Genomic DNA, 144,179 nt, shown 5'->3' with positions numbered 1-144,179 from the left:
TTTCTAACTGCTTCCTTTTACAGACTCACTGTTAAACACATGCTTTTTGGACAGGCTGTAAAAGGCGTGATTGTTCTACTGAGCGTTCCTGGGAATGATTATATTAATAAAGCTGCCATTAAAGCACCAACGCTTCATCAATGGTTCATTTTATGGAAGTAAAAGTTTTCTGTTGGAGGAAAGGTTGACTAGCCTTTCAATCTAACATTTCTGCTCATTAAGCATAAGCACGAGAGCAATTTCAAATAAACTATTTGCCTTGCAGTCATTTGTTTAGCCACATCAAGAGTTCAGCAAACAGGGATTATAATTATGAACAGAACACCTTGCTTAAGCACTACCGTACTTACTTACTGTACAATCCTTATAAACCAGGAATTCATGTCAAACATGTTTTCTTAAGAGGTCGTACTCTCTGGTTTCATTAGGGTTAAAAGGGTAATGTTCTAAGTGAAAGTACAGTTTATTTTGTCCTCTGTAGTAGATTATTTTTAGCTGCTACAAAAACCCCTCATTTCATTGAAATGAAATCAGCTTCTTGCTCCTCAGAGCTTAAGTGTGTTGTGTTCAGGGCTGCGATGGCTCCACTGCTGTTCGAGTTCCACGCCCCCCCCTTCTCCCATTTCTGCACCCCCCCTCTCCTCCCATTTCCGCCGCCCAGCGCCTCCCTCCCTCTGTCTCTGTGGCCTCCGAGTGCAAGGAGGACGTGTGCGGGTGCCCCAGCCCTTCGTACGTGGCGGCTGCTGTTTAAAAAGTTTTACCTCCTGCTCGGCCGGCAACACTCAAGTCCAGCAAGTACAGACGCTGCTTAAGACAGGCTGTGGTTTGCTATTCCTGTGGTCCCGCCCTTCCGCAAACAGGAAATGAGGGCAGGACCAGAGGAACAGCGAACCACAGACTGTCTTAAGCGGCGTCTGTACTTGCTGGACTTGAGTGTTGCCGGCCGAGCAGGAGGTAAAACATTTTAAACAGCAGCCGCCACGTACGAAGGGCTGGGGCACCCGCACACGTCCTCCTTGCACTCGGAGGCCACAGAGACAAAGGGAGGGAGGCGCTGGGCAGTGTAAATCTGAGGGGGGATCCTGAGATGAGAGGGGGGTCCTGAGATGAGAGAGAGGGGGGAGGGGGACGGGGAGGTCCTGAGATGAGAGGGGGAGGGGTGGGAGGGGGTGGGGGTCCTTTGATGAGAGAGGGTGGGGGGGTCCTGGGGGAGGGGGAGGAGGAGGGGTGGGGAGGGGGGTTGGGAGGGGGAGGGGAAGGGGGTCAGGAGGGGGAGGAGGAGGGGGAGGAGGAGGGGGAGGGAGAGGAGCAGGGAGAGGGGGAGGGGGCCCTGGAACCATGGAAGCGCCCGTTTCCTTTCTGTTGGAAACAGGCCTCTTTTACTAGTATTTTATAACAGTGTGAGTAATTTTTAGGAACACCTACTACCCGCTCATGCCCCCCCATGGCTATTCCCTCTTTTGAGATCTGCACATAAGAATTTACATGCACCACTTTACAGAATATGCTTATAAAGTTGCGCACAGAAAATCTAATTAGTACCAATTAGTGCTGATAATTGTTTGTTAGTGGCCACTTATCAATCCTGATTGGTTTGTTAAACAATTAAGTTGTGTATGCAACTTCAGTTACCATATATAGAATCTAGGGTTTAGTGCACAAAGTTGGGTGCCAAGTTTATAGAATAATGTCAGTTGCACACACAACTTAATTATTTAGCTTAAATTACTGTTAATTGGTGTTCATTGGCACCAATCTGCAGTTCCAATGCAATTCACCTTAGTCATTATTCTAGAAGCTGCATGCAAAATTTCTGTTGTGTGCCACTTCTAGAGGACGTGCCCATGGGAGGGGCATGGGCAAATCATGGGCATGCCTTTGAGTTATGTGCACAAATAGCCATTTTCGAAAAAAGGGGGCCCTTTTACTAAGCCGCTTAGGCGCCTACATGCACCCAACACACATCAATTTTGAGTTACCGCCCAGCTACCACATGGCCCTTGCGGTAATTTCATTTTGACATGAGGGTGGTAATCGGCATTTTACGCACGTAGACCATTACCATCTGGTTACATCATGAGACCTTACCACTAGGTCAATGGCTGACGGTAAGATCTCAGACCCAAAGTGGATGCGCAGCAATTTTCATTTTGCCGCACACCCATTTTCAGCAAAAATTTAAAAAAGGAATTTTTTACAGGTGCGCTGAAAAATGACTCTGCGTGCACCCAAAACATGCGTCTACACTACCGCAGGCCATTTTCAGTACGCCTTAGTAAAAGGGCCCCTAGGAGTTACACACCTAACTGCAACAGTTTGGAAAGAGCACTTACACCAGGTTTGGCATGGCATAAGAGTCCATGCCTAAGGTTAGGTGCAAAACTGCAAACTTATGCTCATATTCTATAATGGCAGTTCTACACGGAACTGGTGTTATAGAATTTGCTCTCAGTGCACATATCACAGCACTTAAATTTCAGCACTATTTATTGAATTTACTCTATGTGCACATGTGTGGTGGTTCACACATGTCATAGTTTGCACATGCACAATAGGTACCCTCTTTGCAAATAGTGTACACCCTCTCAAAAGAGCACACACTTATCAGCAAATGATTAAACTTTAATTTCCTTGTTTCTTTGCTCATTTTCATTTGATATTGATATGGGATATATCATTGACTTTTCCCATTCTCTAGTAGTTTAGATTCCATGACTGTAATCCCTGATTCTATGTATCTCTATTAATTCTATAATTTTAGCCTCTGATTTTTTGTATGTGCTCTAATATTGTAAATCGCTTTCATTTACTGCGTGAAAAATGGTCTAGCAAGCATATGAAATGAACCCAAACTAAACTAATCCTCCTTTGGTAGCTCATCTTCCATGAAGATCTCAATCAGGGCAGAAGTGATCGTGCAGAATTTTTCCCCTTGTGCTGGTTTGTTCCTGCTTTTCTGATGTATCCTTCCTTTCCAGATTTTCTGGTAGGGGGAAACAGATATCTTCCCACATTGATAAATCTGAACTTTCTTTAAAGAAACTTAGCTATACATGACATTTGCCAAAATAAATTCTAGAATATTGCTAGTCACTAATCCTTTGTCTTGAAAATAGGAAATAAAGGTATTTTTCTAAAAACAAATCAAGAATTCTGCTGAGATCTTTTCTGTCATCCAGGAGTTAAAAATAATTATAATTTTCTATCTATCTATCTATCTATCTATCTATCTATCTATCTATCTATCTATCTATCTATCTATCTATCTATCTATCTATCTATCTATCTATCTATCTATCTATCTATACAGTGGGGGAAATAAGTATTTGATCCCTTGCTGATTTTGTAAGTTTGCCCACTGACAAAGACATGAGCAGCCCATAATTGAAGGGTAGGTTATTGGTAACAGTGAGAGATAGCACATCACAAATTAAATCCGGAAAATCACATTGTGGAAAGTATATGAATTTATTTGCATTCTGCAGAGGGAAATAAGTATTTGATCCCCCACCAACCAGTAAGAGATCTGGCCCCTACAGACCAGGTAGATGCTCCAAATCAACTCGTTACCTGCATGACAGACAGCTGTCGGCAATGGTCACCTGTATGAAAGACACCTGTCCACAGACTCAGTGAATCAGTCAGACTCTAACCTCTACAAAATGGCCAAGAGCAAGGAGCTGTCTAAGGATGTCAGGGACAAGATCATACACCTGCACAAGGCTGGAATGGGCTACAAAACCATCAGTAAGACGCTGGGCGAGAAGGAGACAACTGTTGGTGCCATAGTAAGAAAATGGAAGAAGTACAAAATGACTGTCAATCGACAAAGATCTGGGGCTCCACGCAAAATCTCACCTCGTGGGGTATCCTTGATCATGAGGAAGGTTAGAAATCAGCCTACAACTACAAGGGGGGAACTTGTCAATGATCTCAAGGCAGCTGGGACCACTGTCACCACGAAAACCATTGGTAACACATTACGACATAACGGATTGCAATCCTGCAGTGCCCGCAAGGTCCCCCTGTTCCGGAAGGCACATGTGACGGCCCGTCTGAAGTTTGCCAGTGAACACCTGGATGATGCCGAGAGTGATTGGGAGAAGGTGCTGTGGTCAGATGAGACAAAAATTGAGCTCTTTGGCATGAACTCAACTCGCCGTGTTTGGAGGAAGAGAAATGCTGCCTATGACCCAAAGAACACCGTCCCCACTGTCAAGCATGGAGGTGGAAATGTTATGTTTTGGGGGTGTTTCTCTGCTAAGGGCACAGGACTACTTCACCGCATCAATGGGAGAATGGATGGGGCCATGTACCGTACAATTCTGAGTGACAACCTCCTTCCCTCCGCCAGGGCCTTAAAAATGGGTCGTGGCTGGGTCTTCCAGCACGACAATGACCCAAAACATACAGCCAAGGCAACAAAGGAGTGGCTCAGGAAGAAGCACATTAGGGTCATGGAGTGGCCTAGCCAGTCACCAGACCTTAATCCCATTGAAAACTTATGGAGGGAGCTGAAGCTGCGAGTTGCCAAGCGACAGCCCAGAACTCTTAATGATTTAGAGATGATCTGCAAAGAGGAGTGGACCAAAATTCCTCCTGACATGTGTGCAAACCTCATCATCAACTACAGAAGACGTCTGACCGCTGTGCTTGCCAACAAGGGTTTTGCCACCAAGTATTAGGTCTTGTTTGCCAGAGGGATTAAATACTTATTTCCCTCTGCAGAATGCAAATAAATTCATATACTTTCCACAATGTGATTTTCCGGATTTAATTTGTGATGTGCTATCTCTCACTGTTACCAATAACCTACCCTTCAATTATGGGCTGCTCATGTCTTTGTCAGTGGGCAAACTTACAAAATCAGCAAGGGATCAAATACTTATTTCCCCCACTGTATATATATATATATATATATATATATATATATATATATATATACAGTGGGGGAAATAACAAAATCAGCAGTGGGCAAAATAACAGTGGGCAAACTTACAAAATCAGCAAGGGATCAAATACTTATTTCCCCCACTGTATATATATATATATATATATATATATATATATATATATATATATATATATACAGTGGGGGAAATAAGTATTTGATCCCTTGCTGATTTTGTAAGTTTGCCCACTGACAAAGACATGAGCAGCCCATAATTGAAGGGTAGGTTATTGGTAACAGTGAGAGATAGCACATCACAAATTAAATCCGGAAAATCACATTGTGGAAAGTATATGAATTTATTTGCATTCTGCAGAGGGAAATAAGTATTTAATCCCTCTGGCAAACAAGACCTAATACTTGGTGGCAAAACCCTTGTTGGCAAGCACAGCGGTCAGACGTCTTCTGTAGTTGATGATGAGGTTTGCACACATGACAGGAGGAATTTTGGTCCACTCCTCTTTGCAGATCATCTCTAAATCATTAAGAGTTCTGGGCTGTCGCTTGGCAACTCGCAGCTTCAGCTCCCTCCATAAGTTTTCAATGGGATTAAGGTCTGGTGACTGGCTAGGCCACTCCATGACCCTAATGTGCTTCTTCCTGAGCCACTCCTTTGTTGCCTTGGCTGTATGTTTTGGGTCATTGTCGTGCTGGAAGACCCAGCCACGACCCATTTTTAAGGCCCTGGCGGAGGGAAGGAGGTTGTCACTCAGAATTGTACGGTACATGGCCCCATCCATTCTCCCATTGATGCGGTGAAGTAGTCCTGTGCCCTTAGCAGAGAAACACCCCCAAAACATAACATTTCCACCTCCATGCTTGACAGTGGGGACGGTGTTCTTTGGGTCATAGGCAGCATTTCTCTTCCTCCAAACACGGCGAGTTGAGTTCATGCCAAAGAGCTCAATTTTTGTCTCATCTGACCACAGCACCTTCTCCCAATCACTCTCGGCATCATCCAGGTGTTCACTGGCAAACTTCAGACGGGCCGTCACATGTGCCTTCCGGAGCAGGGGGACCTTGCGGGCACTGCAGGATTGCAATCCGTTATGTCGTAATGTGCTACCAATGGTTTTCGTGGTGACAGTGGTCCCAGCTGCCTTGAGATCATTGACAAGTTCCCCCCTTGTAGTTGTAGGCTGATTTCTAACCTTCCTCATGATCAAGGATACCCCACGAGGTGAGATTTTGCGTGGAGCCCCAGATCTTTGTCGATTGACAGTCATTTTGTACTTCTTCCATTTTCTTACTATGGCACCAACAGTTGTCTCCTTCTCGCCCAGCGTCTTACTGATGGTTTTGTAGCCCATTCCAGCCTTGTGCAGGTGTATGATCTTGTCCCTGACATCCTTAGACAGCTCCTTGCTCTTGGCCATTTTGTAGAGGTTAGAGTCTGACTGATTCACTGAGTCTGTGGACAGGTGTCTTTCATACAGGTGACCATTGCCGACAGCTGTCTGTCATGCAGGTAACGAGTTGATTTGGAGCATCTACCTGGTCTGTAGGGGCCAGATCTCTTACTGGTTGGTGGGGGATCAAATACTTATTTCCCTCTGCAGAATGCAAATAAATTCATATACTTTCCACAATGTGATTTTCCGGATTTAATTTGTGATGTGCTATCTCTCACTGTTACCAATAACCTACCCTTCAATTATGGGCTGCTCATGTCTTTGTCAGTGGGCAAACTTACAAAATCAGCAAGGGATCAAATACTTATTTCCCCCACTGTATATATATATATAGGGCAGAAGTTCAAAATGCGACATTCACTTCCTCGAATGTCAGCTATTTTATCAATATTGCTTGAATTCTGCCAGAAGACAACCCCCCCCCCCCCCCCCTTTTACAAAGACTAGTGAACACTGAACACAGACAGGTAGGTCACAATGAGGTTTAGCCCCCATTTCCTTCTGGGGAAGTAATCTCCTCTATACACACACACACACACTTTTACAAAGCTACGCTAGCGTTCTGCTGCATGGCAATTCTGACACAGCCCATTCAAAGTGAATGGGCTGTGTTGGTATTACTGCACTGGCAGCTGCTAGCATGGCTTTGCAAAAGTGTATGTGTGTGTGTGGGGGGGGGGGGGGAATTACTTCCCCAGAAGGAAACGGGGGCTAAACCTCATTGTGACTTACCTGTCTGTGCTTAGTGTTCACTAATCAAATATGAAAGTTTTATGACACAGAAGAAACTAGTGTTTATAAGGGCCTAAGGTGGCGGTGGTGGTGGAGGAGGGGGGAGGGGGTCTACTGAGTTAGTTATATCAATAGCAAGGTTGCAATTAAGTTGTTCGACAGTTTTTGATCTGAGAGAGTTTATTTTCTGACTTTACTTGGTCTCTTAATTGGACCTCTGAGACTAGCAAAACACATCTCACTTTTATTTTTCTGGAGGGATCTTTTCTACAATAACACTTTCTACACTGAAGCCTAGTTAAACTGTATCAAGATTGTCAGGTCTCATTTCCTGACCTACTTATTATTGAGAAGCTTATTGTTATGACAGTCAAAATAGAAGCAGAAGGGGAACAAGAGCTTTCAGAAATTAAGACTCAAATAAGGCTTGCATTCTGTTTACTAAGCAAAAGAATGTGAAAGTCAAAAGTTTTTCATTCGAGAGTTTTGTTCACTTGTAGCCTTGAATTTTACAGTGACTTTATATTTAAAATATTTTGCTTTTTTCTGACTGAGGTCAATTTACCTGAACAAATCTTCTTTGGCTAAATCAAATTGAGAATTCATAAGAAAAGCCATACTGGGTTAGACCAATGGTCCATTTAGCACAGTATCCTGCTTCCAACAGGGGCCAATCCAGGTCACAAGCACCTGGCAGAAATCCAAATAGTAGCAACGTTCCATGCTACCAGTCCCAGGGAAAGCAGTGGCTTCCCCAATGTCCATCTCAATAACAGACTATGAACTTACATCCTCTGGCAACAATTTCCAGAGCTTAACTATTCTTTGAGTGAAAAAATATTTCCTCTTATTTGTTTTAAAAGTATTTCCATGTAATTTCATTGAATGTCCCTAGTCTTTGTACTTTTTGAAAAAGTGAATCACTCTTCCATCCCTACAGAATTAGTGTTATCAGACAGTTTAGCTTTGAAGGTGGAAAAAGTTTCTAAGATACTTGGAGTCCTTTTGGTTAATGCCATGGTTAAGACAGTGTTTTTCAAATTTCATCAACTCAGAAATATTTGTGCATTGTTGATTGAAAAACATTTTTCCATTTTGGTTCAGTTAATAATTTTATCTTATTTAGATTATTGTAATGGTTTATTCCAGTGGTTCCCAAACTTGGTCCTTGAAGTACCCCAGCCAGTCAGGTTTCCAGGATACCCAAAATGAATATTCATGAGAGAAATTTGCATGCAAATCGATTTCAAGACTACAGGTTCTATTAAAAAAAAACTGCAGCAAAGATGATGTTTGGCAAGGTTTGATTGTGCCACCCCATGCTTGATCAAGTCACACTGGCTCCCTATGGATGCTTGAATTTCTTTTAAAATTAGCCTGTTAGATTTACAAAATATCTGAGAGCTTGTGCCCAGATTACTTGATAAAGTTATTTTCTTTTATCTCCTACTCTTTCTAGAGCCGGAGACCATCATCTTCATCACTTTCCATCATCTCTTGGGGGTGAAATATAAAAGGTTTTTGCAATTATCTTTTCCTTATCAGGTTGTCCAATTTTGGTGTTCATTGGGGCTCATTTTCAAAAGAGAAAAACATCCAAAAAGAGGCATAAATCTGCATTTGGAAGTTTTTCTCAAAAAACATCCAAGTTGGTATTTTCAAAACTAATTGTTAGATGTTTTCTATGAAGTCCATCAGAAGTATGTTAAAATTACAAGGGGGCACGTCAGGGGTGTGTTAAGGGTGGGATCTGGGCATTCCTAACATTGGACATTTTTCCGCAATAATGGAACAAAACAAAACCGTCCAGGACTAAAACTAAGACATTTTCAGCTAGACCTGCTTTTATAAGGCACAAAAAGGTGCCCTAAATGAGCAAATGACCACTGGAGAGAATCAGGGATGACTCCCACTGCACATAGGTGGACCTAGGCCCATACCTCCCCCCTACCTGTTACGCTTGTGGTGGAAACTGTGAGCCCTTCAGAACTCACCCAAATTCTACCATACCCACATATAGGTGCCCCCTTCACCCTTAAAGGCTATTGTAGTGGTGTATAGTTGGGGGTAGTGGGTTTTGGTTTGGTTTTGCAGGGCTCAGCAGATAAAATAAGGGAGCAATAGTGAGATGTGTACTTGGGAGCATTTATTTGAAGTCCAGTGCAGTGCAGTGCCCATTGCTGTCCTGGGATGTCTATGTGGCCAGTCTACTAGGAAGGCTGGCCCTTCCTACATCCCAATGGATTGATTCTGTGTATTTTTCAATTGGACGTGTTTTTTTTTTTTTTTTTTTAAATGGACTGAAAAGATAAATGCACAGAGTACAAAAACTTCTAGCAAATAGCTATTTTGATTTTCTGTTTTGAAAATGCCTATATTCCCCACTTGAATTTTGGACGAAAACATCCAAAATTGGATTTAGACATCATATAGAAAATGCCCCTCCATGTCTATCACCCTTAGGAAAATGTCTACATATGCATCTTTTTGAAAAATCTGAAGACAGCGCCTCCCTCCCTCTGTCTCTGTGGCCTCCGAGTGCAAGGAGGACGTGTGCGGGTGCCCCAGCCCTTCGTACGTGGCGGCTGCTGTTTAAAAAGTTTTACCTCCTGCTCGGCCGGCAACACTCAAGTCCAGCAAGTACAGACGCTGCTTAAGACAGGCTGTGGTTTGCTATTCCTGTGGTCCCGCCCTTCCGCAAACAGGAAATGAGGGCAGGACCAGAGGAACAGCGAACCACAGACTGTCTATTCCAGAAATTATATGCATAATTTCTTTCTTTGTAATTGTAATTCACTTTGAATCTAAATAATGGGAGTTGGCGGAATATAAGTACTATGTCATATCATATCATATCTTACAAAGTGCAGTTGATGATTAAACCTTAAGGGAAGGGACAGATTGGTACACTTATTTGCAGTTGCACCATTATTTTCTTGGTTTATTTCCTATCAATCCAATAGATTTTACTGAATCGGAATGTGATGATAGTTTGCCATGCTCGGTAGTTCATAGAAGCCTTACTAGCTGCTACTGTGCTACAGTTAAGAAAGTAATAGGGGCTACACCATTACCAAGAGTCATTTCCCTTTGGGAACGAGATTTTGGAGAATATAATATAGAACATTTACTGTCGAGTTTGAGGGAGGGACCCCAACTGGTGGACAATGTCCATTTGCAGTAATTACATTATGTTTTTATTGCGTATGTATATACACCCAACCAGGGCACAGAAAATAGGAATGCCTAATACTGGAGCATGTTTGAAGTGTGGGAATCTTGAAGCAACTTACTGCCACATGGTGTAGGATTGCATGCCAGTTCAGGCTTTTTGGACCAGATTGTAGGCCTCTTTGGGAGAATAAGCTGTTTCCACCTGGCAATTCCAGCTAGGCAAAACTCAGGAACCCATCCATATAATTACTGGTCTGTAAACCATCTTAGGACTGTAGAGAGAAAACACTTACACTATTGCAGTCCCCTGGAGAAAGTGGGTCCAGAGGAGTTTGCACAGCTATCCTGAGGAGGAGATCATCAAAGCTGTAAACCCCTAATTCTATAAAGTTATGTACTCAAACTTGCAACTAGCGCACAATGCTGCCATTATAGTATTGAGGTCAAGGGTGTGGCACCTAGACTAGGGTGCTAATTGATAGAACTATTGAAACTATAAGTTTCCTTGATTTTCAGCCTGCTGCTCCAACCATTAGTCTACTCCTGCCCATGGTAAAGCATTCAGCTCTTACTTTATCTATGTCTTGCACTGACACTTTAGAGTGAAAAAAAAAAGCCTGGGAAGGGCAATTTCCAGGTATGCTTGTGAGTCAGCATATAGCCACATTTCTGTGGACACCTGTGATCTATCCTAAATTTTCAGATAGCAATGACTAAGACATGCATGGAGGAGATGCCATGGCATTTACTGTTTGATTACTAAAGCTCATTTGCATCTGATGCTACATTATTTGAATGAAGATATACATTAATTTTAGCCCATATCCACCAATAGTTTGGAGACCAGTTTAGCGTGCATGCTGAGGGCTTAATGCTTTGCACACAGTTTAATACACAAACTAAACTTAGTGCTTAGCCCCCATGATTTAGCAAGTGAGAGGAAAGCCTAAAAACGTTCAGCTTAATTATCCTTCATACATAGATGAACCAAAAGATCTGACCAATTTAATTTCAAACCAATGAATATGTTTAGTTTCAGTATGTATTACCTTATTCATGTCAGATTTGAATTATTTTTCACTAATTGTGTTTGACATCCACCAGATAATGTTTTATGCAAGGGTCTCCAGTTTTGTTTTGGTTTTGGTTTTTTTGTCCAAACATTTTTATTAATTTTGAACATAATAGATACAACAAATTCAATCAGATTGAACAATGAAGCGGAAGAACAAATGACTAGAAATGTAAAGAGGGGTGACAAAAATTTCTTCAGGTATATTAGTGAAAGGAGGAAGACTAAAAATGGAATTGTGAGACTGAAAGATGCTGCGAACCACTATGTGGATAATGATGAAGAAAAAGCAAATTTGCTATACGAATACTTTTGATCTGTTTTCACTGAATAAAATCCTGGAGAAGGACCACGATTGACTGGCAACCAGAGGGTTGTGGTTAATGGAATTCACTCGGTTGAGGGAAAGGTGAGTAGTGGAATGCCTCAGGGATTGGTGCTGGGGCCAATTCTGTTCAATATATTTGAATGACATTGCTGAAGGGTTAGAAGGTAAAGTTTGCCTTTTTGCAGATGATACCAAGATTTGTAACAGAGTGGACACCCCGGAGGGAATGGAAAACATGAAAAAGGATCTGCAGAAGCTAGAAAAATGGTCTAATGTTTAGCTATTAAAATTCAATGCGAAGAAATGAAAAATGATGCACTTAGGGAGTAGAAATCCACGGGAAACGTATGTGTTAGGTGGTGAGAGTTTGATATGTACAGGCAGGGAGAGGGATCTTGGGGTGATAGAATCTGAGGATCTGAAGGCGACGAAACAGTGTGAGAAGGCCGTGACTGTAGCCAGAAGGTTGCTAGGCTGTTTAGAGAGAGGTGTGACCAGCAGAAGAAAGGAGGTGTTGATGCCCTGTACAAGTCATTGGTGAGGCCCCACCTTGAGTATTGTGTTCAGTTTTGGAGGCCGTATCTTGCTAAGGATGTAAAAAGAATTGAAGCAGTGCAAAGAAAAGCTACAAAAATTGTATGGGATTTGCGTTACAAGACGTATGAGGAGAGACTCGCTGACCTGAACATGTATTCCCTGGAGGAAAGGAGAAACAGGGGGTGACATGATACAGACGTTCAAATATTTGAAAGGTATTAATCCACATACGAACCTTTTCTGGAGACGGGAAGGCGGTAGAACTAGAGGACATGAAATGAGGTTGAAGGGGGGCAGACTCAAGAAAAATGTCAGGAAGTATTTTTTCACGGAGAGAGTGGTGGACTTGGAGTGCCCTCCCGAGGGAGGTGGTGGAGATAAAAACAGTAACGGAATTCAAAAAAGCGTGGGCTAAACAGAAGAAATGGATCTGAAGAAGCTTAGCAGAGATTGGGTGGCAGCACCGGTGGTTAGGAGGTGGGGCTAGTGCTAGGCAGACTTCTACAGTCTGTGCCCTGAAATTGGCAGATAAAAAATCAAGGTCAAGTATACATATAAATTAGCACATATGAGTTTATCTTGTTGGGCAGACTGGATGGACCCTACAGGTCTTTTTCTGCCATCACTTACCATGTTACTATCCAGCTTATTTTCGAAATAGAAAAACGCCTATAGTGCGACCTAAATTAGTAGATAGACGTTTGTCTCGCAAAGGCTCCCAAATCGGTATAATCGAAAAACGATTTTGGGCGTTTCCAACTGCACTCCGTCGCGGAAACGAATAAAGTTGACGGAGGCGTGGTGGAGGCGGAACTGGGGAGTGGTTATCAGCCCAGGAGAGATGGGCGTCTTTAGCTGATAATCGAAAAAAAAAGGCGTTTTTACTGTGATTTTGGGTCACTTTTTTTGGACCCTTTTTTTTCACGAACAAGTCCCAAAAAAGTGCTCCAACTGCCCAGATGACCACTGGAGGGAATCGGGGATGACCTCCCCGGACTCCCCCAGTGGTCACTAACCCCCTCCCACCAAAAAAAACCCCTACTTTACAAACTTTTTTTCCAGCCTGTATGCCAGCCTCAAATGCCGTACCCTCCTCCATGACAACAGAATGTGTTTGATCCTATCACAGCCTTTCCCTGGGTCAGATGTGGCTCTCGGGTGCAGTACAGGGTCACATCAGCATTGCATTGTGGTGGGTGTAGGGTATTGGGCTCCGTGATTTCATTAGCTTCTGTTACAGTCTCATGATGTTGGTAGTTGGTAGGCTCTTCTCCCATGGTGCTTTTCCCCCTGCCCTGTTGTGTTTCCTATTGTAGTCCATGCGGTAGTGGCCATTTTTGTAAGCCAGTTTTAGTTCCCTTTCCTGTGTTAGCCACGTTACAGAACTTAGTTCTTCCCTTGAATGTGGCTGAAAGAGGGCATTGTACAGCATTCTGCCAGCTCTGACCTACTGCTCATCTCAGTACCAGGGAGACTCGTTGCCAGTGGGGCACAACCTCTGATCTGCAGTTATCTGTGAGTAAAGGCGGTTATTCCAATAAAGGACGTTTTCGGAGAGATTAGTCTTCAGGTGTCAACTGGTGTGCCAATGTTATACAGCAGCAACAAGTCCTAGAGGCCTGCGTGTATGCAGGTCCCTGGAGCACATTTAGTGGGTACCGCAGTGCACTTCAGCCAGTTGGCCCCAGGCCCATCCCCCCCCCACCTGTAACACTTGTGCTGTTAAATGGGAGACCTCCAAAACCCACTGTACCCACATGTAGGTGCCCCCTTCACCCCTAAGAGCTATGGTAGTGTTGTACGTTTGTGGGTAGTGGGTTTTGGGGGAGGGGGGTTGGGAGCTCAGCACCCGTGGTAAGGGAGCTATGCATGTGGGAGCTTTTTCTGAAGTCCACTGCACTGACCTAGGATGCCCAGTTGGTGTCCTGGCATATCAGGGGGGCGAGTGTACTACGAATCGTGGCCCCTCCCACGACCAAATGGCTCGGAGTAGGACATTTTTGAGCTGGGCGTTTTTAGTTTCCATTATCTCTAAAAAAAACAAACGCCCAGTTCAAAAACGTCCATTTTTTCGAAAATTCGGTTCGGCCCGCCCCTTCACGGACCTGTTCTCGGAGATAAAAGCCCATGGAGATAGGCGTTTCCGTTCGATTATGCCCCTCTATGTATAACTAAGGGGCCCTTTTACTAAACTGCGTAGGCACCTACACACATCCAACATGCACCAAATTGGAGTTACTGCCCGGTTACCACATGGCCTTCATGGTAATTTCAATTTTGGCGTGCATCCGCTACATACATCCAAAAAATATCATTTAATTTCTGGCATGCGTCAGCTACGCATGTATGTTATTACCACCCGGTTACCATGTGAGACCTTACTGCTAAGTCAATGGCTGACGGTAAGGTCTGAAACCCAAAATGGATACACATCCATTTTCGGCAAAAATTTTTAAAAAGGCACTTTCTGTAGGTGTGCTGAAAAATAATTCTGCGCGTGTCCAAAATATGCGTCTACACTATCGTAGGCCATTTTTCAGTGCACCTTAGTAAAAGGACCCTAAGTAAAATAAGAACAAGTGAGGCATTACAAATAAATACTATAGACTAAGGACTATCAGGTGATAGTATTGATTTCTAGTGGTGCTCCAGAGATATATTTCTAGTTCTGATCCTAGTTTTTGTTTATGTAATGTGTAGCAAAGCTTATCAGCAATAGATATTTCAAATTCATAACACTGTAAGACTGATTTCCACCAAAAATTAACATTAAGGGTTCCTTTTACAAAGTGGTGCTACTGATTAGCGTGTGCTGAATGTGAAGGATATTGAACGAGCTTCTTCGCATTCAGCACACCACTAATCTGTAGTGCCACTTTGTAAAAGGAACCCTAAGTGATTATTATTACAATTAAAAAGTATTATTTTTAAAACAATTATAATATGAATATCAAAGAGTTTTGTCTGAGAGTCAGGAAGCTCCTTCTTTAAGAGAATTTGATTTAAGTATCATAGATGTATAGGATAATTCTGAAGAGAGAGAGAAAAAAAAAGTTGTTTTTGATAATAGACCAAACTTCTGACCAAAAGGTTAAAGTATTTGCACATGCATAGAGTGTTTAAGGGTACCTTGTGTTGATAAGCATGACTAACAAAGGTCTGTAGATGCTAACTTTGTCAACCAAAACTGAACCAATAACAGGCTCATTTTCAAAAGAGAAGGACGCCCATCTTTCGACACAAATCGGAAGATGGGCGTCCTTCTCCCAGGGTCGTCCAAATCGGTATAATTGAAAGTTGATTTTGAACGTCCCCAACTGCTTTCTGTCGCAGGGACAGCCAAAGTTCAAGGGGGCGTATCGGAGGCATAGCAAAGGTGGGACTTGGGCGTGCCTAACACATGGACGTCCTTGACCCTTAATGAAAAAAAAATGGCGTCCCTGACAAGCACTTGGACAACTTTACCTGGTCCTGTTTTTCTTCCGTCCAAAGCACAAAAAGGTGGCTGAAATGACCAGATGACCACCGGAGAGAATTGGGGGTGACCTCCCCTTACTCCCCCAGTGGTCACTAACCCCCTCCCACCCTCAAAAAACATCTTTAAAAATATTTTTTGCCAGCCTCAGATGTCATACATAGGTCCATCACAGCAGTATGCAGGTCCCTGGAGCAGTTTTAGTGGATGCAGTGTACTTCAGGCAGGTGGACCCAGGCCCATCCCCCTCCCTACCTGTTACATTTATGGAGGAAACAGCGAGTCCTCCAAAACCCACCACAAACCCACTGTACCCACATCTAGGTGCCCCCCTTCACCTGTAAGGGCTATGGTAGTGGTGTACAGTTATGGGTAGTGGATTTTGAGGGGTTTTGGGGGGCTCAGCACACAAGGTAAGGGAGCTATGTACCTGGGAGCAATTTATGAAGTCCACTGCAGTGCCCCCTAGGGTGTCCGGTTGGTGTCCTGGCATGTCAGGGGGACCAGTGCAGTACAAATGCTGGCTCCTCCCACGACCAAAGGACTTGCATTTGATCATTTCTGAGATGGTTGTCCTTGGTTTCCATTATCGCCGAAAATCAGAAACAACCAAGTCTAGGGACGACCATCTCTAAGGATGACCTAAATGTCAAGATTTGGACGTCCCTGACCGTATTATCGAAACGAAAGATGGATGTCCATCTTGTTTCGATAATACAGGTTTACCCGCCCCTCCATCGGGATGTTTTGCGAGGACATCCTCAACAAAACTTGGGCGTCTCTTTCAATTATGCCTCTCTAAGTCACCATGTGAATGGATAAATATATAGAAAAGAAATGGGGGAAAAGATCTCATAAATCTCCAAGTCAGTGCTCCACTGATTCAAAACTTAAGGAGCTGCATTTATGACTTTCGGTGATAGATGTAATCATAGACCAAGCCCCCCCCTCCTCTTCCATCCAAAAACATATAGCGTGAAAAAGTGTTACTGAAACAATAGTGAACGCTATGCTGAGTGACTAGCAGTGTCCAATGGACATCTGTTTCACCATCGCTTTATCAAGGGACTGGAGCTTGAAACAGGGAGCCCACACGCCTGCTGCTTTTACCGTCTGCTAAATTTATGACATGCATTCTTTGTGGAATCCATAAAATTCTGTGTTGTAAAAAGCAAATTGATTGGATGTAACTTAGGGGCCCTTTTACTAAAGGTTTGCTGAGTGGCAGTAGTTCTGACCCCACTGCATCCCATTTCCAGCACTACAAAAAATTGTTCTGTATTTTTTACTGCAGCAGTTACCTGTCGGTAATTGTGCAGAGCCACGTAGTACCCGGTTACTGCTGGGGTAGGGCTGGAGACCTTACCGCCACATCAATGGGTGGCAGTAAGTGCTCCCCCTGAAATGGTCATGTGGCAAGTGTGAACTTACCGCACGACCATTTCTTTTTTCCACCTTTTTACCCGCTGTAGCCTACGTGTGGCAAAAACGCACGCTGCCGCTAGCTCAGGACAGGGCCCCTTTTGCTGCAGCTTAGTAAAAGGGCCCCTTAATGAAGAAAGTGCTTTCATTGATTTGGTCTATAATTCTGACCCGTGTTCAGGGATAATCACAGTTCAATTTAAGCTGACATGTTTTTGTAGTCCTACATTGTGAGAAAAAATTAGATTTTAAGAGGATTTTGTATATAAAGGAAGCTACATGACCCTTAACTAGAAGTGTCATAAGTAAACTTGGGAAAGAAGGAGCTTCTTTTTTAATATCAGTTGGTATATGAAATGAGTTAAAACAATGCTGCATCTGTAGCCATTTAAAAAATGAAATGTTGCTGCGTCCATTAAAAAGAATGTCTTCAGTTCTCCAGATTCCAAAACATGCCCAATCTTTCAAAAAAATTACAGAATTATTAATAGTAATTTTGGGATTAAGCTAGATAGAAATATGCAAGGACTTATGCCAAGAAGTGACTAGTGCTTTGTCAAATTCAGAGAGACATTGATGAGTGTTTTGTATAATAAAGTTAATTATCGTCAATGTGGGTAACACAGTAGACAGCGTCAAATGAGTGGGAAAAGGAAACCATAATATTAGTTCAATTTTGACCCAGTTAGGAGTATAATGTTCATTTAAATCAAACCAGTGGATAACTTGATGTATTATAAACGATTTATGCTAAAGAAGGACATCAGGAAAGGAGACCCCAGAATTTTACTTTAGAGCAATCTTTGGTGGTTTCGATGCCCAAAGAAATTGGGTTAACATTCTTTCAATCTGGCAATAAAAATATTTAGTGCCTCTTTTACCAAGCCGTGTTAATGGCTCCTGGTGCGGTAATGCCGAAAAGCCCATTCACTTTGAATGAGCTCTGTTGGAATTGACGTGTGGGAACTGTTGGATTATTTGTAGTAAATAATTAGCAGATTTTATACACACAGCTTCAGCTTTAGAAATGTTAATTTCTTTTCTTCATCTCTCTCTCATACACCCCAGAATAATTCACTGCTGAGTCACTTTAAAGTTGAAGTAACAAAACATCTGTTTACTCACAGTTTGTAGTTAGATTATATTCAGACAGGCTTATATATATACATAATACTATACATTTGGATTATCAGCTCATTCCATGTGCTTAGATGGTAATGGATGCTCACACCACCATAGATCCTCTCAGTTTAGGAGAGATCATGAGCTCCATGTGCTGTGCCTGACCCCCACAGGAAGTTGCATGGGTGTGACCTCTCTAGGTAATTGACATCAGAGGTCACAGAGTAATCACAGAAAAAAAAAAAACATTGCTGACAGACAATGCATGCAAAACACAATACATTATTCCAACAAACCCCTTCTCATGCATAACTGTCATGCAATTATTAATTCATACAAAGTCCAAGCTTTATTCGCAGATTCTCAAAATGTTCTCTGGGTAACGGTTTGGTCATGATGTCAGCTGTCATCTCACTGGTGTGACAATAGTGTAGACTGATGACCCCTTCTTTCGCCAGCTCTCGCACGTTGTGATATTTTGTTGCGATGTGCTTGGTGCGTGACTGAACCTTGTCATTCTGTGACAGTCTGATGCAGCTCTGATTATCTTCCATTATCTGGATTGGTCTCTGTTCATCTATTCCAAAATCCAGCAAAAGTTTTTCAATCCACATCAGTTCTCTGCATGCTTCTGATACAGCCACATATTCAGCTTCTGTAGAAGACAGACTCACAATACTTTGTTTATGACTGGCCCAAGAAATTTGTACATTTCCATACATAAACACATATCCACTTGTGGATTTATAATCAGAATGATCCCCTGCCCAATCTGAATCACAGTAACATATTAGTTTTGGATTACTATTGGCTGAAATCTTTAATTTACAATCAATGGTACCTTTTAAATACCTTACCATCCTTTTAACTGCAGTCCAATCTGATTTGGTAGGTGAGCTGACCCTTCTGCTCAAAATTCCTACTGCATTTGCTATATCAGCCCTGTATGTGGTAGTCAGATATAAAAGCTTACCTATGGCTGATCTATATTGGATGTTATCTGGTAAAGGTTCTCTTACTGTTTCATCCTTCAGAAAATCAGTGATCATGGGAGTGCTTACAACTTGGGCATCTTGCATACCTAAACTTTCAATAAGCTCATTTATTTTCTGCTTCTGGCTTAGAAGATAAGAACCATCATTTTGTTTCTCAATTTCTATACCAAGATAGTATGACACATTACCAAGTTCTTTTATCTCAACATTCAGGTTTAAATATTTTACAATGTCCTTGTACTCTTGCTCACTTTCGCTTGCAATGAGCAGATCATCAACAAAAGCTAAAATGTATGCATATTGTCCATTTCTGCACCTAGTGTACAAGCATTTATCTGCTTCACCTTGCTTAAATCCTAAATTTGTCAATATTTCATGCAATTTGTCATTCCAACATTTTGCACTTTGCTTTAATCCATAAAGACCTTTGTTTAATTTACACACTAGCTGTCTTTGTTTTGTATTTATGAAACCTGTTGGCTGTTCCATGTACAAGTCTTCAGTTATATCTCCATGAAGAAATGCTGTTTTCACATCAATGTGGTTGACTTGCATGCCTTTTGAGACTGCAATGCTCAGAAGTGTTCTAATTGTCGTGTGTTTCACTACAGGTGCAAACACTTCATCAAATCTTCTCCATATTTTTGAAGATATCCCTTTGCGACTAATCTGGCTTTATACCTTTCCACTTTTCCTTGTGCATTCCTTTTTAACTTGAATACCCATTTGCATCCTATAGCTTTCTTGCCAGGAGGTAATTTTGTAAGAATCCAAGTTTTATTTTTATGCAATGAATCAATTTCTTCTTGTGCAGCTTTACGCCATTCAGCAGCTTCTTCTGCTGGCATTTTCTCAATCTCATCCCATGTTAAGGGCTCTTGAGCTTCTGCTGACTTTGTTAGGTAAGACAGTCTTGGGGGTGGAACACCTTTGTTTTCCCTGGATGAGCGTCTGACAACAGGTTGGTCCGACCTTTCCGCATCCTCTAAATCTGAGAGTCCTTCTCCAATTGATTCCCCTTCTTCAACTGTACTGTCTTCTTCAATGATCCTTTCTGTGTCTGCTTCCTCTGCCTGTTCCTCGTTAGATACAGATGAGTTGCTTTCAGACATCTGCCTTGGTATGGCATTTATATACACTGGCATGTCTATTATGGTTCTAGTTTCATATTCTGGATGATAAGGCTCATCTGGGATAATCCAGCCTTTATCAACCCTTTTGTTTTCATCAAAATATGTAACATGTCTTATGCCAACAATGCCAGTTTTCAGATTCAAAATTCTATATCCTTTGTGTCCTGGAGCATAGCCAACTAAAATGCCCCTTTCTGTTGTGGAATCCAGCTTATGCCTTCTTTGCTTTGGTACATGAGCATATGCTGTACTTCCAAATGTTCTTATGTGTGACAGGTTTGGCTTCCTACCATGCCATGTCTCATGTGGTGTGCGCTCAGCGCCTTTAGTTGGCATTCTGTTTTGTAGGTACACTGCTGTGAGAATGGCTTCCCCCCATAGTCTTTTAGGGAGATTGCTATCTGACAGCATACATCTGGTCATTTCCACAAGTGACCTAAATTTTCTCTCTGCAACAGAATTTTGCTCTGGTGTATAAGCTACTGTTGTGATATGCTGAATGCCTTCTTGTTGTAGAAATGTGCGCATGCTTTGTGAAGTGAACTCACCACCATTGTCGGTCTGAAGAACCTTTGGTTTTCTTTCAAATTTATTGCTCACCATGGCTACGTATTTCTTCAGCATGTCTGTGACTTGACTTTTTTCTTTCAGCAAATAGGCCACACAGTATCTAGAGAAATCATCCAAGAATATTAGCACAAATCTGTTATTTCCCAATGATGGGATATTAAACGGTCCACATAAGTCACTGTGTATTAAGTCCAGTACTTTATTACTTCTACTTCCTGTGTATGCAGGAAATGAGGGTCTCACACCTTTTTGAGTAACACAGTCTATGCATTTCTCCATTTTACCAGTATCTGCACTTATTTCAATGCCTGTAGCAAGTTGCTTACTGTAAAGATCCTGGATCACCTTAAAATCACGATGTCCCAGGCGGCGGTGCCAGATTTCCAGACTACATTTACCATCATTCTTCCTTACTTGCGCCATATGTGAGGCTTCACCTGAAATGCTCAGTTTATAAATATCATTATGCATAAAAGCTTCAGCATACACTTCATCATTTTTAGAGATTGTGCACTTACTGTTTTCAAAATGAATCACAAATCCCTTCTTATCTACTGTAGATACACTAAGCATATTGCAAACTGCTTGGGGAATATACAAGAAATCACTTACAGGAATTTCTTTAACTTCATTAGACACTTTGCATTTTAAGAATCCAATGCCTTTTGCTTGGATCTGAGTAGTCCCTGCGTTTGCAGTATGAAGGATACCTCCTTCTGGACACATTTCCTGAAAGAAATCCTTACAATTGGTTAAATGGCATGTGCTCCCCAAATCCAAAATCCAAGTACTTTCATTTGAATTATTATTTACCATAGTCAAAGATTTTTCTGCCATTAGAAAGCTCTTATGTTTATCATTGTCTTTTGTACATGTCCTGCTTGGAAAATTCTTTTGTTCCATTGGCTTAGGTGAGCTAGAGGGGGTGTTTTGTGTTTCCTTACACCATTTAGATACATGTCCCTCCTTTCCACATGAGTAGCAAATCAGCTTGCCCTTGGGTGGAGTTTTCCCATAGCTCCGCCTTCCTCTATTCTTTGCCAAGAAATTTGTTTCATTTCTCTCTGACTGTCTTTGAGAACACATCTCCTCAGAATCATTAATTATGCATTCCTGCCTCAGTTTTGATGCTGCCTGTTCAAAAGATTGCCCTTCAATGGCTTCATTTACAGACCTAAAAACATCAAACTTCTTTGATAGTGAGGTAAAAAGAAATGCTCTTTTCAAGGCATCACACATGAGAATTCCAGAAAGTTCTAGCTTTTGAAATGAAGACATAAGATGCATAATGTGATCATTACACTTACTTTTATCCCTTAATTTGGTTTCATTCAACTCTGCCAACCAAATTGGTTGCTGTTTTGCATATGTAGTTGCATACATAGTTCTCAGTTTATCTAAAATTTCCTTTGCTGTATCTTTTGCCTCCACCAATATGGCTTGTTTCTCTGAGAGAGCTTCAAAAAACATGCACTTCACATAATAGTTTGCATTGTCCCATTCAGCCATATTTTCAGCTGTTCTGTTTTGGTCTAAACATATGCTTAATTTCTTTGCTTGAAGGAGACATCCGAATCTTAGCTCCCATTGTAGATAATTATGTTCAGTTAATTTAGGCACCTTGAGAGAGTGGAAAAATGGTGAATTTCCTCCCTCAGCCATTGCTTAGCTTTCTGTCTGCTGTTTAGTGTGTGGGGGGAGAGAGAGACAGACTGAATCTTTCTTTTAAAACTTAAGAGAAAAATTTGGCTTTTTCACTGCCTGGTAATATTTCTCTTTTTCCTTTTTCAATTCCTGGGCTGGGCCCATAACCCTTTTGTTGGATTATTTGTAGTAAATAATTAGCAGATTTTATACACACAGCTTCAGCTTTAGAAATGTTAATTTCTTTTCTTCATCTCTCTCTCATACACCCCAGAATAATTCACTGCTGAGTCACTTTAAAGTTGAAGTAACAAAACATCTGTTTACTCACAGTTTGTAGTTAGATTATATTCAGACAGGCTTATATATACATAATACTATACATTTGGATTATCAGCTCATTCCATGTGCTTAGATGGTAATGGATGCTCACACCACCATAGATCCTCTCAGCTTAGGAGAGATCATGAGCTCCATGTGCTGTGCCTGACCCCCACAGGAAGTTGCATGGGTGTGACCTCTCTAGGTAATTGACATCAGAGGTCACAGAGTAATCACAGAAAAAAAAAAAACATTGCTGACAGACAATGCATGCAAAACACAATACATTATTCCAACAGGAACCGCTAGCGCGGCTTGGTAAAAGAGGCCCTTAGTAAATAGTGAGGGGATCATGCTTGATATAAAATTCATTTTTGTAGCTATCATCATTTTAAGAGTTTCAAGCCTAGGGTTACCATATGTCTGGATTTCCCCGGACATGTCCTCTTTTTGAGGACATATCCGGGGCATCCGGGCGGGTTTTGCCCGCCCGCCTCTTTGTCCAGATTTCTGGACAAGTAGGCGGGCGAGCGGCGCCGTGGGTTTCCCCTCCCCTCCCCTTACTTACTATCTGCCCTGGTGGTCTAGTGACCTCTTTGAGGCAGGAAAGAGCCCTCTCTTTCCTGCCCGGAGCGCTGCCTGCCCTTGCCCTGCATCCTTCTCAGTCTCAGCTCGGGATTCAAAATGGCCGTCGAGAGTTGAAGTGGCCTCGCGAGACTTCAACTCTCGGTGGCCATTTTGAATCCCAAGCCGAGACCGAGAAGGATGCAGGGCAAGGCAGCACTCCGGGCAGGAAAGAGGGGGCTCTTTCCTGCCCCGAAGAGGTCACTAGACCACCAGGGCAGTAGATAGTAAGTAAGGGGAGGGGAGGGGAATATGTGACAAGGGGGAGGGGAGGTGATGGGAGGGGAGGTGATGGGGGCAGGGGAGGGGAATATGTGACAAGGGGGAGGGGAGGTGACGGAGGGGCAAGGGATGGGAATATGTGACCCGGTGGAGGGGAATATGTGACCTGGGGGGGAGGGGAATATGTGACAGGGGGCAGGTCGATGATGCAAAAGGGGCGGGAGTGGGCGGGACAGGGGCGGGACATGTGTCCTCTTTTTAAGAGGACAAAATATGGTAACCCTATTCAAGCTAGACCCACCATGTTAGATAAAGAGGGTCCTAAGAGGTCTTTTCTCTAAGCTGCTGGAAAAAAGGCCATGCGCTAGCGGCGGGGGCTGTTTTTCCCACACGCCAGGGCCCTTTTTATCACAGTGGGTAAAAAAGCTCCCAGCACACATGGCCATGGCGTAAGAGAATTCTTAATGCATGGCCATGAAGCAGGGAGCCCTTACTGCCACCCATTGAGGTAGCAATAAAGGCTCCCGTGCTAACCCGGCAGTAACCGGACAGCGCACGACGATGCCCAAGTACCGCTGGGTTATCACCATGCAAGCCATTTCCAGGGTTTTTCTTTTTCTCCCGGAAATGGCGCATGGCCCATGGCCGCGTTGGGTCAGCGGTAGTCCCTGAAGAGCGAGCAGTAAACCCGCATTGTAAAAGGGTCCCTCAGTAAGAAGTAGAGTTTTAACTATTAATGTAATAGCTTGGCTATTTTTAGCAATTGTATCTGAATGTTCTTTATAAAGATCAATGCCTAGGTATCTGAGTTTGTTAGACCACGCTAGATTGAATGATGACACTAAATTGGAATTTGCATGTATATTTAAGGGTAGGATTTATGTCTTATGTTTATTTATTTTATAATCAGGGAACTTACAGAAGTTATCTATTAGATTAAAGAAAGATGGGAGTTAGATGTAGGGTTGGGAAAGAAACAGCATACCATCATCTGCAAACGCTAAAGCTTTGATTTCTAGATGATTTATTTTGATACCTTCAATATTAGGGTCATTGTGTATAGTGATTATTAGAGGTTCAAATGCTAAATTAAGGAGATAAGGGGGAAAAAAAGACAACCCTGTGTCATTCCTCTTTTTAACGAAAGAGAATCTGAGAGTGTTGTTAAAGTACATGCAGTTGGGTTGGTATATAATGCTCTTTTATGAATGACGAAAGATTGACTAACCCCAAACCACTCAGAGGGGGTCTTTTACTAAAGGTTAACTTGAGTTATCTGCAGCAAGGCCCATAGGAATAAAAGTAAAAGACCCCCTCAATGACTTGGAATACGTAATTCCTTTCTATTCTATCAAAGACCTTTTCAGCATCAATTAATAGAGCAATAATGGGCACTGGATAAGATTTAGATAGTTCAGCTAGTTAAAAAAAAAGTTGTGAGTTACCTATAATGAGTCTGCCAGGCATAAAGGGGCTCATTTAGAAAACAAAAAAAGTCATAAGGTGGTAGATGGGTGTTTTCTTTCAAAAATGTCCAAGTTGTGATATTTGACACATCATTTTTAGACATTTTTCTCCACTGTTCATCTAAATTTCAAGTGGGTGTGTTTTGGACAGGACCTGGGTGGCACCAAAAGATAGACATATTTCTGCAATAATTAAATAAAATGAAAATGTATAGGGCCAAAATTAAGACTTTTTGGCTAGACCTGTTTCAATCACAAATAAGTGACCAAAAAGTGCCCTAAATGATCAAATAACCACTGGAGGGATTAAGGCATAACCTCCCTTACTCCCCCAGTGGTCACAGGCCCCTCCTATCTCCCTAAGATATGGCAGTGACAGTACATACCAGTTTCTATGACAGCTTCAGATTTGCTGGTCATATTTATAAGAGCAGAAGGCAGGTCCCAGAAGTAGCCTAGTGGTTGGTGCAGTGGACTGTAAAGAAGGGGACCCAGGCCCATATTCTGCTCTAACTGCTACACTTGTTGTGGAATGTGTGAGCCCTCCAAAAAGCATTAAATACTTAATGTATCTACATATAGGTGACACCTGCAAGCTTGATAGCTATTGTAGTGGTGTACAGTGAGGTACAGTAGGTTTTTCTCTGTTCCTGGAGGGCACACCATACAATAAACTCCCTGAGCCCATATGCCAGGTCCCCTCCCTGGCCATCTTCAAATCCTTGCTCAAAGCCCACCTCTTCAATGTCGCCTTTGGCACCTAACCACTACACCTCTAATCAGGAAATCTTGACTGCCCCAACTTGACATTTTGTCCTTTAGATTGTAAGCTCCTTTGAGCAGGGACTGTCCTTTTTGTTTAAACTGTACAGCGCTGCGTAACTCTAGTAGCGCTCTAGAAATGTTAAGTAGTAGTAGTAGTAATATGTGGGTTATGGTGTGATGTGTACCTGACACCTTTTAAGTGAAGTCCACTGCAATGCCTTTAGACTGCCCCACTGCTCTGCTGGGATGTCTGTGTGGCCAGTCTATTAAAAATGATGGCTCCCCAGACATCCCAATGACTGTTTTTTGGACTTTTTTCTTTTGGATATTTTTTTTTCCAAAATGGTCCCAAAAGAAAAAGGCACTGAGCACAAAACATCAAGAAACAGATGATTTGCAAACCAAAAAGATAGATCTTTCAGCTTCAAAAATGGCTATGTTCACCACTCGATTTTTGGACGTTTCTAGGAAAATGTCCAAAATCGGACTTAGACATAAGAAGATAAGCATTGCCATACTGGGACAGACCGAAGGTCCATCAAGCCCAGTATCCTGTTAACAACAGTGGCCAATCCAGGTCACAAGTACCTGGGCAAGATCCCAAAACAGTACAATACATTTTATGCTGCTTATCTCAGAAATAAGCTATAGATTTTCCCAAGTCCATCTTAGTAATGGCTTATGGACTTTTCTTTTAGGAAGACATTCAAACCTTTTTAAAACCCAACTAAGATAATTACTTTACCACATTCTCTGACAATTAATTCCAGAGTTTAATTACACATTGAGTGAAGAAATATTTTCTCTGATTTGTTTTAAAATTACTGCTTTGTAGCTTCATTGCGTGCCTACTAGTCCTAGTACTTTTGGAAAGAGTGAACAAGTGATTCACTTCTACCTGTTCCACTCGACTCTGCCCAGCACTGTTCCTGTACCAAACGTTCTGAAGCTAACATTGAAGCCCCTTAAAATTTACACTCCAGTCCATCCATATCTATTCAGCCACAATCAGGGCGCAGACTGTAGATGTCCGCCCAGCACTGGTTTTATTCTCCAATTACCAGCGTTGCCACGCAATCTCTGCTAAGATTCCATAGATCCATTCCTTCCAAACAGGATTCCTTTGTGTTTATCCCACGCATTTTTGAATTCCACTACCGTTACCGTTTAGAAAATAAAATAGAGGGGGTTTTGCCATTGAAGAGAGGCTGTTCAGCGAGTCTGTAAACACAATAATATTCAGACCGCCGACATACAGAGGCATTTTCCCCTCTTTGAAATCACATTTCCTCAAGTGTATAGGTAAAATTTTAAAATTTTTAAAAAACTAAAAATTTTTAAATTTTTAAAAAACTAAAAATTTAAAAATAAATTTGATTAAAAAACTCTGTTTTTGAAGAATAATTTATAATAAAGCCATACAGTAAAAAAAAAACACTGGTTCTGACCAATGACTTATGTTTCTCAAGATAACATTACTGATGAAAACTGTGTCAAGATCAATAGAGCATCTATGGCAGTGCTTCCTCCTGTAGGTTTATACGTTTTATTGTATTTATTTATTTATTTATTTATTTATTTATTTATTTTTATTGACTACTGCTAGACCAGGGGTTCTCAACTCTATCCTGAGGATTCACCAAACGAGTCAAGTTTTTAGAATATCCATAATGAATATATATATATGAAGTATATTTGAATATGCTGCTACCATTAGATACCATTATCTTGTGCATTTTGGCTAGTTTATTCTGTCACAGAGTCCCTAGCAGAAATTTCTGAGGCTTGAATACTAGAACACGATAGGAACTAGGATTGCCCAAGGAACATTTTAATGTTACTGTACCTCCAAGAGTGCATCCAATACAAATGGGCAAACTAGGATTACCAAAAGCAAGAAACTGGAATCCTAGTGCATGAAGAAGCAAGGCACAAAAAGGAACAAAATGCATGGCCGGACAAGAAAACAACACTGATGCAACAGGTAACAAGCCCAGAGGTGGTGAAGAAATGTTCAAGCCTGCCCTGAGCTGGTCTATGCTGGAAATAAGATTACCATAAATATAAGACACAGCTAAGAATGGGCTGGCTACAGCCAAACTCCCAAAAGGCAAAGTAGCTCCTCCAGGAAGGCAGTTGCTTTTTCATAGGTTCAAGGTTGGCTTGTGCCTTCTAGGCACTGTATTATAGAATTGCCCTCAAAGGGCCTTGCCCAAGAAATGTCGGTGGCAGAAGCAGGATTTGAACCCTGACATCCTTGGGTCTCTGCTGTAACCACCAGGCTACTTCCTCTCCCATTGAAAATTTTATTACGACATCATTATTTAAAAAACAATCACTCAAACTTGTAAATTAAAAAATCTGGAAGAAATCTCAACACTTTCCCTTCATAGAGGCAAGGGAACTTCCATACTATATAATTCCATTGTTTGAGAGTCAGAGAGAAAATTTGCAACACAACTTAATAGCCTTTTTATTTCACCAGTTTGAGAACAGATGATAGGAGAAGCTAGTTACAGTTTCTTTGACTCTGCTTTATAAACCATTTTTTCCCAAAGAGTACAGTTAATATGCTTTTCTTGAAAGGTTGGAGGTTTCTCAGTCTTTCTATTCTTCTCACTTAATGGCTGTCATCACGTATCTCTTGTGTCTTTGCCAGCTGCTTAATTACTCACCTCTGTAGAGCGAGACTGGTGCAAATATGCTCAATTGTTATTAGGTGATTGGCCTGTCATCATTCCGTATGTATTTCAGTCCCATTACTTGCAATAATACACAGTTGTAGTTTCATACAAAACACATTTATTACCTATGGTATCAGGTGACTCTGTGACCCAGACAGGTTCTGCTATGGCAGCAACTCAAAATGACAGATGCACCACAGTAATTCCATGAAATACAATGGGAGAGAGTTATAGAGTTTAAATAGGAGCTAGTTAAGCTAATGACTTATCATACAACCTCTCAGCCTAGTGGCGCTACTGCTAGAGACTGATTGTTATATCTCTGATATAGTCTACCATAAGACAGGCATCAATCTTTCAGTCTTATTCTTCAGGATCCTTTTATACTGAATTGCAAATTCAAGCCATTTGAAAGTTGTTTCTAAATCTGCAAATCGTGTTCATTGTTATCTCTGAGGAGATTAACCTTTTCTATTTCTCCTATCTACATAGTTGCTGAGCTTTTCTTACAAGAGATTTTTTCCTATCTCAGGGCCATCAGTCATCAACTACTGCGTGTATACTCTCACTGCTTGCTTTGCCCTGTATCTATGACAATAAAGTAGTTCACCCTTTGGACAATGTTTTTCAATGGAAAGATTGCAAGCAGAAAAATCTCCTCATGATTCTGCCTGGTATAAGATATTATTCTCACATTTTTGCTCCTCAGGAAGTGCATCACTTCCTGGTCACAGGAATGACTGGCTATACTTATCAGAATTTTCTGACCCATTGAAATAATGCAGCTACCTTGACTCAGTATCAAGTGTCTGCATTCTGTCAGAAATTCATGTAACTTTGTATGTACATAAATTTGGTAGATAAGGCTGATTCACGTCTTAACCTTCACAACTTTATTGGACAAGTAGCAGGAACTGGAAAATGTATGGCATTACCAGTTAATGAAATTAATAGTCTCAGCAATTTGAAGTTGTTAGAAGTCTCCAATAAGGATGCAAACTGGATCCAGCTACACAGAACAGGAGGAGTGGCCTAGTGGTTAGAGTGGTGGACTTTGGTCCTGGGGAACTGGGTTCGATTCCCACTTCAGGCACAGGCAGCTCCTTGTGACTCTGGGCAAATCACTTAACCCTCCATTGTCCCAAGTACAAATAAGTACCTGTATATAATATGTAAGCTGCATTGAGCCTGCTATGAGTGAGAAAGTATGGGATACAAATGTAAGAAAAATAAATAAATCCAGTCCTGGGTTTACCTCAATGCATGCTAGGACTTGTAGTCTTGCTTTTCTAAGGTAATGCAATGGGGAAATTAGAACTACAAGTCCCCTGCATACAACGGGATAAACTCAGGACTGGATCAACTCTATCCTGTGAATCTGTATCTAGTTGGCAGCCTTAGTAGGGTTACCATATAGCTCCAGAAAAAGGACACATTGACCCAGTCTGGGTTTTGCTTCTATTGAAAGCAATGGAAGTAAAACCCTGACTGACTCAATCTATCCTCATTTTTCTGGAGCCATATGGTAATCCTAAGCCTTAGTCTTCAAAGTATAGTGGCTGAGTTCCTGGAGTATTAGAATTATTGAATTTGGGGAGCACGTTTGAATTGCTGAGTAAAAAGCAATGCCTTCTGAAAGCTCTGGAGAAGCACGCAGGTGAGATTGACTTATAAGGCCTTCAGAGTTCTAGCTTGCAAAATGGAGAACATTTCCATAATTATCTGGCTTTTGCTGAAGACCCATGTAGCAGAGGCATAGCTAGATTTTACGGTCAGGGAGAGCAGACTTTTATAAAATAGGTGTCAGCAGTGATCACACAAGTGGACTAGTGGAAGTCAAGTTGGAAACCACAGGAAATGGTACGAGCACATGTATACTCCCTGGTAGTGGAGAAAGGCATTACACGTTAGAAAAATGTATGTTATTGTTTGTTAATAATCACAGCGACAACTTCCATCTAAGTATATAGGCGCAGTCGCAATGATGTTATGAATTACCATAACATTTTTCACAGAATTTTTCCTGAACTATGAAGCAAATTATTTGCAGTCAATTACCATTCACACCTTCAACTTAGAGCCTGTTCACCCTCTGTTGGCTCTTTAGCACATAGTTTCAATTCATACTCTGTCAAGTCATACTGTGCTTCTGCTGCTAGTGTTGTCAGGATCATGACTGAAGAGCAAAGGAGCCAACTTTTCAAAATGACTGGGGGTGCTGAATTTCTCATCCCCCTCCCTCTCCCCCTTGTCCTCATCCCCCTCCCTCTCCGTGCCCCCTCCCTCTCCCCCTCTCCTGTCCCCCCTCCCTCATCCCCCTCCACCTCCCTCCGAGTTCCAGGCCCCCCTCCCTCTCTCCCTCCCAGTTCCAGTCCCTCCCTCCCTTCGAGTTCCAGGCCTCCTTCCCTCCGAGTTCCAGGGTCCCCCTCCCTGTTCCAGGGTCCCCCGCCCTCCTTCCCTTTGAGTTACAGGCCCCCTCCCTCCAAATTTTAAAAGTCATCTATCTTACCTCGTCGGGGTTAGGGCTGCAGCAGCCATAAAAAGCATGCAGGCTCGGCTCGGTGCTTAGTTCAGTTTTCCATTCTGTCTCTCTCAACTCTGGTCCCGCCCTTGCATAAACAGGAAATGAGGGTGGGACCAGAGCTGAGAGAGACAAGAGAAAACTGAACTAAGCACCGAGCCGAGCCTGTAGGCTTTTTACGGCTGCTGCAGCCCTAACCCCGACGAGGTAAGATAGATGACTTTTAAAATTTGGAGGAAGGGGGCCTGGAACTCGTAGGGAGGAGGGAGGGAGGGAACGAACTTCCGGTGGGTGAATGAACTTCTGGTGGGTGCAATATTGGGGGTGCTCGAGCACCCATGGAGTCGGCGCCTAGCTGAATAGTGCAGCACTGATACCACTGGAGCTGGCCCTTCTGCTGTGCTTCAGCAGCTCCACCACTCCACTCTTCAACCACGATTCTGGCGACACCAGCAGCAGGACATAAGAATAGCCATTCTAGGTCAGACCAATGGTCCATCTACCCCAGTATCCTGCTTCCAACAGTGGCCAATCCAGGTCACAACTACCTGTCAGAAATCTAATTAGTATCAACATTCCATGAACGCTCCTGTACTCTGCCAAGGCACAGAGAACAAGGTATGTTCTTCCAAGCATATTGTGAAGTTCAGTAGAGTCTCGATTATGCAACGTAAACAGACTGACCCATTGTCAGATAAGTGAAAAGTCAGATTACATGGAATACATTGAAATGCATAGAAATTTGCATTTCAAATGCTGAAGTGAAAGCAGGGTCTCAGAAGCAAAGCCAAACAGAAGTAGGTGCTGCCCTTCCAGTGAAAGAGACACCGGAAAAGTGGGGAATAAAGCCACAATGACATCATCGGGGTTCTATTGGATAAGCCAAAAGGTTAGATTATCAAGACTCCACTGTACCTGTAATACAAAGCATGCAAAAGTCACTCAGAACCTATATAATCTACTTTACCATAGCTCCATTAATTTACAGAAGTAACACAACAAAGACCTTATCTAGAAAATGCAACACAGGAGATACTGCAGTGGGAACTAGAACATCAATATGCCTGTTGGGAAGCTGAACAAGCTGAATTTATTACACAGCTTAAATAGAAACTCCAAGCAGTACCTGGCCTCAGTCGTAAACACTGAATACAAATAGACCCTTGCCAAGTACAAAATAAGTGACCACAACCTTAAAATATGAATGCTTAGACAAAAATTAAACATAAATCTCATGAAGCCACACTCTGTATGCAGAGCAACACTAGAGAAAGAGAAAGAGCACCGTCTACTAAGTGTAAACTTACTGTAAATCTAACATTTTCCATTCAGGGAATTAAGAATAAAATTCTTCTTTCCACCTTTGTTGTCTGGTTGTTTTGATTTTTTTTCCAATCATGTTTGTCCCAATCTTCAGTTTCTGCTTTCCTCTGGCTTTTCTAAACATTCCTTACAAAATTTCCAGTCCATCTGCCACTTCTCTCCCTCTGTCTTCTTCACTTCCTCTCATATATCCATCTCTGACTTTGATCTTTTCCTTTCAGCTTTCCTTCATTTATTTTTCTGTCTCTCTTTCTAGTCAGACTTCATTCATTCTTATTATTTAGTCTTCAATCTTCCTTTTTTTTTAAAACCACATCTAACTACAGCTTTTCATCTTCCTCACCCAGCCTCCCATTCTTCATCCTATTATTCACAAGTTTTCTTCCAGCACCTTCTCTTTCTTTCCTCCCTTCTGTACAGCATCCTCTCTCTATTTTCACTCATCTGACCAGTATCATCTCTCTTTCGCCTTCCTATTCAGGGTGTCCTCTTTCCTTCACCTCCAGCCAGCATATCTCCCTGTCACCCTACTCCTTCCCATATCCAACATCCCTCCATGTCCCTCTCCCCTTCCCATGCCAGCATCTCCCCTATATCCCTGCTCCTCCCTTGTCCAGCATACCCCCTTCTCTATCCTATGTCCAGTACCCCTCTTTGTTTTCTTACTCCCCCTTGTCGACCATCTCCCCTGTCTTCCTACTCATGTCCAACATCCTACAATTTTCTTTTTTCCTTCCTACTTATCTAGCATCATCTCCTCCCCTCTTCCAAGCCTGCATCTGCCCTCACTTAACCCCTTTAGAGACTTATTCCCTTCCATCCAGCATCTGCCCCCTCACCCCATTCCATCCAGTGTGTGCCTCCCTCTCCATCTTCAATCCAGCATGTGCCCTCATTCTCTGCCCCCTTCCATCCAATATCTGCCCCCTCTTTTTTCACCTTTCCATCCAGCATTTACCCCTTCTCTCTAATCTTATGTTCCAGCATCTGTCCTTTCTACCTTCCTTTCAGCATCTGTCACCTCTCACTAACCCTTCTCTCTGACTCTTCCTTCCAGCGCTTGTCCTTTCTCTCTGATCCTTCCATCCAGTGCCAGTCCCTTCTCTCCCTCCTTCTATCAAGTGCCTGTCCCTTCTCTCTGACCCTTCCTTCCAGCATCTCTCCCCTCACTCTCTCCCCTTCCTTCTATCCAGTACCTGGCCCTTCTCTCTGACCTTTCTTCCAGTGTCAGTCCCCTCTCTCCCTCCTTCTCTCCAGCTCCTGTCCCTTCTCTCTGACCCTTCCTTCCAGCATCTCTCCCCTTGCTCTCTCCTTCCATCCAGTGGCTGTCCCTTCTCTCTGACCCTTCCTTCCAGTTTCTGCCCCTCTCTCCCTCCTTCTATCCAGCACCTGTCCCTTCTCTCTTACCCTTCTGTCCAATGTCAGTCTCCTTTCTTCCTACTTCTATCCAGTACCTGTCCTTTCTCTTTGACCTTTCCTTCCAGCATCTCTCCTTCCATACAGTGGCTGTCCCTTCTCTGACCCCTCCTTCTAGTGTCTGCCCCCTCTTTCCCTCCTGCTATCCAGTGCCTGTCCTCTCTGACCCTTCCTTCTGGGATCTCTCCCCTAACTCTCTCCCCCTCCTTCTATCCAGCACCCAGGGCCGGTCTTAGCAAGTCATAGGGGCCCTATGCAGACCAATTTGGTGGGGCCCCATCCTAGCCCCGCCTACCCTAGCCCCTCCCCCACCCTAGCTCCACCCCATTGATAAGATTATTCCATTTTTAGAACATTTTTTTATTTATGAAATTTCAAATAAAGACAAATGAAGCTAAACTTGTACAAAAAAACTGATTGAAATAATAAGCACAATGCTATCATGAAACCTCCCCTCCCCAGAAATTATTCAGTTCAAGTTCACTACAATTAGTAGTTCCAATTCTCATAACAAAGGAGAATAAAGGAAAAATATTAAGAAAAGATCCAGAACTTTCAAATTCCCCTATTACTCTGTAACCCATCAAACCAGAGAGGCAAGTAGCCACATCAGCTACTAAATAGTTTGAACTGATTGTACCTACTTTATATCAGATTTTGCTCCTTCATGATTTCCATTCTCAGATTTTAGCTTAATAATCTTTTCTTCCTGTGATTGCAGTCTAGCTTCCAAATGATTAATTCGAGGTGTCATATCATTAATTACTGGAAGCAGTGTTTTAACTAAATCTGCTATTGCCATCCAAATTTTTATCAGGAGAAATATCTGCAGATCTATGTGAAAATAACCCAGATATGTTAGAAACAGCCTCTTCCAAGCCAGAAGATCTTACTTGCTCAGCTTCTCCAGCAACCAATGTTGTTGGGCCAAATTTCTCTCAGGGAGGCAGACATTTCCAACCCTTGCACCGTCCGCAAGCGTCCTTAGATGAGAGAGACACTTCTCCTGATCTCCTGCCTGCATGGAATCCGATTTTGATTTGGCATAAGTGCATAACTGTTGGCGTCAGCAATGATGGCTCACCTCACGTCCTCACCAACTCTGACCAGGCTCCAGCTTTTCCCACTCAGTGACTCCCGCCCTCGCGTCCTGGAGCCTGGAGGTGAGCTGTCGCGCTGCAACTGTCTGCCGTCGCCGTCGGGGTCGTCGCTGCCTGGGCTGGCTCACTGGCATCGCTCAGTTAGTTGCCGGGGTCTGGGGACTCGGGAGCTGATGGCGGGCTCACTAGGCCCAAGCTGGGAGTGGGCACCGCGCTGGTAGTGACGGGAGCGGAGCGGCCGAGCTGCGGGAATGGAGATCATCTCAGGCGACTAAGGCGAGCAGCAGTGGAGGTCGGAGCGGAGGCACGAGTGAGGCAGAGTTGAGCGTGGGGCCCCCTTAGGGGCACCATGCGGGGCCCCCTTAGGCGCGGGGCCCTATGCGGTCGCCTTGGTCGCCTCTGCCTAAGACCGGCCCTGCCAGCACCTGTCCTTTCCAGCATCTCTCCTCTTGCTCTCTCCTTCCATCCAGTGGCTGTCCCTTTTCTCTGACCCTTCTTTCCAGTGTCTGCCCTCTCTTCCCCTCCTTCTATCCAGCATCTGTCCCTTCTCTCTGACCCTTCCTTACTGAATCTGTCCTTTTGCTCCCTCCTTCCATCAAGTGCCTGTCCCTCTGTGACCCTTTTCCCAGCATCTGTCCCCTCGCTCCCTCCTTCTATGCAGTACCTGTCCCTTCTCTCTGACCCTTCCTTCCAGGTCTTTACCCTTGCTCCCTCCTTCCATTCAGCACACACACACACAGCTTTTTTTTGTTTTAATTTAAAAAGTTTGTAGCATGGCCTCTCACTTCCTTTCCCTTCCTTCCCACCCCAGTCCAACTTCTGCCCTCAGCCCTTCCTCAGACCACTTGCTCTTCTCCACTTAGCTTCCTTTCTCCCACCCGCATGTGCAGCACTTCTCCGTCATCCTCCTCCCACCCGTTACAGCCAGCAGCAGCACCCAGCATACGCTACCTGAGCCAACCCGGAGCTTTTTCTCTGCTGCACCCCACACCTCTGATGCAACATCCTGTTTACACAAGGGCAGGGTGTGGCAGAGGAAAAGCTTTGGGTCAGCTCAGGCAGCGTGTGTTGGCTGCCACTGCCGACTATTAAATAAGACTTGACGGACCAGGGAAGAGAGAATGAGGAGAAGTGCTGCACATGCAGATAGGGTTTGGCAGCCGTGAGTCTATACAGTGCGGCCCAGTGATAGAAGCTGTCATTTGTTTAGCTGCTGTTGACACTGGGCTGGAGCAGCAGAGAGGCGGGATGGAAGTGAGGTAGGTTCGTGGCCACTACATGCAGCTTAGAGGGAACAGGACTGCACATAGGCGCTGCTTCCCCCAAAATCCATTTGGGGAAAACCGCTCCCCCTGTACCCCACCTAGCTATGCCTCTGCCATGTACCAATCAAGAACACATGCCCCAATTCCAAGGAATCAAAGTAGATATGGAAGCAGTTTCATAAAAAGATCAGCAGGTGGCAGCATAACACATAAACATAGTCAACAGAAAAAGCATGCAGAATTTACGAGAACAGGTTACTAATATTCATTGTAAATTACAATCTACATATTCAATAGACCACTAACTGCTATCTTCTCCATTCCCCCACCTGAACTCCCTTCACAATACTGTACATCTTCATCCTTTAACAGGTAGGTCTTTAGCAAAGCTGTTGTAATTCTTATATCTGGTGTACTTCTACAGAGCAGTGATTTTATAGCTGTGGTACTACACAAGAAAAAGGAGAAGCTCAGTTATTAAAATGTTTTACTTCTCACAGTGAAGGAACTATAAAGCTGCCACCCCCATGTGAATGGAAACAGAAAATTATATAGTATAGGGACAACTATCTACTCAAGTATCCTGGGTCCATTTGTGCTGAAACCCAAATGCAATGAATAATATATATATATATATATATATATATATATTTTTTTTTTTTAAACCTTTCATTTATTAACCAACTCAGGGCTTCTTTACAAAGCCTCACTAGCAATTCCCATGCAGCAAATGAGAAGGCACCCATAGGAATTGAATGGGCTTCCTCTCATATGCCGCACCAAGAATCGGTAGCGCGGCTTTGTAAAAGAGGCTCTCAATGATTACAACATAGGGAAGATATGGTCCCTAAATTCTGCATTAACTGGTAACCTTGCTACAGAGTTTTCCCATTAGCTGCAACTGACCTATATTTTCTATTGGCATACTCAAATATTCGACATTGCAATAATCTAATCATCAAAAATAGAAAAGGTTGGTCAAAAGAGTAGAAACACCATCAAGTTTTTCAAAATCCTCAATAGAAATTGCTGAGTTTGAAATAGCAAGCGATGCACAAAGGAAATTGCATGCGAATGAGCTGCACGTAATTTCAGCAGGCAGCTCGGTAGAGAAAGTACCTAGCACATGTGCAGAACAGTTGCTCGCTAAGTGTTGATGCCAAATGCATGCCCTGAACTGCGAGTGCTAAAAATGGCTGCAGTGCATGGTAAACCCATATCCACTGGCCACTTTTTACCACGGCTTAGTAAAAGGACCCCTAAATGAAGGCATGGACTCAATAAAGAAAGTGAATAACCATTGCTTTAGATTTTTACTGTGTGGCCAATGGCTGGTTGATGTCGACTTACATCATTTGATGATACAATTTAACATGTTCTGGCATTCTTTGTCGGTGTAAGCCCTGAGCACTATCCCTCCAGTGTGTTGCCAAACTATATTGTTGCGTTTTTCCTTTCTAAGTTTTCATTAATTAATAAAAAGATTTTAATTTTCTAGCTGTGAAATGAGTCTACTAGAATTATGGAATGTATTTTTCTAATAATATAATTTTGTCTTCTTTTCAGGATTGATTTCTATGCCCTTCCTGAAGAAGCCTTTTTGGCGAAACACAGTCTAGTGTTGAGGGAGCTATTGAAGAGTTTTTTACATTTACAGGGACACCTCGGCTGAACGGCACCTCTGTATCCAGTGAAGATCATTTATTGATTCTTGCAAGATAAGTACTTTTGTGCCCTCATTTAGGGCCTCTTTTACCAAATCGCACTAGTGATTCCCGTGCAGCAATGCTAACGAAGCCCATTCAAAGTGAATAGGCTTTGTTGGCATTGCTGTGCCGGGATCACTAGTGTTCTAGGCTACTACTCTCGGACTTGGAAGAGCTGGGTGACTTTCTGCCAGGAACAGCTCAGCATCAAGCCTTTACTGCCAGGACCTGCACAAATGAAGGGAACACAGCATCCCCTGAATTCTATATATGGCACTAAAAATTGCATGCAGAAGTGTGGGCACACACTCAATTAGCGCGCACAATTTAATTGAAGTACAAGCCAATTAGTGCCAATAATTGGGTGCTAATAATCAATTATCAGTGCTAATTGGCATTCATTAAAATTTATGTGCACATTTTTAGGTAGCGGGATCTGCACATAAATTTTATGCATGGCTCCAAAAAGGGGGCACGACCATGGGCGGGTCATGTGTGGGTCAGGGGCATTCCCACAATTTATGCACACTATTATAGAATAAGGGGGACCTAAGCCTAATTTAGGTGCATGGATTTACACCAGTGTTCAGTTGATGTAAGCCCTCATGCCTAAACTTAGGCGCAGATCCTGGCACTAAGCATTATTCTATAAACAGTATGTAACTTTGAGCAACATCTATAAAAAAGTGCTTAGCGCTTTTTTCGGTGCTGATTTTTTTGGCACCATGTATAGAATTTGGTCTCATATGTAAAAAGTGCTATTGTTGCGTCTGGTTGTTGCTTTTCTTTAGTGAGAAAGAAACATATTTGTGCTGTCAAAAATTGCAAGTGCTCAGTGTTGCTGGCCTTCATTAAATTAAGAGCAAAAAATATATGATAAACAATATTTGACTTAGCAACATTTATTAATAAACCATAACTAAGAGTCCTTTTACCAAGGTGCGCTAACAGATTTAGCACATGCTAAATGATAAGATGCCCAGATGCAGAGTAGCAGATGAATATTTTGAAATGCAATTGGCTCCTTCGTTGTAATTGGAAACTATAACTTCAAAAACCGGAACCTTATGATCAGCCATTCTGATTGAATGAGTTTTTTTCTTTCTTTGATGGCAATGAAGTCAGAAGAAGGCTCATATGCTAGCTATTCTTTCTCCTGTTTTTTTTTTTCCTTATTTGTTTTAAATATGTTTTTAATTGTATTAGATCCCTATATTTGAGGGCAACTGTTTATAGCCAATAATTATAAAGTAACTACAAGTAATATATTACTTTTCACAGTAACTTAACTTATTACTTTTGTCAAGCAAGTAACTAGTATGTGTAGTATATTACTTTTTCCTTGCAGTAACTAGTAACTTTAATATATTATTTTTACAAAGTACCTTGCCCAACACTAATGGACTGATCATCTTCACTGGAGGATGGCAGAATTCTCATTTGTTCAATCATTTCTTCATTCCTTCCTGTTGCTGTGTTTGCCTTCCTGTGTTTGTCTTGTTACCTTAGTCTGACTCTTTGGCTTGAACCATGGTATGACCGCCGTCTTCTTTAAAGGGCTAGATTTATTTATTTACAGTTACTAACTGACCGCCACCAGCTGAATATTAGGGGGTGTATCTATACTGCTGTTGCTCATTGGTGCACAACACAGTGGTTTTTAATGTTAAATTGAAAAAAAGGGAAAGATAGGAAATAAGAAGAAAAGAACGAGGCAGATATCTGAAAAGAATCCTAGTTGAAAAGGTAAATTTCATAGGGGTATCTAATGGGGTAGGAAATTGGTGAGAAAGATGAGTAGACTGCTTCAGACAGGATAAAAGGATTAGCTAATTGGGTACTAGGGACACACGAAGGTAATCAACAGCGGTGGGGGACAGGCAGAAGGGTAGGATGCTTCAGAACTGGATAGGGCAGGAAGGTATTGATACTATACATCAAAGAACCATGCTCTGAGTGCCTTCTTACATTTCTTGAAAGAGGATTACAAACCAAGCTAACAAGGAAGTGAATTCCACAGGTGGTACAGTCTCAAATACGAAAAAGCTGTGTTCCTTTTATCTGCTTTTAAAGTAAAAATAAGGCTTGGTTTTGCATAGTACATTTCTTACATTTAGGCTCATAGCAAATATCAGATGGATGCTGGATTCACAATGAATCAGTTCGCCCATCTCTAGTACCAAAACCACATAAAACTCATTATGAAATGGCTTTCATCAATGAACAAACAAGGCTAAGTCATGTTAAGGGTATAAACTATTATCCACAAGAGCCTGATTGTGGTACTAAGGGAAGAAAATAATCACTGGGTGTGGAAATCTGCAGGAAATGAGAAGACCCCCAACAAGCAAGATCTTGTCAGACATGCTTCCCTACAGCTGCCGTACGTATCCCAAGAAACAGCACAAAACAATATGCTAATTACTATTTAGTTTCTCTATCTAGAAAACATAATCATTATTTAAAATGCGAACCAGTAGATAAAACATGAATTTTAGGATTAATTAAATCATAGTCTGAAGATCTTTTTCAGCTAATTGCTGGGGTAGCTGACAGTTTGAACTGAGTTAACAGCATGGATAGCAAGCATACCTAGGCTAATTTGTAAAGCAAAATGTTACTACACATCATAGAATTCTGGAGTTTCTACCTTATTTCTCATTAAATAAGAGGTATGTGATGTGGAAGGCATGTTTTCTGATTGGCCAGCATAGATCCAAATTGGTTATGCCAATTGCCAGAAAGCTGCTTAAGAATGTCTCAAGAGTCTGATTGCTACAGGTGGCTGCAGATTATTATTCCTGATTGTGGATGCACAGTGATATGCTCTGTCCACTGCCTAATCCATTAGTTCTTTTGTACAAGGAAGTAATTCTCTACAGGGCACCTAAAGTTAGGTGTCTTGATATGGTGTGCTAATTCTATATTGGCAATTGCACACATAATTACTACTACTAATCATTACTATAACGCTACTAGATGTATGCCACTGCACTAACCATTAGGCCAATCCTCCACTCCATAATTGCCATTATAACATACTAGAGTAAGTCCGCAGTTGCACGCCTAACTTTAGCATGAGTACCAATGCCAGCTGAAAGGCTGGTATAAATGCTTGCACCTAACCGTTGTTAGTTAGGCACATTGCTGGTATTCTGTAACCCATGTAGTTGCTAGGCACACACCTGACCCACCCATGCCCCCTTGCAGTTGCATATTTTTGCACAATTTGTAGAATATCAGCTTAGGGCAGTTATGTGTGTAACTGCAAATTAATGCCAATTAAAACCATTTATAGCCAGTTGTTGGTTATTAATGACAATAGACAGCTAATTAAGCAATTAAGGGGCCCTTTAACTAAGCCACGTAGGTGCCTATGTGCACCTAACACATGCCAATTTGGAACTAGCACCCGGCTACCTCATGGCCCGGGTGGTAATTTCATTTTTTATGTGTGTCCACTATACATGCCGGAAAGGTTCTGGCGCGTGGCACTAACTGGGCAGTAATCAGCAGTGTATGCACGCTGACAATTATCACCCAGTTAATGCATGAGACTTTACCACTAAGTCAGTGGGTAGTGGTAAGGTCTTAGACCCCAAACTGACGTGCGCCAATTTTTATTTTGTCGCACATTAATTTTCAGCCAAAAAAGGCCTTTTTTGCAGGTGCGCTGAAGAATGGACCCGCTTGTCCAGTACACAAGTCTACACCAGCGCAGGCCATTTTTTAGCACACCTTAGTAAAAGGACCCCTAAGTTACATGCTAACCAGCACTATTCTATAACTTTTGAATATGTATGAAGCATAAAATTACGTGCACAAGATTATAGAAGTAGGGGCAAATACTAATTTACATGTTTAAATGGCTTATTATAAAATTAGGTCATACTTAAAAGTATGTGTGATGTAAGTAGGTGTGCAATTATACAGTAGACATGCTCAGGAGAGGAGTTTGTGCAAAGTGGGCATTGCTTGCATTATATACAGCTGTTTTTAGGTAACTATGCTAGTGTTTGCCTTTTCTGACTGAGAAGCTGGCTTTTGTGTCCATGGGATAAATTGTACTGCCTTGCAATCTTGCAGTTCTTAGGTTGACCATTAATAGTCTTCCTCCTGTGGTGTTGTGTTTATCGATTCAGCTCGAGGGTAGTTCTGCCTCAGTCAGCTTCACAGTTCAGTTGACCCTATCCCCTTATTCTATCCTCTCTATACTTGTTCAGACTCTTCTGAGTTTCATCTCTAATCCTTCCTGGGATTTATCTTTGCAATAACAGCAGAATCCTTCATATTGACTAAGCTCAGTTTATCCAGCTGACCTTAACCTAAAAGCTTTCAATTGTGGATCCTCTTTTCCTGACTGTGGTCATTCTTACACTTGCAATTATTTCTTCTTTGACCCAGAGCTATCTGTTTGGGGGATAGTTAAGATTCATACATTTTAATTTGCATCTTATTACTAAATCACATGATAAGGGATTTCTTATTCACCGTTTTTGCCTTTTTCTAAGTGCTAAGGGGGGTTATTTATTTTGAATCTTCTCCTGTCTTCAGTTTTTGTTTTGCTGTGACTTTACCCTTAGGTTTCCAGAGTTTGAGACATATCAAAATATATGTAAACCATTTTGTATGGCTATAAAAAGCAATATATCAAATCCATGCACCCTTTCTATTCATAGTGTTACTGGTATCTCTCCTCTCTGGTTCTCTGTTACTGCTGAATTCACCTCACTTTGCAGATTTGCAATGCAGCTGGCCTCTTCACCTATTTTATAGGTCACTACTGCAGCCTTGAGTTGAGCTGTGTCCTGGTTTTTGCACTCCAGTGCAGTTCTTCATCTAGTTTTACAGGTGCCCTATACAGACTTAAAATTTTTGAACCTGATTCAGTGCCTTCAGTTGCAACCATCCTCTGTAGTATGAACTTCACCTGATGAGAGGTTTGATGGACAGGTGACTCCCTCTGATTTTTATTCTCCAGATATCCAATGCAGTGCGTCTCATGACCAACTTCTGCAACTGTGTAATTCAGCTGTCCTCTCTGGCTGTGTTTTCAATCACCTGGCATCTTTCTTATATTATAGATAGATAGATAGATAGATAGATAGATAGATAGATAGATAGATAGATAGATAGATAGATAGATAGATAGATAGATAGATAGATAGATAGATATAGATACTATAATAAAACTCACCCTCAACGTTCTGAAGACAACGTTCTGAAGTCACTCAGTCACTCCCTGAAGGGTTCATGGATTCATGGTGGTGAAGCCACAACACTGACCATGTCTCTCTGCCCCGCCCTCGCATGACGGACCAATCAGAAAAAACACCCTCAACATTCTGAAACACAAAGGACCATCACAACACCGTTCCCAGGCAACACTAGGCAACGTAAGACGGACCAATCAGAGGAAACTACGTGACAATAAGGGAGGAGCATTCCCCAGCAGAATGGCTCATTATCTGTGCAGCACGGAGAGCACAGAACCACCGCTGGAACGAGAGACAAATATGCCTGCTGTGGGTATGTGCAAAAATAGACTGGGGGGGGGGGGGGAGAAATTTTTAAATGCCTAATGCCAGTACTGAAGAGTGCCAGAGGGCCCATAGCAAAGACTATATTTGGGATCGCTTGACATGGAGTCAGAGGAGCCAGAAAACAACATGTCCATCACCATCTGGGACGTGGGCGAACAGGACAAGCTGCGGCCCAGCTGGAAGGATTACCCGCGACCCAGACAGCAGCAAACAGCGACCAAGGAAGGGGGAGGAGTAGGGAAACTACTCCTTCCCTGCCTAGGAATCGCTGGAGACTGGCTGCCAAACTAACGAAACAACCACACACCGACGCACCACCTCCATCATTCAAAAGGCATCCACTCTTTCTTCAACAGAAATGCAAACTAATAATACAAAACAAAGAATACCCGTTTTCTCACGCAGCTACAGGTAACTCCCCACCCCCTTCCTCTTCCCCTTTTGCCAAAGCGGCCGTGCCCAACCATCCCCAGCCTCAGGCAAGCCGTCTCCCACCTCGGGGATTCCCCGAGCACCCGGAAAAAGACGGCACAGCTTCCCGCAGCGCATGTTCCAGCATTCCCCTGCAGCCGGCCTGAAATGGACCGAACATACCGGATCACCACCCGATGGCCAGAGACCGTGCTCCTCTCCCTTCCGCCAACTTAAAACAACCATCCCCATCCTCAGGCAAGCCGTCTCCCACCTCCAGGATGCCCACAACCCCAGCCCAACGGAAAAAGATGGCGCTGCTTCTCACAGCACATTTCTCTTCCAGTGTTCCCCTACAGCAGCCCTGAAACGGCCAAAAAATACCGACAGACCAAGAACGTGCTCCTCTACCTTCCGCCCATCTAAAAAAACACTGCTGCCTCAGCACAACACAAAAAAAAAACAGAAAAAACAATCCACCACTCAGCAAACCACATTTACATTTCACCAACAGAAAGACCCCCCTCCACAAACCTCCTTGACAGACAAAACCACACACACACAATAAAACAGACACACACCCTCAAAGCCACACACCAATCCATCCCACTTTGCCAGCATAGCACAGCACATCCCCCAAACCCCCAAGCAAAAAAACAAAACAAAAAAAAAGACACACATCAACAACCTGCACACACACCCCACCCTCACATACTCACACACACACAAAATAACTCTGTGACACATACACACACAAAAAAACCCACATGCTAGCGCCTGTTTCATTGGTTTCGGAAACGGGCCTTTTTTACTAGTATATATATATTTTAAATTTATTTATTTATTTTTACCTCAGCCGTTTTGTTCTGCAGCCACTCTAAGGTGTTTCTTTTTTTAACATTCCCTTCTTCTCTCAAGTACTGACTGTGCATTTAAGCTCTACAGCTTGGTTCTCCCCTTAAACCGCCTGCAGATCTTAATAGTCTCCCATCTTTTTTCCTTTTAGAAGAGTATTCCCACCAAATGCCTGTCTGTCTGCTGCTTGCCTATGTAGCTCTCTTGAAGAAAAGGAAGACAACTATTAGGGCCCAGCTTGTTGAGAGAGTAGAATCTCTCCAGGTTGAGGTAGTAATCCTACTGTTTGTTTCCCAAGCCTTAGCACTTCATGGTGATTTTTCACCCCTTAAGTATTTACCTATTAGCAGCAGCATAGAGCTGTCCCTGCCAAGCCCCCTCTCAGTCTAATTCAGAAGGTCTGGCTACAGAACGATCTCAAACTGTAATGATTGAACTCTTATTCCATCATATCTCACTGTAAGTGTGTTTTTCCTTATCTTGTGATCAACCATATTAAAGAGAATATTTGGAGTAAGAGTTTGGAGTCTTCTCTGGTAGTGGAATATTTATAAAAGAGGAAATAACAATCAAATACTAGTCCACACCAGAAGGACAAAGAATAAGGTAAATCACTATAGGTCAATATAGCAAACCAGTTAAGGATTAACTATGGGAAGTGCCGAAACATTTAGTGGCCCTTTTACAAAGCTGCAGTATCTATACTGCCGCATTGCCATGCACCAAATCAGGCCTACCACTGGGCTCACTCAGGAGCCCGGCAGTAGTTCTGGCTTCTATTGTTCGGCAACTAGGGTGCCAGGGCATACCCAGCAGTAATCAGATATAATCAATCAATTAATTAAAGAGAATCTTCAATGAAAGGAACTACAAATTTCGGATAGGCACCTGCATTACAGAATAGCATGCTGTGCGGCAGTCTCTAGCGCGACTTTGTAAAAGGGGTGAGGTAAGTATTCAACTTATGAAGATTGCCTATACTGGGCTCTACGAGGCCAGTGTAAGCCCCTTACAGTTTCTGAACATATAAATATATGAACAATGCTAGCTATAAAGACTATTTCCAGTTTAAAACTTTTCTAACTATATAATCAATATTGAGTGCAAAAACAGTTGACATGGATCTAGGAAACCTTCACTTTAGGTCTTGTTGTTTAATACTGATATCCAATAAAACTGATTTCCACAATAGAAAAATTTTCTTGACATTCAATATGTTCATTACATGAGTTAAGCCATTTCACAAAAATTTTTAATTCTAACTCCATACCAGTCCATAAAAGAAAATCATTATCAATAAAATGATGCCAACAGTGAATGTGATCATTGAAAGGAGAGTAGTATATCCACTCATATTCTAAACTAGTCATGTATAAATTAGTAACTGATGGAGGCAGCAAACGTTGCCCCCATTGCCATTCCTGATGTCTTCAAGAACAATTCATTGGCGAAAAGAAAAACATTTTTTCATCACTATACTTGCTGGTTGTAACAAAAATTGGGTTGGGGTCTCATGAGGTCTTTGTCTTCTATTTAACCCATCTTCAATGACTGTCAAAGCTTTATCCTGTGGAATCAAGGTGTACAATGATGTGACATCCAAAAAGGGGCATAATCGAAAAGGGCTGCCCATCTGTAAGGGCGCCCATCTCCGGGAACGGCCACAAGAAGGGGCAGTCCCAACTGTATAATCAAAAAAAATGGGCGGCAAACCTTTTCTTTCGATAATACGGTTTGGACTGGCCAAATGCCTAGGATTTGGGAGGATTTGAGGTGGGCGACCTCGGTTTTCCGCGATAATGGAAACCGAAGGTGGTCATCTCAAAATCGAACAAATCCAAGGCATTGGGCCATGGGAGGGGCCAGGATTTGTAGTGCACTGGTCCCCCTGACATGCCAGGACACCAACTGGGCACCCTAGGGGGCACTTTTACAATTTAAAAAAAGCATTAAAATACCTCCCAGGTGCATAGCTCCCTTCCCTTGGATGCTGAGCCCCCCCAAATCCTCCCTAAAACCCACTCCCCACCACTCTACACCATTACCATAGCACTTATGAGTGAAGGGGGGCACCTAGATGTGGATAAAGTGGGTTTGGGGGGAGGTTGGAGCCACAAGTGTAACAGGTAGGGGGGTTGGGCCTGGGTCCACCTGCCTGAAGTGCACTGCACCCACTAAAAACTGCTGCAGGGACCTGCATACTGCTGTCATGGAGCTGGGTATGACATTTGAGGCTGGCATACAGGCTGTAAAAAAAACGTTTTTAAAGTTGTTTTTTTTTTTGGTGGGAGGGGGTTAGTGACCAATGGGGGAGTCAGGGGAGGTCATCCCCGATTCCCTCCGGTGGTCACCTGGGCAGTTAGGGCACCTTTTTGGGTCTTGTTCGTCAAAAAAAGGGTCCAAGAAAAGCGGACCAAATTTTTGCTACGCCCGCCCTTCTTTTTTCCATTATTGGCCAAGGGCGCCCATCTCTTAAGCAAGCCCCGGCACACCCCTGTCACGCCTTCGCTACCCTTCCAACCCGCCCCTGGGAACTTTGTTCGTCTCCGCGACGGACTGCAGTTGTGGGCGCCCAAAATCGGCTTTCAATTATACCGATTTGGGTGCCCACGGGAGAAGGGCAGCCGTCTCCCGATTTGGGTCAGAATATGGCCGCCCTTCTCTTTCGAAAATAAGCCTGAAAGTCACCATGAGAAAAGAAAAACTATCCTCATTAATCTCAGACAAGACATTTTAAATGTGTACTGTCCCTTAAATAGGAAGACTTTTCTAAACCTCAGTTCTTATGAAATGATCCACATAGATCAGCAAAGGTTCTAGCAAAGAATTTCTTGAAGTAATAATTGGTCTTACTGGCGCTTATGAATTTTTTCGGAAGCATGTAAAGAACTGGAGTGATGGGATGTTTTGAATTAAGCAACATATAATCCTTCTTAGATAAAAGGCCTTCCTGGAGACCTGATTTAGGGCCTTGTTTACTAAAGTGCGCTAGTGTTTTCATCGCGTGCTAATGCTAGAGACACCATTATATTTCTATAGGTGTCTCTAACGTTTAGTGTGCGCTAAAAATGCTAGTGTGCCTATAGCATGGCTCGGTAAACAGAGCCCTTAGTTATCTTCCCAAATTTAGACTGCAGTGTTTTAGTTGGATCTAGCTGCAGCTTCTGGTAGACATTTGTCTGAGAAAGATGTTTTGAGGCTTCAGACAAGTAGCTGGTTTTATCCTGTACTAGTACTGTCCCTCCTTTGTCTGCCTTAGCAATGATTAGCGAATCATCATCTTTTAATTTTTTTTTTAAAGCACTCCATTCTTCTTTTGACAGATTGTAATGAATCCCTAGCTTTTTTGTTCACCATTCCTTCACATCATTGTATACCATCTGTTTGAAGATATTAATGACAGGATCTAGAGGTCCAGAAGAAGTACATTTAGATGGCACTGTAACTATAGATTTGTCAACAATATGCCGTGAAAGAATACCTTCAATTGTAACATTCTAATAATCTCTCAGGGGGTATTTTATAAAGCCACGGTAGCATTTTTAGCTCATAGTAGAAATAAGCTGGCGGTAAATGCTGAGACGTCCATAGGAATATAACGGGCGTCTTGGCATTTATTGCCATCTATTTCTACCATGAGCTAAAAATGCTACTGTGGCTTAGTAAAAGACCCCCTCAAAATCTACATGAAATTGAATTAGTTGGAACAAATTTCAGACCATGAGATAACAATGAAGTCTCTGCTGGAGTAAGCATTTTGGAAGAGAGATACTTACCACTGATTCATCCCTCTTTGGTACTGTCTGTGGACACTGTCTTTGGTTGCCTCTCAGTTTTCTGTCTTCTCTTCCTCTTTTGGGTTCACAGCCCCACAACTTCTATAAAAAAAATTCTATAAAAAATTGTGTTGGTTACTTCCACTTGAACTGCTACTGGAAGAGAAATCTACTGATGAATAGGGAACTATGGAATTTTGTGAATTTGATTAACCATTGGTTTCATTTCCAGACACCCACAGATAAATTTTATGTCTGGCATAGTCTTTTTCATTTCTTACAAGCTTCTTTTGAAATTTTCGCAAAACTTATTATGTGAATCTTTCAAATTTGAATGTTACTTATCAAATTCTTCTGAAGTCATAGTTTCCCTAATCTTGGAAATCTCAACATCAAGAGCTTCCTTCTCCTCATTAACCACTTTTATACTTTTATCAATAATCAATAATATTAAATCTAAAGAACATTTGTTTAAAATTTAATTCCAACAGTCCAAAAATTCAGAATCATTTTTAAAGATTTGTGGTTCTTTAAACATTAGTAATCCATGAGGTATTCTTTATACTCTGCAATACTCCACTAACATGGCACTGTTTAATTCAATTTTAATTATCATTGTATATTGATTAAGCACACTAGACCAATTGGTTGCATTATCAGACACAATACTGAAATTACATTTAGTAGTTTGTTTTAGCAGATTACCCATTTTCTCAGATGAAGTCAGATTTCCAAGAACTAAAAACCATTTTATTATGATTGAAAAATAATCAAAACTTTAAAAACAATCTGAAATTGCAGTTGCATTATAGATAACATACAGTGGCGTAGCCAAGCCCACTTTGGGCTCAGGCCCGCCCACTAGCAGCACACCTGTGATGTGGCTGGTAGCGATCCCCAAGCCCCATCAGCCAAAAACTCCCAACAGCTGTCCTTCCTGCATACCTTATAAATAGCAGATCTTCACCTGCGGCAAGCAGCGACTGATGCATACTGTTTGCACTGCCCCTACAGCCTTCCCTCTGATATATTCCCGCCTATGTGTAAACAGGAAGTTGCATCAGAGGGAAGGCTGCGGGGCCAACATGAGCAGTGTGTATTAGTTGCTGCTCGCTGCTGGTGAAAATCTGCTACTTAAAAGGTATGCGGGGGAGAGGGGATATTTGAGAGTCCATATGGTATGCAGGCGAGAGAGGGAGAGGCCAAATCACTTGTGGAACAGGGCAGAGTTCTTCTGCCCACCCATGTTGGGTCTAGGCCCACCCAAAATTGGGTGTCTGGCTACGCCCCTGATAACATATAGCTGGATGGGAGAAAAAGACTTTGCAGATTAACACTGAAATATCTCAGCAGATTAGGCTGAACATTTCTTTCATTGGTTATTAGAAAAAAAACCTCCCAGAGCCATTTTTATGCAGTCTTTCATGTGCCCTAAATAAATGTGCTTTTAAACCTTCATTTCATTTCCAAACTTCTAATTCCAGTTCCAAAATTTTCTGAACATATACATAAACAGAACAATGCAGGCTATAAAGACTATTTCCATGAGCATCTGTGTGATGACATCACACAAGGAAGTCCCATGGCTATTCATAATGGCAACAGCATCTCTTTAGCAGTTAGAAGCCATGCTGATTGCATAGAACAAACAAGAGAAGCTAGTTGCTGGGAACAGTAAGTTGCTTTTTAATTATATCTATGACTGATATATAATAGATGTGGAGGGGCATTTCCAATATGATATCCAAATCCAACTTTGGATGTTTTGCAAAAAACAGCCAAAAATCCAGTGCCAAACATAATCATTTTCAAACAAAAAAAAACAACTATCTTTTTGGTTTGAAAATTGCCCTATTTTAGATGTTTTTGTGCTCAGTATATCTTTCTTTTAGGGCCATTTTCAAACAAAAACCATCCAAGAGAAAAAACACAAAACTAGTCAATCGGATGTCTGGGGGCCAGCAGTCCGACTAGACTGGCCACACAGATATCCCAGCAGAGCAGTGGTACAGACTGGAAGGCACTGTAGTGAACTTCATATAAAAGGTCCCAAGTACACATTACATCATAACCCCCATACATTGTATGGTGAGCCCTCTAGGAATAGCAAAACATATATATAGTATCCAATTGTATACAACTACAATAGCCCTTGTACCTGTATGGGGGTTATGATATAATGTGTACTTGGAACCTTTTATATGAAGTTCACTACAGTGCCTTCTAGTCTGTACCCAATTGTATACCACTACAATAGCCCTTGTACCTGCAGGTGTCACCTATACATGAGTTCAGTAGGTGTTTTGTGGGTTTTAGGGCACTCACACTTTTCACCGCAAGTGTACTAGTTAGAGTGGGATATGGGCCTGAGTCCCCTTCTCTACAGTCCACACACCAACTCCTAGGCTACTCCAGGGACCTGTTTGCTCCTCTAAGAGAAATGGCCATTATATCTGCAGCTGTCATAGAACCTGGCATGTACTGTCACTTTCACCTCTTAGGGGGATGGGAAGGATTCAGTGACTACTGGGGGATTAAGGGGGGGCATGCCTTTTATCCCTCTAATGGTCATCTGGTCAGTTTGGGCACCTTTTTGGTACTTAGTTGTTATTGAAACAGGTCTAGCCAAAAATGTCCTATTTTTTGCCCTGGACATTTTTACAATATTCCATTATTGCAAAAAAACATCCAAATCATAAGCCTGCCCTAGTACCACTCAAAGTACGCCTCCAACATACCCCCTTGAGATTTAGATGAACTGCATAGAAAAAGTCTTTAAAATGAGTTTTGAAAATAGCAATTTGGATGTTTCCAAAAAAAAAAAAAAAAAAAAAAGTCCATCAGCCACTTTATGCAATTTTTGGGATGTTTTTCTTTTTAAAAAATGATCCCCATAATGAAGATGCTAATTCCAGATTTTTTTTTTTTTTGTATAGAAAATATGCTGGTTTAATGAAACATTTCAAGAAAATGAAGGAGTTGTGCTTATACCCCTGAAGGCACCTGAATGCTGTTGGGTGAAATGGTGGCCTTGCTGGGTCTAAAGTTAAGGTTTCCTAGCTCCATGTCAACTGTTTTTGTACTCAATATTAATTATATAATTAGAAAATGTTAAAACTAGAAATAGTCTTTATACATTTATATGTTCAGAAAAATTTGGAATTGGAATGAAGGTTTAAAAGCACATTTGGCAGTTTTTTTTTTATGACCAATGAAAGAACATTCAGCCTAATCTGCTGAGGTAATTCAATGTTACTCTCTGCAAAGGCTTCTGAGGTCTTTTTTCCCATCCAGCTATGTGTTAACTATAATGCAACTGCAATTTCACATTGTTTTTATTGTTGTTGTTGTTGTTTTATTTTATTTTGAGATTTGACTATTTTTCAATCTGACTGCCTTCTGGTTTCTAATGGCTGAGGGAGCTCCCCCCCCAGCTAGAGCTGGATGTTTCATTCTCCCCAGATGATAGAATCAGAGCAAAATATCCTGGAGAGTAGAGTGTTGTTGTGGTCTTCTGCTGCTACAAATGGCCTGGATGTGACCCAGAAGCAAGCAGTGGGAGGGGGTATGCAGAAGAGATGCTGCTGTGACTGGAAAGCTGCCCTTGATCATCATTTTGTCAGTGAGGAAAATTGTGGTTGCAGCAGAAAGAACAGCATCTATTGAGGCAGCGGAAACATAGAGCATATCCATGCTTGGGATGTCCCAAAGGAAAATCAACAGCAGCTTCTAATACACTATGTGCAATAGACTTCCCATAGTTATGTCTGCTCAGGTCACTCTGGATTCTTTGTGGAATGTTTTGGCACGGTTGGATAATTCAGTTTCTAACTTAGTTAAAGTTTGCTCAGAAACATATGGTGGTCTAAAGTCTCATGTTAAAGAGTTAAAAGATTGTAAGACACAAGTCTGTTTTGGATCACAAAATTAGTACAATTTCATCTGCACAGGCAGGACTGATTCAAGACAAATTGACCAAAAATGGCAAGATAGATACAATGGAAGATCTTAAATTTGAAAGTTAATAACTTTCCTAAGGTCCCTTTTTAAGAGGCATCTTCATGAGATGTTGGAGATGGAAACAAGATGGCCGACAGTTGTTCAAAAGCGCATGGTTCGGGATAAGGTATCTTTCAAAGATATCACCAAAACAGGGAAGATAGGGTATTCTGATAGTGAGGATGCAAAAGAGACTGTAGTAGATCAGCCAGCTTTAATTGAAAAAGAAAAACGCCTATATTGCGACCCAAATCGGGAGATAGACGTTTATCTCACAAAAACGAATAAAGCGGTATAATCGAAAGCCGAATTTGGACGTTTTCAACTGCACTCCGTCGCGGATGCGGACAAAGTTGATGGGGGCGTGTCAAAAGCGTGGTGAAGGCGGAACTGGGGCGTGGTTATCGGGCAATCAGAGATGGGCGCCTTTCGCTGATAATGGAAGAAAAATATGCGTTTTTAGCGAGAATTTAGGGCACTTTTCCTGGACCCTGTTTTTCCACGAATAAGGCCCCAAAAAGTGCCCTAAATGACCAGATGACCACTGGAGGGAATCGGGGATGACCTCCCCTGACTCCCCCAGTGGTCACAAACCCCCTCCCACCACAAAATATGCCGTTTCACAACTTTTTATTTTCACCCTCAAATGTCATACCCACCTCCCTGGCAGCAGTATGCAGGTCACTGGAGCAGTTATTAGGGGGTGCAGTGGACTTCAGGCAGGTGGACCCAGGCCCATCCCCCCCCCCACCTGTTACACTTGTGCAGGTAAATGGGAGCCCTCCAAACCGCCCCCCAAACCCACTGTACCCACATGTAGGTGCCCCCCTTCACCCCTTAGGGCTATAGTAATGGTGTAGACTTGTGGGCGGTGGGTTTTGAGGGGGATTTGGGGGGCTCAACACCCAAGGGAAGGGTGCTATGCACCTGGGAGCTCTTTTACCTTTTTTTTTGTTTTTGTAAAAGTGCCCCCTAGGGTGCCCGGTTAGTGTCCTGGCATGTGAGGGGGACCAGTGCACTACGACTCCTGGCCCCTCCCACGAACAAATGCCTTAGATTTATTCGTTTTTGAGCAGGGCGCTTTTATTTTCCATTATCACTGAAAAGCAAAAACGCCCAGCTCACAAATTGTCGAATAAAACATGGACGTCTATTTTTTTCGAAAATATGGTTCGGTCCGCCCCTTCATGGACCCGTTCTCGGAGATAAACGCCCATGGAGATAGACGTTTTTGTTCAATTATGCCCCTCCAGGTGTCCTTAAATAAAAATAAAAATCAGACAAAAGATTGCAAATTAATACTGTCAAGTACTAAGCATCATGTAAATAGGAACAACAAACATACTTTGAAATATTTATATGCGAATGCCAGGAGCTTAAAAAATAAGATGGGAGAGTTAGAATATATTGCACTAAATGAAAAATTAGATATAATAGGCATCTCCGAGACCTGGTGGAAGGAGGATAACCAGTGGGACACTGTCATACCGGGGTACAAATTATATCGTAGTGATAGGGTGGATCAAATTGGTGGAGGGGTAGCATTGTATATTAACGAGATCCTTGAATCAAATAGATTGAAAATTCTGCAGGAAACAAAACACTTCTTGGAATCACTAAGTTTAGGTGGTCATTCGTTGTTTTCATGGTGTTTGGTAATGATTTCCATAGTTGTGTGCTTATGTAGGAAAAGCTGGATGCATAAGTTGATTTGTATTTGAGTCCTTTGCAGCTTGGGTAGTGGAGATTTAGTTATGTTCGTGTTGATCCTGTTTTGTTTCTGGTTGGTAGATCTATGAGGTCTGTCATGTATCCCGGGGCTTCGCCGTAGATAATTTTATGAACCAGGGTGCAGATTTTGAAAGCAATACGTTCTTTGATTGGGAGCCAGTGCAGTTTTTCCCAGAGGGGTTTGGCGCTTTCGAATCGCGTTTTTCCAAATATAAGCCTGGCTGCCGTGTTTTGAGCAGTTTGAAGTTTCTTTATGATTTGTTCTTTGCATCCTGCGTAAATTCCATTGCAATAGTCTACATGGCTTAGTACCATTGATTGTATCAAGTTGCAAAAAGTTTTCCGCGGGAAGAATGGTTTCACGCGTTTGAGTTTCCACATTGAGTGGAACATTTTCTTTGTTGTAGATTTCACTTGACTCTCTAGTGTGAGGTTGCAGTCGATTGTAACGCTGAGAATTTTCAGGCTGTCTGAGATGAGGAGGGTGTAATCTGGGGTGTTAATGTTTGTGGGTTTGTTCGTGTTGTATTGACATGAGAGGATGAGACAGTATGTTTTTTCTATGTTAGTTTTTGTTGAAATGCATTCGCCCATGAGTCCATGATGTTCAAGCTAACCAGTTAGGTTAGGGGTGGTCTGGAGATGGATTTTGGGCAGAGTCACAACTTAGCTGGTTAGCAGCAATTCTCAGTCTACTAACTGGCTAAGTAATTGCATGCTATGCTATGCCAGGGATTTATATCCTGCCATATTCCATCATTCAGGTTCAAAGTGGATTACATAAATTCATAATACATATATAACATAATACATCTCACCATGTCTACCATACATTATTCTAATGTAAAAAAGTTTTCAAAAAGCCACGCCGTAACTCTCTTCCAAAAACTGCATAAGAAGAAGTTAAGCAAATGTTTAATGGTAATGCAGTAAGATCTTTCATGTGCCTATTTATACTTTATAACCCTAACTGGTAGAAAAGATAAAGTAATGGATCATAATTACCAGGGCCGGCTTAACCTGTGGACCAGGTGAGGCTCTAGCCCAGGGCTCCGGAGATAAAAGGCGCCAAATGCGTGAGCCTGTGATGTAACTGGCTCTATATGTTAAGCTGTCCCGGAGCTTACCTGGTGGCATTGCATTTGTAGGGAAAAAAGAAGAGCCAGCAACCCCCTTCCTCTTTCTGTCTCAGACCACCTTCCCCCGTCTATCTTTAAAGGCAGTTTTCCCCTCCCAAACACAAACAGAATTTCACCTAACACTGCCTGCATCAGCCCTGGCATCTTCCTTCTGCTGTGCTCCGCCCCTCCTTTGACATAAATTCCTGTTTCCACTGTGGCGAATAAGAGGGAAGATGTAGGGGCTGATGCAGTTAGCGTTAGGTGAAACACTGTCAGTATTCAGGAGGGGAAAGCTGGCTTTAAAAGTAGGCTGGGGGGGGGGGGGAGAGGATGGCCTGAGAGGGAGATTGCCAATGGGAGAAAGCCAAACCAAAAGTTGGATCAAGGCACCACGGTCCCTTGAGCTGGCCCTGATAATTTTGATTTCCAATCTGTTTACCTAGTATTCTAATTAAATTAGGAAAATTCTCAGGCATATCTCCATGCAAAGTCTTAAAAGCCAGACAGCACAACTGAAACTTAACAAGTATATCCACAGGGAGCTGATGTAGATTCACAAAATCATGTTTTGAACCAAAGTTTTCAAATAAGTTTTACTACAATTCCAGAATAAAGAGAGTTGCATTAATTCAACAAGGACAAAACAGTAGATTGGACAAACACTCTAAAATATTGCTGAAAGAAATAGGAGTGAACTAAGTGCAATTGTCTCAATTTAAAAAATGGTTTTTGTACTACAGAATTAACCTGTTTTTCAAAATTCAATGAAGAATCCAGAAAAACACTGAGCACTTTAGAGATTGCATCATATTTAAAGCACACACCATCATCCATTCAAATAGAAGCTGGAATAAGCTTTTTCTGTAAACCAAACCATAATAGTTTGGTCTTCTTCATATTGTTTAAGCCGATATGTCAAAAACCATTGTCTAATGTGTTCAACAACTCCAGACAATCTAGTAAGAAACAATCTAATAAGAATGGACCAGTATTTGGCAACTAAGGTTTAATCCCAAAAAATGCAGGGTCATGCACTTGGGTGGCAAAAATCTGAGGGAACGGTACAGTATAGGGGGTGTAGTGCTTCAGTGTGCGAAGGAAGAGCAGGACTTGGGGCTGATTGTGTCTGACGACCTTAAAGCTTTCAAACAGGTAGAAAAAGCAACGGCCAAAGCCAGAAGGATGCTTGGGTGCATAAAGAGAGGCATGACCAGCAGGAAAAAGGAAGTGATAATGCCATTTTATAAGTCTCTGGTGAGGCCTCATGTGGAGTACTGCGTGCAGTTCTGGAGACCGCACCTACGGAAAGATATAAACAGGATGGAGTCGGTCCAGAGGGCGGCTACAAAATTAGTAAGCAGTCTTGAATGCAAAAATTACAGGGACAGGCGTGGAGGGGCATAATCGAACACGTCTATGTCCGAAAACGGGTAAGTGAAGAGGCGGGACAGACCGTATTTTCGAAAAAATGGACGTTTTTCAGTTGGGCGTTTGTTTTTTTTTTAGCGATAATGGAAACTAAAAACGCCCAGCTCAAAAACGTCCTAATCCGAGCCATTTGGTCGTGGGAGGTGCCACGATTCGTAGTACACTCGCCCCCCTGACATGCAAGGACACCAACTGGGCACCCTAGAGGTCAGTGCGGTGGACTTCAGACAACGCTCCCACATGCATAGCCCCCTTACCACGGATGCTGAGCACCCAACCCCCCTCCCCCAAAACCCACTACCCACAAATGTACAACACTACCATAGCTCTTAGGGGTGAAGGGGGCACCTACATGTAGGTACAGTGGGTTTTGGATACCTCCCATTTACCAGCACAAGTGTTACAGGTAGGAGAGGATGGACCTGGGTCCACCTGGCTGAAGTGCACTGCGGTACCCACTAAAAGTGCTCCAGGGACCTGCATACACGCAGGCCTCTAGGACTTGTTGCTGCTATATAACATTGGCACACCAGTTGACACCTGAAGACTAATCTCTCCGAAAATGTCCTTTATTGGAATAAGCACGCTTACTCACAGTTAACTGCAGATCAGAGGTTGTGCCCCACTGGCAACGAGTCTCCCTGGTACTGAGATTAGCAGTAGGTCAGAGCTGGCAGAATGGTGTGCAATGCCCTCTTTCAGCCACATTCAAGGTAAGAACTAAGTTCTGTAATGTGGCTAACACAGGAAAGGGATCTAAAACTGGCTTACAAAATGGCCACTACCTCATGGACTACCGGAAACAAAACAGGGCACGCTCTGACCCAGTAAGCAGGGGGAAAAGCACCATGGGAGTAGAGCCTACCAACTACCAACATCGTGAGCATTTGCCACAAGCTATTGGAATCACAGAGCCCAATACCCTACACCCAGCACAATGCATTGCTGATGTGACTCTGCAGTACGTATAACAGAAAAGTTGTCACACTCACCCGAGAGCCACATCAGAACCAGGGAAAGGCTGTCACAGGATAGAACACATTCTGCTGTCATAGAGGTGGGTACGGCATTTGAGGCTGGCATAGAGGCGGGAAATAAAGTTATTAAAGTGTTTATTTTGGTGGGAGGGGGTTAGTGACCACTGGTGGAGTCCGGGAGGTCATCCTCATTTCCCTCCGGTGGTCATCTGGGCAGTTGGGGCACTTTTTTGGGACTTGTTTGTGAAAAAAAGGGTCCAAAAAAAGTGACCCAAAATCGCGGTAAAAACGCCTTTTTTTTTTCAGTTATCAGCTAAAGATGCCCATCTGTCCTCGGCCGATAACCACGCCCCAGTTCCGCCTTCACCACGCCTCCGACACGCCCCCATCAACTTTACCTGTTTCCGCGACGGATTGCAGCTGGAAACGCCCAAAATCGGCTTTTGATTATACCGATTTGGGCACCCATAGGAGAAAGACGCCCATCTCCCGATATGGGTCGCAATATAGGCGTTTTTCTCTTTCGATTATAAGCAGGTTAGGCACCTCAACATATATATATGCTGGAAGAGAGGAGGGAGACAGGAGACATGATAGAAACATTTAAATATCTCAAGGGCATTTATGTACAGGAAGAGAGCCTTTTTCAAATGAAGGAGAGCTCTGGAATTGAGGGGGCATATGACAAAGTTAAGAGGGAATAGGCTAAGAAGTAACCTAAGGAAGAATTATTTCACAGAAAGGGTGGTGGAGGCGTGGAATGGCCTCCCGGTGGAGGTGGTGGAGTCGAGGACTGTTCCAGAATTTAAAAAGGCATGGGATAAGCATGTGGGATCGCTTAGGAACAGGAAGAATTAGGGGTTTCAGAGGATGGGCAGACTGGATGGGTCATATGGCCTTTATCTGCCATCAGGTTTCTATGTTTCTAAGTCCATAACAGGATTGACAGGCATCAGAAAAATATATCATCAGCATAGGAAAAAATCCATTCATCAGAGTCCAATGAAATCACACTCAACGTACTCATATATATGTTGTACAATAAGGGAGAAATAGGAGAGCCCTGTGGTGCACCGCATGGAGGTATCCAGTGAGAAGCGTAGCCAGGTTGAGGGCAAAGGGAGAACAGAGAGCAGACTGCCACTGGTGCATATTTTAAACACAACGGATTGCATAACAAATAGGCGCTGGCACCATTGGAAGTCCATTTGAAGGAGTGGTCGCTCCCCTGGCGACCTACCTAGCTATGCCACTGATCCAATGCTCAGAAAAAGACCCTTCTTTCAACACTATATCCTAAATTTGTCCACTAAGTTAACTCAGCACCAGTCTGAATATCAGCTGGTGCTCAGTTAAATTCTAGGTTAGTGCACATGCCTGGATGTTCAATGCCATACATGGCCCAGCATTGAATATCCAGGGTTAGTTCAGCCTCCAGCTGTGAGCAGCTTACAAACCAATTACTGCAGTGAATTAAATATTACATTACATCGTTTGCTTATATTCCACATATGCCTGTTAAGTTCAACGTGGAATACATAGTGAAGAGAACAAATAGCCCAGAGAATTACAAGAATATTATAAACTTACAAATTAACAATAATGTAAACATAAAAAAATACAACCCCAAAGTAGTTTATATTCCATCGGGTCCTTGATGAAAATTTTAAGACAATCCAGCAACCTAAGACCTTTAAAGTTAAAATGCTGAAATATGTTGACTCCCACCAGACAGGAGAAAAAAAAGTTTAAAATTCAGATAATAGAAAACATAGTAGGAAAGGTGGTAACAAGTGATATCTTATACAATTAAAGAGAATACGATTTCACAATAGCACAGAAAAACAATGGCAGGTATGGCGTGTAGAAAACAAAAAATTTCAGAATGTAAAAATTCATTTAGGGACAATGTTTCTGGGAGTGAGGTCTGTGAAATCTCAGTTGCCTAGGGAACAGAACATACATATGCAAAACACTAACATGAGACTCAAAAATCAAACACATTAATAATTAAGGAGACAAATATGTTTGGTAACCAAATTTAAAGGGAAAAACAAAGATCTGGGTTTCCTATATAAACTATAAAGTTATAATGCTTTGTAATCCTCTTAACATCCATCCATCTCGCCCTGTTCCCTCCCCCTTCCTAACCTTTTCCTGTGAGGCTGTCACTGGAAAGCTTTTATGTTTCACTTATATATTCTAATATTTGTCATCATTTGCTCATTTCTGATCTGCAGAAAAAGAAAGTATTGTCTTCAAAAGCTAATACAAAATTGTATGAAGTTAGTCCATTAAAAAAGGTATCAACTTTTTTTCTTTTTTGTTTATTACCTTTAAAATTGGGCTATCACAGTTACCACACCATTTTATTCATAGTTCTATTTAGAATGTATTCAATTCATTTTCTGTCCACTTCTTCTGCCTGTGAAGGAGGCCTGTACATCAAACCAGTGTAAATACATTTTCCATTCCCTTTTTCCATATTGACTCGTGGTCTCTCTTCCTTACCCAAAAAGTTCTACAATTCTGTTGCTTTAATATTATCTTTAACATATAATGCCACTACCCCTCCCTTTCTTCCTACCCTGTCTTTCCTAAACAGATTTTTATAGCCTGGTATAACCACATCTCAGGTGACAGAAGAGAGGTTCAAACTACACACATGAAGACAAAAAGAAAAAGCACCAAGGACCATCAAATATGGGACAATTAAGAGTCCTTTATTAATAGGCTGAAACACGCTTGTGTTGAGCCTCGGATGTTATAATAAAGCCAACTGTTTTTTGGACATCGTCTGCTGCTCCTTCTTTTGTCACCCTCGTTCTGATTGACTTACTCGATTTTTTTTTTCGTTCATAACTATATCCCAATCATGGTTCTCTGTGAACCATGTCTCTGTGACCACCATTAACTACAGATCAGCCTCTTCCATCACAGCCTTTAGATCCAAAGCCTTAAGTACATATAAGTACATAAGTACATAAGTATTGCCATACTGGGAAAGACCAAAGGTCCATTGAGCCCAGCATCCTGTTTCCAACAGTGGCCAATCCAGGTCACAAATACCCGGCAAGATCCCAAAAATGTACAAAACATTTTATACTGCTTATCCCAGTAATAGTGGATTTTCCCCAAGTCCATTTAATAATGGTCTTAGCTAACCACCTTTACCACATTCTCTGGCAACGAATTCCAGAGTTTAATTACACATTGAGTGAAGAAAAATTTTCTCCGATTTGTTTTAAATGTACTACATTGTAGCTTCATCGCATGCCCCCTAGTTACATGATGCTAAGGTCCACCTTAGGAGTCAGCACTCAAGAAAAAGATCTAGGTGGTTTCGTAGACAACATGCTGAATCCCCCGCCCAGTGAGGGGTGGAAGCCAAAAAAGCAAGCAGGATGCTAGGAACCACTAGGAAAGGGATGCAAATCAAGACCAAGAAAGCCACAATGCCTCTGCATCGCTCCATGGTGCGCTCAACTCCGGTCGTCCCATCCCCAAAAGAGACACAGTGGAATTAGAAAAGGCTCAAAGAAGAGTGGCCAAAATGACAAAGCTTTATTTCCCATACTACAGGCATTAGTATACACCGCTTTCCAGGGGTTGCCCCTTTTTCCCATTGGTGTAGAGGTATTAATGTTTCACTTACCTGAGGTCTTTGATCATCTAGCCTCAATGATTATAGTTTAAAGTCCTTTTCACTAAGTTAGTTAGTCTGCTGCTGAAAGCACTTCTTCCCTTCTTTGATAGATGGATACCATCTCTGCTCAGCCGCCTTTGGAAAATCATCCCATGTTCCACGAAGCTGAAATGCTCTCGATGACACCATCTGTGCAGCCAAGCATTCATCTCTAGGATGCAAGATTCTCTGCCTTGGCCTCAACAGAGAAAATTAATGAGAACAGCAGTTGCTCACCTATCTCAGGCTTATTTTCGAAAGAAAAGGACACCTATCTTTTGACACAAATCGAAAGATGGGCATCCTTCTCACAGGGTCGTCCAAATCGGTATAATCGAAAGTCAATTTTCGACGTCTCCAACTGCTTTCCATCACAGGGATGACCAAAGTTCACGGGGGCGTGTTGGAGGTGTAGCGAAGGCGGGACTTGGGCGTGCCTAACACATGGGCGTGCTCGACTCATAATCGAAAAAAGGAGGGCTTCCCTGACAAGCACTTGGACGACTTTACTTGGTCCTTTTTTTGTTATGACCAAGCCACAAAAAGGTGCCCGAACTGACCAGATGACCACCAGAGGGAATCTGAGATGACCTCCCCTTACTTCCCCAGTAGTCACTAACCCCCTCCCACCCTCAAAACAAAATTTTCAAAATATTTTTTGCTAGCCTCTATGCCAGCCTCAAATGTCATACTCAGGTCCATTGCAGCAATATGCAGGTCCCTGGAGCAGTTTTAGTGGGTGCAGTGCACTTCAGACAGGCGGACCCAGGCCCATCCCCCCTACCTGTTACACTTGTGGTGGTAAATGTGAACCCTCCAAAATCCACCACAAACCCACTGTACCCACATCTAGGTGCCCCCCTTCACCCATAAGGGCTATGGTAGTGGTGTACAGTTGTGGGTAGTGGCTTTTGAGGGGAGTTTGGGGGGCTCAGCACACACGGTAAGGGAGCTATGCACCTGGGAGCAATTTCTGAAGTACACTGCAGTGCCCCCTAGGGTGCTCGGTTGGTGTCCTGGCATGTGAGGGGGGACCAGTGCACTACGAATGCTCCTCCAATGACCAAGGGGCTTGGATTTGGTCGTTTCTGAGATGGGCGTCCTCAGTTTCCATTATCGTAGAAAATCAGAAACAACGAAGTCTAAGGACAACCATCTCTAAGGTCAGCCTAAATGTCAAGATTTGGACGTCCCCGATCGTATTATCAAAATGAAAGATGGACGTCCATCTTGTTTCGATGAGTTTCCCCGCCCCTTCATGGGGACGTCCTGCGAGGACGTCCTCAGAAAAACTTGGGCGTCCCTTTTGATTATGCCCCTCTCTGTCTCCTAGAGCCATGCTTCATCCAGTTGACTGTTCAGAGTTGATATGCCACTATAATGGTTCTACGCTGGATTCCAACCACTGGCCACCTGATTTTTTAAAAATTGTTTAAATGGCTAATGTAGATCCACAAACCCCATGGCTCTAGTTCCCAGTCTAATTGATCCCACCCCTACTTCATTCCAGGCTTCTTTTTTGTTGTTGTAATTAAAACAAATTTATAACCAAGAAGTTATGAAAAAAAAAATATATAGATATATAGATATAGCCATTTAGTATATTGTTTCTTAAAACAATTCCATAAGTGCAAGGCAACCCCATCATCTTGCATAAGATTTATGTCCTGAGGGAAGATTCAGTGAATGCTAATTGCTTCATATTTTAAGACATCACGTGCCAAATGTATGCAAATGTCTCTCCATGTCAGCATGGAACCCAATCAAATATTCAGCTTTATGGTTTCCTGCATATAAAATGAATTACTGCAAGCTGCTAGGTTTGGAAGTTTTTCCATTCATCAAAATGCCTTATTTCTCATCATAAATCATGATTTAATACACAATTTAAATAGTTACAGACAGGCAGTTTAGAGTTTGCCCACTTGAAGCCTGTTGCATACTTTTGGTGACACACATGCTAGTCCCTTATTTGTTCTTGGCTTTTTGTCTTTTTTTTTTTAATCTTTCATTGTGGTAGTTGGGGACATTCTTTCATTCCATTTGCAACTAAAAGATACAATATGTCCTAAAGTAGGCCACATTTTTTTGTGGCTAATGATTTCTATGAAAAGTCTATTATCCATGTCTACTTCATTAGCAAGCAACATCTTGTGCTGTGCTTTTAGTCAGTGCAATGGTTTTGAACCTAGTGGTATGTTTCAATTAAGAGAGCATTATTCTTCTGAGGGTTTGATGATTGAGACAATTGGATAATGGAAGTCAAAGGCTTGTCCACCCACATTTTTTGTTTTACTGCTTAGGCAGCTGAATATGAGCTCTTCTTCATACTCTGACAATATTGTATACCATGGGGAGTCTTACAACTCCAAGGCAGAAGATCAGCATCGGATTTAAAAGTCCCTCAGACAAAGTGCTTGCAGCTGTGCAAAAATGAACCTTTTTTATGCATTATACATCTCTGGACATACTCAGACTTCTAGGTTTAACTTACTCTTGTAAGCAAATTTGAAAATAGACTCAAAGTGGGAATATGAAAGCGGTCAATCACATTTGTATAGTTCGTATACAGTGCTGTAATAAGGTTACTGGTTAGCTCTGAATTATCAGTGGCAGGCTGACCACAGGCTTAAAGTTCGCATTTCTCAAGGGAAAATATAGATGTGCAGAGATGAAATGGATGAAATCCAAGACGTGCATGACCTGTCTCTAACTAAACAGTATACTTAATGAACTGGTTAAAAGGAATAACAACAAAAATGTTCTTGTTAGATAAAGTTCTGCTCTTAAAATTCATAATGGGGACACTGTTGAGTACCACAAAAGATGGCAACATAATCCTTGAGCTCCTGATGACTCTTTCATGAAATCGATATTCAACCTTCTTTTAAGCAGCCAACTGCCGTTAACTGGTTCTCACCGCATTACTTCAAACATGTCCTTAGGTAAATCTGGAAAACATCATAGAGTGGAACCCTCCTCTTCCAAGCACTAAAAGACATGCTTTCTGAAGCAAGGGAAGACATCAACGATATCAAACAGGACCTCTCCACGATAAAATCTGATGTGGCACAGTTCAAAACCAGAGTTACCACTTTGGAAGTGAAACAAAAGATTGCAGATGAGAACATTAAGACCTTACAAAAACAGTTTAAAAGAATCATGCAACTGGAATGCGATATGGGGGATAGCAACAACAGAGCAAGAGGAAATAATATTAGACTACTTGGCCTACTTGAGAATATAGAATGTAATAACCCAATCCAATTTTTGGAAAAAGTTATTCCAACTTTACTTGGGCTTCTATTTTCCAAAGACTTTGAACTTGAACATGTGCATTGTGTTCCCACCTAACGCAGACCTCATGACAAATTCCCGCGGCCTACTGTGATACGTGTGCTCCATTATACCCAAGTTACTGAAATTGCAGAGGGACCTGCTGAGAGCTCTGGTGAAACATGAAGGCTATGTCCTGTAATTCCTACTTGATTTGAGCAAACAAAATTCTTGGCTTTTTGGCCCGTTAAAAGAAATAAATGCTCATTATGGCCTGTTCTTTCCTGCGAGAATGTGTGTGATTTCCACTCTCCTGTTGCTTTGACTTCGTATTTTGAAGAAATTGCTTCCAGTCAAATAGATGTATATTTGATCGATCTGTGGCTGACATTTTGCAATTCCATGATGTTCTACTCGCAGGTCTCAGGTTTTTTTGTTTTTGTTTTTTTTTAATTAGAGCTTGGCTGCATGAATACGCTGCTGTAACTTTTTGCACATGTCTTGCGATGTTTGCATTTGCATTTCTAATAATTTCATTTGAGCTTTCACAGTTTGAGAAAAAGTATGCTTAATATATAAAATTTATCCTTCATGTCCACTACAATATAGATTGATGTTATCACACTGTTGTTATATATATCATCTGAATCAGGAGTCAGTGAAAGGTTGCTGCAAACTCATAGAGCATTTTGTCCTATTTTTAGGCATAATGCTTTGCTATGAATACACCTTTTCTATATGATCTACTGTTGCTTCCTGTAATGATTATTAAGTGCATGCTTCAGCTCTATAATTCATGCTTGTTATGGATTATATACAGTGCATCTATTTCTTTTAAAGGACCATTTCTTTAATATCCCTTAATGTTAAAGGGTTTAATAGTCCTATAAAAAAAGAAAAAGATCCTGTCTTCACTGTCCAAGTACTCTCCTGGCTTTATCTTTTTTCAGGAGATCCACTTATCTGTGGCAGAATCTACCAAATTACAAACCAGATGGTCCCTTGCTTCAGTCTTTTCGCCAGCTGACGGCAAAAAGAATGCAGTCACCATTCTCCTAAGGAAAAGATCAGATATTAAGCTGGTGTCTCAGGACAGTGACACTCTAGGGCTCTGGGTTAAAATATCAGTAACAATTGATGGCAAAACCTTTATCCTTAATAAACATCTATGCACCGAATGTTGATTGCCCAGAGTTTTTCACACCATTGCAGATTTAATAATTGGAGAAGGGGATAAACCTGCTATTTTGGAGGTGACTAACTTAATTCAAAATCCAGACATTGATAGGAAATCTGTATTTCCCTTTAAGAAAATTAAAGCTTCAAGATATTATGGAACAGCTCAAGCTTCATGATGTAAGGTGTCTAATGCCTGACAATGAACGTGATTTCACTTTCTACTCTCCACCACATACTTCTTACTCTCGCATCAATTATTTCTTGATTTCCAACACACTGTTAGAGAAAACATGGCATACAAGTATTGAAAGTATCACATTATCTGACCATACTCATATAATGCTTCAACTTTCTGACATAGGTCAGTTACAACCTAAGAGTTCTTGGCGCTTTAATGCTGCCTCCTAGATAACCCTACATTTCATAAACACATATCTGGGACAATTAGGGAGTTCTTTCAATGTAATACTTTACAAGACACTAGTTGGATTACTAGATGGGATGCACTCAAAGCATTCATCAGAGAAGTAATCATAGGTTATGTTGCAGCACATAAGAAAATGCTTAATGCAGAAGTTATGGCTTTGGAATAAAACAAGTCAGTTAGAACACAATCACCAATCCAACCCCACTGATGTGGACATATAATTAAAGCTGAAAACTGCCCAGTATAATTATAACTCCTTGCTCGCTAAGCAAGTTAGTAGGGAGATTTTTATGAAATCCGCCCATTATTATGCCGGAAACAATAAAGGAGGTCATTTATTAGCAAATTATCTAAAGTCAAATCAGAAAGAAATTGCATTGCTGCTATAAAAGATGATAATATTTTATTATCTTCTAAACTGGACATCATAAATAGATTTAGAACATTCTACTCTTCATTATACTCCTCTGAGGTAGAGCGTAATTCAGAAGATTTCTTTTTTGATAACCTTGACCATCACACTTTAAGCAAGGATGAGAAAGCATGATTCTATAACTGAGTCTGATGTTATCTCTGTATTGAAAATCATAGCAAAAAAAAGGCCCCAGGCCCAGATGGACTGACCTTAGAATTCTATTTAGAATTTCAATATTTACTTGCTCCTCTCATATTCAATCAGGTGATGTCCATGGCATATTCACTGAGGCAACAATCATAGCACTTTTGAAACCTAGACTCTTTGTCCAGAATTACAGACCATTATCTTTAATTAGCCTCAATGCTAAATTATTTGCTAAAATCTAGGTTGCAATTAGTGTTACCCAGCTTAATCAATTCTAATCAAACTGGTTTCATGTATGGCAGATGCCCTTAAATTATTTGCCACTGTTTTGTTGCACTCACAAAACTCAAATATTCCTTATGTGGCCATAGAGTTGGATGCGGAAAAGGCATTTAATCGTGTTAAATGGTTTTTTATGTTTCGCACACTACATTGGTTTGGCTTTTCACCAGAGATCATTGGTATGATCAAAGTATTGTAGTCCACTCCCTCTATCAAGCTTTATATCAATGAACAATCCTCTGATCCATTTTATCCCACTAGAGGTACTAGATAGGGTTGCCCCCCTCTCTCCCTTACTTTTTAACCTTGCTCTAGAACTCCTTTTAATTGCTATTCGATCATCAGCAGACATTTGAGGCATAACCCTGGGACTACTTTCAGCTAATGTTTCTGCATATGCTGACGATGTACTCTTGTATACCACCCTCTTATCTATTCCGAGCATCAAGAATGTCATCAATCAATGTTCTGCAGTTTCAGGATATAAACTGACCACCACTAAAACTGAAATGATGCGCCTTAATAATGCTAACTTTAAATGCACTATAACTCAATTCCAATGTAAATGGTCACCCAAAATTGTTATTTGGTCCCACTTTAGAGGACACTATAAGGTTAAACTCTGAACATATATTAAAATATACATCTGAATTGGTATCTAAATGGTCATCCCCTCGTTTATGTTGGTGGGGCAAAATGGATACCATTAAGATGATGATAGTCCCCAAAATTAATTATACGCTCAGCATGATGCCTGTTTTACTTAGCCCTGGTACCCATAAGAATATAGAAAAAATCCTTTCCAGGGTTCTTTGGCGTAACAAACCTCCTCATATCACTCATAAGTGCTTAAAATGTGCTAAAGATCAAGGGGATCTTAATTTCCTGAGCTTTTATGAATATTATGCTGCATTTCTATTAAGGCAAAATGCCACTTGGATTACAACAAATGGCATTACTAGAGCTCCCTTTTGGTTACAATTTGAAGCTGAGAAGTGGAAAACAGTTCCTTTACATTCTCTCCCTTGGGCTTACATGTCTCCTCCACACAATAAAGCAATATTCCTTGCCTCTCAAGCTGCTATTAGATCACTAGAATCCTTTGTCAAATATCCCTATTTCTCCACTATCCATATATATATATATATATATATATATATATATATATATATATATATATATATATATATATATATATGCAGACAGCAGTTTAGTAGCAAGAGGGTTGCTATCCAGTCTGTTGCATTGAGTGTCACATATATGATTATCTCCTAGTTGGTGAGAAGTTGTATGTGTGTGCTTGATGCAAAGAGCTTCTAGCTCTCAGAGAACGAGTCTGGTCTCTTGAGGCTACAGTGGCAGACTTGGAGGAGCTGAGGCAGACAGAAAGAGAGGAGATCTACAGAGACATAGTAGAGAAGTCCCACCTCCAGTCTGGCAGTCCCTGAGCTACCTTGGAGGAAGGAGGTCTCCTAAAAGGAGAGCATAACCCTGGTGACGTAGGAAGTAATTCTGTAGCAAGGACCTGCTAACCAAGGGATGCAATATCCTCTCGAACCAATGATGTATCTCCAGGGGCTTCTGCCCAGGAGGGAAGAGTTAGGACATTAGGCATGTAGATAGCTGGGTGGCTGGTGGATATGATGATCACCTGGTCACTTGCCTACCTGGTGTGAACGCTAAAAGAGAATATGAAGAGAAACTTGCCACAGAAGCAAAAAACTCATAATAATAACTTTTTCAGGTACGTCATAAACAGAAAGCTTGTAAGGGAATTTGTGTGACCGTTAAATCATCAAGGAGCAAAAGGGACACTCAGGTAGGACAAGGACATAGCAGAAAACTGAATGAATTTTTTGCTTCGGTCTTTACTGAAGAAGATGGCCCCCAGAGCTTTCTTGTGTCCATTTTGCAGCCTTTTACATGAAAAAGGTTGGAGACCACTGGTGATCAATAGTGTCGAAAGCAGCAGGTAGGTCAATAAGGATGAGGATTGAGTAAAGGCCAGGATCAGGTCATTGAAGACTTTCGCAGGTGATGTTTCTGTAGAATGTAGAGGGCAAAAGCCAGATTGTAGTGCGTTAAGAATAGCTTCAGATAAAAGAACATCAAAACAGTGGTGGTGAACCACATGTTCATATAGCTTGGATGTGAAAGGGAGGATGGAGATAGGACAATATTTAGAAGGTAGCATCCAGTGAAGCTTTTTTGAGAATTGATTTAACCTTTTAGAGGTGTAGATTTTCAAACTGTATACATACACATCCATGTTCTATAATACCAATTTGAAGTACATGTTGCCTTGTATATTCATTGATGCTTAAGATGTTGCCAATTGTAAAATGGTTGCTCTTATTACATATAACCAGAGCCGACACATGCTTCATTCAAAGAAAGGTAGACAGATAAGTCTCAAATCCCACCCCCCCTCAAATCTCTGCAGCTGAACAGCATTAGCAGTAGTGCATCATGTTGGTAGAGGACTTACACTGCCGCTATGCTGCTTTCCTTCCTTCCTCATGATGCAGTACAGTTTCAGCAATGGACCACACCAGCTGACGTTCTTCTGAACTGGTAACCAGCAATTTTTTCTGATTTGGTAACAGTTTGAGTTCAATTTTATTACTGAAATAAAAATAAAAGTTTGACATTTACAAAACAGTCTTAACCCAACTGGGCTATCATATAATAAAACCACAAACAAAACAAAGGAGAGGAAAATTAAAGTCATATTGTAGTTAACATCCTACACAAATCTGGTTCTTCTGTTCATGAACATCATTTAAAAAGTCTGTTAATGATTTTCAAATTTGAAGTGTACACGGCTGATTATTCTTTTACTCAGTTGCTGTGAGTTCCAATTTACTGAATTCCATCAAAAAGTACAGTTGCGTTTTACTAAACATCTTTCCATGTACTCAAAATAATTTGATGTACAATGGATAATAAAATATCAAATAATATTTTGTTGAATCAGGAAGCTCAACAGGTCATATCTGAGGTTTTAGTATTATAAATGAATATGTCAAATTAACCTTTGTTTGAAAAATTGTACAAATTATTTTCTAGATTAACTCCCAATAAGATTGCAAAAATACACAATGAAATAATATGAGACTATGTTCTGACTGAATTGGAGCAGTGCTGGCATACATTGGAAGCAGTATCCTATACTCCTCATCAAACCTGTACAAAGATTGACCAATTTAATTCCAAACTGGAGGGGGTAGGTGGGTTAATATTGTTGACCCATCTCAGCCTGCAAATCTTAAAAAGCATTCGGCATTTTCGTTTTCTGGGGATGACATTAGATCATCTGTTCAAAATGAGATCCAATGGTTGACTAAAATCACATCTAACAATAACTACTGTGTTTCCTTCCTCTAGTAGAACTTGCATATGAACATGGAAGAAACCAGGAATATCCCACTGGGTACACACAAATTGAATAAAGATATTTTCTGCTGATAAAAACACCAAGACCTGATGAACCTCCTTATCTGGCTTTTGTGATAGCACCTGCATTAGCACATTTTTCCTTATTAAAACTATGACTCCATTTCTTTTTATTCACAGCAGCTGAGAAAGCTATATCACTAATCCATTTATCCTTAACCTTCAGGTTTCCATTAAAAGGCAAATGCACAAATAGCATTAGGTAGCAACTAGGTCCGTAACCTACTTTGTCCTCTGTGTTCTCCCCCCCCCCCCCCCCACCACAACCCCTTTTTACCCCTTTCCAATGAGGATACACATCATTTGTTTCTTCTGAAAAGTGGAATTTATTAACATAGGCCACAGCACAGTTACATACGAAAATGTCTAATACCCTTAACCCAAACTAAACATGAATGTGTTCATGTGTACAATTTTTTCAGCTAGCTAACAAACCATGACTGACTGATAATGGGAGGTGACCTTTAGACACATCGCTCATGGATTGGGGACCATCACTACTCTGATGTCAATACTACCACCAGGGCCGGTCTTAGCAATTGCGGGGCCCTGGTCAGACCAATTCAGTGGACCCCCCCCCCCCCCCCCACCCGCGACTGCCACCATAAGCTATAATTTATCAGTTTAAAAGGAGGTTTAGAGCTCTGGGAACCCCACCTCACCACATACCTTGATATGCATCCACCATGTTTCAGTAGAGAGCAGCAGTGATTTTCATATCCCATCAGCTGCCGAGACCAGAGCCTCCTCGCTGTTGCATCCCGCCCTTGGGGAAGCAGGAAGTGATATCAAAAGGAGGCAGGACACAGCAGCGAGGAGGCTCTGGGCTTGGCAGATGACGGGATATAAAAATCACTGCCGCTGCCTGATGCTCTCTACTGAAATGTGGATGCACATTAAGGTACAGAGCAGGGAGGTGTTCCGAGACAGGAGGATAGACATGCCAAAGATGCGGGGCCCCTACGAGTGTGAGGCCCTGTGCGACCGCCCCTGTTGCCCTTGCCTAAGACCGGCCCTGACTACCACTCCTCAAGTAACCAGGCAACTGCTTCCTGAAAGGTATCACCATCAAAGCTGATTACCTTCGGTACATCTTTCTTCTTCTGAGCTGCTGTAATAAGCTCACCCGGTCCCTATGTTGCTTGCCGCTCCTACACCTCCCCCCCCCCCCCCCACACACACACAAACACACAATTGTCCAAGTCAGGCTATGGGGTTCTTGGCAGCTTTCATTAGTAACTTCAGTGGTAATTGTGCCATTGATCCCTCCCATCCATAGAAGATGGGTGGCCACCTCTGGTATTGCTGTGGCCACAAGCGCCCCCACTTTAGAGGGTAGCTTTGCGCTTATTAGATAGTCTTACCGATGACTCCCTATGACTCCCTCCTGCTTATTTTCGAACGAGAAGGCCGGCCATCTTCCGACACAAATCGGGAGATGGCCGGCCTTCTCCTAAAGCCAGCCAAATCGGTATAATCGAAAACCAATTTTGGCCGGCTTCAACTGCTTTCCATCGCGGAGCCGGTGAAAGTTCAATGGGGCGTTTCGGCAGTTACCGAAGGCGGGACGGGGGCATGGTTAAGAGATGGCCAGCTTCGGCCGATAATGGAAAAAAGAAAGCCAGCCCTGACGAGCATTTGGCTGACTACTTGGTCCCTTTTTGTTCACGACCTAGCCTCAAAAAGGTGCCCCAACTGACCAGATGACCACTGGAGGGAATCGGGGATGACCTCCCCTTACTCCCCCAGTGGTCACTAACCCCCTCCCACCCTCAAAAAACATCTTTAAAAATATAGATTGCCAGCCTCTATGCCAGCCTCAAATGTCATACTTAGGTCCTTCACAGCAGTATGCAGGTCCCTGGAGCAGTTTTAGTGTGTGCAGTGCACTTCAGGCAGCCGGATCCAGGCCCACCCCCTCCCCTACCTGTTACACTTATGGTGGTAAATGTGAGCCGTCCAAAACCCACCAGAAACCCACTGTACCCATATCTAGGTGCCCCCTTCACCCGTAAGGGCTATGGTAGTGGTGTACAGTGGTGGGTAGTAGGTTTTGGGGGGGCTCAGCACACAAGGTAAGGGAGCTATGTTCCTGGGAGCAATTTATGAAGTTTACTGCAGTGCCCCCTAGGGTGCCTGGTTGGTGTCCTGGCATGTCGGGGGACCAGTGCACTATGAATGCTGGCTCCTCCCATGACCAAAGGGCTTGCATTTGGTCGTTTCTGAGATGGGCGTCCTTAGTTTCCATTATCGTCGAAAATCAGAAATGACCAAGTCTAGGGATGACCATCTCTAAGGACGACCTAAATGTCAAGATTTGGGCATCCCCGACTGTATTATCGAAACGAAAGATGGACGTCCATTTTGTTTTGATAATATGGGTTTCCCCATCCCTCCATCGGGACATTTTGCGAGGACGTCTTCAGCAAAACTTGGTCGTCCCTTTCGATTATGCCCCTCTTTATGTAATTTGTTCATGAATTGAGTCTGCTTCAGTCGACTATTGGAGATGAAACTGGAAACAAAGGGTAACACAAGCAAGTCCTTGCCTTTGGCTTCATCAGGGGGGAAAAACAAATAAACAAACAGAGTGATTCGCACCCAATGAGGATGCACGGCAAGTCTTGAGCTGTATGCTCTTATGAAATGAGTTGCCACTGAGGGGTCACGGTGGTACCAAATTATAGAAGATTTATTATAGGGAAGAATTTTAAGTGCTGGGATTTTATACGTTTTTGATTTTTATTTTATAATATGGACATAAAGATGTCCATGTCTCTTGTTTTGCCCTTTTCATATATTTTGTAAAATGGATGATAATGCTGGATGTAGCCAGTAGTTGGATGTCTATTTCCTCATGTATTTTAGAACAAGGTAGTATGTTGGCACATCTTTTTCTAAAATGCATGAGAAATAGATGTCTGACATCCTTATTCTATTCTATTCACTTACCACTGTGTACCCTGGAGGAGAATAACAAAGGAACATGTGCTTGTTTGTGCACTCCTTTATTTCAGCTTGTTAACCTACTTGTGATTATTTCCACTCTAGCCCTGGTCCTGCCAATACCAAAAATATGGGGTAGGAATTCCTCCCCTGTGGTTTGCCACTACTCATCTCAGAAGGTAAGATCTCTATTTTTGGTGACTATTCTGTGCTCATCTGTCCTATCCTCTCTTCTGCACTCCTTACTTAAAGCTGGTCTTCTTAATGCATGCTCTGTTCACTGTAAAACCCAATTTATAAGTGATCTCCTTGTAGATCATGCTCTGAACCTGCATGGTCTCACAGAGACTTGGGAACAAATTCCACTTCTCTCATCATACTCATAAACATTGTCCACCTACAATTCCTCCACAATATTGAAGGGTATATACTTTCAGGTTCTCACATTTCCATCTCTGCTCTTCTTACTGCTCTACCTACTGCCCCTGGTCACCCACAGCTTGCATCAGGAACTATATGATGTTGTATCCTCCTGTCTCATAAAGCTATTGTTATGGATACTCCTTGGAGATTTTAATATTCATGTATCAGACCGTAGTGATCCTTTACCAAAAAGCTTTCATACCTTTTTATCTGACTCTAACATGCTCCAATATGTTTTAGCACCCACTTACTCCGCCGGCCATATGTTAATGTAACACCCCTGATGGTGGAGTGATGTATTACACTTTTGAAGATGTTTCTTTTGTCACAGTGGATAGTATCAGGGTTTTCCAATTCAACTCTATACCAAAGCTGGGAATAAACATTAAAATTACACATTTATTATTTTCCATAATTTAAATAAGATGGTTAATGATAAGTAGTAGTAGTAGTAGTAGTAGTAGTAGTAGTAATAACATATGCAATTAGTAATTTTAAATATATATTTTAATTACAGTTGCAACAATGTATCAATGCCATGCTGTTTCTTTTACTAGATTCCAGCTAAGACTATCCCTTGAACAACAACTTCTTTAGAAAATACCAAGACAATGAATTCATCTTCAAAATGTCTCGGAAAAAGTATTCATCAAATTATTTTTAGTAATTTTATACTTTAAATTACTTATTTGATCTAGTTCCATTAAAACTAGATACTTTTAATTCTCTTTACACTTTTGTTTTGCAGGTTCTATGGTACAGTCGTGTCTTCACCATACTTTTATATTTCTTTCTAAAGTCTATGGGGCCGATATCCAGACTGCAGGAGGAAGTCGGGCTAACTCCCATGGTCAGCGGTCGGCCCAGATATTCAATGTCAGGCCATTTCAGGTAACCAGCATTCAATATTCGGTTTATTTTTGACTGGTTTAAACTTAACTGGCTAAGGAGTCCTTGTACTAAGCTGCAGGATAAAAGACCCTGTGGAATCTCGGGGGGGGGGGGGGGGGGGGGGTTGTTTTTCCTGCATGCCAGGGCCCTTTTTACCTCAGCAGGTAAAAGGCCCCCAAAAAGTGGGCATGCGGCAAGATAACTTTTACTGTGTGGTCATGTAGCAGGGCGCACTTGCCATTACCCATTGAGGTGGTGGTAAGGGTTCCCACGGTAACCAGACAGTATGCAGCGATGCACGATTTCCACCAGGTTAGTGCCACACTAGAAAAAAAAATGTTCCAATGCACCAGAAATGGCATGCTCTCAAGCCGGAACTACCACTGGCAGCTGCGTTGTGCCGATGGTAATTCTGATTTAGCATGTGATAAGCCCACATGCAGTGTAACCCAGAGTTCGGTCCCAGGACCTAAATTTTTTAACATCTTCTTAGCTCCACTTGCTCTTCTTATAAAGATCTTAGTATTATATTCTATATTTATGCAGATGACATTCAACTACTGTGGATTAAAAGCTGGTTAAAGGATAGAAAACAGAGAGTAGGGTTAAATGGTCAGTATTCTCAATGGAGAAGGGTAGATAGTGGGGTTCCGCAGGGGTCTGTGCTGGGACCGCTGCTTTTTAACATATTTATAAATGATTTAGATATGGCAATAACTAGTGAGGTAATTAAATTTGACAATGATATAAAGTTATTCAAAGTTGTTAAATCGCAAGAAGATTGTGAAAAATTGCAAGACGACCTTACGAGACTGGGAGACTGGGTATCCAAATGGCAGATTATGTTCAATGTGAGCAAGTGCAAAGTGATACATGTGGGAAAGAAGAACCCGAACTATTGCTACGTGATGCAAGGTTCCGCATAAGGAGTCACCGACCAAAAAAAGGATCTAGGAGTCATCGCTGACAATACTTTGAAACCCTCTGCTCAGTGTGCTGTGGCAGCAAAGAAAGCAAATAGAATGTTAGGTATTATTAGGAAAGGAATGGAAAATAATAACGAGACTGTTGTAATGCCTTTGTATCAATCCATGGTGGGACCGCACCTTGAATAATGTATGCAATTCTGGTCACCACATCTCCAAAAAGATATAGTGGAATTAGAAAAGGTACAGAGAAGGTTGACGAAAATGATAAAGGGAATGGAATGACTTCCCTATGAGGCAAGCTGAAACAGCTTGGGCTCTTCAGCTTGGAGAAAAGACGGCTAAGGGGAGATATGATAAAGGTCTATAAAATAATGAGTGGAGTGGAGCAGGTAGACATGAATCACTTGTTTACTCTTTCCAAAAATACTAGGACTATGGGGCACATAATGAAGCTACAAAGTAGTAAATTTAAAACGAATCACAGAAAATATTTCTTCACTCAACGTGTAATTAAACTCTGGAATTTATTGCCAGAGAATGTGGTAAAAGCAGTTAGTTTAGCGGAGTTTAAAAAAGGTTTGGATAGCTTCCTAAAATAAAAGTCCATAAGCCATTATTAAAATGGACTTGGGAAAATCCATTGCTTATTTCTGGGATAAGCAGCATAAAATGCACTGTACTGTTTTGGGATCTTGCCAGGTACTTGTGACCTGGATTGGCCACTGTTGGAAACAGGATACTGGGCTTGATGGACCTTCAGTCTGTCCCAGTATGGCAACACTTATGTACTTAAATATAAATTTAGATAACCTCATAACTAGGCTGAGAGATATCTATTACTAGTAAAAAAGGCCCGTTTCCGAAACCAATGAAACGGGCGCTAGCATGTGGTTTTTTTTGTGTGTGTGTGTATGTGTCACAGAGTTATTTTGTGTGTGTGTGTGTGTGTGAGTGTGTGAGGGTGCGGTGTGTGTGCAGGTTGTTGATGTGTGTCTTTTTTTGTTTTGTTTTGTTTTTTGCTTGGGGGTTGGGGGATGTGCTATGCTGGCAAAGTGGGTTGGATTGGTGTGTGGCATTGAGGGTGTGTTTCTGTTGTATTGTGTGTGTGTGGTTTTGTCTGTCAAGGAGGTTTGTGGAGGGGGGTCTTTCTGTTGGTGAAATGTAAATGTGGTTGTAGGGGGGTCAGCCTTGTTGAGTGTTGTTGTTTTTTTTCCATGGTTTTTTTTTTTTTTTGTGTTGTGCTGAGGCAGCAGTGTTGTTTTAGATGGGCGGAAGGTAGAGGAGCATGTTCTTTGTCTGTTGGTTTTTTTTGGCCGTTTCAGGGCTACTGTAGGGGAATGCTGGAAGAGAAATGTGCTGTTGGAAGCAGCACCATCTTTTTCCATTGGGCTGGGGTTCTGGGCATCCTGGAGGTGGGTGACGGCTTGCCTGAGGACGAGGATGGTTGTTTTAAGTTGGCGGAAGGGAGAAGAGCACGGTCTCGGGCCGTCGAGGGGTGATCCGGTATGTTTGGTCCATTTCAGGCCGGCTGCAGGGGAATGCTGGAACATTTATGCGCTGCAGGAATCAGCTCCGTCTTTTTCCGGGTGCTCGGGGAATCCCCGAGGTGGGAGACAGCTTGCCTGAGGATGGGGATGGTTGGGCACGTCCTTGGCCGCTTCGGCAAAAGGGGAAGAGGAAGCGAGTGGGGAGTTACCTGCAGCCGCCTGAGAAACCATGTATTCTTTGTTTGTTTTGTATTATTAGTTTGCATTTCTGTTGAAGAAAGAGTGGATGCCTTTCGAATGATGGAGGTGGTGCGTCGGTGTGCGGTTGTTTCGTTAGTTTGGCAGCCAGTCTTCAGCGATTCCTAGGCAGGGAAGGAGTACTCCTCCCCCTTCCTTGGTCGCTGTTTGCTGCTGGCTGGGTCGCGAGTAATCCTTCCAGCTGGGCCGCAGCTTGTCCTGTTCGCCCACGTCCCAGATGGTGACGGGCACGTTGTTTTCCGGCTCCTCTGACTCCATGTCAAGCAATCCCAAATATAGTCTGTGCTATAGGCCCTCTCTTCAGTACTGGCATTAGGCATTAAAAAATTTCTCCCCCCTCCCCCGGTCTATTTTTGCACATACCCACAGCAGGAATATTCTTCTCTCGTTCCAGCGGTGGTTCTGTGCTCTCCGTGCTGCAGAAATAATGAGCCATTCTGCTGGGGAATGCTCCTCTCTTATTGTCACGTAGTTTCCTCTGATTGGTCCGTCTTATGTTGCCTAGTGTTGCCTGGGAATGGTGTTGTGATGGTCCTTTGTGTTTCAGAATGTTGAGGGTGTTTTTTCTGATTGGTCCGTCATGCAAGGGCGGGGCTGAGAGACATGGTCAGTGTTGTGGCTTCACCACCATGAATCCACGAACCCTTCAGTGAGTGACTGAGTGACTTCAGAACTTTGTCTTCAGAATGTTGAGGGTGAGTTTTATTATAGTAGATAGTTGTTCTCCTATGTTCTTATCATGGTGAGTTAAGTTAGATTCCATAAAAATGGTAGCAGCACTGAGGATTAATTATACACCATCTATGCTTCCACATTAGGAATACCAATGATGTTCTTTCATACTATATAGACTGTATCCTGCTTAGCTTTTTATGGAGGGCCAAGGTACCCAAAATCTCTCTTCCGAAGCTGAAACTGGATAAAATATCCAGTGGGGTAAGATTCTCAAGTTTGCTAATATGAGCAGGGTTTTCTTTTTAAGTCAGACCAGTTGGTGATTTGCAGACATGTTGCGAGGCAAAAACATATTCCTTTTTGGCTACATTTGGAAAAAAAATATAGCTAGCCCTTTTATATTACCAAAATTGTTAAGCTTGTCCCTCCCTGGTTTATTGTCTTGCTGGCCACTCATACAAGCATTCCTTACAGACCTCCAACAATTTTATAAAATAATGATTGGATACATTAATGTGCCCTCCATGGCTTAATCCTCTCTTCAGGATTAATGATGCCTCTGTTTATAGGAGGTCATGAGCTCAACAAAATGTTTAAAGCCTATGTGATATTATCGAGAAACAACGTTTTCTCTCTTTTCAGTTGTCAGTTGAGAACTTATAACCCCCCTTAACACAATGGTTTTCTTATTTGCAACTCAAACGTTATATTACTGAGGTTGAAAGGGTTTGCTGTTTCCAGAATCAAGTTCTTGATGTAATCACTCTCAGGGCTTTGGGCCACACAGCCTCAAAGTTTTATAAGGTAAAATAGTGGTGAATCCCATTTAGCTACTCTGGCAACAGGAGACATCTATTATTCTCACTCCATCATAATAGGTTCTTTTCTATCCAAAACAAACACAATTATTTCTTCAGCATTGACTTTGCAATCCTTGTATTTTCATATGTAAAAAGTTACTTGGACACTTGCTAAACTGCATAAGGTTAACCTAACTAATCCTAATATATACTACTTCTGCCATCAGGCCAAGAATACTTTGACATATCTTGCCTCTGTATTTTCCCATTCTAGCAAACTGTGTGGGCCAGAATAAAGAATATCCTCCACTTAAAATACAATATTTCCTTTAAGTTTGTAATAGTGAGATCCCAATGCTTACTGAGAAGTTAGTCAAAAGAAACAAAAGCTCTGTGTGATATTCTAATAGCTATATTATTGAAAACCATACTAGTAGCTGGAAAAATACTGTGATGGTCCCCTTGGGCCAAGGGCCTGCTCCACCTAATCTCCTCGGCACAAGTATGAAGAAGTCACTTTTCTCAGTTCTCAACATAAAGCTTATTGCAGTGTCCCATAATAAAACACAATCTTCTCATGAACCGCTAAGTTAGCTCAGCAGTATCCTACCCGAGGCTTCCAACAATTTGCCCACGTGGGCCCTATCCCCAGCTCTGCCTTCCACCAACACAGTCCTGTAGCTTCTCACTGCCTGGGCAACGCATTAATGTTCCAACAAAACACAGGCACAGCTTTCTGGAGCAGATTCACCTGGCAGTACTCAGGTCTTAAAAGGTCTCCCACACAGCTTCTTAAGGGTTTATACAGTCCAACAGAATCTAGATAGGGTGGGGACTTTAATAGTGCTAACATGTCTTAGCACTATTAAAGTCCCCACCCTATCTTTCCATTCTTTGCAGACAAAAATTAGCAACAGAAAAATATCCAGCTCTGGGTTTTTTCTATCTCTGCCACCAGTGCTGGGGCAGCCACCTTCCCTGCAGTCAGTGGTGTGCTGGAGCCGGCTTGCACCGGCTCGAAAGAGCCAGTTGTTAAATTTTTAAAGCTCATGCGAGCCGGTTGTTCTGGCAGGCAAGCCAGATCCCAGGGGCGGCACAACCCGGCGTTAAGTGAGATAAGCATGGCAGGAGGGCACCACAAGCTATGCTTATCTCACCTTCCACTGCTCTGGGGGGTTTAAATCGTTGATTTACCTCCGTCACAGCAGCCACAGTGAAAGCCCGTCTCTAGTCTTCCCTTTGTTCCTGTCAGTGTCCCGCCTTCTTCTGACGTCATTTCCTCTTTCTGCAAGGGCGGGACACTGACAGGAAATGAAGGGAAGGCTAGAGATGGGCTTTCACTGCGGCTGCTGTGACAGAGGTAAATCAACAATTTAAACCCCCCAGGATGGCAGGAGCAAAAAGAGGGATGTTGGGGGGAGGAGACGGTGGGCAGGTGGACATTGGAGTGGGAGGGCAGGGGAGAGAGGAGCATCAAAGCCATCGATGGATATGGATGGGAAAGCAGGGCCCAGGGGGAGAGGAGAAATTGCTGGACATGGAGGGGAAGGGATGGCAGGGGAGAGAGGACAGCTGCTGGATATGGATGGATGGAGGGGGCAGGGGAGAGAGGAGAATCACTGGGTATGGACAGCTGGAGGGGCAGGGGAGAGAAGAGAATCGCTGGGTATGGATGGCTGGAGGGAGCAGGGGAGAGAAGAGAATCGCTGGGTATGGTTGACTGGAGGGGGCAGGGGAGAGAAGAGAATCGCTGGGTATGGATGGCTGGAGGGGGCAGGGGAGAGAAGAGAATCGCTGGGTATGGATGGCTGGAGGGGGACAGGGGAGAGAAGAGAATTGCTGGGTGTGGATGGCTGGAGGGGGGCAGGGGAGAGAAGAGAATTGCTGGGTATGGATGGCTGGAGGGGGGCAGGGGAGAGAAGAGAATCATTAGGTATGGATGGCTGGAAGGGGGGCAGGGGAGAGAAGAGAATTGCTGGGTATGGATGGCGAATTAGAAAAGAAAGACGGAAGTCCAAAAGACACCCGGCGTGGTTGAAAAGTGAGGTGAAGGAAGCTATTAGGGCTAAAAGAAACGCCTTCAGAAAATGGAAGAAGGAACCGTCTGAAAATAACAAGAAACAGCATAAGGAGTGTCAAAGCAAATGCAAGGCGCAGATTAAGAAGGCCAAGAGGGAGTATGAAAAAAAGATAGCATTAGAGGCAAAAAAACATAGTAAAAATTTTTTTCTGTATATTAAAAACAGGAAGCCGGCAAAAGAATCGGTTGGGCCGCTGGATGACCGAGGGGTAAAAGGGGCGATCAAGGAAGACAAAGACGTAGCGGAGAGACTGAATGAATTCTTTGCTTCGGTCTTCACCGAGGAAGATTTGGGTGGGATACTGGTGTCGGAAATGGTATTTCAAGCGGACGAGTCGGAGAAACTTACTGACTTCACGGTAAACCTGGAGGACGTAATGGGGCAGTTTAGCAAACTGAAGAGTAGCAAATCTCCTGGACCGGATGGTATTCATCCTAGAGTACTGATAGAACTGAAAAACGAGCTTGCGGAGCTACTGCTAGTGATATGCAACTTATCCTTAAAATCGAGCGTGGTACCGGAAGATTGGAAGGTGGCCAATGTAACACCCATTTTTTAAAAAGGCTCCAGGGGAGATCCGGGAAATTATAGACCGGTGAGTCTGACGTCGGTGCCGGGGAAAATGGTAGAGGCTATTATTAAAAACAAAATTACAGAGCACATCCGAGGACATGGATTACTGAGACCAAGTCAGCATGGCTTTTGTGTGGGGAAATCTTGCCTGACCAATTTACTTCAATTCTTTGAAGGAGTAAACAAACATGTGGACAAAGGGGAGTCGGTTGATATTGTGTATCTGGATTTTCAAAAGGCGTTTGACAAGGTACCTCATGAAAGGCTACAGAGGAAATTGGAGGGTCATGGGATAGGAGGAAATGTCCTATTGTGGACTAAAAACTGGTTGAAGGATAGGAAACAGAGAGTGGGGTTAAATGGGCAGTATTCACAATGGAGAAGGGTAGTTAGTGGGGTTCCTCAGGGGTCCGTGCTAGGACCGCTGCTTTTTAATATATTTATTTTTTTATTTATTTATTTTTTTTTATTTTAATTTTTATTATTTAAACAATATACAAGTTGTAGTAACAACATACTTGTGGAAACACAGAGATCATACAAAGAAAAATAAACATCTGGACCAACTGGTCTCAAGCGAAAAGTATAATAACAACAATCCTATCTCTTTCTCAGACCTCAATCTTCAAAGGGGGGGAAAGGTGGTAAAAATCATATAAGAGAGATTAAGAAAGAAAACATTATATATATGTCAGTGGCATTACTTCTGATGTTTCTCACTATTTCTGATGATTATTCTCAATTCAAGTTTTTCCTATCTACAAAACCCTGTAATTGTTCAGGATCATAAAAAAATATACTTATTATTCAAATATTTGACAATACATTTACAGGGGTAGGCGAGTAGAAAAGAAGCACCCATTTCTCTCACTCTATCTCTTTGTAACAAAAATTTTCTATGTCTTTCTTGAGTTACTCTGGTAACGTCAGGATAAATCCATATTCTTTGACCATAAAATGGTTTCTGAAGATTTTTAAAGTATAATCTTATTAATGAACTTAAGTCTTGCTCAAATATTAAGGAAATAATTAGAGTTCCACGAGTTGTCACTTCAGTTAAGGATTCTTCCAGTATAGCAGTTAAATTCTGAAGATCTATTTCTTTACCCTCTTGTCCAGGTTCATTCTTCTTTGTCAATATTTTTAAATAATACATTTTATTACACGGAGGGATAGCTTGAGATGGTAAGTTCAGATTCTCCGTTAGGTATTTTTTAAATAAATCATTTGGAGATATCCCAGATATTATGGGGAAATTTATTGCTCTAAGAGTCAATCTTCTATTGAAATTTTCTAACTGTTCAATTTTTCTATGAAGCAAAAGTTTATCTTTTACCATTGAATCAGTCGTAGCCTTGATAGTTTTTATTTCCTCATAGTTTTGGGATATTTTAGCCATTGTCTCTGAACGTACCTTGTCCAGGGATTCCGATAAATGAGTCATTTTTGTCCCAATTGAAGTGGTTTCTCGAACGGATTTAGAAACAATATGTTTTAGATCCTGAATCGCTTTCCAAATTGAAGTCAACGTTATTTCAACCGGGTTTACTTCTTCCATGCTATCTTCCGTCGCAAACTCAAGAAAGGCACTGCCGGACTGAATGCTAGCTTCAACAACTTCTGTTGTTGCACACAGACCTTGCTCTTTCCTTTGTGTTGCCGGGCATGGAGGTGGAATAATCTCTGGGGGCGAGAGAGAGATGTCTAAACCCAGGGACGTCGGCGCTCCTACGATGGCGTCCATCGCGGGTGTCGCCTCTCCAGCTTCGCGAGATTGGGTTACTACGAAGCGCTCCAAAGTTTGCTGCCGCGGAGACGATGTCCTGGCCGCCGGCAGTTGACCCCTGGTAATCGCCTTTCTTTTGGAATGAGGCATTGTAAGTAACTAAACTTTTTTAGGAAATATTATTTCAAGGCAGCAGGAGCGTCTCGTGTATGCGTTAGATCGCCATCTTGCCACCGGAAGTTCCCTCCCTTTAATATATTTATAAATGATTTAGAGATGGGAGTAACTAGCGAGGTAATTAAATTTGCTGATGACACAAAGTTATTCAAAGCCATTAAATCGCGACAGGATTGTGAAAAATTACAAGAGGACCTTACGAGACTGGGAGACTAGGCAGCTAAATGGCAGATGATGTTTAATGTGAGCAAGTGCAAGGTGATGCATGTGGGAAAAAATAACCCGAATTATAGCTACGTCATGCAAGGTTCCACATTAGGAGTTACGGACCAAGAAAGGGATCTGGGTGTCGTCGTCGATAACACACTGAAACCTTCTGCTCAGTGTGCTGCTGCGGCTAAGAAAGCGAATAGAATGTTGGGTATTATTAGGAAAGGTATGGAAAACAGGTGTGAGGATGTTATAATGCCGTTGTATCGCTCCATGGTGCGACCGCACCTTGAGTATTGTGTTCAATTCTGGTCGCCGCATCTCAAGAAAGATATAGTAGAACTGGAAAAGGTGCAGCGAAGGGCGACTAAAATGATAGCGGGGATGGGACAACTTCCCTATGAAGAAAGACTAAGGAGGCTAGGGCTATACAGCTTGGAGAAGAGACGGCTGAGGGGAGAGGTATATAAAATAATGAGTGGAGTGGAACAGGTGGATGTGAAGCGTCTGTTCACGCTTTCCAAAAATACTAGGACTAGGGGGCATGCGATGAAACTACAGTGTAGTAAATTTAAAACAAATCGGAGAAAATGTTTCTTCACCCAACGTGTAATTAAACTCTGGAATTCGTTGCCGGAGAAAGTGGTGAAGGCGGTTAGCTTAGCAGAGTTTAAAAGGGGTTGGACGGATTCCTAAAGGACAAGTCCATAAACCGCTACTAAACGGACTTGGAAAAATCCAAAATTCCAGGAATAACATGTATAGAATGTTTGTACGTTTGGGAAGCTTACCAGGTGCCCTTGGCCTGGATTGGCCGCTGTCGTGGACAGGATGCTGGGCTCGATGGACCCTTGGTCTTTTCCCAGTATGGCATTACTTATGTACTTATGTACTTATGGCTGGAGGTGGGCAGGGGAGAGAAGACAATCACTGGGTATGGATGGCTGGAGGGAGGCAGGGGAGAGAAGAGAATCGCTGGGTATGGATGGCTGGAGGGGGGCAGGGGAGAGAAGAGAATTGCTGGATATGGATGGATGGAGGGCAGGGGAGAGGACAGTTGCTGGACATGGGTGGATGGAGGGCAGAGGAGAGGAGAATTGCTGGACATGGGTGGATGGAGGGGAGGGCAGGGGAGAGAAGAGGATTGCTGGACATGGGTGGATGGAGGAGAGGGCAGGGGAGAGAAGAGAATCGCTGGGTATGAATGACTGGAGGGGGGCAGGGGAGAGAAGAGAATTGCTGGGTATGGATGGATGGAGGGGGGCAGGGGAGAGAAGAGAATTGCTGGATATGGATGGATGGAGGACAGGGGAGAGGACAGTTGCTGGACATGGGTGGATGGAGGGGGGGCAGGGGAGAGGAAAGTTGCTGGACATAGGTGGATGGAGGGCAGGGGAGAGGAGAATTGCTGGACATGGGTGGATGGAGGGGAGGGCAGGGGAGAGAAGAGGATTGCTGGACATGGGTGGATGGAGGAGAGGGCAGGGGAGAGAAGAGGGTTGCTGGACATGGATGGATGGAGGGGAGGGCAGGGGATAGAGGAGTGTTTCAGGACATGGATGGAGGGGAGGGAAGACAGGAAGGAGATGCACATGTATGGAGGGGAAGGGAGAGAGAGAGAGAGAGAGAGAAGAAATGCTGGACATCGATGGAGGGGAGGAAAGAGAGAGGAAGTGAGATGAACATGAATGGAGGGGAGAAAGGAGAAATGCTGGACATGGAGGGAAGAGAGAGGAAGGAGATGAGATGAGGGAAAAGGAAGAGAAGAGAAAAACTGCACATGGATGGAGAAAATAGGAAGAAGCTGGATCCACTGGACAGTCAAGTCTGCGGAGGACTAGAAATGAAGAAGAAAGGAGGAAAGAAAAGAAATAAATGGAAAGGAAGCCCTGGAAATTGAGTCAAGGGAACAGATAGAGAGCAGCAGAATCAGATACTGAGCCAGCATGATGAGAAAAACAAAGTCACCAGACAACAAAGTGCAGTGTATAGCAACGTGTTTCTTTCTGTTTTTCTGATATTGTGCTTCTTAGGATTTCAGGTTAATTTTTGAAGAATTTGAATAGGGGCTATCTCTGTTCTGCATGTATGACTGCAACGTCAAGTGTCTGAACAGGGATCTGTTTGTTAGGTTCTGAGATTTTGATAACACATTGTTTTTCAGAGTTGGCAAGACTGTTCTCCTAATTCCTGGTCTGTACGCTAATATGGTTTGTGTCATTTTGGGTACACTGCAGAGATTTTTTTTTTTCCTGGTAAAGGGCTTCTAAAACAGACATAATGTTATGAGAATCAGGTTCTCAACATTAAAAGTTTATATTTATTTACTTATTTACGGCATTTTATCCCACATTAAACATGAATTAGATTGGAACCTGGGAGCATTTAATTTTTTTTTTCCTGGAGAGAGTAATGCATTGCCTCCCCCCCCCCCCCCCCCCAGGCTTTCTTCCCGGCTATAGCCAGCTCTGCAATTTTTTTTTGGGGGGGGGGGTGCAGAGGTGGATGGGGGGGCGCAGAGGTGGACCGTGGAGAGAGCCTGTTGTTAAACATTTACCAGCACACCACTGCCTACAGTGTTCCATAGACACCGCCCACCCACATCTACCACAGGAGAAAATATAGTACACTGTGGCTAACCCTAAGCACTGCTACACCAAAACAACAACCACCGATACTATTTAGGGACTTATCTCAGTGCCTTTCAGGGGTAGTATAAAAAGGGGAGTTTCTTCTTCACTGGCTCGCCAGCCTCTGCTGGTTCCATGTACTCGCACCACATTCCTTTTCAGAGTGTCCTGGCACAGCCCTTACTTAGGGGTCCCTTCTTGCCCCAGGTTGGGTAGCCCATTTACTCCTGGCTGGCCTTTCTCTCTGTGTGAGGGCTTCTGTCTATGGGGGCTCTCCTCATTCCTCAGCTCAGCATGCTATGCCCCACCCTCTTCAGTGAAGAGCTTTCAGTATGGTTTTGGGTTTTGAGCTAGTACTCTCAATGTCTTCTGGGACATGTAGGAGGCTTTTTCCCCACTCTTGTGACAAGCCCTGGCTATTACCTTATCACAATATCTTTTAACTGAAATATGAATCTATAGAAGCAGAGAGATCTAGATCATTCCTATCCTTTCAATTAATTCTGAAGTCAGAATTTGATTTTTGAATAAAGTTAACCAATATTGGCAGTATTCTTTATTAAGTAACTGATATGGACCACCAGTTGACTATTTTAATGTCTGATTCTCTTTTGTTTGTTCTGGTTTATTTGTTGCAGATATCATACATGTTTCAAAACTAAAAAAAAAGACTGAACTAAAGAAAAGCATTTATATCATTTCTTGTAGAGTTTGCAGAATATCAAAAGAAGATATACATGTCTGCAGATGATATACACATTTGTAAGAGAGTAGATGCACTGGAAGGGATGGGAATAAAGTGAAAGGGGACTTGAAAAAGTATACGAACAAGTAGATAAAATACTTTCAGTAGGATTTCCAAGTTCACAAACAATCTGTGAACCATGACAAGGACCTGTATAGATTAGAATTTTTATTAGATATATATATATTTATTTTTATTTGTATAGATTTTTATTATTTCATCACTTTTAAAAACAGAGTCCCCTTTTCTTTCACCTACAATCCACAACCTCCTCTTGCCACAGAGTCGAGGAATAGGCTGTCAGTTTTCGTAGACTATGGGACCCATTTACTAAAGTATGTTAGGCACTTAACATGCCAATTAGTCTACATTAACTGCTGTTGGTAATTTTTACAATTAGTACACACTAACATTTTGTGTTGGGAGTGTTAACTAGGCGGGACATAAATGGAGAATGGGTATGGAGATTGACTGCAGTTAGCACACAGCACATACCGTGGGTGCAGTGGCGTACCAAGGGGGAGGGCGGGGGGGGGGGGCGGTCCGCCTCGGGTGCATGCCGCTGGGGGGGTGCCGTGCGCCTGTCTACTTCGCTCGTTCCGTGCTCCCTCTGCCCCGGAACAGGTTACTTCCTGTTCCGGGGCAGAGGGAGCATGGAACGAGCGAAGCAGACAGGCGCGCGGCACCCCCCCCCCCCCCAGCAGGTAAAAATGCACCCAGGGGGTGTGTCCTTTCGCCGGGGGGGAGGTGGCTTTTCACCAGGGGTGGGGGGTCACGCTGCACCCGGGGGGGCGCGTCAGCGATCCGCCTCGGGTGTCAGCCACCCTAGGAACGCCACTGCGCGGGTGACAATTGTACAGTTAGGGCCAAATTCTATAAATAGCACCAAAAAAACACACTAAGTGCTATTCTATATATTACGCTGAAAGTTAGGCGCCATTTATAGAATACGCTTAGCTCCAAGATGGGCGGCTAACTTTAGATGGAAGGATCTAAATCATGTAAATCCTGGTGTAAATCCTCACATCTAAATTAGGCACAGATCCTCCTTATTCTATAACAGCGTGCATAAATTGTAAGAATGCCCCAATCTGCCCTGACCCTCCCATAGCCGTGCCCCCTTTTTGGAGCCACATGTAAAATTGTGGTGGTGGCCTCAGATGTTGCAGATTTGTCCAGTTTTTTTGCACAACGATCTGCAATTAAGCAAACCCAGATGAAAATGGAGAGAACCAAAAAAGGGAGGACTAAGCACTGAAAAAAGAGGAACTAAAGTTTGTGAAGGGTGGGAAATAGGAAAAGAAACCAAAGTTCTGGTGAATTAAATGGGAAAAATCGGAAGGAGCCATTAAACAACAAGGAAAACAAGCCGCAATTTGCATGCAGTGAAGGCAGTCCATGCAAATCTGCCTCATGAATATTCATTGTGGATATCCTGAAAACCTGACAGGCCGGGGTGCCTCTAGCACCCGATTTGGGAACCACTGGGGAATAGGGGAAATGGACCACATGCAGTGTTTGTGAACTATGGGATTAAAGGTTATATGACGCTTGCATGATATCTGAGTTCGAGCAGCATAGGTAACAGGATAGCAGTATAACACAAATATATAAGCAAACTGTGTGAACAGGACAAATATCATACACGTTCTCATTGATGAGCCATGCTACCTTATTGTGTCTTTCTGTATATAGTCCTTGTCTGCTTTGAAGACATGGAAAGCAAGCTACAGGGCTCTCTGTAACGATAAAATATTGATATTGCCTTTTCATTATGAAGTTTAACCTCTTTGTCTCTTCTGTAGAGAACATCTTAGAACCCTCTATGTTATTCAATAGCAGAGAAGCTGACAACACCCATTATTCTTAAACCATACATTCATGCATAATAAAAACTAAAGCTGAAATGGGCATTACATAGACTTTCAGAGTTTGGATGCATTTTAGGTTGATCAATTTCCCACTTAACTTTTATCCTTCCAAATGACAAACATCTGTTAAAAACAGTTGTTTGCTAGCATGGATTGCAGACAACGGCTGTATTAAATTACTCGAAAATAAATAAATAAACCTATAAGTAAAAAAAGATGACTTAAATGATGCCAGAGATGGTAAGAAATAATGCTAAAAAATTTGTATGAACTTTTGCCTTTCTTTTTACAATTTATTTCAAGATTTTACAAATAAAACAGGAGTATCATTTTTGATATTTGGGCTAAGATTCAAAAGAAAGTTTTAAGCTATTTAGCACAGCATTGCTCTTAGTACAGAAGTGGATGACTGTAAAGCTAAGTAGATCATTAGCTGATAAGCTAATTAGCTAAGAATTACTCTGTTAGAGTTTGTGGCTTGTCTCTTCCGTTAGGAGTAAGATTTTCCCCTAAAGTAGTCCCAACCAAGAAAGCTTTTGCTGGCAATATGATAGAAGAATGCCACAGTTTGGAAAGATATTACAATTTATTGGTAATATAAGAATATATATTATTGTGGCAAAACAATTACAAACTTAGGAGTGGCTTACAGTGCCAACTTCATAGTGATACCCAGGGACAGCAGAGAAGTGCCAATGAATACTTATGGCGGAGCTGGCACTGAAGTCTTCTTGTGCTAGAGATCATGTCACCACTGTCTCATGAAGCCCCTTGGGTGCAAATGCTGCCATGAAGACCAAGGAAAGGGGCACACTACTACCCATCCCTACCATTTGCTACTGATTCTCTAGTTACTGCCCCCTCCAAAACTAGTAATAACAGAACAACTGCAGATGACCCAGGTGCTACAGCCACGAAGCACATAAAAGGCAAGGAGCATCCTGATGCTTCAGTCAGTGTATCCCCACCTTTCTCTTCTGGTCCTCCTACCCCAGAAAAGACTACGTTACTGGCAGCACTGCTAACATCACTACTACCTATGTGCAGAGCAACCCCTCAAACTCACCTGAGTTGTCTCCAAAAGGCCAAACCAAGACTTGGTTTAAATACATATGTCACAGGAATAATATGGCCCCTGGGATTAAGTAGCAGGCATAGAGTAGATCAAGGCAGCCTGCCATCCTAGTAGAGCTTGTTGAAACTTCCTGGCAGGAGACCACAGGTTCATCTAGGCAAGGTTTCCCCCCAAAGTTTAGCCACCTGCAGGCAATGAATCCTCACTTGGAGGGGCATTTTCGAAAGGGACGTCCATGTTTTGATTTGGACATCCTCGCAAAACATACCAATCCAGGGGCGGGAAAACCCATATTTTCAAAACAAGATGGACGTCCATCTTTCATTTCGAAAATACCGTCAGGGACGTCCAAATCCTTAAATTTGGTTGTCCCTAGATTTGGTCATCCCTAGACTTGGTCGTTTCTGATTTTCGGGGACGTCCAAAATCGGCTTTTGATTATACCGGTTTGAACAATCCTGGGAGAAGGACATCCATCTTCCGATTTATGTCAAAAAATGGGCGTCCTTCTCTTTCGAAAATGAGCCCAAAAGTCAACTAAAGAAATTGGTTTTATCACAACTGGTGGACTGAAGAGATGCCTATTATTATGAGCTGGTCTTCATTAGATAAGTGAAAAATGTTTCATTTGCTGACTTGTTTAGCCTTTTTATTCTGAAGCAGCTGATATTTGTTTCATGATTAAATGTCACATGCATTGAACTTTCATATATTAAAAATATATATCTAAAAGGGGTTGGTTAAAGCAGGCAGGCGAGGCTCCTTCCCACTTAAACCAAGCTGAGAGGGCTGGCTGCTGATATTCAGGGGCACTTGACTGGACAGTGCTGCTGAATATTGGCGCTGACCACCCCAGCACAGTCCAGGCAGTGCTGCTGCTGTCTAGGGGCAGCGTCAAGGCAGACCCAAAAGTTATGCAGGCACAGCAATATTCAGAACTGATGCCCACATACCTAACCGGGCATACAGAACTGCATAAAATATTCATATCTTTGCATGGTTAGGTATGCAGGGAGTGGCACTGAAGATCCCACATAACTTCCAGGTCTAATTCAGTCTGCGATCATCAGCAGCTTTAAAACCACGGACAGCCGCGGGCATAATATAGCTCAGAAATAAATTTTAAACTTTCAGTACAATGAGTGATGGTAATGCACATTTGGGCCCTTTTTTTCTAAGGCATAGCAGGACTTACGCGGGCCTACTTTGCACAAAAAGGCAGTACCACAGGACACACTGAGGCATCCTGCAGCAGTTTCCCGCTCAGCGTGCCTAATCCTATACTGGAAAATATATTTTATTTTCTAGCGCAGGAGACATGCCCATGGGTGGAGAGTAGGCATGCCTGCGCTAATTGGGTAGCATGGGCACATTACCGCACTCTACCTAATTAGAGTGGGAGTAGCATGGGAGCCCTTACCACTTCCTAAGTGAGGAAATTAGCACATGGTCATTACAAAAAAGTATGGCACGGCAGCCATTTTACCTTCACGCTAATAGTGGCTGCAGCACGCAGAACACTCATGTGCTGCCACCAGAGCCAGCCACTTTGTAGCGTGGCTTGGTAAAAGGACCCCTTTATTACTAACAAGGTCCCATTGCATGGGATATAGCACATATTAATGGCTGTGGTGGAGCATGATAGTAACTTATGGGCCCTTTTACTAAAGGGTGTCAAGCCCTTAACATGGGGTTAATGAGAGGAAACAGGCTATTGTGCGACAGTGTTTAGGTGTAGGAGCAAAAGGCACTATGTGCAGCACTACATGCCACTATACAACAAAGTTATATAGAATTTATACATGGCACCTTCCAGCACTACCAACCTGATATTAAAATACAGATTTTGGCTAACTTCAGCTTTCACTGCCAAGGCCTATTGCTTCATAGGCCTTAGCTTGCACATAGAAGGACCCAGATAAATGTGGCCAATGCTACAGAACTGAGAGCAATAATAACAACAACACTGTTTACTGGAACAGTGACCTCAGGGTCAGAACAACTCTGCTGCCAGTGGATGAGAAGAATAACAACCACATTACATCACCACAAAGGGGAATTTACAGACTGGTGGTTGCAGACTTTGAGACTCCTTTCCATCCAAGAAAAGCACCTCTTTTGCTTAAATAACAACCTCATGGTTAAAAAGCCCTTCAACGTAGTGCCAGTTGGACAGTGTTGTGGCCCCTCAAGCCACAACATCTGAGATGAACCAATAAGGATCTGTGTATGGACAATAGGGCTGGCAGGTCACAAACCCAGCTGCAGCCTGTGAAAAAAAAAGACTGTAAACCTGAGCGAAGAGCTGCTTGCATTCCATCTGAAATGCAGCCTTGCTCTGCTGTCTGACTGACCTGTCTGAGGAACGCTGTGCCACCTGCTGGACGTCGGATGCCATCTACAGATTGTATGATCGCCATGTAATTGCTGTGTATTGCTTTGAGTAGGAGCAAGCTGAACTAAAAGACAATCATAGGGTTCATGTGCGCTTACTCTGAGCTATTTTATGATGACCTTCATTGTCTACATTCTTGCTTTTCATTTTGTTCTTGTTGCTATTATAAATAAAGAAGCATTATATTTTACAATACCCTTGGGTGTGGATTTACTTCTGTTATTATTTGGGCGTTATGAATTTGGGTCTATAGATAAAGTGAACACAATTATTTTTCAGACTATACTGGCTAGTACCAAAATATGGTGGCCTCCCTCCTCTTCCGTAGGTGCCGCCTGCAAAATGGTGGTGCTCAGTCCTGCCCAGTGCTTCCTGGGATGCACTGGGCAGGGCTTTATGCCATATAAGGGAGTTTCTACCCCATATAAGGGATTTTCTACCCCATGATCAGAGAGAATTGCGTGCTTAAATTTGCATGCAATTATCTCTGATCATAAGTCCAGTAACGCCGCCCCTCCCCCGCTGTTCCAGTGCTTTTTTTTAGAGCGCTATTTGGAACAGCGCGGGGCTTTTGATCATCTGCCTGTTAGATTGTGAGCCCACTAGGGACAGAGAAAGTGCCTGTATGTAGTATATGTAAACTGCTTTGGTTGTATCACAGAAAAGGCACCATATCAAATCCATGACCCCTTTAACACAGGAGTACTTAGCATTTAATAAAAATGAGTAATAAGTGCTTCCACATTAGCTCAGAGCAGGCAGCATGATCTGTAATAAAAAAAAACAACAACTGATAGTCATATGGCAGAACTGAACCTCAAGATAGAAGCAGAGACTTGTAAGATTACTGCTACAGAGATGGATTTTTCATCTCAATAGTTTAGAACCAAATGGACTAAGTACAATAATACAATGACTCCCATCTTAATGAGGTTTGATAAAGGGAAAGGGAAATGGAACTTGATATACTGCCTTTCTGAGGTTTTCGCAACTACATTCAAAGCGGTTTACATATATTCAGGTACATTCTTTAGAAAACAAAACTGTAAGGAATTAATTTCCCTAATTTTCTCTCTAACTAAAATTTTGCTAAATAGCCTATTTATATAATAAAAACAGAGCATGCAATGGGTGGGTGAAGGACAGAGTGGGAGAATCTCATAGAGATAGAGTGTTTCCTTTATAGTTGATATTTGCATTTCTTTGAAAAACAACAAACACATTTCACACCTCTAAAGCAGACCACTCAAGATACCCCAACCAGATACCCCTATATTATCTGAATTTAGGAAAATAGTCTTATCATCTGTTGGAACCACTCTGTATCTTTGCAAAATCTATCAGTTTGCAAAGCCTGGTTCAGATAAGGTTTATATCTCCCTTGGTCCCCAGGACACATTTTATTTTTCTCTGAATTTACATCTTGGTCTCTTTTGATTTTTCCCTGTGTTCTTTATAAACCACATGGGACAGTTCTGTACAGCAACACAAAATCCTGATTTTCCAAGCTACAATATTCACAGTTAATTGGATGCATTTAATATACTTAGATTGGAAAGGGACTCAAAGAAAAGTATATTCCAGAAAGAAAAAAAAGTGGGTTCAACTGAGGAGAAGCTAAAAAGACATGAAGTAAGATTCTCTGAAAAGCAAATGAAAATCATTCAGGGGCCCTTATACTAAGGCAGTGATTCCCAAACCTAGTCATGGAGTTGCACCAGCCAGTCAGGTTTTCAGGATATCCACAATGAATATTGCATTCAGTGGAGGCAGTGCATGCAAATCTCTCTCATGAATATTATTTATTATTTATTGCATTTGTATCCCACATTCCCCCACCTATTTGCAGGCTCAATGTGGCTTACATAGATTTGTTGACATTATCGTAACAATATATCAGATACAGTTAGTAATGTGTGACGATCAAGGACGGGAAGAGGGAGAAGGAAGGTAGTGATAAGGATAGTTGTATAAGGTGACCTTTCATAATTGAGCGGGTTGGTGAGGTGCCTTAGAGAATATTCATTGTAGATACCCTGAAAACCTGACTGGCTGGGGAGCCTCCAGGAGCGGGTTTGGGAATCACTGTACTAAGGTGTCCCAAACCCTAATTTGGACTTAGCATGCAGAAAAAGGCTTACTGTAGGATGTACTAAAATGTCTTATAGTAATTTTTCCTTTGAGCACACTAACCACACAGCATTTATTTTATATTTTTGGAGGGAGCATGTCAGGGGCACAAAATGGCCATGAAAGTACTATTCAGGTAGCATGCTCACATTAGTGTGCACAAACTGAATAATGTAGGGTTAACGTGGAAACCCTGAGTGCCTCCTAAATAGGAGTTGGTAAGTGCTCCTGTGCTAATTATTTGCAGTTGCCACATGCTAAATAACATTAGTTTATGACCTGCAAATTAAAAAAATCAAAAATGACCTATTTTATGGACATGCTAGAAATGGGCTTAGTGCACGGTAAAGTCCCCATTAAGATATGCTACACCCATTTTGTAGTGCATCTTAATAAAAGGTCCCCTCAAGGAGGTGAGAAACCCTTTATACATTTCTATAATAAGGGGGGGAATTCATCAAGCAGCATTATGACCTTACGCATTAAGGGAATTAGCACACACTAAATGCTAAGACGCCCATTTTATATCTATAGGCTTCTTAGCATTCAACATGTGTTAATTCCCTTAAGACCCTAACGCTCACGCTGCTTGACAAATTCCCCCCCAAGGGGTACTTTTACTAAGGTATGCTAACAGATTTAGCACACACTAACGCTTAGCATGCACTAAATGATATGATGCCCATAGAAAAATAATGGGTTTCTTATCATTTAGTGTGTGCTAAAATCCATTAGTGCACCTTAGTAAAAAAGACCCCTAAGTGAGTTGGTTATATCCTGATCATATATATGGCTGATGGAAGGATAAACTAGGGAATATATTCAATCAGTGGTAATAAGTCAAAGTTACTAGTCCTGCATGAGTAATACTTGAATTATTATGAACCATTTCCTTAGTTTAAAAAGTGTTCATCTCTCTAGTCTTTGGTATCCGTGGTCAACCTCCCACTCTTTCTCTTCACACTTTTGTGTTTTTCTGTGGGGCGTTTGAGTTCTCTGCCTCAGGTGGATTCTTCTGGACTAATGCCCAAGTGAGCCATAGGATGGACTTCTGACCGTTCGGTGGTACTCCTCAATGTGGTTGTGAGAATATTGAGGAGATATGGTATACCACTGGTGAGATATGGAAGTTTCTCTGCTCTGTCTAGGAAAGGCACCATTGGAGTGGCAGGGCAGGTTAGTTTGTGCAACTGGATTACGTGAACTAGGTTTACGTATGCCAGTCAGGGAGAGGAATCTGCGGCCAGTCTGCGCACTTGTGGCTGCTTCCCTTGCAGATGTGTTGGGAGAAGCTGGGGTGTCAAGTGGGTTGTCACACCTGAGCTACTGGTGCTTCTTGTGGGAAAGTTGATGTAGGCTGGAGCACTGACTATGGGAGAGGTAAGTCCACAGAGTTAATGAACCATTCAGGTGGCCTGTGAAGACATTTAGGTGGAGGAACAGGGACAGGATCTGGATATAGGTGCAGAATGGGAACAGTCTGAAGGCCAGGTTTGGATTTTTTTCTTAGAGGTCTCTTTGGACTGCTTCTTTGAATTGTGTGGCATAGCTGTATGGCAGAAAATGACCCTATGCCTTTATAACACAAGGATGTGGTTGCTGTAGAGGAGCTGAGAGTGGGGAAATGGCATCTACAGCTGTGCAGTTCTGTACCTTGAGTATGGGGCTGAAGCGCAGGTTTCTACTGATCCTGTGCTTGTTAGGAAGAGCGGGGCTTGAACCCCTGACCTCTTGAGCTATGCTGAACCTCAGCCAGCTGCTTTAACAGTTGTGATCTTCATGAATGCAGTGAGCAGGAGTCCTGATAGGAAGGATGGTCACACCGTTCTCCATACAAGACTAAAGGGAATGGACGAGCGGATAGAAGAATGCATCTCCCTTTTCTTTTGTAGCTGCTTGCTATGCCTTCTGATGGAAGGAAAGCCGGAGAAAAGCTGGAGTGCTAGAAGCAAGGGAAGCAAATACCCAGCGAAGGTGGAGGAGCCTTTGACGTGGCCATCACCACGTTATTTCTCGGCCACGCACAATACCAGCCTTTCCTTTCAGTAACATCCTCCCTGAATCAGAGTTTTTTTTTTTAAAAGGATGACATTTCCAACGTGGCCATAGACTGTTCATTATCAGATTGCTCTTCTTATTAATTTTTCTTAGTAACAGGTAAATAATAAATCCTTGAAATCAGCAGGATAGATTCTAAAAGAACCTTTTATATTTCCAGCAATTATCTCCTAAAAAATGAACCCAAAGGTTGCAGATCCTCACCATGTTTCCCTTTTTCCCCCATCCCTAGCTCAGGGCCGCCAAGAGGGGGGCAGGGGGGACAAAACTCCGGCGCCACAGCCAGGCCCCCCCTTGGAGGCTGAGGAGGAGCACCTCCAGCACTGCTCTTCTGCCCAGCTGAGCGGCTGATTTTCCTCTCAGGCACGCATGCTCAGTTTTGAAACGGAGCATGCCCTGAGAGGAAAAGCACCCACAGGGGCAGGCAATGAGCAGAATAGCAGCGCTGGAGAAAGACGTCTTCTGCTGGTGGGGCCTCGGGATCCCTGCCAGCCACCAAGATAGTTCAATTGGGCAGCGGCGACGAATGGGAGGGAAGCAACTGTGATCCGGTGGGGGGGGGGGGGGGGGGCAGTGGACGCGATCCGGGGGAGCGGTGGCCCTGCCCCAGGCCCGATTCAGTGTCTCGGCAGCCCTGCCCTAGCTTTTCCCTTAACACTATCATTCTAATGCTTTAAGGTTTCACTTGTATATTCTAATATTATCATCTTTAGTCCATGCTGTTCTCTTCTGAGGAATAAGCTTTGGCTTCTAAAAGCTACTAAAAAATGTATTAAGTTGGTCTAATAAAAGGATATCAACTTATTTCCTTCTTTTTGGTTTTTTTTTATTTAGTCTTTAGAAGGTTTCAACCTTACCCATCAACAAATTATTATCTTTAATCAGTGAGCATTATCTATTCTGATATGGGGCATGTTTACTAAAACGCAGCAAAAAGCTTGTCCTAAGTTTATCTGGTTCTCCTGATAACAGGCTGAATATCGCCATTATTTGGATAGCACCAGTACTGACAGCCCTATCTGTATATTCAGTGCTGGCCACTATCCAGATACCAGCACTGAATATCTGGAATTTTTTTTCTTTTGTACAATTCACCTATGTATATTTAGGCCTAGTGGCTATTGGAATATGTTTTTCTGATATAATATGTGTGAACTTACTATCAGGGATGTACACAGGCATAAAATATGTGGTCTGTTTTTGGAATTCTTGGAAATTATATCAATTTTTGGGTGTTTTGTTATCTGTTTATTTCACAAATTTAGATTAAAATGTTTTTAATGTATATTAGAACATGTTAACTTTATTAATAATAGTTCTAAGACTGTTTTAGAACTATTTAAGGCCCTGTAAATATTATCTCCAAGGAGTCCAGCTTTTGGATGCTCAACGTGAGCAACTCATAATCCCCATTCCTCCTTTCCCAAAATAAAGAATATTTCACGGAATAAAACAGGGCCACAGCTTTATGTAATAAATGTCAATATATTAAAAGTATAACATATATACGATGTCCTTTCAAATATCAATAGTTTATAAATAATAAGCTGACTAGATGGTGTCATTCTAGTCAACATGCAAAATACATAGCTTGGCCAATGGTGCCCTTTTCGGTGTCAGCAAGGGACATGCAACTCTCTAGGCCATCATGAATTATTCATAACATGCACAAATTAAATCCTCAAGTGGTGATGCAAGAGAATTTACATATTCTGTGATCAAATATGAAAATAATTTAGACTCATTTACATACAAATCCAGGACATACCTTAATAAGTACATAAGTACATAAGTAGTGCCATACTGGGAAAGACCAAAGGTCCATCTAGCCCAGCATCCTGTCACCGACAGTGGCCAATCCAGGTCAAGGGCACCTGGCACGCTCCCCAAACGTAAAAACATTCCAGACAAGTTATACCTAAAAATGCGGAATTTTTCCAAGTCCATTTAATAGCGGTCTATGGACTTGTCCTTTAGGAATCTATCTAACCCCTTTTTAAACTCCGTCAAGCTAACCGCCCGTACCATGTTCTCCGGCAACGAATTCCAGAGTCTAATTACACGTTGGGTGAAGAAACATTTTCTCCGATTCGTTTTAAATTTACCACACTGTAGCTTCAACTCATGCCCTCTAGTCCTAGTATTTTTGGATAGCGTGAACAGTCGCTTCACATCCACCCGATCCATTCCACTCATTATTTTATACACTTCTATCATATCTCCCCTCAGCCGTCTCTTCTCCAAGCTGAAAAGCCCTAGCCTTCTCAGCCTCTCTTCATAGGAAAGTTGTCCCATCCCCACTATCATTTTCGTCGCCCTTCGCTGTACCTTTTCCAATTCTACTATATCTTTTTTGAGATACGGAGACCAGTACTGGACACAATACTCCAGGTGCGGTCGCACCATGGAGCGATACAACGGCATTATAACATCCGCACACCTGGACTCCATACCCTTCCTAATAACACCCAACATTCTATTCGCTTTCCTAGCTGCAGCAGCACACTGAGCAGAAGGTTTCAGCGTATCATCGACGACGACACCCAGATCCCTTTCTTGATCCGTAACTCCTAACACGGAACCTTGCAAGACGTAGCTATAATTCGGGTTCCTCTTACCCACATGCATCACTTTGCACTTGTCAACATTGAACTTTATCTGCCACTTGCACGCCCATTCTCCCAGTCTCGCAAGGTCCTCCTGTAATCGTTCACATTCCTCCTGCGACTTGACGACCCTGAATAATTTTGTGTCATCGGCGAATTTAATTACCTCACTAGTTATTCCCATCTCTAGGTCATTTATAAATACATTAAAAAGCAACGGACCCAGCACAGACCCCTGCGGGACCCCACTAACTACCCTCCTCCACTGAGAATACTGGCCACGCAATCCTACTCTCTGCTTCCTATCTTTCAACCAGTTCTTAATCCATAATAGTACCCTACCTCCGATTCCATGACTCTGCAATTTCTTCAGGAGTCTTTCGTGCGGCACTTTGTCAAACGCCTTCTGAAAATCCAGATATACAATGTCAACCGGCTCCCCATTGTCCACATGTTTGCTTACCCCCTCAAAAAAATGCATTAGATTGGTGAGGCAAGACTTCCCTTCACTAAATCCGTGCTGACTTTGTCTCATCAGTCCATGTTTTTGTATATGCTCTGCAATTTTATTCTTAATAATAGCCTCCACCATCTTGCCCGGCACCGACGTCAGACTCACCGGTCTATAATTTCCCGGATCTCCTCTGGAACCCTTCTTAAAAATCGGAGTAACATTGGCTACCCTCCAGTCTTCCGGTACTACACTCGATTTTAGGGACAGATTGCATATTTCTAACAGTAGCTCCGCAAGTTCATTTTTTAGTTCTATTAATACTCTGGGATGAATACCATCAGGTCCCGGTGATTTACTACTCTTCAGCTTGCTGAACTGACCCATTACATCCTCCAAGGTTACAGAGAATTTGTTTAGTTTCTCCGACTCCCCCGCTTCAAATATTCTTTCCGGCACTGGTGTCCCCCCCAAATCCTCCTCGGTGAAGACCGAAGCAAAGAATTCATTTAATTTCTCCGCTACGGCTTTGTCCTCCTTGATCGCTCCTTTAACACCATTTTCGTCCAGCGGCCCAACCGACTCTTTGGCCGGTTTCCTGCTTTTAATGTATCTAAAAAAATTTTTACTATGTATTTTTGCTTCCAACGCTAATTTCTTCTCAAAGTCCTTTTTTGCCCTCCTTATCTCCGCTTTGCATTTGGCTTGGCATTCCTTATGATCTATCCTGTTACTTTCAGTTGGTTCTCTTCTCCACTTTCTGAAGGATTGTTTTTTGGCTCTAATGATTTCCTTTATGTTACTGTTTAGCCATGCCGGCTGACGTTTAGTCTTTTTTCCCTTTTTTCTAATACGTGGAATATATTTGTCCTGAACCTCCAGGATGGTGTTTTTAAACAGCATCCACGCCTGATGCAAGTTTTTTACTCTGCGAGCTGCTCCTTTCAGTCTTTTTTTCACCATTTTTCTCATTTTGTCGTAATCACCTTTTCTATAGTTAAACGCTAGCGTACTTGATTTCCTAGTTTCACTTCCTTCAATGCCAATATCAAAACCGATCATATTATGATCACTGTTATCAAGCGGCCCTCGTATCGTTACCCCCTGCACTAGATCATGAGCACCACTAAGGACTAAGTCTAGTATTTTTCCTTCTCTTGTCGGCTCCTGAACTAGCTGTTCCATGAAGCTGTCCTTGATTTCATCAAGAAATCTTATGTCCCTTGCGTGTACAGATGTTACATTAACCCAGTCTATATGCGGGTAATTGAAATCCCCCATTATTATTGTGTTGCCCAGTTTGTTTGCGTCCCTGATTTCCTTTAACATTTCCGCATCCGTCTGTTCGTCCTGGCCAGGCGGACGGTAGTACACTCCTATCACTATCCTTTTCCCCTTTGCACATGGAATTTCAATCCACAGTGATTCCAAGGAGTGTTTTGTTTCCTGCAGAATTTTCAATCTATTTGATTCAAGGCTCTCGTTAATATACAATGCTACCCCTCCACCAATCCGATTCACCCTATCACTACGATATAATTTGTACCCCGGTATGACAGTGTCCCACTGGTTATCCTCCTTCCACCAGGTCTCAGAGATGCCTATTATATCTAATTTTTCATTTAGTGCAATATATTCCAACTCCCCCATCTTATTTCTTAGGCTCCTGGCATTCGCATATAGACATTTTAAACTATGTTTGTTGTTCCTAAGTACATCATGCTTAGTACTTGACAGTATTAATTGGCAATCTTTTGTCTGATTTTTATTGTTATTTAAAGATACCCGATCTACTACAATCTCTTTTGCAACCTCACTAACAGGATACTCTATCTTCCCTGTTATGGTGATATCTTTGAAAGATACCTTATCCCGAACCATGCTCTTTTGAGCGACTGTCGGCCTTCCCCCCATTTCTAGTTTAAAAGCTGCTCTATCAACCACATAGCTGCAACAATTACCCAACTCCATAACACAACCAAAATCGGGATGTTGGGAGGGACAGCAAAAACCTTTCTCGCAAAAAAACGGCACGAATGAAGCCCAAATAACCAGGCAGCTGATTAGCTATTGATTCTTCTAACCACACAGGGCCTGCTGAGCTAAAGGTAAGACTAGAAAAATGGGGACTGAGATGTTCCTGCCCACATTATGTAGCCTTACTTAAATCTTGGGCTTTATTCTTAAAGCGGAAATCACTGATCCAGCTCGTGAATGACGATTTGCTTTTAGAAATTATAGGTCTTGCTTAGGCTTCACTTCTAGATTCTATTATTTAATTTGTAACATTCAGGCCCCTAAGTGTACAGGTGTTGAACTGATTTGGCAAAGGGAAATAACATATCCACTCAACAATGGAGGAAATTTGGGAGTTCTTTAATTTGGACTTCTATGTCAGAATTTATTAATCAATGTTTTTCATTGCTCACCTAGCTCTACGGATCTCAGTGAAAGTGGATAAAGCAGTTTGCCTCTCATAGTTCAAATTGCTGGTTGCCTAAAGAGGTTTCAAGCATAATGTCTCATTTGTTATACTATTGTCCGAACATTGTAGTGTTTTGATCCAATGTTGTTCTTTGTATTTCCCAAATACTATCTGTTCTGATACCTTGTATTTATGATACCATAATTCTCAGATTCAATCCTGATGACTGTCATTCAAAATTGTTAGACTTTATGATCTGTATTGCACTGAAGATCATTCTAGATTGTTGGTGTGATTCGATTCTGTTACAAAAATGGTGGAATCAAGTCTGTCTAATTCATAATTATAAGGGAGCTGTTGCAGAGAAACATGGTACCCTTCATAAGACGGAAGAGATTTGGAAACAAAACTAATCCATGCTCATGTTGTATGTTATTGTTTTTATATATAATAAAATATATTAGGACTGAAAAAAATGAACTTTTTAACTCAAACAAATGGACTTAACACATGATAATTCGTCAGCCAATGTGTATTAAATTGATTTTATATGCACTAAAATTTTTAAGGGGCATTAATGAATGGCATGCATACTAATGAATGCACATTCTCTCTTACTGTTTTAAATTTTATTGCTGTAACATTATGAAAGCTATCTAGCATGAGTGGTGAAAAGATGGGATACAAAGCTGAGAAATAAATAAATTATTACTCGGAGGTGTGGTGGGGGAGGGGAGTTTGGTGGCATACAGTGGAGGAGACAATGATGAAGTGGAAGAATGGGGAGGTGAAGGAGTGGAAACAGATAGGCAAGGAAGTGATAGTCTGCTGCTGGGAAGGTAGGCAGTTGAGAAAGATTGCCAGCAAGTATATTGCTAATTTAAAGCCCTGCTGTTTACTGTCGTCTCTCAGTTAAAACCAGGCAGGCCAGCCAAATACTGGATGGTTACAACACTTTATTGCATGTTCTCATCGGAATTGTCATGTTTAAGCATTATTTTTTTACATCGGGTCACAAACTACTACAATTTAAATGTGAGATAGTGACCTTCAAATCCGACATAATGAGAAACACATACCAGAAACCAAAAAAGAAGGAAAATCAAATGACTTTTTTTTTTGTTAATAATCTTTTCCATTGCCTCATTTTTATGAATCAGCATTTCTGACATTAATAACTTAAAAAAGGGGAAGACCAGTTCTGTGGGAGATATGTGAGACAGAACTAAGGATACTTGGCTTGTGACATGAGACACTCAAAACCACGAGGGTCAGATAAAGCTTTGCAAACAGTCTATGGACACAAAGAGAAAAACCCGTGAAAAACTTCAGATATCTGTAAACCATGTTGAAAAGAAGTCTCACGTCCCCTAGATGGCAGGCCAGGTAATAAAGAACAGCCTACATAGCAAACTGTCCCCATATGGAATTCATATTGGTAACAAGCCTTGATAGTTCTAGACGATCTGGAGCCATCCCTTATAAGTAAAAGGAAGTGATTGGTGTGCATGTCTGCCACTGTTTCCCATTTACACCAGCAAGCTTTTGGAACCCATCCAGAGGCACTTACAAAGCAGACAGCTCATCAAGCCCAACTCTAGAATGATTTGTCAAAAAATATCAATATAAGACATTTTCCCTGGCTGTGATGTATTCATTTCTGGGGTCTACTTTCATATACAGTAGTTTTAATTCTTATTTTTTTTCTTTTTATGTTTTGAGGGGTGCAGGTGATTGCTGAATACCAACAGTATTGGGGGGGGGGGTTATTTTTTTTCACCAACTCTCTCATTAAGTCTATGAGGATCCTTCAAGCACTGCATTCCTCTGGCAGTACTTAACACACATTGTCAGTCTGATTCCAAGCATCATAAACTTAAAGAGGGCCTGCCAGATGCTCTGTTTACGACACATTGCTTTGGCAAAGGTTCATTGAAAATTCCATGTTCTTATGAGTATTTCCAGGTGCATTGCTTATTATTAAACTTTGTTAAGAGATTAAAATCATCACTTTCATATTTCCTAATTCCTCTTATGTTAAAAAGGTTGTAGTGAATTCCATTTGAGTTTCATGTCTAAATATTCCATGTGTATATATTAGACACATGGTATTAGACGTATTAGACGTGTGGAGGGAGGGGGTATTTGTACATAGGCTAAGTTGTAGGGTTTGTGAGTCTGAAACAAAAGTGCCTACATATATGCTTTTTTTTTTAATATAGAGTGCATGAAAGAGACTGCACATTTTATAATATATGCATTTATGCACGCCCTGAAATACCTGCCTAGTGGCAAAAAGTGTATGTGTACAATGTGCATGCACAGATGTATAGGTCTATTTTTACGTTACATATATGCTGATGTTCAGAGGCGGTGTAAGGCAATCTGCCACCCAAGGCAGGGATGAGATGCTGCCCCCACCACCACTGCCGCGTTGCCCCCGCCCGGCCTTGCATCTCCACCCTTCCTTCCTCAACCCTCTTACCCACGTTTACCTTATTTTATTCTTTTCCAAAAGGCAGCAAGTTGCCCTGCTGCGGTGCCGCCGGCACTGGCCTTTATGCTGTACTGCATCCCGCCTCTGAGGAAACAGGAAGTTTCGTCAAGAGGCGGGCCACAGTAGGGAGAAGAGGTCAATCCAGCCTATTGGAATTGCTGCCTCTGCTGCTGCCACTGCCACCTTTTGTAAAAGAAAAAAAAATAAAGAAGAGGGTTGCGGAGGGAAAGGGAAATGGGACTTGATATACCACCTTTCTGAGATTTTTGCAACTACATTCAAAGCGGTTTACATATATTCAGGTACTTATTTTTGTACCAGGGGCAATGGAGGGTTAAGTTACTTGCCCAGAGTCACAAGGAGCTGCAGTGGGAATTGAACTCAGTTCTTCAGGATCAAAGTCCATTGCACTCCACTAGGGATGCTGCCTGAGGCCCCTGCCTCAATTGGTCTAATATAGGGCCGCCACTGCTGAAGTTACAGGCACAGAGACATCAACAAAATGACTTTCAGGGTCCCTGAGACTAATGTTGCAGAAGAGAACACTCTCTGCTGGCTCAACTGATGGTGGGCCAGCACACAGGAACAGCTCTTTCCCCCAGCAAAAAAGTGAGAAGGAACCATGAGATGATGGTCCACCTCCATAAGCATTACAACCCTTGTGCATCCATCTGCAAGAGGTAAGAGCTGATTAGGTGGTGCATAGAGGATCCACAGAGCTGTGGGACATGGAGGGGGGGGGGAGGTAGACAGAAGGGAAAAATGTCTATGCGATAGGGGCTAGGAATCAAATCTAGTAAGGGTCCAGATGGTAACTATGTCCTGCATAGGTTTAGCGTTCACAGGTTGGCACACTATTCCTTGGCTATCTTACTTGTGCTTTCCTGTGACCAGTAACAATACAGCAGATGGGAGGAGCAGATAATAATGTTTTGAAGGTAATTGCAAAGTAACTGAGCAGTAGATATACTGCTGGAGCAGTATATAAGTAATAATTAAAATAAAATGGTGGTAAGAGCTATATAGGGTTCCCAGATACATCCTTGTAATTAGCAAGGGTATACAAGGGTATACAAGAGTCACATGTTAGCAAGAGAATCCTTGTTAAATATTCACAGGGGTCTAGGGTGCACATGCCAGATGAAATACTGTCCTATGAAATCTTGTTTTTCTCAAAGCAATCTTTCTCTCTCTCTTTCTTACTTGCTCTATAATGTCACACCAATCGTGGCACGGGGAAGGAAGGAATTATACATAAACTTCTAACCCTTACCTTCAAAGCTTTTTGGATAGGCCATTTCTTACTCAATCACGCGTTTACTTGAATTACTTCGATCCTTAAATGATTTTCGTTTGGTCCTTCCCAACTCTAAACAAGCCATTCTTGAGCCTACTAGATACTGTGCATTCTATTTTGCTGCTCCTTTCTATTTGAACTCTATTGGATATCAGAGCTGAATCATCATTTAAAAAATGTAAACAAGCCATAAAGACTTGGCTGTTTGGCCAGGCCTTTAACACTTCATAGAATGTTTTACTGTGAAGGATCAGTTTTTGTTTGACGATTTCCTGACCTCACCCCCCCTCCCTCACCCCTCTTTTGACAATTAGCTCCTTCTCTCCTTTCCCCTCCCCTTCCTTCACTCTTTTATTGTATTCATATTGTAGTTCCTTTTCCTCTCTTTTTATTATTGTTTTTATTGTACACTGCCTAGATCTACCGATTAGTTTAAGGCGGTACTACACAAGTGGATCTTGGACTGAAGGGCGAAATCGTAGCGGACCCGTTCCGCATAAGTTAAGTGCCTGAGTCTAAGACGTTTAGGAGTATAACTCCACAGTATCATTATCGGGTACTAGTGTGAGTTTAGTGACGAAGGGGGACTATGATAGATTGGTTATTTCTATTGAGTGTGAGGTTTTTGTTTAAAATTTGAGCACTGGGGGTTTGCTCACAAAAAATTTAAAAATTGTGGAGTTATTCAATGATCGAGAAGCTTATCCATCCTTAGAGGCATAAATCGCATTAGTGTAGCCTCGCTTGGGTGAGACTTTACTCTGAGATTATTCCACACACATATTAATTTTGTTTAGATTTACGAGTGTTGATTTGGATATAGCCATTCTCTCATTGTGTTCTCTCTTCAGTGGGACCCTGGTTCATTATATACATTTGAAGCTTTTATAGCACTAGTGGTTTATTCTGGGATTTGTATTTATCCAGTTGGTTTGCTTACATAAAATAAGCATTTTTTTAGACTTCTCACACAGGTGTCCTGTTATAAAGTTACTTCCTAAGGATCTAATTTTATAAACACTTTTCCTTATTGTTCATTCTAGACCAGTTCAGATAAGTGGCTTATGGCTCCCTCCAGCAGATGGAAATGGAAAAAAGTTCAGAGCTGGGTTTGCTCTCCTATAGGGAACTGGTGCTGCCTTCTTCTCTTCAGTATTTCTCTGTCTACAGCAAATGGTGAAAATGTGGATTAGTGTGGCAGGATTCCTAGACCCCAGGGCAGTGGTCTCCAGGTAAACCTCACTGGGGGAATAGAATCCCAGTCATGCTTCTAGAACAGCAGTCTGCAAAGTGTTTCCCATGGTAGAGTAGGATCCCAGGCTCCCAGGCAACAATCTGTGGGCTAATACCCCTGGTTGAGCAGAATTCCCAGCTCCCAGGCAATAATCTGAGGGCTGATTCATCCAGTTGAGCAGGATTAAATGACAACAGTCTGTGGGCCAATTCCCTTGTTCTATCAGGTACCGTTAACTGTGCTGTCAGGGCTCTAGCTTCTGGCTAAGCAGGCTCACAGAACTTGGCCTTTTGCTTCTAGTAGAGCAGGTACCATAAGTTTGTTCCCAGGGTTCTGGCCTTCAGCTGAGTTCCAGGTTCATCCTTCACCTGCCTCTGCTAGAGCAGGTGCAGTTCAGTGTGCTCCCAGGGATTCAGCATTCAGTCGCCCCTTGTAAAGCAGGTACTGGCAAATGTGCCTCCATGGTTCTGGCCTCCATTTAGGCAGGCTTCCAGGGTTTGACTGTGACTATCCCTGGTTGACTAGGTGTTGGTAAGTATGCCCCTAAGCTCTGACCTCAGGTTGAGCATGCTTCCAAGATTGCGCTGTTGGCTGCCTCAGGTGCTGGCATGCATGTTCCTGGAGCTTATACCTACTCTTGATCAGGTTCCAGAGTTTGGCTTTTGAGTGTCTTCGGTAGAGCAGGGACTGATAAGTGTGCTCCTAGAGCTTTGGGCTTTCATTGGGCAACTAAGTGTGCTCCTAGGATTCAGCATCAATTGCCTCTGGTAGGGTAGATGCTAGTAACTATGTTCTCGGGGGCCTCGTCCTCCAGTTGAGCAGGTTTCCAGATTTCAGCTGATAAGTGTTTTCACAGGACTTCTGTCTATGGTGACCTAGTTGGGCTGGGACAGAGAGCAGAACTGGATCATGAGGGTCAGTACCTATTTCCACCATCACCTTCCCCCTACACGTTCCCCTTCACTCTGTGTCCCCTTATCATTTACTTGTCTGCAAAATAAAGAAAAAAAATGAAAGTGAGCCTAGCAAAATGAATGCACCAGGCTTTTGTTGAGATGCAGATGCTTGGTGAGGACGGGGAGCTGATTTTCCTTGGACTGGAGTTATTTCTGGTGTCTTTTATGAGTTGTGTGTCCTCCCTCACTACCTGAAGTGACTTAGAGGGGCTAGAATTGTTCTGGTCTGAAGGGCTCCTCTTCTGGTTTCTCCCAAGGGACCCTTTGGGCACTAGGAGGTGTGGAGAAGCATTTTCGATATGATGTCCAAATCTAACTTTGGAAGTCTGGCTCAAAACATCCAAATTCAAGTGGGGAATATAGCCATTTTCAAAACAAAAAAACGTCTGTGTTTTTTTTTTCTTTTCAAAAGTGGCTATTTGCTAGATGTTTTTGTGTTCTGTGTGTTTATCTTTTTGGTCCATTAAAAAAAAATATGTCCAAGTGAAAAACGCACAAAATCAAGCCATTGGGATGTAGAAGCCAGCATTCTTAGTAAACTGGCTACACAAACATCCCAGGACAACAATGGAGCACCCTAGGAGCCACTGCACTGGCCTTCAAATAAATGCTCCCAGGTACACATCTCACCATTAGTCCTTTATCTTGACTGATGAGCCCCCACCCAAAACCTGCTACCCCCAACTGTTCAGCTGTACAATAACCCTTATGGGTGAAGAGGGAACCTATATGTGGGTACTGCAGGTTTTATCCCCTTCATTTTCACCTCAGAAATCTTATTCTTGGAAGATCTATTTTCATTCTGTCATATGATCTTCATAAGAATTCATCTTGGTGTTGGCATGTGCACCTTTAGATGGTGCCATGGAAGTCCATATAGTGAGCCTAGGTTAGAATTTAGAAACTCTGTGGGCTCAGCCTTATAGAAGAGTCAGTGTTTCTCCTTATAGATTCCATTTATTCAATATGGTTCTTTTTCCAGAGGAAACAGGATGGAGGTATAAACTGCACTTCTCATAGGTGGAAGAGTCTAGTTATGATTTGCTTCAAGGGGCATTTACAAATAAACTCCCTAACTACTATCTGAGGGGAGCCTTTTGTCAGGAGAGAAACACATGTGAGACCCCTTCATTGTATGATCTCTTGGAATCATAGCTTAGGCCTGGTGGTTCTGCTCTCCCTTCCTTTTGGATCTTCTAGGAATCATAAGTTTGTATTCAGTAGTGGTATATTTCTTCGGCCTGAATATAGGCTTATCATTTCCAATAATAGAAAAGTCAGGTGAGGACTCAAGTTACATATTGATGTCCCTTGTAGGTTACTTGACCTTTTCCAAATTCAGGTATGCTCTCTTGGTTATAGAGAGGTCCTAAAAATGATACTGTAGTATCTTAAGGCATTGATCAAAGATGACTACCTGAGGCTATATCAGTAAGAATTTTAAGATAGCAGAAGACCGATTGACTTCTTGAGGCAAAGTATGAATCTCTTTCCAGATGTTAATACAAGATTTGCCTTCATTGCATTCCTATTCTAATCACTTATGCTTAAGTGATCAGGCTGGGAGAGTCTCTGCTTGGGCATAAATGTCCTGAGATCTGTCTTGGCTTCCTCCTACCCTGTCGAGGTGGAGCTTGAGTACTTCCCACTTCTGGACTGGTCTAGCATGGACAGTAAGGAAGGTGATGTTTAAACTTATCTGTTGGTTTCCTTTTCTTGAGTCCTATCATACCACTCAGGGAAGTTGTGACAGTTAAGAATAAAAACGGTGAATGCGTTATTGCATTTTTTGGAGTTTTTTAGTTTCAAGTCTTATCTCTGAGTCACCAACCAAGGAGAGACATTTTTGGCTGCATCAGGTTTTGTTCTGATGGTGTTTAGAAGCTTGAACAAAGTATTTTTTTTGGTCTTTGATAGTTTTCTTTTATCCTGGGTTCTTAGCATTGACACATGTATAGTGAAAAGTGGAAGACAGTACTAGCTCCCTATAGGGGGCATAAAGCCAGCTCTGAACTTTTTCTGTGTGCTGGCAGAAGACCAAACTCACTTGTCAGGACTGGTCTGGCAGAACTCAAGGAAATGAAATAACAAATGTTTAAATGTCACCCTTCATGTGAATCTCTTCATAAAGGTGGTTAATAAGTCCAAAAAAATATATCTCTCTATATAAAAGGCAACACCAACGTTCTATGAAGCCTCCAGCCGGAAGTATGAAGGGGGCGAGATATCCGGTTTCCCTATGAGTGTCTGCCCCGCCCTCTCTGTAACACAGTCAGTGAAGGAAAACAGCAGAGCACGAAATCAAATCGCTGGCTCTGTAACAGTGAAGGACTCAGAGGGGGGAGGGGAGAGAGGCCAGAGGGCACGGACACACACACTCCCACATGCACAAAGAAGAAAACATTGCTAGCCCCCGTTTCATTTGCATCAGAAACGGGGCTTTTTTACTAGTATGTACATAAAATGTCTTTTATAAAATTACCTAGAACACAATATAGTGGGTGTGGAATTAGAACATTCAACTGAACAAACCAAAAACAAACTAATCCACACAAAGAAAATGTTGACTAAGGGCCCTGTTTACTAAGCCGAGCTAGAGGAGCATTAGTACTTTTAGCGCGCTAACTGTGTGGGCGCCTACACAGCACACGCTAATTTTGTGCAGGCGCTAAAAACGCTAGCGTACCTTAGTAAAAAGGGCCCTAAACATGCAAGGGAAGGAAAATCCTCAAACAGCTCAAAATCTTTCTGATTTAAAGAGCTGAGTTGATCGTGACGATTGGCACTTCATCAGCAGCAAAAACCTCCCCCACACAAGCATTGAAACTTACAGTGAAAACATTTTTGTCATGAAAATGCTTGTTGCCAAAAACATTTCTAAAAAAATTATTTAGATGGCTTATTAAGCAGTCCTTCCAGTGCAATTAGTGCTGATAATGGGAAAAAAAAAACATCTCAATGAACCACCGGTGCGGTATAGAATGAGCATCAAAGTCGTTTCCTTGCATTCTCCTCACTTCAGGCCAACGGTAGCCAGTATTTCGCATCGCTGCTTCAGGGACCCGAGTGGCGAGGTCTTTCTAAGAAAGGAAAAACAACAATCACTGATTATACTTCATAAAATGCACTCCATATAATGCTCAGAAGTCAAACTCATTCACAGACAATACTCTCAGTCCTCGAAGCATAACATAATAATTATCATTTAAAGATCTCATGATTTCAGATGCTGAACATCCATTAACCAATCCAACCAAAGGGCTAGTAAAAATGGCACCGTTCAAGTCATCCATTCAACCCAATGGGTTCTAGGGAGCTCAATTTGAAAATCCGCTTCTGTTCCTGCTGTAAAAGGATCCACTGATGATCCCCTCCTCTCAAAAGCTGGGGCACAGATTGTAGAACCACACACTTCACCTCATGAAAAGAATGATGACATTTATCAAAATGTGCCACTAAAGGTGAACCAATCTTTTTGAGATGCACAGCACTTTTATTTTCTGTTAGACGAACTGATAACTTGTGAGTCGTCTGCCCAACATATACTTTATCACAAGGGCATATTAAACATAAATCACATGGACAGATTTACAAGATGTTCTCGCTTTTAAAGAGTTTGTTCAGTTTTATAAAATTACCCCATGCATATATGTATGTTCACATATTGTGAGAAGGAAGAGGCTGTCCTACCCTGGTTAGGCCCCTAGAGGGCGCTGTTCCCCTAAATGTCCAGGGAGAAGGGCTGGGTGAGTCACTAAAGGGAGCCAGTAAGGGGTGTATAGCAGGAGGTCGCTAGGACCGAGGAGAGTCCTGGGGATAGAAACAGGTGCAGCAGGTTATGGGCTGGGTCCTGTTTAGCCATTAACCACTTAATACCCCACCTGAGTGTGAGGGAAGGGGAGAGCTAGCAGCTAAAGAAGAGAGCTGGTAGCTGAAGCAGGAGGATCCCCATGAGAAGTACTGGCTGAGCCCTTTGGACTGGTGGTGAACTGTGTGCAAAGCAAGGAAGCTGGCTGGGGTAAGAAGGCCCTAGAGTGCCAGGTATAAGAACTGTGGGTTACAAGGAAGGACTGGGTGTCCATATTACAAGGAAGGACTGGGTGTCCAGTTGCTTAAGCTGGAAGATTGAACTGAGTAGGAAGAACTGTTTAAGCTGGAAGAACTGTTTAAGCTTGTAAAAGTGTTTTAAGCTGGAAGAGGTGTGCCCCAGGAAGCAGGAATAAAAGATTTGTATAAGAAATATCCTGTTGATGAGACCTGACTATGTTTGCCTTTTTGAGAACCAGGTCACCCCGAGTAGAAAGGGGTAGTAGAGTAAATCTGCATACTGAGAACCAGCTCACCCTGAGTGAAAGAGGGACCTGGGATCCTGAGGTGGGAGCTTCATCGTCACAATAGTCTCGTCATCTTCACAATATATGTAACTGACTTTGGTACAGGGATGTGCAGGGGTAGATTTTAGACAGAACATGGGTAGAGTCATGATTTACACACATTCTTTATGAAATATGTACAGTTGTATGTACTGTATGAGCTTTCATTGAGTGGTGTAAATGTACACTGATTCATTACAGCCATGATTTCTGGTTGGATCTTTTCTAGAATTTTATGAAGACACAGAGGTATCTATTGGGCTCATTTTTGAAAGAGAAGGACGTCCATCTTTTGACATAAATCGGAAGATGGATGTCTTTCTCCCGGGGACGTCCAAATCGGTATAATTGAAACCCGATTTAGGATGTCTCCAACTGCACTCCGTCGCAAGGACGGCCAAAGTTGAAGGGGGTGTGTCGGAGGTGTAGCAAAGGCAGGACTTGGGCATGCCTAACACTTTCACATCCTTGACCCATAATTGAAAAAAACAAGGACGTCCCTGACGAACACTTGGACGTTTTCACCCGGACCTGTTTTTCTTACGAATAAGGCACAAAAAGGTGCCCGAAATGACCAGATGACCACCGGAGAGAATCGGGAATGACCTCCCGTTACTCCCCCAGTGGTCACTAACCCCCTCCCACCCTCAAAAAACATCTTTTAAAAAATATCGTGCCAGCCTCAGATGTCATATTCAGGTCCATGATAGCACATGCAGGTCCCTGGAGCAGTTTTAGTGGTACTGCAGTGCACTTCAGACAGGGGGACCCAGGCCCATACCCCCCTACCTGTTATATTTATGGAGGGAACAGCGAACTCTCCAAAACCCATCACAAACCCACAGTACCGACATATAGGTGCTCCCTTCACCCGTAAGGGCTATGGTAGTTGTAAATTTCTGGGTAGTGGGTTTTTGGGGGGGGGTTGGGGGGCTCAGCACACAAGGTAAGGGAGCTATGTTCCTGAGAAAAATTCTGAAATCATTGCAGTGCCCCCTAGGGTGCACGGTTGGTGTCCTGGCATATCAGGGGGACCAGTGCACTACAAATACTGGCTCCTCCCATCACCAAGTGGCTTGCATTTGGCCATTTTTGACATGAACGTCTTTGGTTTTGAAAATCGCCGAAAATCAGAAACGACCAAGTCTAGGGATGACCATTTCTAAGGACGACCTAAATGTCAAGATTTCGGCGTCCCCGGCCGTATTACCGAAGCGAAAGATGGACGTCCATCTTGTTTCGAAAATACGGGTTTCCCCACCCCTGGATTTTGCCATTTTGCAAGGATGTCCAAATCGCAACTTGGACATCCCTTTCGAAAATGACCCTCCACGTGTCTATATAAAACAGACACAAATAGGAGCCCAGTTGAGGCCTCCACCTGGGTGACTTGCTATAAAATTGCTCTCTACGTGTGTATATATATATTGTGATAAACCACAGTGTCTGCCCTTACTTGAGGAGGCCACCAGAGGGCGCTCTCCCATGGGAAACTGGGAGCTCCGGGGATCTAGCTGAGTATTGGCATGTATGGACCAGTAGGGGGAGCTCCAGAGAGATAGCTGGGGGAGTGAGAAGAGACTTCTAGGCCAGATCTTTCTGGAACCAGAGGGGCAAGGTCTCAAGAGATGGGGGAGGTTTATTGGACACCTCATAAATAGCTTCCTCTCAGCAGAGGAAGGAGTTTTGCCCAAGGGAAAGAAGATGGGAGCCTGGAGGCCTGGACTGTGTGATCCTGGTGCTGTGGAGGAAGGACTGTGTGTCTGGGACTGTGTGTCCGAGAAGCTGAAGCAGGCTGAAAGTCCTGGGGTAAGGGAAAACCCCAAAGTATAGAGGTTGGAACTGGGAAAGGTTTAAAGTGACCAAACAGCCGTGGGGTGGAGGATAGGACCGTAAGGTTAAGGTGAATAAAGTGTGTCCTATCCAGGGGAGGTGGCTGTTATACCCTGAGACTCAGAGGTCCCCCAGTAAATGGTCTCAGGGGGGGTGCTTCGCAGTCAAAGAATAAGAGTTGGAAAGCCAGGTTCCCAAAAGACTATAATCAAGCTCTAATAAACTGAATTTACATGCAACCAGCTAATTTGCATATTTTTGCAAGCAGAGGAAGCTGTGCTATCTTCCAGAGAAGGGTGACCCGGGGGCCCCACCAGAAGAACTGGTAGGGTGGGTCGGTTACCAGGAGATACAGCGGGGAGGCCGAGCCAGGACTGCAGGTTAATGAAGAGGTCAACCTGAGGTAAAGGGGAGGACCAAACATAGAGGCCCGAGTCAACGGAGTCACAGAGAAGTCTGATTTCCAAGGTGGTTCCCTGAGGCAAAGGGCTGGTGAGGCCAGGTAGGAGCCACTAGAGGGCCAATGCACACTGGAAAGCACCCCTGTGGGCTTACAATATATATATATATATATTTTTTTTTTTTTTTTTTTTTTTTTTTATTTGTTATATTTGTATCCCACATTTTCCCACCTTTTGCAGGCTCAAAGTGGCTTACATATAACCATTAACAGCATTGCCAATTACAGTCTGAACAAATACATGGTATGAATGAATACAAAGTGATATTGTAGTAGAGGTACATGTATGGTAGGTACAGTTGGGGGAGCTTAGAGAGGAAAAGGGGGAAGAAGAGTCAGGTAATGTTCATTACGGTCTTTGTTTGCATTGTGTCGCAAATGAACAGTCATTTTTATGTGGGGTCGGTGGGGTATGCTCTTCTGAACAGGTCTGTCTTTAGTGCTTTCCAAAAATTTAGGTGGTCAAGCGTAGTTTTTACTGCTTTTGGCAATGCGTTCCATAGTTGTGAGCTTAAGTAGGAAAAGCTGGTTGCATAGGTGAATTTGTATTTGAGTCCTTTGCTGCTTGGGTAGTGGAGGTTTAGGTATGATCGTGCAGATGTCGTAGTGTTTCTGGCTGGCAGGTCGATGAGGTCTGTCATGTATCCCGGTGCTTCGCCGTAAATAATTTTATTAACAGTCGTGCAGATTTTGAAATTGATACATTCTTTGATTGGTAGCCAGTGCAATTTTTCTCTGAGTGGTTTGGTGCAGTCAAAGCGTGTTTTTCCAAATATAAGCCTGGCTGCTGTGTTTTGGGCAGTCTGAAATTTCTTTATGATTTGATCCTTGCATCCCGCATTGATTCTATTAAAGTAATCTGCGTGGCTTAGTACTAAGGACTATACTAGGTTACAAAATATTTCCCTCAGGAAGAATGGTTTTATGCGTTTGAGTTTCCACATTGAGAGAAACATTTTCTTTATGGTGGATTTCACTTGGGTCTCTAGTGATAGGTTTCGCTCGATTGTTACTCCGAGAATTTTCAGGCTGTCTGAGACAGGGAGGGTGTATACTGGGGTGTTAATGTTTGTGGGTTTGTAAGTATTGTATTGGGATGATATGATATAGTTTGTTCCAGTTTATTTTCATATTACACCAAAATCAGGGTTCATCAGTCTTTCCCTTGCAGTTAATCATCTGGGATATTTAGCTTCTGTTTGTAGTGTGGCTTGCTGTAGGTTAGCCGATTTAAGCTTTGTGAGGTACTGTGTGCCACTTGATTTACTTGGGGATTGTCAGAAGGGAAGCTATTGGAAATGCTCCATAGTTATATTTACTAGAATCTCATTTCCTATAAAATCTTTTGTGTTACAGGCTTGAAAGCTGGTTTTCCCCTATCACATATTTCACTGCAAACGTGTTTACTTTGAATCAGTGCATTTCTAAAAGATCTTGCTCTGTAAAGCTAAAATAAAATGGATAACAAGAGCTTTTGGAGTCATACTGTGGGGACACAAGTAGATGAATGTGATGAAGAGTATGAGCAGGCACCTTTCTTAAAATCCAACATGGCAGGACCAGACGTATGTACTGTGAAAGACCATGCATCTCCTACAGTAACTTTGCTGGCAGAAAATGAGAAATACCATGTTACAGTAATCTGGATCCAGCCTGTGCCAATGACCTTTTTAATAAGTCAGAGGTATGCAGTATCTAGGGGGTCTTTTACTATTTGTGTGCATGCACCATTAGGAAAGATTGTGTACTCTCTGAAAGAGTGTGCCTTCTTTGCAAATAGTGCTTAAAACTACTTAAAACTAAATGTCAGCATTTACACTTTCTCCAAGATTGGCATAAGCATCAGCTAACTGCTCATTTAGACCTGGGAATTACATGAGTGAATGAGGGGTATATCAAATACCTAATATGCATACCTACATAATCCTACTTAGCTCTCTGGAGTTTAAAACCAATTCAGAAATCCAAAAAGAAAACAAAACAAAAAGAGGCTTTGTTAAGCTTTGCAACTTAATTGGCTCTTCTGGGATGTCCAGTTTTGTAAAATGCAACAATTATACATGTATATGCCAGCACTTATAATCCAAAGTTGTACAATCGGTCCTTGTCTGAGTGCACTACTTTCATTTTGAATAAGTTCCTTTGTAAAATGGTGGTTCTCACTTTGTATGCTGTAAACTATATTAATTTATTTGTTTGTATTTAGCACACACTTTTTTCAATAGTAGCTCAAGGTACGATAGGTATTTCCATATCCCTGGAGGACTTACAATCTACGTTTGTATCTGAAGCAATGGAGGGTTAAGTGACATGCCCAAGATAACAAGAAGGGACAGTGGGGTTTGAATCAGGCTTCCGTAGTTGTGAGCCTGATGTTCTAACCACTAGGCTACTCCTCCACTCCTGTGATTTCCCTATGTTCTTATATATATTTTGGAAAAAGGTTCCATATAAAGTGAGTCTTTTGTAAAATACTCAGGAAATTATGCATACTCTGACTGGAATATCCCTCATCCTAACTAGGGGATCCTTTTACCAAGCTGCAGGAAAAAGGGTCCTGAATTAGTGGCAGGGGCCATTTTTCCCGTGTGCCAGGGCCATTTTTACCGCAGCGGGTAAAAAGCCCCCAGACAAACATGGCCATGTGGTAAAAGAACTGTTACCATGTGGCCATGTGGCAGGGAGCCCTTACTGCCACCCACTGAGGTGGCGATAAGGGCTCCCATGGTAACTGGGCAGCATGATCCCCAATTACCGCCAGGTTACTGCCACGTAAGCCATTTCCAGGGGTTTTCTTTTTCCCCATGAAATGGCACATGATTGGGGTGGAACTACCATCGGTGGCCGCATTGGGCCGGCTGTAGTCCTGATTTCGTGTTTGGTAAGCCCGCATTGGGCTTACCGATGTTTTGGAAAATACCCCCTAGATGGTTTATGCAAAATTAGCATTCACCTGTTTAAAGTTCTACATACATATTCAGCAACACCTATGCATTTACCATTGCTGAATATACATATGGAGGGGCATTTTCGATATGACAGCTAAATCTGATTTTGGACTTTTTTCGAAAAATGACCAAAAATTCATTAGCGAACATGGCCATTTTCAAACCAGAAAAAAATCCAACTTTTTGTTCTGAAACTATGAAACTTTGTAAGTCTAACTGCTTTGAAACTGAGGCCCATAGTTGCTCCTACTGTTACTTGCTCCACTTCCAGTGTTGAGGACTGTGGCGTGAGAATGGAAGGAAATATTTACGTAGTTTTCTGCTTTGCTGAATTTACATAGCTGTGGTCATAATGTTTTTGCACATAGACTGATTCTGGTGTAATACCTTTCCTAGAACCCAGTTCTGAAGACAAAGAGAACCACAAGAAATGCCAGAGGACCTATCCTGCTATTAGATCCTCTTTCTCAATGCAAATGGCATAATAGCTTTCACTCAAATTATATGATTCCTGATATGTATTTAAAAAGCAATGAAGATGAATTGCTTTGCAAAATTCATTCAATCCAATAGATTCTCTCTCTCCAAAGTTATATTGCTTTTGCACGCACTTTCTGTTATTTGACATCATCAATTCTGTAGTACAGACTACATTTCTCCTTTATGGAGGAGATTCTATATATGGTGCCTAAAATATCAGCACTGAAATCAGTGCTAAGCATATTTTATAATCAGTGCCTAGATTTAGGCACTGATTAGAATACACTTCGTTGATATTTCAGCGCCTAAATCTGCACACATCCATTTACACCAAGTAAAATATGGCGTAAATCCCAGCACGTAGATTTAGGTGCACTGGGCCATATTCTATAACTAGGCATCTAAATTTCAGAATTCCCACGAAACGCCCATTTCTACGCCCATAACCACTCCCCTGTTGACTGCACATGTTAGAAATTCAGGGCACATCATTACAGAATACGCTTAGCGAGCTGTGCGCCTAAATTCTAATCAGTGCCAATTAGTGCTCATTGTTGCTTGTTAAGTGCTGATATCAGCGCTCATTAGCTTATTAAGCCAATTAAGTTACGCACGGTGTTATAGAATCTGTGCCGATTTTGGCACCTAAATCTAAGTGCACTATATAGAATCCAGGGGTATATGTGTAACAACACTAGAAGTTTTATGGTCACATGGAACAACTGACTTAACTGAACTTGCTTTTCTTACCCTCTCAGTCATAGGTGCCACTATTTCAGAATGATTAGAGGTGCCAAACAATACAAATTACCCCTCCCTGAACATAATGAAGGCATTTGTGTATATTGGGGGCACTCAGCACCCACTGGCTCCCACTGCTTTTATGCAGTCACTAACAATTCTGTCTTTGAGTCAATATGAAAGATGTGAGGGAGAGAAAATGCCAGCTTCAATTTGGTAGTAGTCATTGATGGCCTTTCAAGACCTTTCACATCCCCATCTATATACAGGTATCATGTGATAGTGATTTTTTTATGTCTGGATTTGTACCTTCATTTAACTGCCTGCTTAACCCCCTGAGGAAGCTATGAAATTGTTTGATATCTAGCTTTTTAAGGGTTTCTATAGTTTAGAATCCATAAGAATTTTAATGCAGTCTTAATAAAATCTGATGGTTAAATAGCAGGAAGTAGATGTTATCTCTTAGCACCTCTATGCTAGACTTCTTCAATTCTTCTTAAGCAGCAGGTGATTATTCTTTGGATCAGGAAAGGTTTGTGGGCAATATATTTGCTCCAGTTCAGAAATCCTACCTTCTTAGACCATTGTTGGATTCTAAGGATATTCAGCTGTTGCTTCATACCATTATCAGCCATGTTGACTATGAGAATATTTCTGCACAGTCTGAGCACAGTAGAGATAAGCCAATTACAATTGATTCAGAACAGCGCTATAAAACCACAGTGTTATGCTGGTGAGTTAAACCAAGCTACACCACTTTAGGTTGGCTGTAATCTACTGGAAAAAAGTTTAAAATTCTTCTGTAGTTTTGTTTTTTGACCGCTGCATTAGAAGTCATCAAGATAGCTTGATTTTAGATTCAATTATTTGACTTTCCAAATCTGCGTTCATGGCATGTTATGAACAGGTACGGATGTTATTCTTCTATCCGAGTGGACTTACAATCTAAGTTGTACCTGAAGCAATGGAAGATGAAGTGATTTGCCCATGATCACAAGGGGGATCAGTGAGATTGGAACCCTGGCTTCTCTGGTTCTTAGCTTGCTTTTCTAACCATTAAGCTACTCACACTTTATCTGCCTTCTCAGTCTCAAAGGTCTGCTGAACTGAATTTATTAGCTGACCTATCCCATACTAGGGTTCACCTTGATTCAGCTAGTTACCTGGCTCCTTCATTGAGGATTTTTTTTAACTTGTTGATCTAAGACAGAGCTATCAAACTCTGATCCTAGAGAGCCTCAAATCAGTCAGATTTGCATGCCCGTTGTCTCTAATGTATTCAAATATCCTCTTTCTTGCAGATTGCATTTTTTTGCTATGGCTGCACACACACCCACACACACATCCATAAATTGTTTTCCACACATTGAAATCAGACTGCATTTTTACAACTCTCTCTAGAGAATGCTTATAGTATTTTCTGTGGAACTGTACCACTAGAGTTCAAAATATAGGAGTTCATACTTCTGGAACATACCAAATTGCACAGGTGCTACACACAATTTCAGTGTGAACCCTATTATAAAAAATATTCTATTTCAAATTATCCTTGTAGGTGTATATTTCAGTCAAAGAAAACTCCTGCTCTTCTGACTTTAAACACCTGCTATAGTGAAAATTCACTGCATACCACAGGTGATTTGAATGAGCACATCATGAAACGAGCCTTTATAAATGCAAAAAAGATCGCCATTCATAGATTTTTCTAAAGTATGAGCTCAAGCAATATATATTTTCTCTGAGATATGACTGTGTGTTTGATCTGTATATCAGACAGCATGCAAATTATTTGCTATTTCTAACAGATCAGTAGGAAAACTGTTTTGTCCAGGTGCAATGATTTTTATTATAAAACAGTCAGTTCAAAGTCATTGCCCTTTGTGCAGGCTTTCCTGATGGGCATTTGACATAAACAAGGTAATTAATAACTGTGCAAATATGCATAATTTTCCGTGTGTGATGGCAGCTGAATTTTCAAACCACAAATATGTCATACTTTTACTTTGAAAATCACCCCCAGAGATACTATTAACAAACATTTACGCTTGCTCTTGGACACACAATTGTATAGCAATATACAATATGAGGAAAACTGTTCACGATCTGAGATTCATTTTTGGATGTTAGTGTGGTGATGAAGTGTTAATAACCAAAACGTTTAATAAACCAATGGACAGATATACTCTTTTGTTGTATTCTAGTTGCCACCCAGCACAACTGAAAAATAATTTACCTTTCTTACAAATATTGTTCAAATATGTCAGATTTTAAAGAACAAGCACATACCTCCAGATTCTATATAGCACACCTAGAGACCCGCACCAAATCCAGGTGTATTCTGTTGCAATGTGCGTAACTTAACGAGCTTAACAAGCTAATTAGCATTAATAACAGCACTTAACAAGCAATAATGAGCACTAATTGGCAATAATTAGAATTTATGCGCACAACTCGTTAAGCATATTCTGTAACAGTGTGCCTAAATTCTAACATGCACAGGCAAAAAGGGGCGTGGTTATGGGCAGGGAAATGGGCATTCCGAAATTTACGTGTGTAGTTATAGAATATGGCTCTCTGCACCTAAATCTACGTGCTGGGATTCATGCTGTGTTTTCATTGGTGTAAATGGAAGCATGTAGTTTTAGGTGCTGGGATATCAACTAAGCATATTCAATATACTGTACCTAAATCTAGGCATCATTTATAGAATATGCTTAGGCAAAACTGTTTTCCGCATAGATTTTTTAGGTGCCATATATAGAATTCCCCTCCCCCCATAGTCTGATGACAACATTAAAAAGAAGAGTGCAGTCTCACAAAGTTCTTTAAAATGCATATAAAATGGCTAAATATAACAACAGGGATTTGCTGTTGACTACACAAGCACCACGAGATGATTCTGAAAATATTCAGCCATGTGTTTTGAAATACGTTGTTGCTGGCACTCAAGTGGCTAATATTCTTAGAAATAGGTGGGATGTTGTTCAATTGCATCAGCAATTCCATGAAAGTCAAGTTCGAATTGCATTTGTACGCACAGCTAATATAAAAGAGAAACAGTTACAGGAGGAAACTCGGAAGGATTGCAATAAGTTGAAAGGACGTTTTAAGTGCGGTAGCTGCAGCATTTGTGAAATAACTCAGTTTAAAAAGTTTTCTAGTCCAGTGGATGGTAAAGAGTATGTTTTAAAACATTTCACCAACTGTAAATCCGAGTTTGTGCTGTTTGCTGATCGGTGTCCATATGATAAGCTCTACATTGTTGTGACAAGACATTTCAAACAATGTATGTTAGAGAACAAGTCAATTTTAAAGAAGAGGTGTTTGAAAGAACCTTTGGTGCAACACTGTGAAGATCAGGGTCATATATTTAAAGATCTGAGTTGTTTTGTAATTGATTGGATCACTGCATACAGATGTGGTGGAGATCACAAGAACAAACTACATCAGCGTGAGAGTTGGTGGATTTTTAAACTTAAAACCTTAGAACCGATCAAGCTTAATTCAGCTATTGGCTGGCATGCCTTCTACTAAGAATGAAACAAACATTGTTTGTTCTTTGTTTTTTTGTATTTGTTGTGACTTCATTTTGATAGGATGATAGAATTAAAGGACTGACATACCAATGGATATAAGTTCAACACTCTTGGCTTGATGTCAAGAGCGCCATTTTGGAATGTAACAGACATGATTTTGCAGTAAGTGTTCCACAGTTAAATGTTTTTCATTGAAGTTGATTTTAAAAGTATTGCAATTGAGTTTTTGAATTTTTGCCCTGGGATTGGTAGCACAGAATGTTGCCACTATTTGGGTTTCTGCCAGGTAATTGTGACCTGGCTTGGCCACTGTTGAAAACAGGATACTGGGCTAGATGGGCCATTGGTCTGACCCAGTATGCAGAAAAAAGAACATTTGTAGAAATTTGTCAGTGTATGAGCCTGATTAGCACAGTCTGCTGAGGAAGCTCGCTCTTGCAATTAAACGGATGCTCAGTCGGGAATAAGATAAATGCTCTTATGCTCTTGTTCTTAACGGTGATCAACATTATAAAATAAAACATAAAAATGTATAGAAACAAAAGATTTTTTTGAAAATGATTACATTGTGAGGAAATGAAGATATGGGAGTTTCTTATTGACCAATGAATGAGAACTGACACACTTTGAGACAGCAAGACACTATATTTGCATCTTGTGAGGTTTCTGAGGTTTTTTTTCTCCCATTTATATTATATCAACTGTTGTATTTAGTGCATTTTGATGTTGTAGTTGACCCAAAGTTGCGTGCCCAACTTTGGGTGCACTTCAAAGATGCCCACACAAATAAATTGGATGCTGAGCTCTGAATCATCAATAATTGGGTGCTAACACCCATTTATTGATGTTAATTGGCACTCAAAGTTTGAATGCACGTTTGGAAGCACACTATTCTATAAGGCATGGCGCCTCACTCCCATGGCTCATATCTCAAAAGGGAGGTGGCCATGGGCATGTCGGGGTGTTACAAAAACTTGCACATGGTACAGTATATCCTGCTGTCTGCAGTGCTGCCAGTTTTTTTTTTACCAATGTGCTTCGCAGGTGCAAATCATCTGATAAAGAGTGAAGAGCAGGCAAGGGGATTTGATAATGAAATGCCCCATCTCAGACCAACCTCTTTCTGTTGATGAAAACTGTTAGAGCCTTTTTCCACTGGTAAACTCCAGTTTATTCAAGATTGCTCTATAAATGAAGAAAAGGGACTATATCATGAAAAGCATTCAAATAATTGCTCATCAGCTCTTTTAGCTGCTAGGGATTTTCTTAGAGAGGTCAATTTTCAGAATCCCTCCCGAGCTTGCAGTCCATGTGTACTACATCATAGGCTTGCAAACTGATCTTTAAAGGGATACGCCATGCAAAGCTTCTCTTCAATAGTCATTTCCTCTGAAAGTACCTGCAGAATTCACAGGTGTAAAAGCCTTGTTAGGAAATATGTGCGAGTAGTTAAAAATATATTCCCTGCATATATCTTGCAGGATCAGCCTTGGTCACATCTCAGGTCCATCCTTTATTTGGTATTGTAACCCCTAGGAATAATACGATGAGACTACCACTAAGGGTCACCAGTACCATTTTGAAAGACACAGCACCCTGGGCAGGCTTGTGTGGGGATTGCTGAGCTCCTATCCCCCCCCCCCCCCCACGTCACAAACAGTATATATATACAGTATGAAGAAGAGTAGAAGCGCGTCAGATGTCGCAAGACGCCATACAGCGTGGAACTGTGTTTGCTCCAAGGCAGTGTAGAGGTAATTGTGATAGAGAGTGAGCAGTAGAATAGTGATTAAGATGATGAGTAAGAACCATTATGTCTGTTTTTATTTGCAGTAGTAACGTGGGAGGAGATCCGCCGGCAAGCGGAGAACTCAAACACCCCACGGTAAAAACAGAAGAAAGCAAAAAGTGGGAGAGCGACCAAGGATGCCAGAACCTGGAGGATGTTCGTTAATAAAGAATTTTATTAAAAGTTTTGAAGACTCGACACAACGTCGTGTTTCGGCCGTCAGGCCTGCATCAGGAGTCTGCCGTGCAGAATGCTGCAGAGCAATAATGATGGAGATCCTTTGAAGATCTCACAGCAATCTCTTGTGCAGAGTATTACTGGATGACATAAAGGATGATTCTTCAAAAGGAACGTAGGTAGTCTTTAAGAAGACTGTTGAATAATCCGTCAGAAACACTGCACGTATTACCCGCAGTACGTGCAGTGTTTCTGACGGATTATTCAACAGTCTTCTTAAAGACTACCTACGTTCCTTTTGAAGAATCATCCTTTATGTCATCATTATTGCTCTGCAGCATTCTGCACGGCAGACTCCTGATGCAGGCCTGACGGCCGAAACACGACGTTGTGTCGAGTCTTCAAAACATTTAATAAAATTCTTTATTAACGAACATCCTCCAGGTTCTGGCATCCTTGGTCGCTCTCCCACTTTTTGCTTTCTTCTGTAGTAACCCCACCACCAAGACCCTGAAGCAGCAGCACAAAACGCTGGCCATTGCTGGCTTGGGGCAGAAGGGTGAAGACTGCAGATAAAGAAAGCAGCATATCAGCTGTATAGATTTAACATACAGACACAGAAGAAGCTTACCTGCACTACTAAAGATAAGTGTCCTTCTGTTTATTTAGGCTCACCTATTGATAGCCAAGCCTGAGAACAATATGATGATATGGTTCATGTGGGTGGAGGTTACATTGTAGATGGTAATTAATACATCTAAAGATCACACCTAAATGAAAGTGTTGGATATCACCTCACCCTATTCCAGAAGGTTTTTCATGGCCGATCATGAAGAGAGGATCTTATTGATCTGGTCAGCTCTGTAGATAAGAATTATCCTAGAGCTCTTTGAGGCCTTTTCCTTCTCAACAATAGTAATCATAAAGAGACCCTAGAGGTCTAAACTTCAGGCTTGAGTCTATCCTGAGCTTTTGGGATTATTGTAGTTATCTATAGTCTATAAAGTTCACCCAAATTTGCATGCCAAAATTTGGTCAAGATCCTAAGATGCACGTGCAACTTAATTAATAGTCAATTAACGGCAATAATTGAATGCTATCGATTATTGATGTTAATTGGCACTCAATAAAATTTGCGGGCACATCTCGCTGCATGCTATTCTATTACACTGGGTACCCATAGCGTGCAACCCCAAAGGGGGTGTGGCTATAGGAGGAGCTTAGGTGGGTCAGAAGCGTTACAAAAATTTGCACACACTATATAGAATTCTGCAGATGCGAGTATAAATTGGGTGACAGAAATTTCACCTGGTTTTATCGGGCATAAATCTGGGGGCCCAAATTTGGACACAGGAATTAACACTATACACTATTCTATAAATGGCATTCAGTCTGAAATGCCCTTTACAGAATAGTGCTGAGAGTCGATTTTTTCTGGCGCCAAGTATTGAGCGGGTCCAAGAAAACTACAAGGCAGACGATCTGTCATAGCTATTTTTGTCATGGTGTTAATTTATTATCAGCAGGGTTTTGTCCTTTTTTAATTTAGTTAATCAAAAAAAAATTTTAATCTTTGATGCATATATTTATAACTACTTATATTTTATGATTTATCTGTTTTATTTATTTATTTGTAGCCCCTGATGCAGCCCTATTGGGCGAAACACGGCCTGTGTCGGGCTCTTTTATGATCTCATTAATAAAATTTATGTTGACCTTCCACTGATCTGCTCTGTTGTTTTCCAGCCAAGTACTGAGCGCCAATTAATGAATCCAGCCCTAAGTGTTTCTGCCTTATCTAGGAGCAGGTACCACACACTAACGCATGACCTGCAATGGAAAATACTGGGAGCTCCCCCAATAGGTGCCACATTAAATTTACAACTAACATGCAGTATAGCCCCATGTTAAACCTTGTTAAGTGCAATTTTTTCTCTCTGATCTAATAAAACGGCCTCTCAGTCAAGCTTGTAATCTTGAATATGATTCTCCCTTCTGAGTTATTTGTATTACTTAGGGGCCATTTTACTAAGGTGTGCTAATAGATTTAGTGTGCGCTAACGATTAGTGTATGCTATATGCTAAGAAGCTCATTTTATACCTATGGGCTTCTTATCATTGAGTGTCCGCTAATCATTAGAGAATGCTAAATCCTTTATTTATTTATTAGGATTTATTTACCGCCTTTTTGAAGGAATTCACTCAAGGCGGTGTACAGTAAGAATAGATCAAACATGAGTAGGAGGCAATTAGAGCAGTAAAAATATTTGAACAACAATACAAAGTATGGCATGGTATACTACTTGCAATGACAACACAATATGTACTAGAACATTATAATTGGTAGTGAAGGGTAAGGTAAAGTTGTAACATATAGAGAAAGTAAGGTGATTGATTTGAAGAAATCAAATCAAATTTAGCGCACCTTAGTAAAAGGACCCCTTAGATTAAAAACATTTTAAGAATGCTATCTAATAATTGTTATCTATGCATAATAAGCATTGCAATGATTTCTCCAAATGTATTTCTAAACAAAAGAATGTATCTAATAAAGTATCGCTTTTCAATTCTGTATTTTTATTATATTTTAAGTACAGCTTACCATTGATTGTGTTTACTAGCAGCAGTTATGAATGAAATAAAGGTTTTGCAGGCTGTAACATTTCTGTAGTTTAAAGCTGGAAATGGAGAAGCCTTTGTTCTTCAAAGCTCATTACTAGCCTCACAGGGGCCTGGTTTGCGGTGACCAGTTTTAAATTAAAAAGCATGTAGTATCTGGAAGGTATTCAGGACAAATAGCAGCATTCACATAATACCAAAGATAGATAACCTGGAGGCAAAGAATGGATACATTTTGTGAGCTGCACCCTTTCATTTTTGATGAATCTCTGGGAAAAGTTAAATGGAGGGCAGAGCTCACAGGTCATGGATTCCTCTTCCAAAAATGTTCTTGCTGAGAATAGGCAGGAAGCAAGCACAGAGATTTCAAACTGAAATCCCTGGTATAGACCTATCAGACCTCTTCTTGCTCTCCTGCTTTCCTCACAGAGAAGGGAGGAAAAAGTATAAAAGGCCCTTCTTTAGAGGTGAACCCTTGTTTACCGACAAAGAATCCCTTAGAGCATTGCCCCCCAAAAAAAAAAGATTATCTACCGCTGGAACTGAGCAGCCCGTCTTGGTTTTTGATGTGTAAGAAGCTCTAAAGAGGCAATTCTCTAAACCTAGGCAACCCACATGGACAGCATTATGGAGGGAATTCAGTAAATGATGCTGAAAAACTTAACTGCTAAGCACTATTCTATAAAGGGAGTGCACATCCCACGTCTAATTTTTGGGTGCCGATAATTATACCTGTTAAAAGCAGGTGTAAATGCCAGCACCTAACTTTGGCACACTTTGGGCAAATTATATAGATCCATGTGCAACTTTTTGGAATGCCCCTGCCACACCCCTGGCCACGCCCCTTTTCAGATACACAGGATTGAAGTTAATGGGCCAGCTTTATAGAATAGCGCTGTTCTCGAAAATGGTGCCTAAATGCAATGGTTCATACTTAGAAGGTGGACATACAGATGAGCCTAGAGCAGACAGAGAATGGGCAGGGCATACTGTTATTCAGGGAAATTATAGAATACTTTTATTTATGCATGTATTTTTAGTAAACTAGGAATGGACAATTACACCTTATCTATGGCTGATATTTTATTTATTTGTTACATTTGTACCCCACATTTTCCCACCTATCTGCAGGCTCAATGTGGCTTACATAGTACCGTAGAGGCTGTTGCCAATTCGGTTGGTGACAGATATAAAGTTATATTGTGATTAGATGAGGTAGGTGTGGATCAGGCATCAGGGGGATCGAAAGAAGTGAAGATTATAAATTGTCCAGAACGATCATTAGTTGTGCTGTGTTGCTGGGTACTGGTCTTTTATGTTGGATCGTTGGGATAAGTCTTTTTGAAGAGGTAAGTTTTGAGTGATTTTCTGAAGTTTAAGTGGTCATGGATTTTTCTGACAGCATTTGGGAGACCGTTCCATAGTTGTGCGCTTATGTAGGAGAAGTTGGATGCGTAGGTTGCTTTGTATTTTAGCCTCTTGCAGTTTGGATAATGTAGGTTTAGGTATGATCTTGATGATCTGATTCTGTTTCTAGTTGGTAGATCTATTAGGTATAAGTGGTTGTACCTAAAATATACACGCGCTTTGCCCTGTTATGCTAATATTCTATAAAGTGCCTTCTTGGGGCCTAAAACTAGACCCCTTTATAGAACTACTTTCTAAATTAGGAAATTATTTTATAAAGGACCCATCAACATTTAGGTGTGTATATTATGAACCATTCTCTACACTTTGGTTCGGGGTATGAAAACGACAGTAGAACTGACAAGCCAAAGTCTGAAGTGACACTACCTTGAACTCCAGCAATGGAAAGAGTTGAGACACCCTTGCGGTGATGAGGATGAGGAAGGGGTGTTGTAGGTGCAAGGCCTGCAAGTATAAATTAGCATTGTGTGGCAACCTGGTGGTGCAGGTGTTTCGGAGAAATAAAGAAATGGAAAATTCCCCTGAAAGATGACTGTGCTTACTAGGAACAGTAAAGCTAATTTAGACTTTCTCAGAAATAATAACCAACATATTAGCCTAGCCAATTAGTAAAAACCACTATATTATACTATCCAATGGTTATTAACCACTGCATTATAATATGTATTAACTGTTACCTGTAGAAAACTGCATGTACCAGATCTTATCTGGGGGAGTCTCAGATGCAAGCATCACGGTTGTGTTGTGCCCCCCCCCCCCCCCCCCCATGAGAAGTTAAAATTTGTAACTGTAACTTTCTCTTGGTGAGTAATAAAATCTCCAACTTCACTTTCTCATATGTGTGGCCTTGTATTTTATCTCTCTAAAGCTGTTATATTATATATGATAGTTTAGAGAGGTGGTAAAAATACTAAACACCACTGGTCTTTCAGCACTCCACAATACTGAGTAGTGGATATTTGGAACACTGGAGTGAGAGTGGAAAGACAGTGCTATTCCTAGAGTGGTAAGGGGAAACCCATTATTAACAGGTGTCAAGTAGACACATAAAGGACCAGAATTCTGGCATATATGTGTATATGTGCACAATTCCAGCTAAGCACTATGATATACAATTTCCCTAGATACAATGGTGTGCAGTTTGAAGGAGGGCATACACATGGCAGGAGTTCAATTGAATTGAACTGAATTTTGCCTTAGACTTCAATTGAACATGGATTACAATAAAGCATGGCAAGAATAAATATATATGAAAATTAAAATACAAGATACATTAATTATAGGAAAAAATAAATGAAATTAAACATCTCTTTTTCTCTTGTATAAGATGGTAAACCATTCCATAGTTCAGGACCCTTTTCAAATAATGTTCTATTTCATATTTAAGTTGCAGATCCTTATAATGGGCCTAGAACATTGTAGTAGCCTAACTAGAGAATAAATGGACAACAGACCCACTAAGCAACTTGGACATAAACCATATAAAATCTAAATATATAGGTAAGCACTTTAATTCAATCCTACCTTGGATAGTGGAGAAGTGGCCTAGTGGTTAGAGCACCAGTCTTGCAATCCAGAAGTGGCTGGTTCAAATCCCACTGCTGCTCCTTGTGATCTTGGGCAAGTCACCCTCCATTGCCTCAGGTACAAGTTTAGATTGTGAGCCCTCCTGGGACAGAGAAATATCCAGAGTACCTGAATGTAACTCACCTTGAGCTACTACTGAAAAAGGTGTGAGCAAAATCTAAATAAATAGGGAGCCAATTTAGTTGACATAAATATGGGGTAGTGTGATCTTGTTTACCTCCTAATATCAAGTTCACAATTCACAGTGACATTGTGCACAACCTTTGGAATATAGGCGGAATGCACAGTGACACATATAAATTATATGTCGTTCTCCTTCTCCTCCACCGCTAACTCCAGGCTTCGCTCCTTTTCTCTCGCGGCACCTTATGCCTGGAATAGATTTCCTGGACCTATACGTCTAGCTCCATCTCTACCTGTTTTCAAATCTATGCTGAAAACCCACCTTTTCACTGCTGCTTTTAGCTCCTAGCCACAATTGTCCTCCCCTTGTCCCTTTCTCCCTTCTCACCCATTACTTCCCTCACCCGTAACTGTCTTGTTTGTCTGTATTACTTAGGTTGTAAGCTCTTTTGAGCAGGGACTATCTCTTTGTATCAAGTGTTCAGCGCTGCATGCGTCTGGTAGCGCTATACAAATGCTAATAATAATAATATGATACTAAAAATATATACACAAGCGTTAGCAATTTAGGCACAAGCTCTATGGCATAAGTGATTGTGCCTAAATTATATGTGCATGTCTCACCTGTTTTTGTAGTATTGTATAAAGAAAAGTAGGCACCTACTTTCTGTTATAAAATAAATTACACTAGGCACCCTCTAGGCACCAAAATATAGAATTACCCTCTTGCTCAAGTGAGACCCACAGTGCATCATGCATGAGACTTTTTCCAAAATGTTTTAGATAGGCTTTTTTTACCCTTCAAAAAGTTGCAGAAAATTGAATCCTTGGATAAAAGATCTATTGTTTGAAAATTGTGGTCCTCTATATATTAGGGGTTCCATAGTACTCTATGTTTAGCTGTTCCATCTTTCTGATCCCCCGATAGATGGAAAGTAACTAAATTGGTGTATTTAGAATGGTGGTAACCCCTTTTTTATATCTATCGGTCACGTGTTGTTCTTTTTAGGCTCCTTACGGTCTGCCTACAAACTTGTCCAGACATGCCTAGCTTTGCCACGTATTATTACATTTTCATTCACGTGAGGAAAAAATTACCCAACCCTATAAGGCTACAGATTATTTTAAACACTGTTTGCTCCCTAAAATGAATACTGTTGGGAGGGGGGGGGGGGGGGGGCAAGCAAAGCAATCCCTATATAAAATCATTGCAGGGCACAATCTCACACAGCTGTCTCTTGAAAACAGGAGGGGACAAATGCAGGTGAGGTACATTATTTAGGTGTTTTCCTACATATAGTGACTGAATATTCAATTTATGGAGATATCAGTAGCAAATGCTATGGGCAGATATAGCATATCAAACCCCATACATAAGTTAGGAGATTTTGACAAAGACCAAACAGTAGTCCTGTTGAGGTAAATTCTCAAAAGGTCACTGAAATGTAGGCATTGGAATGATGCATACTAAGTACAAAGGGACCAATATTCAGACTGTGGGAGGTAGCCTGGCTAACTCCCATGGATGGCAGTGAACCCAGAAATTCAATGCAAGGCCATATCCAGGGCAATTCTGGTATTGAATTTCCGGGGGGAGGGGGTTGGCCACTAAGAACATAGCTAGTTAAGCTGATATTCATTGGCTGACCAGCTAAGTTATAGTGATCAAAGATAGACCTGCTATTTATGCAGGTCCATCTGGCCACAAAATTTAGCCAGTCAGCTGATCAATATTGACAGTAACCAGTTATGTTGCAAGACATAGCTAGTGACCAGGCTAAACCCCTGGATTCTAAATAGTGTGCCTAGAGATCTGCGTCAAAATCGGCCTGGATTCTATAACAATGCAAGTAACTTAACAAGCTTAACAAGCTAATGAGCACTGATAACAGCACTTAACAAACAATAATGAGCATTAATTGGCACTGATTAGAATTTAGGCGCATAACTTGCTAAGCGCATTCTGTCATGCAGTGCGCCTAACTTCTAATATGCACAGGAAAAAAGGGGCATGGTTATAGGCAGAGAAATGGGCATTTTGTGGGCATTCCAAAATGTATGCGCCCAGTTATAGAATATGGCCTAATGCATCTAAATCAATGCGCAGGGATTTACACCAAGTTTTCATTGGTGCAAATGGATGCACGTAGATTTAGGTGCTGAAATATGAACTAGGTGTATTCTATAATCTGTGTCTAAATCTAGGCACCAATTATAGAATACACTTAATTGGAACGGATTTCAGCGCCGATTTAGGCACCATATATAGAATCTCCTCCTCAGGGCCTTATTCTATAAAAGGTATGCTCCTAAATTTACACTCCTAGAATTTATGCTCCTAATTTTAATTTATGGTGCTAAATTTATGTTCCTAAATTATGAGTGTAATCTATTTTGGATCATAGATTATGCTCGTAATTTAGGAGCACAAATTTAGGAGCACAACCTTTATAGAATAAGGCCCTAAGCGCTAATATTCAGCCAAAATAGCCAGCTATCTTGCGCTGAATATTAGCACTTAGCTGGCTTAAAGCTATTTAACTGACCAGGAGTCATTTCTGGCTGGTTAAATAGTGCCGAATATCGTGGGGGAGAATTCTCTAACAGCAGTTGTGCACATGACTGCTGTTATTGAATACTAGTGTAAGTCTGCATTTATGTCCCTAACTGTAGGCACAAGTACTTCTGCCAGCTCAATGACTGGCGCTCACATCTAGCTATAAGCAGTTAGGTGCATAAATGCTAGCAATCTATAACCTGTGCACATAACTGCCTGACATGCCCCCGACCCACCCTTGCCTTCCTGGGTCCACACCCCCATCAAAGTTGTACACTCTGGAATTTGAGCATGCAACTTACAAATAGCAACTAAGGGCAGTTATGTGCATATCTGCTAATTGGTGCCAATTAAGACCAATCATAATCTGATGCTCATTATCAGCTAATTATTAGATTAAATTACGCACATAACTGAGGTTATTCTACAATTTGCATGTGCAAATTTATGTGCTAGTTGCAAATTTGTGTGTGCAACTTACTAGAATTAAGGAATCTATTTCTGAGTATTGTAAAGGAGCTGAGCGTCTCTCCGCCTCTGGGACTATTCGCCTTTCTCAGCCTCCTCTATCATACACTTCTTCTCCAAAAAAAAAACAGGAAAACACAGGATCAAACAATAACTTTTTCCTTTTATTTTTATCCTTCAGCTTGGTAGAACACAGCCCGGGCTTCCGCCGCTGATTCCCCTCTTCGCCCTTTTAGTCTTGGGAGAAGCAGCGGACCCGTCAAGAAACCCTATTCGGGCCGGTCAGGTTTATCAGAACACTGCCCCCCCTACAGCCGGGTTTCCCTAAGCCTAGTTCCGGCAAGTACGGCTGGCCCAAAACAGCTCAATATAACTTGGCTTTAAATCCACAGTTCCTGTAACCAAGCTCTCAAAACAGTTCAATATACTTTGGCTTTTAAATCCACAGTTCATGTAGCCAAGCTCTCAAACCAGTTCAATATAACTTGGCTTTTAAATCCACAGTTCATGTAGCCAAGCTCTCAAAACAGTTCAATATAACTTGGCTTTTAAATCCACAGTTCATGTAGCCAAGTGTGGACTCAAAGCCTGGGGTCCCTCCCTCTTGGTCAGTCTCTCTTTCTCACCTGACCTCCTCCCGCTTTGACCCCTCTTTCTTTGGCCCGGATCCTCTCTTTTCCAGGGCCCTTCTTACTTCCATGCCCTCCTCTGGGCCAGGGCAGAAATGTCCATGGGCTCCTCCAGGGCCTGCTCCTGGGCGGTTACCTCCATCTCCCAAGGCCCCCCTTCCTTCTCCTCCTTCTCAGGAGCCCAGTCCATGCTCTCTTCGCCCCACCTTTCTCCCAGCTGCTCCTCCTTTTCCTCATTAACCTTTTCCCATCTGTTCCACCTCCCTTTTCCCCAGGTTGTAGAATTAGTATTTCTCCTTCCCTGGCAGCCCCCTTCTGGCGCCTCATGGGAGTACGCCTTGGTTTGTCTCCCTTGTACCCAAGGTGGATGCTGGGAGTTGTAGTTTCTAAGTTGAAGTCTTCTCCTGGGGAAAATCTGCCTGTAAGGGCGAGACTCCTCTGGGGCTTTTTGGGGTTTGCAGGGTCGTTCTCCCCCCTTTTCTTCCTGCTCTCTACTGTTCTCCCCATAATCTTTACATACCCCCCCCCCCTTAAACTCGTCTCTCTCCCTTTTCTCTCCTTGGCCCCTTTTTCTTCCTCTACCCGCGATAGGGCGTCCACATTACCCAAACACCTCCCGGGACGATGCTCCACCTCATATTGGAATGGCTGTAAAGCTAGATACCATCTCATTAATCTACCATTATTATTTTTCATCATGCTCAGCCATTTCAATGGAGCATGGTCCGTTACTAGTTTAAATTTTCTCCCCTCCAAATAGACATTACATTCCTGTACTGCCCACCGTATGGCTAGACACTCCTTCTCTATAGTGGAGTAATGTTCTTCATGGGGTAATAGCTTCCGGCTCAAATACAGCACTGGATGCTCTTCCCTGTTATGTTCCTGGGATAGTACAGCCCCCAACCCCCTTCCCGAAGCATCTGTTTGCAGGATAAAGGGCTTCCCGAAATCCAGTGCCTTCAAGACCGGCTCTTGACACAGGGCCTTCTGCATCTGTGCAAAAGCCATCCTCTCCTCTTCCCCCCACCTTAAGGGATCAGGGTTCTTCCCTCTTAGCATGTCCGTTAAGGGGGTGGCAATAGTGGAGAATTGAGGGATGAAACGGCGGTAATACCCTACCATCCCCAGGAATCTACGCAATTGCTTTTTGGTGCTCGGCCGGGGAAACTCCTGTATGCTTTTAACCTTATTTAACAATGGTCGTACCTCCCCTCGGCCCACATTGTAGCCCAAATACTTCACCCTGTATTGTGCAAAATAACACTTTTTTGGGTTCAGGGTGAGTCCTGCCGCCCTAAAAGCCTGTAGAACCGCCCCTACCTGGGTCAAATCAGTATCCCATTCCCCGCTATGTATGACCACATCATCCATATAGGCTGCTGCGTATGCCTGATGGGGTCTAAGCACCCGGTCTAGTAATCTCTGGCAACTCGCAGCTGCTGAATTAAGGCCGAAAGGCAACCTTTTGAACTGGTACAGGCCCATTGGTGTGCTAAAAGCGGTCTTTGCCCGCGCCCCTGGAGTAAGTGGAATTTGCCAATACCCTTTTGTTAAGTCCAGGGTAGTGAGATATTGGGCGGCCCCTAACCTATCCACCAGCTCTTCAATATAGGGCATAGGATAGGCATCTGCCTGAGACAGGGTATTCAGCTGGCGGAAATCTATACAGAACCTCCACTCCCCCTCGGGTTTGGGTACTAGCACCACGGGGCTGGACCAGGGGCTATTTGATTCTTCAATCACCCCAAAGTTTAACATTTCCTGCACCTGTTTTATCACCTCTTGCCTTTTCACGGGGGAAAGCCTATAGGGCTTTTGCCTAACTATCTTTCCCCGCTCCGTTATTATGTCATGCTGCACTAGCCGGGTATTTCCTGGGCAAGCTGTCAGGACATCCTTAAATCTTCTCAGTAGGCTTCCTAGCTCCTTTTTTTGTAACAGTGTCAAACGGGGATTAACCCCGGGCTCCCCGGGTTTGAAGATATCCCTTATTTGGGGCCCCAACTCCTCTTCCTCCTTCTCTTCCACCCTAGCCTGAAAGCCTACTCTCGCTATCCAGGGTTTTATAAGGTTTACATGGAAGGTTTGGACCCTTCCTTTCTCGTTCTCCACCTCATACGTGAGGGGTCCTAGTCGCTTCTTCACCACCCAGGGTCCCTTCCACCTGGAGGCAAACTTATGCGGGTCCTCTGAGATTAGGATGAGAACTCTATCTCCGGATTGAAACTCCCTTTCTCTCGTACCTTTATCATAATATTCTTTTTGTAGCGTTTGGCTCTCTTCTAGCCTCTCCTGGGAATATTCCTGTATCCTACCTAGTCTGGCCCTCAGATCCTGCAAGTATTCAACGACTGATTGATCAGTGGCTTCCGGGGTTACCCACTGTTCTTGCAGTATGTCCAAAATGCCCCGGGGCCTCCTGCCAAACATTAGTTCAAAAGGTGACACTCCTAAGGAGTCGTGTACCTTTTCTCGGTAAGCATATAACACAAAAGGCAGCAGTTGGTCCCAACCTGTCCTATCTTCCCCTAAAGCTCTTTTTAACATGCCCTTTAAGGTTTTATTAAAACGTTCTACCATCCCATTAGTTTGCGGATGGTAGGCCGCAGTACGGACATGTTGTATTCCAAAAGCCTCCCACACTTGCTTTAGGGTACTGGACATAAAGTTGGACCCCCTATCGGTCAGAACCTCTCGGGGAAACCCCACCTCACAGAAAATTTTTATTAGCTCCCGGGCAATACCCTTTGCGGATATGCCTCTTAAGGGCACGGCCCAGGGGTATCTAGTGGCCATATCCATTATCACCAACACATACAAGAAACCCCTTTTGGATTTCGTTACGGGACCAATAATGTCCATTGCTATCTTTTTCCCTGGTTGGTCCACCCTAGGAAGAGGACTTAAAGGGGCTTTGGGAGGGAATCGGTCGGCCACCTTCTGACAGTTGGGGCATGACTTACAATACTTCTCCACCTCTCTATATACTCCTGGCCAGTAAAATCGCGCCAATATCTGCGTCAAGGTGGCCTGGGTGCCCTTATGTCCCCCTAACGGGTGATCATGCGCTAGCCTTATTACCAGAGGGCGGAAAGCCTGGGGAACTACTAGCTGCCTCCCTCCTTCTGTGTTCTCCCAGTTCGGCACACGCCGATAGAGTATGTCCCCTTCTATCAGGAACCCTGGAGCCACTTGGTCTTCCCCCTGGCGGGCCCTTTCCCAGGCATATTCTAACGTCGGATCATTGGCCTGTTCCCTATGAAATTGAGGAAACTGTTTCCTAAGTTCTTTTGGGGCCACAGGTAGATAGCTTTCCGCTTTCAGCTGCTCCCAGGCCTCCCGTCTACCCCTTTTCTCCTTTTTTTTCAAAGCCTTCGCTTTTCTCTCTTTCCCCGGCTCCCCTAAGACCTCGCCCTGGAAAGGAAAGATGCCTCCTATTCCCTCTTCCGGAACCTCTGGGTCCCGAAGAGCCTGGGCACGAGTAGTTACCCATACTCTTTTCTTTCTAATACATTCGGAAAAAGGGGGCCAATCCCTTCCCAGAATCATCTCCTGGGGTAACCGGGGAAGAACGGCCACAGCAATCTCTATCTCCCCTGTGGGCCCTTTTAGGTTTACTCTATGTAGGGTGTACCGTGTACGGGCCCCGTGTATACACTGTATCGCTACCGCTCCCTCATAGGTATCCCTCCCTCTATTCCTCCTCTCTCTTATTCGGTCCCATAACCGCCGGGAGATCATGGACTGGTCTGCCCCAGAGTCCAACATGGCTACTACCGGTAAACCTTCCACCTCTAAATGGGCCGTATACCGGGGTTTAAACCCCCTTTCAACCTGAGAGGTCCAGCCCTCCCGACCCGGGCAGTCCTTCCTGAAATGCCCCGTTCTCCCACATTTATAACACTGCTTTACTCCATAAGAGACTGCCCTCTTTTCCTCGCCAGGGAGCCCCCCTTGCTTTTTCCCCAGCCAAGTGGCGTCCGGCTTCCCTTCCTTTTGCCCCAACTTGGAGGAGTATCTTTTGGACCCCCCACCCCCCTGGGGTCGGGGCTTTCCCCCCTCCCTCTCGGTTCCTCCCCAATGTTGGGCTTCCAGATACCACTCCAACCCAGCAGTCACTCCCTCAACTGTCTTACAGCCCCTTTTTACCAATTCTGCTCTTATTTCTCCGGGCAGGCCCTGGAGGAATTGCTCCACCACCAATTCTTGGAGAATCTCCGCGATGGTGTGGTGGTCAGGCTCTAACCATCTTTTTAATAAGTCCATTAGTCTATTGGCCACGTCTTTAGGGGTTTCCCCCATTTCCCATTTAGTGGCCCGAAATTTCCTCCTATACGCCTGGGTACTAAGCCCATATCTGTCCTTAATGGCTTCTTTTAATCTTCCATAGTGGGCAGCATCGTCAGGAGACAAGTCCCGAAATGCGGCCAGGGCCTCCCCTGATAGGGAAGGGACTAACCGCACGGCCCACTGCTCGTGAGGCCAATTAGCCGCCACGGCCACCCTTTCAAATGCGGTTAGGAAATCATCCACATTGTCCTGCTCTGTTAACTTCCCCCATGCAAGTGTGTTCATGGATAAAGATCCTACCGCAAAGCTGCCTCCTGGCCCTTGTCCTACTGCTCCGGTTTCCACGTCCCTTGGAGCTGGGATCCCTCTCTGAAAGAACTCCTGGAGCATTTTTAGCACTGGCTGCTGTTGATCTCTCGCAGCCGTTAAGGAGTCCTCTACCATCTTCGCGGTCAGCTCCTGCTGTTTTTGGAACTGCATGGTCATCTACGCGAAGATTTCCTTGGGATCCATCCCGGGCGACGGAACCGTTTCCTGGAAGACAAAAAAAAACACAGAGGACCCTCCAAGTGCGATTCCCCCACTTCTCTTGGCTTTTTTTAAGATCTCTCTGGTCCTCCCCCCCCAATCTAGGCCCCGCTTACCGGAACCCAAGACGGGTCTGCGCCTTTATCAGCGTTGGCCCCTCCGTCAGGCTTCTCAGCTGGGCTGGTCTCAACATCCTCGAGCAACAGGTCCGAAGCAGAAAAAAAAATTTTTGATCCCACTTCTGACACCACTTGTAAAGGAGCTGAGCGTCTCTCCGCCTCTGGGACTATTCACCTTTCTCAGCCTCCTCTATCATACACTTCTTCTCCAAAAAAAAAACAGGAAAACACAGGATCAAACAATAACTTTTTCCTTTTATTTTTATCCTTCAGCTTGGTAGAACACAGCCCGGGCTTCCGCCGCTGATTCCCCTCTTCGCCCTTTTAGTCTTGGGAGAAGCAGCGGACCCGTCAAGAAACCCTATTCGGGCCGGTCAGGTTTATCAGAACACTGCCCCCCCTACAGCCGGGTTTCCCTAAGCCTAGTTCCGGCAAGTACGGCTGGCCCAAAACAGCTCAATATAACTTGGCTTTAAATCCACAGTTCCTGTAACCAAGCTCTCAAAACAGTTCAATATACTTTGGCTTTTAAATCCACAGTTCATGTAGCCAAGCTCTCAAACCAGTTCAATATAACTTGGCTTTTAAATCCACAGTTCATGTAGCCAAGCTCTCAAAACAGTTCAATATAACTTGGCTTTTAAATCCACAGTTCATGTAGCCAAGTGTGGACTCAAAGCCTGGGGTCCCTCCCTCTTGGTCAGTCTCTCTTTCTCACCTGACCTCCTCCCGCTTTGACCCCTCTTTCTTTGGCCCGGATCCTCTCTTTTCCAGGGCCCTTCTTACTTCCATGCCCTCCTCTGGGCCAGGGCAGAAATGTCCATGGGCTCCTCCAGGGCCTGCTCCTGGGCGGTTACCTCCATCTCCCAAGGCCCCCCTTCCTTCTCCTCCTTCTCAGGAGCCCAGTCCATGCTCTCTTCGCCCCACCTTTCTCCCAGCTGCTCCTCCTTTTCCTCATTAACCTTTTCCCACCTGTTCCACCTCCCTTTTCCCCAGGTTGTAGAATTAGTATTTCTCCTTCCCTGGCAGCCCCCTTCTGGCGCCTCATGGGAGTACGCCTTGGTTTGTCTCCCTTGTACCCAAGGTGGATGCTGGGAGTTGTAGTTTCTAAGTTGAAGTCTTCTCCTGGGGAAAATCTGCCTGTAAGGGCGAGACTCCTCTGGGGCTTTTTGGGGTTTGCAGGGTCGTTCTCCCCCCTTTTCTTCCTGCTTTCTACTGTTCTCCCCATAATCTTTACAGTATATGCAAGATATGAAGATTATGTTGGTTAATTTGAGGTCTATAACTAATACGTTTTTTTTTTGTTAGTTTAAATTGTTGGACATTTATAATAAGAATTTTTTGGATTATGATGACACTATAAGCTTATTTGATTTATGGACATTGCAGAGATGTTTGAACTAATGATAATACTTACATGAAGTATAGTTGTGTTGTGGGTTGCAGCTTGGAGCTTCTGCAATTTGATGGTCCAGTCTCTCTATTCAACAATTTTTTTTTATAAATTGCTTATTTAATTTCTACAGTGTGCGGCTTTTCTTTTTTGCACAATAGAAATGACACACCTGAATAGGCAAGCACAAGAACAATTAAATAAAATAGATATATCTTAATAAGCAGCTGACAGGGAAGTGCAGTTGAGACATATAGACAGAGACATAAATAGGTGACTAAACTGAAGGCAAATTATATGTATAGTTGAATAAGATATAGGGAACTGGTTTTAGTTATAGGGTGTGCGACAAGCTAGTTCAGATATAGTGGTAGTCAGTCACCACATGCACTAAAGAACAGAAAGAGCCAGGCTTTCACCTGCTTCCTGAAGTAGAGGTAGTCTCGAGTTAGACGTAGCCATTCTGGGAGTAAATCCTAGAGCATGGGAGCTATTCCTGAGAAAACTCACTGGTAGGTATCACTTTGTGCAATTTCTTTTGACAAGGGTACAGATAATGATGCTCCTTCAGAGTACCATAGAGGCCTCAAAGGTGTGCAGAGGACAGCCATATTCTTTAGGTACTCTATTGTAAACCACTTTGAACCCTGGAGAGTGGGGAGTCTAGAAATAATTTAAATAAATAATATGCAAGTGTCACTTTACTGAGGAAATAAAGACAAAATTTCTATGCTTTTGGAAACACTGAGATAACTGAAATGAGCGGGAAGTTGAGTGCTTAGTTTATTTATTTACAACATTTTTATAGCAGTTTAATGACCACAGTCATTCAAAATGGTTTACAATAAAACAAAAACAATACAGAGTAAAACCAGAGCATAGGAAGAATAACCAATTAACCACAGGCCTGGGCAAATAGGAGTGTCTTCAAACCCTTCTGAAAAGACAATGCAGACTGCTGTTCTCGTAACCCAATGCCCACTTCCTCCACTTCACTTGCCTCACAACCTCCCCATCTGGAATTGTTAACAGCATCACCACATCTCAAATTGCTACTGGACACATCATGAGATAAATCATCTAAATATTGTGGGTTATTGCCATAAAAATTCTTATGCAACAGAACCATCAATTTAAAACAACACCTTTCCTTCACTGGAAGCCAATGTAAAGAACACAAGAGAGGTCACACACTTCCATTTCCCCTTTCCCATCACTAATCTGGTAGCCATATTTAGCAATATTTGAAGCTTTTTTTTTCCAAATAGTATATTTAACAGCCATACCTATATACAAAACATTACAATTATCCAGGCAGCCCATAAACAGAACTGGTACCACTCTTTGCAAAGCCTCTTCCTCTAAATATGGTTGCAATTGTCAGATGGCCTTCAACTTGGCAACTGTTCTCTAAATAACATGTGAAACCTCTTCATCATTTATCTCCCCATGCCCTATAATCCTTCCTAAACACCTCACCGAGGTAACCTATGTAATATCCATATTAACTTGAGACTTCTTCAAGATCATCAAGGGTAACTGAACCCATCCCCAAACCCTTAGTTTTAGCTACATTAACAAAAAGGCTGCTGTTCTCCAATTGCATCTTAATATCCAAAAGACATTGGTTCAGTGGACAAACTACTCCCACTTATTCTGCATACAGGCCATTAACTGAATATCATCAGCATGCATGAATACTAAGAATCCATAATTCTAAATTAACTGCCCTAATGGTTGAAAATAGATATTAAAAAATGTTGGCAAGCAGAACAAACTTAGGGGTCCTTTTACTAAGGTGTGCTGAAAAATGGCTTGTGGTAGTGTAGGCGTGAGTTTTGGGAGTGTGCCAATCCATTTTTCAGCACACCTGTAAAAAAGGCCTCTTTTTTTTTAGCCGAAAATGGACGTGCGTCCATTTTGGGTCTGAGCCCTTACCACCAGCCATTGACCTAGCGGTAAAGAATCTGGGTGGTAATGACCTACGTACATCAAATGCCACTTGGTGCACGTCCATTACGCATGTCCGAAAATAAAAACTATTTTTCAGATGCGCATTTCGGACACGTGCCAAAAATGAAATTACCACAAGAGCCACATGGTAGTCGGGCAGTAACTCCATTTTGGCACACGTTGGGCGTGTGTAGATGCTTACGCAGCTTAGTAAAAGGGGCCCTATGCTCTCACATCAATTATAAACGCTGTCTGCTGTACATATGCACCTTATATTTACTTATTAATCTTTCTTCTATGTTTCTTTCTTATGGGAAGAAAGACTTCAGTTACATCAGCGCTACCAGTTCATGTATGATTACCATAGCCACTGAATTATACATCACTAGTCATAAAACCTTCCTCTTCCTTCCTTTAATGTTCATAAATTTTTTTCAACCGCTTTTTTTTCTTTTTTAAAATTGTATATTGTATTGCTGAAGAAGTTTTATATACAATTTAAAAAAGAAAAAAAAGGATGAAAAAATGTATGAACATTAAAGGAAGGAAAAGGGAGGTTTTATGACAAGTGATGTGTAATTCAGCGGCTAGGGTAGTCATACATGAAACAGTAGCGCTGATGTAACAAATCTTTCCGCTCATAAGAAAGAAATATAGAAGAAAGACGAATAAATAAATATAAGGTGCATACGTACAGCAGATGATAATAGATATTAAACAATAACAGAGAACGAGGGGAGCCACCTCTCTCCCACCTCTGCCCCTCCCCCATTTACAATCATGCCTTTGCAACCTGGCCTTTATAGTTTGAAATCCGGCATCTATATCGCTGTGACAAATAAAGGTGCTGTTGAATTCCATGCTCATATTGACTCAGATAAACTCTTCGCACTTGTAAACCATCTCCTTAATACCACACAGGTCACTTCAAATTGTACAGAAACCCCATCGGCAACTAACCTAGCGAATTATTTCAAGGAAAAAATCATAAAGCTCCGACACATGATACCGAGCAACACCATTGAGTACACAAGCATCCTTGAATGCTTAGACCCGAAACCTGGGGAATATCCAGCCGACCGATCATGGACCGACTTTGACTTGATTTCAGTAAATGAACTTACACACTGGCTCAGAAAATACGCCAAATCTCAATGCAAACTTGACATCTGCCCTATTAGCCTATAAAAAGCCGCCCCCAAACAATTCAAAAAAGACCTCACGAACCAAGTAAACTACAGACTCCTAAATGGTCTCTTCCCCACAGACAAAGGAAATATCTTTCTCACTCCACTGCCAAAAGATGCCAAGAAAAGCACAATGGACCTATCAAACTACCGATCAGTTGCTTCTATCCCGCTCACAACAAAACTGATGGAGGGCATAGTGACAAAACAACTCACGGAATACCTAACCTAACACTCAATCCTACATGAGTCCCAATCAGGATTTAGATCAAATCATAGCACTGAAACTGTACTTGTATCTGCAATGAATTCATTCAAAAAAACAATTGCAACTGGTAATAACATACTCGTACTGCAATTCGACATGTCTAGTGCTTTCGACATGGTAGACCATGAAATACTACTACACCTGTTAGAATATTTCGGAATCGGAGGCCCAGTTCTCAACTGGTTCAAAGGATTCCTCACCACCAGATCCTACCAAGTAACAACAAACAATGACAGATCACCACCCTGGACACCGGAATGCGGAGTTCCTCAGGGATTCCCCCTCTCGCCAACTATTTTCAACCTAATGATGATACCACTAGCCAAACTATTAGCCAATCAGAACCTGAACCCCTACATATATGCGGATGATGTCACGATCCACATCCCATTCAAAAACAACCTAAACGAAATAACCAACGAGATCAATCAGAGCCTCCAAATCATGCACTCTTGG

The sequence above is a fragment of the Microcaecilia unicolor genome, chromosome 5, assembly GCF_901765095.1.
Source record: "Microcaecilia unicolor chromosome 5, aMicUni1.1, whole genome shotgun sequence".
NCBI classification, from domain to species: Eukaryota; Metazoa; Chordata; class Amphibia; order Gymnophiona; family Siphonopidae; genus Microcaecilia; species Microcaecilia unicolor.
The sequence above is the reverse complement of the archived record's forward strand: the minus strand, read 5'-3'. Positions refer to the sequence as shown.